We start from the raw sequence: 144,179 nt of genomic DNA on the forward strand, positions 1-144,179 counted from the left end.
CTCCCAAAATGGAAAAGCTTATAAATAAGTATTTATGGTTTTATCTAATTGTAGAACGTTTGCAGAAATAGGAAAACATAATGAAAGAACATGGCTATTTTTAGGGCTCTTGATTAACTTCACTGTTTTACAGAAAGTTTCTGTCAGTGTGAGATCCCACCAGCAATGTGCAAGAGTGCGTGTCCTACAGCAACTTGAAGGGCAAAATGAATGCTCATTGTTGCTTTGACTTACATATTTTATTAATAAATTTGAATATTTTATATGTTTGTTGAATATTTGTATTGATTGTTATTTACTTGTGCTTCTTGTCCATTTAAATATTGTTGTGTTTTGCATTAGCCTCTCACAGAAAAATGAGATTAATTCTTCGTGATCTTTATCACAAGCATCTTCCCAGTATTACTGATATCTAGAAGTTTTAATGTTTCTGTGGTCAGCCCCAATAATTTTTTATTTATTAACCTATTTCTAAGCATTTATATCTACAGAGTCCTTCTCTTGAGATCTGAAATTTACCTGTGTCCTCTATTTTTATGTTAGTTTTACATATAACTGTTAAATGCATGTGGAATTTATTTGGGTGGATGGGGAGAGCTAGGGATTATCTTTAATTTTTTCCACATGGTTGGTCCTAACATCATTTACCGACTAATCTCCCTTTCCTCACAGTTCTTTATCACGTACTAATTTTTCATCTGTATTATCTCTATTAGGGCCTGTGTTTGAGACATTCTGTTACATTGATACACCTGTTGATGGTTTCATTGGGCTATTGAAATTTTATAATATCCTTTTTTCCCCCTCAACAATATAATACTTTTAATATACTTCTTTCTCAAAATATTCTGGGCCAGATCAAGCTACCAGCATTTCCTTAGAAGGAGCATTTCAGGCACATCTTGTCTGAATGTAACTCGTGGACCTGAATAGCCTCTCTTGTCTACTCATGATAATAAATAGTCAGGTTTACAAGTTTCCCCCAGGAAAGAGGCCTTTGGGTTTTTCCGTGCTCATCCTGGCTGTTTGCTTTGGAATGGAGAAGAAAACAAGGGCAGAATGAAGCGAGAGCTTGGGCCTTGCTAGGCTGCCTTGAAGAAAATTCATTTATGTGCTTACCTTTTCTTATTAAGGGTGTCATTGGCTGTTGGCTACACAACAGTGACTTGCATTTAGCTCTGCCTTCATTGAACCCTAGTGAAGAGACGCCCTAGATAAGACTAGTAGCTGCTCATTAAAGAACAGTCAGCAAAGGGTATGGGCTCCGTTTGTAACTTTATCACTAAATTATCGTGGGTACGCTGCTGTCGCATTCTGGAATTCTGCCACACCGTCTGTAAAATGAGGCTTCCAGACTGGACGGTCTTCCAGCTCTAACACAGCGCAACTTGTGGCAGGCAGCCCCATCCAAATCTTGCAATGAAATCCTCAAACTGCCTTTGTTTCCCTGAAACCAGCGTTTGTCAGAACTTTTCAGTCACTCCAAGTTCAGACATCTTGGCACTGCCCTGAGCCTCCTTGCTTTGTGAACAGTCTTTTCAGGATCCCAGGGATAAAAGCGTCCCCAAAGTGTGAAGCAGATAAAAAGCTTCACAAGAGAAGAGAAGACGAAAGTTGTGGGTTGTGTTTTTTTTTCCCCTTCCTCTCATTAGTTTAACTCCTGACTGATTTAAACATTTGTTACATTTTTCCTGGAAACTTAAAAGTTTAATTTGGAATACAGTCACGGAGCAAAAAATCTGCTGAGTCTATAATGCAAAAATATGGTTGCTAATGAGTGGCACTGATTTAACAGGAAATAAGGAAGAAAAATACAAATTTTGGAAGAAAATAAGCAATTTCACAATGTTTCCATTTGCTCCAAACCCAACTTCATTGCTTCAAGAGGTAGCTTGGAAATTTTTCTCATGAAAGTGCAGTAAATATTCCTGTAGACTGTCTATCTTCTGGCGTGGGAGAAATGGGTAGAAATGACAAAGTTCCTAGAACAACTTCTGGGAAATTTGTGTTGATGGTATCTCTGATTTTAAACTCTTTATTCTTTCCTCCAGCAAAAACATACCAAATTGTGCAACAACTAAGAACAGAGTAGCAAATTCCTGCTTCTTTCTTTTAAAAAATACATATTTTAAGTCTTTGTGGTCACACTGTGTGAATGTGTGTGTTTTGGATATGTTTTGATACAACTTAAGAAGCTATCACAAAACTATTCCTCCCCATTAGAAATTCTGATTTAAAAAAAAAAGAAAGAAATTCTGATTTTACATCATTAATTGGCATTTTCAAAACACAAAGCGCCCAGTTTGAAGTCTACAAATAAAACACAAGCCCAGATGCTGCGTTTACACTTGCATGCATTTAACACTTCATAAGCAGTTCATTAAACTGATAACGCTTTAAACAGTAACACTGGCTCTTTCAGACGCTTTCAGACGCCCTCGGCCCTCAATTGTCCTGAGGCATCGAATGAACCCTTCCTAGGCCGGGAACCACAGGAATTTACATTCTTGAAGTATGTCTCTTAATTATGGACACCCTGGTCCCTGGCTGACTCAGGGCCAGCTCCAGCCTGCATGCCCCAGTGACTGCACACACAGGGACAGGCGGCGAGGGTTGCGCTCCGAGCACACCAAAAGGGGCCCCAGGGCCCACCCAGGGGTAAGGCTGAATCTCACCACTTCCCTGAGACACCTCGCTGGTGTCAGCACAGCCTCTAGGTTCTGCTAAGCGACTTCCTCTGCCCAGAAACCAGTTTTCCAAGAGTGAATCTCCTCGTTTATCAAGGACTCGGGAAGAATGTTCGCCACTTTCTCGAGTTTCCTTCTAAAAGTAGTAAGCAGTCCCCAGTGCCCACGTTCTCTGTAGAAAACCGGAGACCCCTGCGTGGGCCCCATCTTCCTGGCATAAACCTCCAGGTCCGGGGGGGGGGGGGGGGGAGCTATTACTAGGCAGCAGGACGTCTTGGTGTCGGCCTACCTGCGCACAGTTCTCCCTGGAGAACAGTGTAAGGGTTACCAGTCCTTGGCTATGCCTGTGCCAGGCACCAAACAGCTCTGGATGCGTTTCATTCAATTCCGCAACCCAGGGCCGATATTGTCCCTCCTTTGCGGACGCCGACGCCGAGGCTGACCTGACCTAACAGGGATAACGATGCCCGGTCCCGCGGTGTGAAGCGCCATGCGTGGTGCTGAGTAAGGCTTTTGCAGCAGCATCTCCTTCAACCCCACCAACTGGTCGGGACCATTATTCTCCCCAGTTTGCAAAAGAGAAAATAGAGGCAGAAAGACAGGGACGGAATTAGAATTCAAGTCGTCCATCTAGCTCTCAGGATAGGGCGCTTGGCCTCTACGCTGTGGCCACCTCTGAGGACACGGTGTGCACGAGTTAGAGGCTCTCAAAGCCCAGCTCCTGGAGTTTCATCCCGAGGCCGCGAGAACCGGAACCCTCTCGTCCCTCCTGCGGGGCCCCGACCCGGGCGCCCCGCGTTCCCACGCCTCTGGACCTGGGGATGATTTCCAGGCCCATGTAATTGATGGGTAACTGATTGATTGGCAACTGGTGGGTAACTGATGGGTAACCGACCCGCTGCTGATTAACCTCAGCGGGGCAGTGCCGAGACGCGCGGACTCCGCGGCCATGGACACAGCGCCATCGCGTGGCAAGAGAGGGCAGAGCAAGCGGAGCCGTGGGTTCGGACCTCCAAGGACCAGGGAGAGCCAGGCGATTGCGGTGGGTGCGGAAGGACCTCTCCGTCCTTTTGGGAACATACCTGGTTTCCTGCTCAGGGCGCGGGCGGCCATGTAGCTGTACCAGCAAAGGGAATGGCCTGGTGGGGTCCTGCGTGGCGGGGACTCCTTGGTCATCCCTGAACTCGCGGGGGTGGGGGCAGGCCCCAGCCTCCCCTGTTGCCGCAGCCGGTTTGTTGAGGAGAAAGGAGAGCATGTGGCAAAGGGTCCTAGGAACCTTCTGCTCTTTCAGGGATACATGGGCCCCTGAACTGGGGCGAGGTCATTTCCCCCCCCCACCCCACCCCCGGAATTAAGGTTTTTTTTCAATTACAGTCGACAGACAATAGCTATATTAGTTTCAGGTATATAGCATAGTGATCAGACATTTATATATGGGCAAGATCATAGTAAGGCTTATGCCGCTATTCATTTATTTGTTTTATGGTTCATTCATACATTCAGTAAAAATTTAATAAGCACCTACTATGCGCCAGGACCAAGATGGATGCTGATGATAGAGAAGAGGATATAAGAGATAGTTTAGAGTGCGGTGGTCCCTTTGACAGTCAGGAGAAGTCCCTGACCTCCTTCTCAGAACACTTGAAAACATAAAATAAGATACTCAGGACTACAAAGCAACCGATTATACTGAAAAACAGCCATCAAATGGGATAATCTGGGAGGGCCTGAATGATATGATATTTGATGTTAAGAAGCCTCATACAGAGGTAAGAAATGGTCACCAGAGGCCCCAATTCAGCCCATAAACCTGCAGAGTCTGAAAGTTTGACTCCTGTGCAGGACCTGTATTCAGCGTCAGGCCACTGTTTCCCCCCAATTCCTAAACCTGGTCAGATTCATTTGCATGTCTGCCTGGGCCCTGAAGGCACTTGATTTTGTAATGTTGCTGCTTGGGGCAACCCAGCCCCAACATTGGTCTGCCCTGCAGAATTGAAACCCTTGTAGTTGAACCTGCAGAAAAACCTCAGCATCTCTGAGTCCTATTTGGGAAACAGCCTCCTTACAGCTTGGAGATGAACCTCCCAGGTCTCTACCCACCTTTTATTCAAAGTGTCATCTCCCAGGATCCTCTCTAAGCTAGCAGGTATGGGGCACCTCTGTTCCCACCCACATGTTCCCAGTCCAGCAACAGCACCACAGGCAGTGTTTTGGGGGTGGCTGGTGAGCTTAGGGCTGGGTCAGAGGTGGCCTTTGTAGTTGGGTCTGAACCAGTGCGGCAAGCTTGCAGGGTGATGTCAGAGCTGGCACTGGCAAAGAACAACTTTGTTGACAAGAAGATTAATTAGACAAATGTAGTGCCCATCAGTTATTGCCGCCGACTCCTTGGGGGTCAGCTCTAGTCAAGCCTTTGCTAGAGATTTTTTTTTCATCTTTTTAAAAGAAAGTTTAATCTCCTAACAAGGCAGCCAAAACCCAGTTCACGGCATGCCAGAAGAGCGAGTACATACACGTAGGTTCTGAAGGGAGGGTTCCTGCAAGCCGCCGGGCCTCAGGCTGGCGCAGCCTGGGAGCCGGGCGGGCCTTCCTCCTACCTGTACAGACCCGGCCCCAGGAAGCGTGTTGAGCCCTGAATCCTTCCTCATGAGGGAGGACGCCCCATTTGTGAGCTCTCTGGGTATCTCTTCCTCTCTGCCTTTCATGGGTGAGTGTCCCCGGAGAGGGGCTGGCAGCCAGCCATGCTGGGGCTTCAGGGCTTAGGGGCTTCCGCCACCTACACCTTCCCTCAGTTCAAATGTCCTCTTCAACAGGCGCCTTCCCTATTGTCCCATTATGAGAAGTGGCCTCATACAACAAATATTCACTGAGCCTATTGTCTGGAAGCAACCCTGGGGATAATGGGGTGATCTCCATGCATCAGGCCCCAGCCTTGGATGGGGGGCTTATGTTCTAGAGGGGGAGACACAAAAATGAGTAAAATAAATACACAAATGAGCTAGTTTGTGCTTGTGCTAAAGGCCAAGACGCTAAATGAGGGGATGTGGTGGAGAAAGGCTGGAGGTGGCAGACATTTTGGAAAAGGTGCCCCTGAAGACGGGAGATCGCAGTGAGAGCAGAGGAGGGAGGAAATCTGCATGGGGAGAGACGGCTTTTTATTTTATTGTTTCAGCCATAGGAGCTAGGAGCCTAATGGTGTCAGGGGAAGCGACACTCTGTGAATATCTGTTGACTGGATAACTAGAAAAATGTGCTTCTTATACTTCCGTGTAAATTAGATTCTTTGAGGGGGACTTGTAAAACTGTAGATTCCTGGCTCCACTTATTTGAAGGGGTGGTGTGAGTCCAGAAAGCTGCATTTTAACAGCCCTTTCCTCCCACACACCCCTCTCCCCGCAAAGAAGGTGCTGCAGTTGGTCTGAGCCTGCCCCCGTCCCTGCCCCTGCCCAGTCAGCAGCCATCGTGGCAGCTCTTACCCTCAGACTGAGCTGCAGTCCCTCGCACAGCCCCATCTCAAGGCAGCCTGCTCAGTCCTGGATTGCTGCCTTCTCTGTCCTTTCAAACCTCCCTGAGGTTTGAGAACTCCCTCCCGGTCAGGCTATGGGCGCCCAGAGCCAGCGTAGCTTCAGCAGGCCCATTCTGGTAGCTTTCACCTCCCACCCTGCCCGCAGCACTCCTAGGCCTAGCTGTCTCCTTGGACGTGGCAGGCAGATCGGGCCTCCTTCTAAGGGGCCTCTGAAAGCCTTCTAGGGCTGGGGCAGGGGTGGACGGCCACTCAATTGCCTTGTCAACAGTTGCCCCTCCTAGAGACCCCCTAAAGCCCCATAGGTTCCCAAACAGCCTCATGGATCCCACATCTATTAATATTTTTCTCTTAAAAAGAACTGAGAATCCCACATGAATAAGCTGTAGTCCCTCATTCTGCTTCCACAGCCGATGGGAGCCTGGGTCTGATGAGGGCACGCTGGCACTGAGCAGGAGTCCCCGGGGCATGCAAGGGCGAGGCTGGCACTATGAGGAGCGGAGCGTGGCAGGCAGCACTGAGCACTGGGTCTTCCAAGGGCCGGAGGAATCAGCTTTGCTGCCCCTGAGGCAGTCCTGGCAGGAGACCCAGGCAGGAAGGGGTGGGACTTGCTCTGCCCCCTGGGGCCCAGCCCTGTCTATAGGGCCTATTGCACAAGGAGACCCTGGGGCTGGGATGTGTCTACCTGGGTCCTGCATCCTGTCCTTTCAGAGTTCTCTTGCATACGTGGAGCCCTGAGCCACACAGGTCTGTGTGGGCCTCTCTCCCTGGATCCATTCTCCTGTGGGGACCAGCACAGCTGGAGGTGTGGGTGGTAGGATGAGGGCGTGGACAGAACTTGGACACCTGAGGCTGTGTGGGTACACACACGTGCACTCACACAAGTGCACAAGGCTCTCATGGCTCAATAGGTATTTGGGGGTGGACCTCCAAAGGGGTGGGCCACAGCCCGACTCTGCACTGACATTTTCTGACAGGCAACTCCTGAGATTTCTAAATCCAAACCTGGCCTTCTAGAGGATGAAGAAGATGCATTTATAAGGTAGAAAAATAACCCATGTTTTATCTGACAGCTTGTTATTTTAATGAATAACTTTTTAGTAAAAGACATATGATATGGGTCCTCCACTTTCACTCTCATTCTGGGGCTCCAAAACATTAGGAAGTCAGGAGGCAGTGGAGGAAGTTAGCAGAACCAAGGAATCCTCCTCATAGGGGAGGGGGTGGTTCCCAGCACAGAGACTGGGACTTTCCAGTGTTGGCCGCACCCCTTTTCCTGTCTCCACCCCAACCTAACCTCCCCACGTGATTCTCCAGGTGTGGTCAGGAAGACCAGCCTGAGGCTGGAGGGGACACCCCCCAACACACAGGCCTGATGAATGGGGCCCTGGGGGTGGGGCTAGGGAAGCTGTCTTTTGCCCCCTCCCCCAATCAAGGACTCAAAGGCCCTGGGAAGTGTGAGAACTGCTGCTGTGGGGGAGTGTGGGTCCTTCATAGTAGCAGATCATGCTTGGAAAAGGGGTAGGGGCTTTTCTGTCTGGAGACGGCTGAAGCGGCACAGTCTGAGAATTACCTGCTGTCGCTGAACAGATGTTTGGGGGCCCTAGAGCCTAATATTTGTAGGGAACTCTTTTCCAGCTGCACATGGAGGGGGCTGTAAACTCTTGGGGCCCAACTAGGAAACCACTCATGTCCTATGGAAGAAAGCTGGCCATTAGGCCACCTGGCCTGATTCTCCTCTAGGACAAATGTAAAGCTTACGATGGACTGGAGTCAAAGGCCTGAGCCTGCCACCAACATGTTACCATGGTCTGTTTCTTCCCTCTCCAGGCCTCAGTTTCCCTGTGTGCAGAAATGGCCTTTATAAGCCATTTAGCAGTATGTGACTTTCATAAATAAACTGACATGTAAGGCATCGATTCACTTCTAGTCACAAAAGAGAGGGCAAATAGATTAGGAAATTTCTTCTTCCTTTGGCTAATGGCTTTTGGGGCGCTGTGTCGCCAGACAGATGTTGTTCAAACAGAAGACAATTCTGTGAAGAGTTGAGTGGCGTGGTTGAGCTGCCAGACTCAGCTGCATTTCCCAATCTCTGCTGCCCTCTGCTGCCTCTTGCAGGCTGGGACACGCTGATGCAAAGCCTGGCGATTGGCATCACAGAACCACGTTCTGCAGGGAACCTGAGGCTCAGAATGGGCAGTGATTTCCTCCAGGCCACACAGCAAATCAGCCGGGCAGAGTCCTCTGGCTCGTGGAGCCTCCGGGTGGTGCCCGGAGCAGCATGGCATCCCCCGGGAACTGGCTGGAAAGGCGGCTTCTCAGGCCCCGCTAGACCTGAGTCAGAAGCCATGGGCGGGGCTCAGCGCTCCGCCTCTGCATAAGCCCTCCAAGTGGTTCGCGTGCACTCCAGGTGAGACACTTTGCTATCTCTTTGGAAACAGAAGTCCAGGGGAGGAACGGACTCTCATATCATACTGTGCGTCTTTAAAATTAAAATAAGACATGAAAAAAATGCAGAAGTGGGGCTACTTTTTTTTGGTTTCATGTTTGGGAAGGTTCGCGCTGTGAGAGTGTGGATTCCACAGCGCACAGGTGGCCTCCTTCCCAGCCTTTGCCAAGAACTGATTCCTCAGGGACAGATGAAAAGTCTTCTCTGAGCCAGGTAATTGCGTGTGCAGTGGAAGTGACAAACAGCCTCCGCTGCGTTTCTGCATTTCAGGGAGACACATCTGATGGCAGACATCAACTGGGCAGGGAGCTGGACTTTCTAAGACTGTGCTGATTTGAGTTCATTCATTCTCTCATTCAGCAACTGCTTACTGAGCACCCACTCTGCATTCTACAGACTGTGTTGAGCATCTGGTTCCTACCCTGGTTGGTGCAGTCCAGTGGGGAAGACAGATAATAGAGTAGAAATTGCACATCAAGTGAATCAGCTGAAATTAGTCACAACTGATAAAGGTTTTGAAGAAGACATTCTGAGTGCGCTGACAGGCAGGAGGGCACAGCCTAGGCAGAGGGAGTTTTATAAAACAGTGTGACGCCACGTCCTATGAAGGAGGTGGTCCTGACTGCTATGGGAGAGAGGACACTGTCATGCAGGGTCTCAGGTCCTGCTCCCCGCACAAGAATGCAGGATATGGTGAGACCAAAAAGGAACACCCACGGAGCCATGGATGTGGGGTTCATACCACTATAGTCGCGCTGGCAGCTGGGTTGGAGACACAGGAACCCGGAGCCACACGATCCGCAGCCTGCCGTCCACTTCTCTGCCAACCAACTAATCCCCTAGCATAGCCACGGCAGTTATATTAGTGGCTAATGGCTAACTGGTTACAGCTGATGGCCAACTAGTCACAGCTGATGGCCATCTAATAACCGAGCCAGCACCTTTCCACAGGAGGCCGAGAGCCTGGAAACTGCTCCCTGGGACTCTGTCCTACAGACACCTTAAACCCCACCTTGTCAGGTGGGCTGCAGGGGATCCCAGAGAAAAGACATGACAGAGGTTGGGACTTGATGGGCTGAGTCTTTTTACAATAGAATTAAACACAACTTTTATTATTTTATTATGGAACAATTTTTATTGATAAAAATTTAAGAAATAGGGCTGGCCCGGGGCTCAGGCGGTTGGAGCTCCATGCTCCTAATTCCAAAGGCTGCCGGTTCGATTCCCACATGGGCCAGTGGGCTCTCAACCACAAGGTTGCCGGTTCAATTCCTCGACTCCCACAAGGGATGGCGGGCTGCACCCCCTGCAACTAGCAACGGCAACTGGACCTGGAGCTGAGCTGCGCCCTCCACAACCAAGATTGAAAGGACAACAACTTGACTTGGCAAAAGTCCTGGAAGTACACACTGCTCCCCAATAAAGTCCTGTTCCCCTTCCCCAATAAAATCTTTAAAAAAAAATTAGGAAATATAGGTAATACAAACAAGATGAACATTTTAAACTATCTAGAATCCTACCATGTTGACATAACAACTGGTAAGAGTTTGTTGTAGAGCCTTGAGATTTTTGGTCAATATATGTGATATTTATTATGTATTATATTATACTATAAATTATATATATCAGCCAGCACACCGTATTGGTAATTTGCTTTTTAAATGAGCACTGCAGCACGGGCATTCTTTTTTCTGACCCTCTGTTCAGCTGCGAGCACCAGTCTGCTGGAACCTGCTGTGCCTGGTGCATCCAACACTCATTTAATCCTAGTACCTGTCAGGTTGTCCCCCTGTTCCTGAGTGTACCCTGAACTGGAGGGGATTTTTCTTGTTAAAAATATGGTCACTTTAAGAAGACAGTGGCAGCTCTGGGGCTTAGTGTATGAAAAATCACCGCACACTTACGGAGACAATGATGCCCCAAGAGCCAGGAGAACATAAATCAGGATCTGGGAGCTCTGGGCAGGAGGAGGGCAGAGCCTGGGAGGGGGCGGGCAGGGACATGGAGGTGGGATGGCACACTGGGAAAGCCAGAGCATATATATATATATATATATATATATATATATATATACACTTATAACTTGCACATACAATTCAGGTGACCAGGAATGAGGCCTGGACATGAGAATACTACGTGAACAGCCCAGGTGGGCCCAGGAGAGGTCCTAGGTAGTGTAGTGAGACCAAGATCCTCCGAAGTGTTAAACATCCTTTAGCTTTCTTCGCATTAACATAGTGAAGTGAAAAAATGACGCCTGATGCTAATGCTTTCTTATTTTTTTGGTTATTGAAGTCACACACTGTCAACACAAGAGCTGATTTTGGCCCAGAGATGTATTTGTGTTTGGCTTGCACTGGATTTTTACAAAATCAAGCCACCATTTTAAAATCTGGACATTGCATGTAATTATTTGGACTTAAAGCTTCTTTTGAAACATCAAAAGATCTGACGCTCAGCATCCTAATTTTTGTGTCCCAACAGTCAGCTGGTGCTCACCAACTTTCCCTTCCGGAGCCTGTCACCCCAGGATCGCCCCTCGCACAGGGTGGGTTGAGCACTGCACCCGGACTGTCACACTCAAACTTAGGACCAGCCCATCCTTGCTGGCACTTAACTTTCTGATTTGTCCTCAAGCCTGTGGATACCCATCACCCCAAAAATACAAAGTTTGGGTCCATCTGAACCAAATCTGTACTAAAATCAAGCAAAACACAAATGGAGCTGTTCATGGGCTCTTTGTGCAACCCCGGAAGTGTGTGTCCATATCATTCTGTCCCCTGAACCAGCCAAACAACACTCAACTGGTCAAACTAGCCACACTGTCTATTTTCATCTGAACATATTATAACCACAAACACACTTAGAAAAAGAGCTGTGGGCCTCAATATTATTGGTCATCCCCAAGTTCCTGGTTATACACTGTATTTGTTCCTTTGCTCAGAGGTGGAAGGTAAGCATTATGAAAACCAATGGAAGCTTTGACTATGATTTGCTTTCTTTTGCTGAACTGGGAGGAAAGTGCCTCTTTTGGAGGATACAGTGAGCCAGAGTGAAGCCTGTAGATCCCAGGGCTGCTGGAGTCTTACCTCCTTCTTCAGGAAGTGGCTAAAATATGTTTTCATGGGTTTAAAAAGTGGTGGTTGAGAGGCTGAGAACTTAAGTAGAGCATACGGGGTGAGAGTAGGAGGCATGAGACTCTCGGTACACATGGAAAATAAGAGTAAACCGGAAATAGACCAGCCCTCAGAAAGTCAAAGTCCAGTTCTGAATCATCTCAATTCCCAACTGAGGTCACCTGGGATTGCTAGTGCACCTAGCTTGACTGCCTGCACAAAGCAACGGTAAATCCTGGAGGAACACAGCCTCATCCAGCCCTGCAAATTATACTTACGTCTTTTTATAGAGAGTGTCTGATAATCAAAAATTACCAGACATACTCAAAAGAGTATCAATGAAACTGACAACTGACTTTTCCTTAGAAATAGTGGGAGCTGGGGGACGATGGAATATTTTCAAGGTGTTCAAAGAACATAGCTGCCAACCTTGACTACCAACCTAAGTGAAAATATCCTTAAAACATGGAAATGACTGTTGAAGCTGGGCGGTGGGCACACAGGGGTTTATTACATTATTTTCCCTACTTTTGTATGCGTGAAATTTTCCATGAAAGAAATGAAAGCAAAATAAAGACAGGTAAGACCAACCAAAGCTGAGAGAATTCATTACCAGTAGACATGTACTAAAGACAGTGCTGAAAACTGTTCTTCAGGCAGCAGGAACAAGATATCAGATGGCAGCTTAGCGATGCAGGAAGGGTTGAGGAGCAATGGAAGTGGATATTCATGTGGGCAAGTCTAAACGGATATTGACCACATCAAATAATAATAATTATGCCACGAGTGGGGTTTGAAGTATACATAGAATCAAACCACATGATAACAGCAGCACATAAACCAGAAGAGGGATAAACAAAATTAGAATGTTCTAAGGTCCTTTTCACTGTCTGGACACTAGTTAAAGTACTAATTTATGTTAGACTTTAATAATAAGTCAAGGATGAATCCTGTAATCCCCTAGATAATTATAAAACAAATAGAAGAGGATATGTAAGTAACAAGATAATAGTGGGGAAATAGAATATTAAAAAATACTAATCCAAAATAAGACCGGGGAGGAGGGGAAAGGACGTACTACAGGTGGGAAAATTGGAAGCCAACAGTAAAGATAATAAGACTGAAAGTGGCCACATTAAGTAACACCACTACATGGAAATGGTCTACGACTACAACTGAGAGAATGAATAAAGAACAAAACCCAACTACAAGGCACTTAGATGAGACACCCCTTGTATATAAGGACACAAAAGGCCAAACATAAGGCAATACAAACACAGGGGAAAGAGAAACGATGAACTTGTGCTGCTATCAAACACCGTAAGCAGTGGAGAGCCCAAGAGCCAGTGGTGCGATGACCGGATGGCCCTGTCATCATACTCACCTCGCCCTCTAGGAAACACATGGCCTATGACTGTTCTGGACCCTGACTCACCATGAAGAGGCAGGCCCCTGGAAACCTGGAGGCACCTGGCACTGCTGAAATGCTGGAGATGCTGCAGTGGGTGAGACCCGTCCTGCCCAGTGGATGCGGCAAGCTCAAGAAGAGCTCACTACCATTCAGTGACAGGGTGTGCGGAGCTCAGAGCTGGGCCACCTGATCGGGGCTGGGGGTAGAGGGATGCGTGATGGCGCAGGGCGCTCAGTCTTAAGGACATGCAGACGTTCTCCAGGCAGGTAATACAGGAAAGGGATTCCAGACAACCGGAACAAAGCTGTCACAGTGCCACAGGGTCAGAAACCAGTGTTTCAGGCTGATGGCGTCATGGGTTGAAAATAACAGGCGCTGAGCAGGAGGTGGCCTGGGGCTGGATGGGGGAGCACCTTGAATGTCATTCCAAAGTGAGCTTGAGCCTGGGGTGTGGAGACAAGGAAGGGTTCTGGGCTGGCAGCGGTATAATTATACTACGTATGAGGAAGACTGGAGGGGCAGAATGTCTTGTTCTGAACTTGGAAGAGAAAGCCCTGGCAGGAGAGAATGGATGGGGAAGGAGGGACATCTCCACTGTTGAAGATTGATGCAGAACAACTGGCCAGGAGCACAGAGAGAACCTGTGAGCAAATCAGTTTGGGAACCCAGAATCCAGTTTGGGAATCTGACCCTTGCTTGAAGAAGCACAACTTGTATCTGGCATATTAAAGGCCCTGAGAAGGTCTGCAGTAAAGAAGTTTATATTTGTTTTGGCAGTTCCCAAACTGGTTTGACTATAATGCATTAAAAAATATTTATTGATGTTTTTCAGGACAGTACAGTTCCAAGGAACAGATTGGGATGTATTCGCCAAAGGGATTCTTGGCTCTGGAAGCTTGGAAAGCTAAAAACACAGAGAAGCCGAGACTCTGGAATCTTCCCCATACCACAGTGGAGGCTCTGACTTCCAAACCAGGGCTTTGCTGTGGGTTTAGGAACTGTTTGTGCCCATGGTTTTCTCCCATCTGAAGTGGGACGCAGAAAGAAACGCCAGCAAAGCATTGCAAGGGTGGCTAAAATCAGGGTGATAGAAACAAGGCAGAGAGCCTGCTTCTGTAAATCTGGGTAAAAAGGAAACGTTTATGTCCAGAGGTGCATAAAAAGCTCAAAGCTGTTCCTTTCTCTTTAGAGAAGTGGGTCCTTCCCGGAGAAAGCCGACTGTGAGTAAAACACATGGGAGCTAAGGGTGTCCTGCTAGCCGCCCTCAGCCAGGACAGAATGTGGCAGTATAGTCAGAATTCTTCTTGTTCTGGGTGAAAATGAAGGTCGTCAGCATTACAATTTGAAGGCCCTGAGGAATTCTGGGTCCTCGTTTTTGGTCACTGGGGTCTATTAGTTTCAGAGTTGCTGTGACAAATGACTACAAACTTGGTGGCTTAAAACAGTCAAAATTTATTCTCAGTTCTGGAGGCTGGATGGTGGCCATCAGTGTTGACAAGGCCATCCTTTTCCTGAAGGTGACAGGGACGATCCTTCCTTTCCTCTTCCTAGCTTCTGGCAGCTTCGGGAAATCCTTGGCTTGTAGCTGCCGCACTCAGATCTCTGCCTCTGTCTTTGAGTGGCTGTCCTCTCTTATAAACACACCAGTCATTGGATCCATGATTTCATCTCAAGGCCTTTCCTAATTACATCTGCAAAAAACATCTGTTTCCAAAATAAGGTCACATTCTGAGGGTCCTGATGGACATGAATTTTGGAGGGGACACCATTCAACACCCTACAGGAGAGTCAGCAATTCCACCAGCAGGTCCCGCAGATGCTGCAGTGACCACGCCATCCACACAGGCCGACGTGCGTGCCTGGCTCAGGTGGTGGGAGGGTGGCCCTGGCGCTTCTCTTTCCTGAGACTAGTTGGTTCAGTCATGGCCTGTCTGAGGTTCCAGGAGCTCAGGGTTAGGCGGCCCGTGCAGCCCTGAGACTCACCAGGCACTGCGATGACTGTGAAAAGCCCCAGCCTCTCACCTCCCAAACACAGCACGGCCATTCACGTTCCCACTATCACATGAAAGTCAAGATGCCTCCACGGCTTACAGTTTAAGGGCGACAGGCTCTAACTTACGGGCCAGTCTGATGATCAAAGGGAGGGAGCGGCATTTGCTCGGCCAGACCGAGACTCACAAAGGGAGGTTTTCCCTGGACTCCCACCCATGCCACTGGCTCCAGGGGTGGAAACGAGCAGCTCCCCGACTGTGTCCTCAGATCAGAGCCGGGTCTTCACGGACTTACAGATTAGCTTTTGCTCCTTCTTGAGACTGGGCAGCCAAGGCAGGCCACTGTGTGCCGGTTGGGACTTGCTTCTCCATTTAAGGTTTTAATGGTCTCGAGTGGCTTCCACAGGTCCATTTCACAGCTGGGAGGCCAGCTGCCAAGCTGCTGAGATTGAGGAGGAAATGGGGAGGGGGACAGGAGGAAGGGGAAGTAGGCCTGGGGACAAATGCAAGGCAAGGGAGCATCCTCTCTGGAGCCTTCTCTGGGGCCTGCCTGCCCCCGTCCCTCACAGCAGTGCAGGCAGCGTCCCCACCGCCAGTGAAATCACAGGCCATCTGGTTTTAGTCTTTGCTCATAATGCTTGGGCCCGCGAGGGTGTTAGAGGTTTATTCACTGAATTTAATCCTGCCGACTTCCGAGCAGACCGAACAGCAGAAGCTGGTTCGGAACAGGACACATGGCTGGGACGAGGATGCTGACGACTATGGCCACAGATGCCCTGTGCTCGTGAGGAACGGGTCCTCCCTGAAAACGGAGCCCCCTGGAGGCAGCAGGAAAAGAAGTGATGTTCCAAAGCCCTGGCTGAGGGACGAAGCAGTGCTGTACACCGATGTTCTGCCTTTCCGCCTACAGGTACTGTTTCGGTTTCCGCAGGGCATCTGCTATTCGTTTAAAAGGAAAATGAGGACAGAAAATAAAGCATTCTTCAAGTTTCTGTATGGAAGGAGAGCACCCCAAACCAAAGTGGTATATAACCTGTTCCAGTTTGGCAAATACATGTGCGTGAAGCATCCAAACTCCCCCAAAACGTTTCAGAATGCTTTGAAACCCGGGTTCTTTCCCACAACGCATGGCTAAGAAGACAATCCTTTAATTCTTGCCCCTGCTGATCTCCGCACTTCCTCTGTCTAGTTTGCTGACGATCTCAGCTCCCCCCACCTCCCCTGGTGAAGGGAGAGCATGGGATTCCGGCTCAGCTGCAGACCGAACTCCCCTAAATTCTCCCTCCTTTAGAGAGCTGGGGAGAGTCCAAGTAGCTCAGTCTGCATGGTCACACAGGCGTGTCTGGCATCCCAGCTTTGTCATTTATCCAGTAGGGTGACCAACTGTCCCCATTTGCCCGGGACTGTCCAGCTTTTGAAAGTCTGGTGTTGCAGAGAACTTTTCATTTGGGGGCAATCCAGGATGGTGGGTTACCCATTTTCCCATCATCTTATTCTTCTGTAAAATGGGGCAATGAGACCCACCGTGAAGCCGTGGATTAAATGCTGTGTGGTTTTGCGCACAGATGGACGCTTGATCCCTGAGAGGCTGAGGGGTGTGGGCTCCCAGTAGGACACTCACTCACCAGAGACAATCCACCAGGGCTGCCCCGATGTTTCCATCCCTGACCCACTTTTACATGGCCCCATATCCTTGCCATCCCTCTGTCCCTCTCCTAACTGCTTCTGATGGGGATACTTCCTGAGGTCACAGCCCCAGGAGATGGGCAGGCAGGGAGCTGCTGAGGCGTCTCTGGGACTGGAAGTGCTTCCAACTTCTTGGGAAGCCTGGCCTCCCAGCTCAGATGTAGCACGTGATTCGCCAGCTGCCAGCCACAGGCATAGCGTGAGCTGTATGCGTTCTTAGCTGTCTGTGTCCCTCAGGTCACTCTGAGGACAGCGTTATGTCTTACACACAGCTGAGGGGCTCAGTGTCCTCCAGAGCACCACGGCCCGCCCCACCGACGTCCTGCTCCTGCTGCGGTTCCAAGCTTCCTTAACTGGGCCCATGGCCTTGAGGGGAGGCAGCACCCGGTGATGAGCAATGAATGGACGGTCTGCTGTGCTCTCTTCCCCACTGTCCTGGGGACCAGTCTTGGAGCCCAAGAGCAGCACACAGAGCTCACCTGCCTTCCCAGCCTCACAGAACTCAGGCCAAATGTGCTTCCGTCTGTCAACTCTGCCACAGGGTCCATTCCAGTGGAAGGTCTTTTCCTGCCGCCCACTGCTGGCCGGCCGCCCTCCTAGCGGCTACTCCCTGTCCCTTCATTCGCCCCGGAAGTCCTTTTCCACCTCCCCAAGCCTCCCCGCTGCCTTTCTCACTCAGTCTCCATCTTAGAGGCCTCATCTCCAACACACCACACCAGCCTAGCTGTCTTGGTCGCCACTGTGTCCCCTAGGGCCTTCCCTAGGCGTGCAGAGTCCCTGGAAGAAGCTCGCAGCTCAATAAATACTTGAAGCTTGGTGGTCCCCCTGGGTAGGGATGGGCAAAGGGATGGGGGGCAGCAAAGGGGATTTCAAGTGTCAGGCAGGAGGAGACTTGCTGTGAGTGAGGGAGATTTCAGGGAGGAAGGGTTGGAAGCAGGCTGAGCATGTGTCTAACGATGCCTCAAGGAGAGAGAAGGTGGTCCACCTGGCTCCAGATCAAGTTCTTTCTGCTCAAAAGAAGTTTTCCACGATGACAGAGCAGGGGCCTTCAGAGATAGCAGGAGTCCACCTGCTCACTTTCCTCTCTCCCTTACTGCCTGTTCTAATCCCAGCTCCTGCTTGTCTGGGTCATGTAACCAAGACTCTGTCGTGAATGAAAGCTGATGATCTCATCCATCTTCCAATGAGCAGTGAAGGTGACAGATAGCACACGGGCCCAAACAGACAAAGGACTGGAGCGTCCTCCAGGTTGACAAGACCCTGCATCTGACATCTGTCATCTCTTTCTCTCAATCACCCCGGGAGGCAGACGATGTTATCACTATTTTACAAATGAGGCTCAGGTGACTTCCCCAAGGTCAGGCAGCTGAATCACAAGGACATGCTGTCACAAGCTCCACTCGTTACCCTTTGTCCCCCTTTGTCCCCCATCTCGGGCACTGATGTTCAGAGCCACTGCTGAGTGGGTTTGCAGAGGCAAAGAGCAATCCCAAGGCTTGGCAGACAGTTGTTCTGTCAGCTTGGATGTGGCTCCAGCAGGACCCTGAAACGTGCACATGGCATTTCCAGAAGCACGAGCTTAGATCAGATTCTTAACATCATTTGAATTAACTGGCACTGGAGACTTGCTGCAAAACAGTCCTCTAGGGCAGCTTTCTAGCTGCTTAAAGGGACAAGGCGATCAAAATGGCGGCGTGAGGTGAGCCTCTTCAAATCTCCCCTGGAATTTACAACTAATCGAATAACTATAACTCCACAAAGGACTCCCTGCACAGCAGACAGGCAAGATGAAGAGGCCCACTACTGAATTCACCTAAAGGTGGGCGAATAGCACGAGCGGGGGAGGAGGGAAGGGAGAAGTGCGGAGACGGATCCGCGCGGTCGCAAGACACAGACCTACCTCAGTGCACCGAGCTCGCTGCTTCCCGGAACTACCGCAGCTGCGGGAGAGGGAAGAACTCGGACTGTTAGGGCTCCGCCAGGGCTCCACAGGGCTGAGGGGACAGCATATAACATGGCTGAACCCAACGTTCACGGCAGAGACCTTGGAGAAAAGACTGAGGGAAAAAGGCTGAAAACGGTGGTTTAAGCCCGCACTGCCGAGCAGAGAACGGAGCCTTAGGCACTGAGACTAGCCGTCCCCTCCCTACCCACCCAGAGCTCGCCCCGCCCCCACCTGCCTGGTGCTAGAAGCGGAACAGTAGCAGTGTCAGAGCAAAAGAACAGAATATTTGCTGTTCTGAGAACTGTGGACCGCAGACACAGATTTGCGGCCCAACTAGTTCCGGCAAAGGGGAGGGAGCTGTGGAAGCAGGACCGGCTGTGGTGGTGGTCGCCGCCATTGCTCTGGGCCACCTCTCACAACTCACCCTGCCCCTGACCCCACCTATCTGGGCGGATCCCTGCAGGAGTAAACAGAACTGCTGAAACATACGGGCTCTGAATCTGGAGCTGGAAGAGCTTTGGAACATCAAAAGCTCTCCGCATACCCACTGGAACACTGCACCCTGTGACCTAGACGAACTATTAACAGAGGAGAAGCCCGTCTCCCAGGGAATCCCCCCATTGTGTGAGAAGCTGGAATAGTGCAGAGAAAACAGCACTACTGTGTGAGAGAGAGAAAAAAGGCTGAAGTCGGAGAAAAAATAAAACAATCTATCAACAAGTACTGGGAAACAAAAGAAAGACCTCTTCCTATCAGCCTGTTGCAGAAGCCACTCCTGTAGATGTCTAGGAAGAGAAATAATAAATCAGCAATTGCCATGAATAACCAAGGCAACAAGACAGCTCAGAAAGAAAAAGTCTCCAGAAAAGGAACTTACAGATATGGAAATATGTGACTTAAATGACAGAGAATTCAAGATTGCTGTTCTGAAAAAACTCAACAAGATGCAAGAAAACACAGAAAGGCAGTTTAATGAACTCAGAAACACAATCAAAGAACAGCATGAACATTTTATGAAAGAGATTGAAATTTTAAAAAAGAACCAAATAGAATTTCTGGAGATTAAAAACTCAATAGAAGAAATTAAGAATGAAATAACCAGCTTAGGTAGTAGAGCTCACAAGATGGAGGAAAGAATCAGTGACATCGAAGATAGAAACCTGGAAATTACACAGATGGAAGAAGAAAGAGACTTGAGACTTAAAAGAAATGAAAAGAACTCTACAAGAACTTTCTGACTCCATCAGAAAGAGCAATATAAGAATAATGGGCATACCAGAAGAAGAAAGAGAGAAGGGAACAGAGAATATATTCAAACAAATTGTTGATGAGAATTTCCCAAATTTGTGGACAGAACTGGATCCTCGAATCCAAGAAGCAAATAGAACACCTAATTACCTCAATCCCAACAGGCCTTCTCCAAGGCACATTGTATTGAAGCTGTCTAAAAGCAACGACAAAGAAAGAATCCTCAAGGCAGCCAGGGAAAAGAAGACGGTAACTTACAAAGGAAAGCCCATTAGATTATCATCAGATTTCTCAGCAGAAACTCTACAAGACAGGAGAGAGTGGAACCAAATATTCAAACTATTGAAAGAGAGAAATTATGAGCCAAGAACAATATATCCAGCAAAGATATCCTTTAGATATGAAGGAGGAATAAAGACCTTTCCAGACATACAGAAGCTGAGGGAATTTTCTGATACACGACCTGCACTACAAGAAATACTAAAGGAGGCTATTCGACCACCATCAACAGGGACAATTTGTGGCAACCAAAACATAAAAAGGGGGGAGAGTAAAGGCCTGAACCGGAATATGGGAATGGAGAAAGTAAGCATGCTGAAGAAAATGGAATACTCTAAATATGAAACTTCCTTTTACATACACTTACGGGTAACCACTAAAAAAAAAATCAAGAAATGAAATATATACTGTAATAAAAGAAAAAATAGAGGGAAACATCATAGAAGACCACCACACAGAAATAACAGACAACAACAAAAAGGCAAAGAAACAGTGGAGACACAGCCTTACCAGAAAACTAAAGACAGAATGACAGGATCCAATCTATGGTGATGGAAGGAGAAATGACTCTGCGTGGTGAACACACAATGGGATTGATAGATGATATAATACAGAATTGTACACCTGAAATCTATGTAATTTTACTAACAATTGTCACCCCAATAAATTTTTTTTAAAAAGATGAGAAAATTAAGACTCAGAGAAATTTAGTAAAAGTTACTCAAGGCCTCATCACTAAGTGGTAAAGGCAAGATAGAAACCTAGATCTTCGAATAGACCCACGTTTTTTATACTGAGGCATGGTCTTTCCACATGTTAGCTTTGTAGGATTGGATGCAGTATTTATGGGTCTCTGTTTGCTTACCTTTGGAATAGAGATAAAAATCATATTAACCTAATCCATAGGGTCGTTGTGAGGATAGGATGATTTGATCCATGTAATAAGTGCCTGAGACATAGTGTTCAATATACGATTGGTATTATTATTGCCGGTGTTGTTATTACTACTGAAAACATATTGGGAATGAAGTCCATTTGTTTTTCAGATATTTGTCAATGCTACAGAAGTGGAATAGTTTGTAACTATTTTGTTTAATAAATATTAACTGAGCGAAAAAAAAGGACAAGGCGTATTTTCCTTGGCCTACTCTTGGCAAAGACGAGCAACTTAAGACGTGCACAGGGCTGCTGTTCAAATAAATTCCAGATTGATATGCAGTCCAGAAAACCACTGGGAAGTAAAGTTAATTTGTACAACTAAACTTTGTCACTGGACAGGTGGTTCTTCAGAAAACAATCATTTCCTCCCAAATCAGCCTTAAGAAATCTTTTCTTACTTAGGCCTCCCCTCCTCCCTTCCCCAAAGTAACTGCAAACAAATGGTTTGCCAATTTCCTCCTTGAGCTTCGCCATTTGATTATATTGCAGACCTGTCTGTCCTTCACTTCTGTGTTCCACTGCCTGGTTCACCCATATGGGATTATATGAGGCCCTCGTCACCAGTCACAGCAATTCCCGATGCAGGATTCTCTGCCCAAGCGGGATGTCCATGAATTCACTTCAGCAACAGTACTGCCTATCAGTGGCCTCGGACGTAACTGTTTTTCACCTTCGACTCTGCTTGAAGAAGCATCATGGCTTACAAACGATGCTAAAATGCCACAAAGCTGGAATAAGGTGAGGGTCTCATTAGAGCAGAACATGTTAGGTAGGAGGTGTCTGGATGAAAACTGAGATCTGCTTAAAAATGTTCTAATAAAGAAACAGCTCTTGGATTTCAAGTTTTCTATCATCTACTGATGCCCTCTGTCTCAGAATTGTCAGCAACAAGACCGAGGGCAGCCGGGGGATACATATGGTATGTAGTTTCCTAGAGCCACTGCCCTGGGAACATGGGCCTGTGAAGGAGCCAAACGGATTGGAGCTCACAACGCCCTTCTGGGAAGCGGAGCATTCCAGGGCACCTGAGTTGTAGGAAAATCGCAGAGGGCCTCATGCTGATCTGTGCCCAACAGGGCAGGTGGACATCTGCAATCTCGCCACAAGGAAGCACTTTGGACCTAGAGTAGGAGAAAGTGAACGTTTTCTGTCAAGAGTCAGTCAGTATCTTGGACTTTTCAGGCCATATGGTCTCTGTCACAACTGCTCACCTGTGTTGTACAAAAGCAGCCACAGTGAACGGAGAGGCCTGGCTGTGTTCTACCCAAACTTGATTTACAGAACAGCAGTAAGCGGGGTTAGGTCTGCAGGCTGTCACTCCAGAGGCCCCTGCTTGTGTAGCTCTCCTTTCCCCTGCCTCCACATAGGCCCACCTTATTCAGTGTAAAAATACCTTAACTGCAAAGACTGACCCAAGCTATCCTTTGACGGCAGTGACTGAGGAATGTCTTCTTATTTGATCGCCAATTCTCAATTATGTGTTCAGAACTAGTCTTTCCGAAGCCGTACACTACAGGGTCTTGAACAGCCTTCTTCCTTAACCGCACTTGGCTTTGTTCCACATAAATATGGAAGAAGGCAAAGCTAAACCATCAATCCAAATCACCTATGGATCCAGAATCTCTTGCCTCCTTGGGTTACTTTGAGTTGTGTTTCTTAATCACTGGTGGTGTTTATTTGGCCTCTGGGGGCAGGAGAGCCAAACATTTAAGAAAAATGCCTGAAATTGTCTGAAGGGACTCAATCAAGCACCTGAACGAATGAAAATCTTCTGAGTGGGAGAGAAGTGAGGCTTCCGTGGGTTGTTTTGAGTGGATCCTGTGAGGCTGACCAACCAAACACATGGAAGGATCCTTTAAGGAAAGGAAAGCAGCTGGACAATCTGCTGCCCCATGTCCCCTGTGGGTCACCCATCTAAGATTCCAGTGGTTCTCTGGAGAACCACGTTTCTAAAGCCTAGCTCCTTCTTTCCTTCTTTTAAAACACCAGCACCACCAGTATGATCAATTAAAAATGATTTCACATTTTAACTTAGAGACATTCTTTCATCACAAATTGTTTTGAATCAAATCAACTACAAGCAGGCTCCCAAAGACATAGAGCCCTGCTGGCTCACAGTATAGTCTCACTCATCTGTCGTCTCTGCCTTGCAGAATTATTTTATGGCGGCACAATTACACGTGTGTGTCCTAACGGCTTTATTTCAATCGTGTACTGCTGCGAAGAGTGAAATATCATGGGTGATCCCCGAGCTCAGGATTCATTGGAACGCAATACCCTCTGTCCCCATGCAAGACCAAATGTCCAGGCAAGAAACAGCTGAGAGAGCACGTGTTTTCAGACCAGGGTCCATTCTGGTGGGAATTCCTGATTAGGTCCACGTGTGAGTGACAGGCGGCTCATATAGCTGCTGCTCTGACACCCATTTTAAAAGAACAAAAGGTCCTGCTACCTCCTTCAAATAAAGGAGTGAAAGCATGCCACATGCCACGGCTGGCAGAACAATTCATTAGCAAGAGAGCAGGAAAAAGGTAACGGTGAGTGACAGGAAACGGCTGTGCCGAGACCAGCCAGGAGGAAGGATGTAGCACTGGGCCTTCCTCCACAGAAGCCCCCGCCCAGGTCTTCTCCCCTCCACGCAAGGTGTGGCAAAGGGAAGGGCCAAGGCCCGACAAGCATGCTGTGGGGGCTGACACGTGGAGCGGACGGCGGCCCTGGGGTCACTGTCACGCTCCCTCCAAGTGCAGCTGTCTGTCACCCTGGGATGCCTCCTCGGTGATGCATCCATACCCCAGAGCTCATCATCCCTCCAGAAGGACAAGCTCAAGTTCAGAAAGGCCGATTGTGGAAGTGACTCACGCCTGTCGGCTCTTGACTTCCTGTGCTTCCTGAGGTGACGTGGCAGTTTCAGCCTTGAGCCCACGAGGTCACCAAGGAGGGAGATGCCGGCTGTTTGGAACAGGACTTCCATTTGTATCTTGACACAGACTCAGGCTCCATCTTGTCCCAAAGGGTAATGACTGCCACTCCAGCCGGTTGGACTGTGACAAAAGTCCAGGCTCTCTGCGTGTGCTCGGCGGGTCCCTACCAAGCGGCTGTGCCTGCTCCTCCCACTCGTTCCCACAGCCAAACAATGCTCACTACCTAGTCGTCAAATGCATCTTGAATTTTCAAAATGCCCTACTCTGGAATAAAACTTCTTTTTCCGCTCTGCTTCCTAAGGCAGGCACTCTTTTTTCCGTTAGCTAATTGGTGGTTGAATGAATAAAATATATCTGGACAATCATTTAAATAATAAACAGCGTAAGAAGAGCTGTGTTTGCCCATGGCCTTTACAAACTCTACCTTGGCAAAGAAAGGACAAGGAAACAGACCAGTTACAGGACCCATGAAAGGATCCTGCATTTCTTCTAGGACACTTAGCTAAAGCACCGGCCCGGGAACAAGCTTCCGGGGACAGTCCCTTCTTCATGGGTCTCAGTTCCTCGGCTGAGGAGCAGAGCCTATGAGTCTACCTGAAACGCCTACGTCCTGGTGGGCATGAGGATTACGTCCCCTTCTGAAGCCGCACACTGAGCCCTGATGCCTCAGGCACCAGAGACCCACCTGCCTGGGTGCAGGTGCCGCAGCCGTGTCCCCGCGGCCCAGTTTCTCTGGGTTCGGCAAGCAGCCTGGACTTTGGGGTTGGGCAGCAGGACTGACTCCTGAGAAGCCCGCACAGCTCCTGGCCTCACACACCGCAACGCAGAGAACACAGAGGCCTGGATGGAATGTCCTCTTTATTTGTGATTTCTGTAAGTCATAGACATTTAAATTCTCAGCAATAATTTATAATAGTCACATCTCATATTAAGAACACAAAGACAGATAATTGAAGCACAGATAATTCAAGATTTCAAAAAGGAGGTTACCATGATGCATCACAGGAGGAGTTAAATGCAAAACATCAATGACTCCACATCTAGAACGAAACATAAAGCTTAAAATTTCCCTAGGAGCCTACGAGCCCGAAATCACAAAGTTTAGCAACTGCTTACACTAAGGAATGAACAGTTCTGTGTTTTCAAGGTCAAAAAACAAGGAATGGCTTGGTAAGTCATTTTTACTGCTTAAATATTTCGGCTCTGTTTGTATCTTGAAGGATTGTATATAAACACAGGCACAGCCCATATTTGAGAATAGGTCTCACAAACTTCTTTCACTACAGATTTTTCAAACATCTTTAAATTTAATGAGAAAAACAATTCAGTTACTTGAATTTTAAGTTTAAAAAGATTTAAAAGTTTATTTCCAGGGACTCTTAAAGCTCTCTTTCCAAAGCGTAAAAAGTCATACACTTTCAAAACCTGAAGCGTTCACGTTTTTCTCCGAGACAAACACAGGACATGGAGTCTGCTTTCCGCAATGTAGGTGCTTGTACACTGCTGTGCACATGGAGTACGAGAAACGTGAAGCAGCTCCCAGGACCCGGGATGGCATCCCCGTCCGTCTGCTGTGACCTTGACCACAGCCAGACCAATGCCTCACCCGCCTGGCCACGGGGCCAGGTTTCCTGGCACTTATCAACCCGTCATTCTTCAGCCAGTTCCTGCTTGGGGGATTCCAGCTCATTCAATAAATCTCTGCCAGCCGCTCCAGCTTTTGAAGCAAAAAGAACTGCTCCCTGTTTAAAACCAAGGTTCTTCAGACTTCGGGCATAATCCGCATATATCGCGGAGATGAGTTTCTGTAAACCACAGTTAAGGAAAAGGGGCAGCAAGGAGGTGAGTACACCCCACCCAGGCTCCCACCGGCGGAAAGAAGCGCCAGCTCTGCCCCACGTCAGGAGGGACGGAGGGTGTCCACAGGAGGGCAGCGAGGGTGAGTGCAGGCACCTGTCCCAGGGGAGGGCCATTCCTGCTGAGGAGGCCATGGCCCAATCTGTAAGGTCACTACACTCAGCACTGGCTGAGCCCAAAGCTGCTCCTTCTCCCAGAAGACCGAACTAACATCCTCCCAGATTCTCCCACCACCTAAACACCACTAAAGACTGGCAAAGAGAAAGATGACAGAAGAGAAACTTCCAAGCAAACCTTTGGACTACTTTAGCATCTGAGAGGTTGGCAGTTTGGGGCAGATACAGTTTCGGTGAGAGTTTCTATTTACAAAGCCTGCCCCAAGGCAGGATTCCAGATACCTGGGTGTTGGGTTTTTAGATGGGCCTGTTTCACGGTGTCCTGACATTCAAAATGGCTCCTTCGAACTACAGGCAAGGTTACAGTGCCTAGCTACATGATCTTGAGTAAGTTTAAGTATAATTTTCTGTAGAAAACACACAGAAAACCAAGTATGTGACATGTAGAAATGATACCGCAATGTAGTAAGTCAAGAAAAGTGCAATGAAAACAAGTAGGGCTCTGCAAGCACAAGGAAATGGGAGTTATGTTCTCAAGTGCATTCTCTTCAAACAAAAAAATGTGACTCAACTGACGTCAAGAAGTGAGATGTCCCTGGTGATAGGGGGACCGCAGCGGCTTACCTACATGATGTGTCTCTTTGAACTGCTGTGTCTTGTTCCACATTGGACCATCACTGTCGATAATAGTGAGCTGATGCCAGCAATGCAACAACCTCTTTCTGTTCTTTCCCTCTCATTTCTCCCTCCTTGTTGGTTTTGGTGAATCAGAGTACGGACCCTTCTAGATGTAATACCGCTCCCGCCCAGGCCGCACGACTAGGAGGAATCCTAAAACCCACTCCGGTCATTTGCTTCCTCCTCAGCATGAACATCCAGGCAAAGGATATGTGTGTCCTCACTGACCTCAAAGGCACCATACTTGAGACAAGCTTCCACAAACAAGGCAGCTCGATCGAAGTATCTCATGCTGCTCAACAGAACGAAATGAGAGTTAGGCTTTGTGATTTCCAGCTTTGGGGGTAGAACTATCCAAGGACATGTTTCTATATAAGGATTGCACGCATGTCACACTATCATCACCTTTCTAACTCCTGGCTTACAGAGGAAAGGAGGGGAGCACACTTATGTCCCTAACCCCAGGCTCTTTTATTAATACTTAAAAAATGTGAAATAGTTGAAATACATAGACATCTACAGCTAAGGCAAGTATCCACGCACCCACCGTCCAGATTTAATGCGTAATCTTCTGCCATATTTGCCTCAACCTCCCTCCCTTAGTTTTAAATAAACAAAAGGTCCCATAATAAGCTAAGACCATCTTTGAGATGCTCAGGGCAGGCGTCTCCAACTTGCCACACTTTCTGTTACCCTTCCCACTGGTCTCTGGCCTCCATCTCAGTCGCTCTATTCAAAGCTGAATTGTCCCCAATTCTCTAAAGACTTCTTTTATATTCCTTTGAAATGGGTACCTGTTAAGTTTCACCAGTGTGTAGGCAGAAAAATATCATAGCTCCTAGAGCAAATGAAGAATTAATAAACAAGGACTATTCCATTCCCTATAGGTTTATACAAATAAAACTAGCAAGTATCCTTCTCGTTTCACTCTAGGCACCAAGTACTGCCATTCAGCTGGCAGAGCTTCAAGGGAGAAGGAAGTGATTAATCACGGGCCACTGTGACCAGCCATGGGACTCTGGGTGTACCTGTGAAGCATCTCAGCCACGCTGGAAAAGCAGCCCAGGGAGAGGAGAACCAAAAGGGCCTTCGACTTCTGGTTGACTTGTGGAGAGCAAAGATGGTCAACCCACCTCTTTAAAACATCAGCACACTCTTCAGAATTTAAGCGGACCTGAGAAAGATGCCATGTTAAAAACAAAGACATCCTGCACTACATAAACAAATACTTCCACTGAAACGGGATCTGCTCCCGGCTTTGCTCCATCAGCACACTGCCCAATGCGGCTGCTTACCATGTGTAGCCATGGTAACGACCCAAGCCCGAGGGCCTGGGGCCTGGCAACACCTCTACACTGCAGTCTGGGCTCACACCCTGGAGGGGAGAGGAGCCCGCTGCTTTCTCTTCATTGCTAACTTCATCTTCTAGTAAGAAGAAATGGAATTTATACTAAGAAAGAATAGGAGGATGAGAGTTCTAAGAAAATGTTTGCAAAGCAGCTTTGCAGCCAAAATATGCGTCTAAGTCATGAGTGGAAAGTTTGAGACCGAAATTTCTATCCTAAGTGTTCAAGGCACTACTGGAATCACCTACTTTTGCGAGCCATGCCGCCCGGGTCCACTCGCCGTACGTCTGCAGGTAGCGGCAGGCGTCTGCAGCCTTGTCTATCAGGCAGAGCAACTGCACGCCCTCTGGAAGACAGAACAGCGGCCCCTCGTGACCATGCAGCTCGCTCTCTGACACGTCACTAAGAAGAAAATCACCATTTGATCTCATCTAGCCTTGTGCGTACATCTGCTGGAGACACTCCTGACTTAAATGTTAATATTACGTATTACGACAGAATTCTACAATGTTACCACTCAAATAACCAGGTAGGAAGCACGATACAGACCAGAAAATAAACAGGTAAAGCATATCTCACTCACTGGTTTTCATCGTTTTCGTTTGCCCGGGTTTGTCCAGTTTATGCCTACTGTCTTGGCAATTAGAAACAGCGCCCCTTCACTCTTAAAAAGTGTTCTGGTTTAGATGATTAAATGATATGTTTACCTGCTAAAGAGCTAGTAATAATCTTTCTATCTTTCTCCAGCACATATAAAAATGAAGGGAATATTCCCTAATAACCAAACCCTTTGTGGAGAGTGGGCCTCATTTTCTGGAGTATTGGTGAACACACCCATAAAGCACGTCTTACCTGCCAACTTGCCATTGGCAATCATATTAGTTGCCACCAGCTTAATGGTGCTCTGGGAGGGGCCCGACGAGGTGACAGTTGTGACCAAACAGGCTTTCAGTGAATCACAATAATAATGCTGGTTATCTGCACTTGTTTCCAATAGCAACTGCACAGCTCTGTCTGTCTAATAAAGAAACAGTTCTTCTAATTATGAGATCGTCTTCCTCCAACATAACTTTTGCATTTCATAATTTGAAACACTGAAGTTTATAGCTGGAAGAGTACTTTCATTTTCCAACACTGCTCATGAACGTGTTGTTTACATATACAAAGTACTTTACTGCTTCTTCGGGACAAATGTAAAACCACAGTCTGGTTTAACTAGGTGTTCCAGGAACTGCTTATTCTGGCTTTGCACCAGTCAATTCAGAGATACAAACAAAACAAGACAAATAATCAGGTCTCGTTTGGCATTCTGGAAGCCAACACTACAAGCAGACAAGCTGATTAACCATATATTTTCACTTTCTTACAAGATTTGCTGGTTTTGTCTTGAGAGAAAGCCTAAATTTACACTTATACTTCCAGAGAAACACTCTGTGTGTGTGTGTGTGTGTGTGTGAGAGAGAGAGAGAGAGAGAGAGAGAGAGAGGATGTTCTGAAACACTAATCAACTAGCAACTCCATGAACTATGAAGTTACGAAAATTCACTTACTTGACCCAAGAGAAGTAGTTGGTCTGTACATTTCCGTGTATGATCATAAGTTGACCTTTTCACTTCCTGCAGATTAACCCTTTCCAGCTGAAATTTCTAGAGTAGGGGGGAAAAAAGGAAAATTGAGCCTGGATTATAAGACTTTTAAATTATTTAAATATAAATAAGGTTATTAACCAACTACAGAAATACAACAGTTTAATAAGAATTTGGAAAGAAATAAATGTTGAAATGTATTATCATTCGTGTGCAAGTCTGCCTCCTTATAGAAATCGGCATGTGAGTAGAGCTGGATGAAAAATCCCTACATGTACTGAAGTAATACACTATAGATTAAAACAATTATGAAGCTACATTTTTATATATAAAATAGCAAATTCAAACCAAGTGAAAGAAATATTTGTTATTTATAGAAATTAATACAATGAGAGAATTAAGATAATCCTTGTAAGTTAAAAATTTTTAGGCAAAGGAAAAAAATCAAAAGACTGTTAATAAAAAACTTTGTGTGTGCATAATAAAACTCAGTAACAAGTCCTGAGTCACGTCTTCTTTATGCAAATGTGCTGAGGCTCTCGGTTCTATTGTGTGGACCTCAACTTAGTTCCAAAGGTTCCCAAGCTTCAGATAGTTACAAAGACGGAAGTAATCAAGATGAGGAAAGTCTCCTACATGGAAGTAATACCTGAAAGTAGGCGTTCTCACAGAGTATGTCGTAACCTATGTCCAGGGGGTTGTTCACTTTGTCCCGAGCAGCAGGCTCTTTAACAGCCGGGGTGCTCACAGACTTCCCCTGGGACAAGCTGTGCAGGTAATGAGCAGCGACTGTCCAGAAGTGCAGCTCTGATTCATCGCCGTAGAGCCTGGGAACGTGAAACCAGAGTTGCTCCTGAACTCGCACAGCAGACCTGGGCCTGGACGGGGCTTCCCACAGTAGCCCAAAGGACTAGGAGCACAGTGCTGTCATATGAAAAAGCACTGGGGACACTGATGAGGGACCTGGCAGGGTCAAAGTGTCGAAGCAGCAAGTTCCCCAGCCTTTTACTGTGGCTCCCACAAAACAGGGGCCTGACTGCATATGGTCCCTTCAGCCCCAAACCTCTGTGTGTTGTGTGTTAGGAGCAAGGGCACGGTTTAGAAGCCTGGGCCACGGGGATTTATCTGGTTTGCCATTAGCAGCACTTCTGACCTGGACCACAGCATCACATGAAGGAAGAAGTTCCTCTGGGATAACTGGCTAGATGAGGAGGGGAAATAACTTGCAATTTATTCTCTGGGGAGGGGAGGGAAATGTCTTTTTCACAAGTGACAACTCTACTGTACGGTGAAGAAGTGCAGGGTACTGCTTCTAAATATAACTTATCAGTATATTTTAGGACATGCCCTTTGTCGCTAATATTTTAAAACACGTATTTTAAAAAGCTGTGTATAAAGGAGGCTTTTCATTAAAGAAGGCCTAGATTTCACGTTTAAAACAGTTTTACCTAATCATCTTACTACTTTCTAAATTAATTAAGTCATATGTTAAGGACGAACTAAAATATTTTTCTACAATTTAGATTTTAGAGTCTGATCTTAACCTAAAATGCGTGACAAGAGAAATGAGTGAACCCGAAATTTTCTGTACACAGCACACTTCAAACAGCGTTACCTTGAAACAAGCAGGCATCTCTGCAAGAGAGTGAATTCTGGATCGAGCAAGAGTTTCTTTATGTCACTGCAGACGGGAATCCAGATAAAGGCGAGACAAAAATGTTTAATTCAACAATAAAGCAAGGAGATAAATCAACATACTCTAGAAATGGAAAATTCCATTCAAAGGGTACGTTTAAAACTTATGAAAGACAGTTTGCCATGTCCCTAACATTAAAGAAGCTTATCGGGCACAGAGTGTGTATCTAGACGTGGAGAAGCGGTACCCAGAGGACACCACAAGGGCTGTGAGCCTCTGATTCTGGCTGACATGCTTGCAACAACAGCAACTCCCATTTTTGAAAATACGAACAGCTGCCTAGCGATGGAACAACAATGTCATTATCAAGAAATGACTTTGCTAATAATCAGGAACAGAATATACCTTAGAGAAGATGCGTTCGGAATTAACTTCTGAAACTATCCCCAAAATAAACTATTTAAGGAAGAAGGGCTAGTGTTTTTATAAGTTAGTATTTCTAAAATAGCCAAATATATAAGTATATTCATAAATTGGCGGGGGAGGGGGGAGAAGAAAGATCTTCTTTAAATCTATTCTTTTCCATTTAAGCACAAATGTCAACCTTTGAACAGAGGAAGAAAATAATTATTTTGAATTTGACATCAGTAAAACATTCTATTATGGCTTACTTATTAAATATAATTAGGTGTGACAGATTCTAGATTGCAAAAATGTGTTATGTTTTACCAAGAACTCCTTGTGGTCCTCTATTCTACTTCCTTTGCAATATTACTCCTAATATATACTTCTAAATGCTCTTGGCTTAGGGAACATTCTGATTTCTTAGCCAGAACTGTGCACACAGCACCTGACTCGGGGAACTCATTTGAGAAGCGGGAAGCTGACACCCAAGCATCGCCCTGCCCTGTTAGGTCCTGTCACATGAGGCTTCTCAGGGCATTTGTGGTGGAGGCCAGGGGGCTGCGAGGACACTCGCATCACAGCTTCTACTCTGGCCCAACAGGGGACCAGAGCTCCCTGCCACTTATGAAGTTGTTGAAGACAGATGCTCTGGCAGTGTAACTATGAAATAAGCATGTCTACAAAACAAAGATTTTAAAGTGATAGAAGTGGTCTCTCCTTGGGCCACTCACGTTTTCTAAAACGCAAATTAATTTTAAAAAGCCTAAATTATTATATTTTCTTTCCCATATTCTTATCTTTTAATAGAACATAGTCGGAATGCTTACTTAGACAATGAATTCAACTGCTCTTGCAGGAGATTCTTTATGTCTTCATTTTCTGGATAATCACTGTACAGAAAAGATTTTGAATGAGTTCATTATCTCCACTTAAAACCACTTATTTTTTCACCAGAAGAAAAGCTGTGTTAATACAGAAATAACCTCTTTGTAGCCCTTGGTTAAAAACCTGGTTAGACCAAAATACTCAGGACCCACCAGTTTACTCAGGACCCACCAATCATCTTTCACGTCTGCTTTTAGTCAAAACAAAGAGATGAGTAAAGAAAGTCTGACTTTCAAGAAACCAGAACATTAATCAGTGGGCTCTAAACACTATAGGTGTAGACTCATGCTAATAAGGCATTTGGCGAGGGCTGAAGGGAAGGGCTCGTTCTCCCTGCAGAAGGGACATTCGTGTTCCCTCGGCAGACCCTTCCTGGAGCACACACACACCCTCGCACTGCATTCTTTTTAGTCGCCTACCCCATGCCCACCTGTGCATTCCACATGGCGTAAGTTCCGAGCACTTGTGGGTTGAATGAATAACTACTAAACAGTTTCTGGGAATAGTTTTGCAATGAGGCAGGCATGGACATTTATAAAACATAAAATACCTCTGAAGTAGGCCTATTCTTGCTGTTTTTACAAAGAATTAAGCCTTGGCCTCAACTGGCCCTCTTCACACTCATCATGCCATGCCCCGTGTTCAGACTGCAACACGACCACAGGGCCACCTGAGAGCAGCTTGTGTACAGCCCTCCTCAGGCTCACGCCTCCAAAGGCCCCAGAGGGGTAGACACTAGAGGCCAACTGACGATTCTAATCCTCAGCGTGGTTTTAAGGTCCCAAGCCTTTAAGTCCTGGATTTACTGGCTGCTGCTGATTTTTATAAGTGTCCTTCAACCCCAAGGAAATTAAGAATGGAAAAAAACTTACACATGAGAAATATCCAGAGAATACTGTCCATTCCAAGGTTGGTGTAGTAAGAAAGCTTTCAAAGTGAGAGAGGCCCTTGGAATAAGGAGATACGGGCACCACACAGGCTCTAGATTAAAAAAAAAAGACAAAAGCTTTTTTTCTTCTCAAATAAAATTTGATACCACCATGAAGCTTCAGCTGTAGACAGTTTACAGAGAAGTCAGTAGAGAAAAATGTATAAATCTGGTGGCAAGCAAGAGAGTATGTTTAGTGTACTCACTAGTTAAGACCCACAGGCTAAGAGCAGAGAGATTCTCTTCATTAAAACTAACTTACATATTTTCCTTCCCCTTTTGAAGATTTAGCTCTCCTGATGGTATATAATAATCCCACCTGAATAAACGATTCAACGTGAAGACTTAACACATATCAATATAGCTCATTATTTTAAAATACTAACAATAATCATTTACCCGTACCAGCTTATCCCATTCAACGTCTTTGCTTTTCTAAGACTGTTAAACTAACATGGCCCATCAACGCTGAGCTTCTCATAAAGGGATCAGCTGTATCCTCAGGTCTCACCTATAAAGGTAACCCTTGAACAAAAGGACTATTTCCCCAGACTCTGGGCCCTAGCATCCCCCACACGCAGCATCTGGCTTACTTAAGACAACAAACAGGATTTGCCTGTTTTTCAAGTTCCAGTGCGAAGAAACAGAAGACCCAAAGGCTCCATCAGCCAGGCAGCTGGGCCCTGATTCCCTGAACAGCTGGACTCCGTCAGACTTTCAATCTTATACACAGTTTCTGGAACCTGCTGGCTTTTACAAAGTCAGCCTCACTGCCCTCCCGCGTCCTGCAGAGCCTGTCTTCCATGGAGTCTTTGGATAGATACAATTACATGAAATGACACAAATCTTCAGGGGGTGTTGCTTTCTGTAAGTGACCATAGACTTTACGGTCTGCTGTCCAATACGACAGCCACTGTTCCCACGTGGCCACTGAGCATTGGAAATATGGCGACTACAATGAAGAAAACGAACGCTTATCTTATTTAATTTTAATTAATTTGAATTTAAAAACTAATACTTGATTCAGTCATTAGATAACTAGACAACTTTTAAGGATATTTGGAAGAACTAGGATACATGACTACTTTCACAGTAAATTTTATAAAATCTAAATACAACTCTAGTATTTCTGCTGAAAGCTTGTCCTCTGAATTGAGACATGCTCTAAATGTAAAATACACACTGCATTATGAAGACTAAATACTTACTAAAAAATGTAAAATATTTCATTAGTAATTTTTAATATTGCTGTGTTGAAATGATAACATTTTGGATATACTGACTTAAATACAATTTTTATTAAAATCAATTTCATCTGTTTCTTTCTACGTTTTTAATGTGGGTACTAGAAAATTAAACTACGTATGTGGTTCAAATTATATTTCTATTGGACAGCACTGCTTTAGGAAACTTTATTCTATGTAGTTAAATACGAATTAAATCATAGATAAAGTATTTTACATGGACTTTTCAATTTCTACGTTGGAAAGTGGTCAAGAATAGTTCTAATACCACTTTTTCCCCCCACAAACAAGAGTTTTAATACCAATTCAATAAAGTCACTTTGAATGTAGTTCATATTCAAAAGTCCTCTGTTATCCACCAAGTATCTTGACAGCTGTATTGTCTTCAAAAATCTAAGGTCTAGTAAAGGTACCCGCCTGCACTGTCTTGTCATGTTTCTAGTTTTCTCTAACCTAAGACAGACCTCCCACTTTGTTTTTGATCTCACATGTTTTCATTATTGAAGAGTCAGTGGTCTTAGAAAACGGCTTACATTCTGATTTGTGTGTTTCCTGAACATCATTTTTGGCCAGAGCAGCACTCAGGGGATGTTGTGTGCACCCCACCGCCTCCCATCAGAAGGGGCGTGTGAGTGGGTTTCCTTCTGGTACATAACACTCAATGTGACCATGTAGTTAGGTGGGAACTCACCAAAGCGCTCTCTAGCCAGGGCACCTTTTCCCTTCAGAGTAAGTAAGTAACGTGTGGAGGAGACACAGAGACTGAACTTCCTGTTCCCAGACACTCGTTTACCCAGTAAAAGGACATTCTCTTAACACTCCTGGCTTGAATCAATTATTACCTTAGGAGTTACAAACTGGTGATTGCATGTTTCTAGCATTCTGTTTACATTAGCAAGTGGCATTCTTCTATAAACACAAGCTTTCCCTTCTTGCCCACTCCCCCTTCTTTGAATATTACTATGAAGTGATGGATTTTTTTTTTTATTCAACACTGATATCCATATTACCATCATTCTTTGCAATGCTCATACTCCCCTGAATTTGACAGAAGCCCCTCAAAGCTGGTCTCTATCCTTATGACAGGTTCTCACTGGTTTTCAATTCTTTCTTTAATTTTTGTCACTGCATGATGTCGCAGACTCATCTTGTGTCTTTTCTGCTTTTACCCTGGAAAAAACTGTTTGTCCAAGGAGCCCTGGTTCTTTTTGTTCAGGACATGGAATTTCCTACAGGGATCCCTCCGCATGCTGTGTATGAAGGTGCTTGTTTTCTCACTGCCTTGCAACAGATTGTTTTTAAGCTTTCGAATTTCTGTTAGTGTGATGGGTGAGAAATGGATTCTTAGTGTAGTTTGAATTTGTATCTTTCTTATTATGAATAAAGGTGATATGTTTTCATATGGCTAAAGGCCATTTGTATATCTTTTATTTCTCTCTGTGAACAATCTGTTAATGACGTGTAAATACTTTCACCAGGTTATCATTTGTATTTTGCTTTGCTTATAGTTTCTTCTGCTCTGACAGTTGTTTTGTTGTTTTTTTTCCTTCCATTTAGTCAAATTTCTCTTTTCTTTTACACTCAGGTTATAAATGAAGGCATGTACCTGGTAAGAACGAGGCTTACCTACCTGTCTATAGAACCATCACAATCAGCACTGGCCGGGATGATGGTGCTTAATTTACTGACTGCTCCCTCTTTCTACTCACCCCTAATTTTCAAGTCAGCCTCTTTTGCTATCAGACAGTAGTAGCTGCTGGCAGTAAGTCACAAAATGTTTGGAAATAGTAAATGTCACGGAACAAAAAATTAACAATACAAATTAAACTTGAATGGCTCAAGGACTGTTCCCATGCTACATGGAAACTACATGGCAGTTTCGTAATCAGTGGACAAATGAAAAGACACAAGATAATCTTCTTAGACAGAGCGCTGCAGTGTTTACGTAATGTGAGCAAGACATTTACAGCCTGAGTAAACTGAAGGAAATGTCTCAGTTTTAAAAACAAAAATGTGTTATTTCTCCAAACAAAGTATTGTCGATAGATAGCATCCCATGAGCACGAACAAACTGAAAGTGAACTCTATTACCTCCCACACGCAAATGAATTTAAATCTTTCTTCTCAAGGGCAAAGATCAGCCATGAAAAACAGGCGATCATCTATCTCACAGCTAGGGAAACTCACCTGCAAGAGCTCACTGACTTCTGCCAAAGGGACAACTAGAATGAAAAGGCAGTTGGCATCATTGCTACTTCTCTTAGATACATTCTGCTTAGTCTGGGCTGCCGCTATCTGAGGTGTTAATCAGACACACACGCAGGCTTTCAGGTGCCTGTATGACAGCAATGCAGGAAATCAGGAACTGAAGAGCCAAGAAGAGAAGCAGCAGAAAAATTACTCTGTCACCACTTGAAGGTGGCAAATGTCAAGGTGAGCAGGCAATCTAGGAAGAAAGGTGATTTTGTTCACGGGGACTCAATGAGGGGGAAGAAGGGAGACAAGGGACACTAATGACATTTTGGGCAGGACAATTCTTCATCATCTAGACTGTTCCATGCATTGCACGTTATTTAGCATCCTGGACCGCCCCACACTCACAAGTAGCGGCACATTTCCAAATGCCCCAAATGAAAACTACTAGAAAACAACTGTGGAAAGCTGGGCAGACAAGGAGGAAACGTTTGTGTATAAACCTGATTTTAGAAAGCGTCTTTCCATATGAGCACACTTGGAAAAAACGTGTTCACCAGTGGCCCACCAGTTGGGAGGAAGGTGGACTAAAGAGTCTCTGACACGGTGTGGATACTATTTACAGTGTGTGGAAACTGCATCATACTAGCATGTTACTAAGCATGTCTCACACTCTTGGATTCCTTTAAGAGGCTGCTAAAAAGAATATTAAGATTTTTTTTTTATGCCATTTTTTGCCCCTGATAATAAGGCAGCAGATAAGAAGGGTTCTCCAGGTCAAAACCAGGGATTCCCATCTTCTACATTTGTCTGACATCTCCCTTTACTGTGGTTCGGGGTGGGGGGTGGGGCGGAGAGACAAATGGAAATAAAGTGGGCAGAGAAAGAGAGGACTACCGAAACTCTTCTAGGAAAACAGACAGATTTAAGTCAGTAGTTCATGATATTCTCTACTTGTTACCAAACAGAACTGAAGAAAATATATTAACTGTGATATATCAATGCATCTGACCTAAAACGATTTTATTTTTATCTCACATCAGTAAGTCCAAAATACATTTATAATTCCCCAGAATAGAAATATATTATAGCAAACGTTTTTGCGAGACCAAGTCAGCACGTACCTGGAGGTAAACATACGGATGTCTTCCTCCTAACTCCATTTTACACTATCATCAGTTTTTATTCTTTAACATTTACCGAGTGTTGTTCTGAGTTTAAAGTTCAATTTGTGGAATGCAGGCACAATTTTATTGACCTTTCTCCATTACTATTTAAATTTTTTTTTTCCTTTTTACCTAAGGCCACACCAGTACAGGTTAAATAGAAATGATTTTTTTTAGTATTAGAAAAACCGTAAAAGAAAAATGCAATCTAAAATTGGGTGCAGGTCAGATGTTCAAGTGTGGTATTCAACGGGCTAACGATGCGCTCTAATTCTGTAGTCAGTTAATTTTAAGAAGAAGCTACCTTGGCTTTGGAGATTTTGAGAGTCACATTTTAAATTAAAGGTCAAAGAAAAGCTTCTCAAACATTCAGATTATATTTGCACACTCTTTACCTAGAACTAGTAACTGAATTAAAAGAAAAACCATCCTTGAAGTTGTCTCCATTGCCTTAATAACTTTAGGTTTAAAATCAGTATCAGAGCTTCTCCTTCTCCGGGAGGAGGATCTGCCATTTCTGCAGAGCTGGCAAGAGTCTGAAGGACGACACGGAAACGCAACGCTGCACTTCGGGCTTTGCCGACGGCCGTCACAGCTCTGCACTAAGAAGAGGTGCTGCCCCAGTACAGAGTCAGGGGTGGGGAAGACAGACAAAAGCACACCTGACCTAAGGTACAGGTAGCCCCACCAACATCAGCAGCAGCGGGGAAGTACCTCAGGCATGAACCTGGCAACAAGGAGCAGGTTTGCGAAACGTGACTGTCCCTGAATGGGCCGAAGGCTGATTCTACAAAGTACGGACAATTCCCAGAGCTGACAGTTCTACGCTGAGACTCGGTAAATGACTAAACAAGTCTCTCAGGAAACTTTCTGACAGATCAGATAGCCTGGCGTGTACACCAAAACTAGGCTGAGAGAATACTTAATGCAGAAAGTTTCCTGCTTTGCTCCAATTAGGATCAGAATATTCTTCTCTTAAAGTAACTTATGAGGTTATTTGCACTAAAATATTTTTCATTCTGGTAAAAAGCAATCTTAAAAGAACCATATAATAAGGGATAAGATAGTACAATCATCTAATTCTGTTTTGACTGGCCATTTAACAAGTCATAAGATAGCCATCAAAATGCGTAATACTCAGAACACTTTCCAAAGTGACTTTTAATGATACATATTTGCAAAAGATACAAGGCTCGTTATTAAAAAGCCAGCAGCACCTATCACTAGACCATGTCCTCTGATGCGTTCTCCTGAATTCTGAGTAGCCATTTTTATGAATGCAAACATCTTTGATCATTTGAAAAAGCTCTAAGGAAAGGGTTAAAGAAAGAGCAGTTACCATACTGGAGTTCCTAGCAGTAGAAACACTCAAGCTTTAAGTTAACATGTTTTCTTAAACTCAGATTCTTAGAAAGGAAGACTGAAATGAACAGAAGCAGCTCTCTCCCCAGCAGGGAGCAGCTTGGGCAAAACACAGAGACTTCAGAGCACCCTTTCATGAGCAGCCCATACCGGTTAACTCCTGCTCATCCATCCTGAAACACGTGAGCTTCATCGACATCTCGAGGACTCTGATACAGCCGTCATCCGATGCCAAGATCACTTTGTCTGATGTACACCAGTCCACATCCAGTATCCGGAAGTTCACATTTCTTCCGCTTCTTAGACTGCTCACCATCTGAACCTTCAAGAGTGAATTTGGTGTCACTTTCAGAGAGAAAAGGATGAGTTTATCACTCTAGATTCCATAGTCAAAGAAAGCTGGTGCCGGGGCAAAGGCCCAGTGGAAAACTAACACTGAATGGTCTTTGGCAGCTAGTTCCACATGCAGACTGCATCTTAAAGGTCCCAAAGACAGTGAGGACATTTTTAAAAAATCTGTTAAGTTGTTGCCTTTGGAACAGAAATACTGTAAAAGAAAAATTTTAAGAAGAAAATTGTTTTAAGTTTGACAAGGCCATTATATAGTTTTCATTTCCAAATCAGAAGGAAGAAAAAAACAGTTTCTGCAGGCAGCAGCTTCACTTGGGTCACTGCAACACACGGGGAGCTGGGCTTACCTCTTTGGTATCCCACACTTCAGCTCCGTCATTGTACATGGCTATTAATTTTTGGTTTCCTTTACCAGGGGCAAAACGAATCTTCCTCACCCAACTCCGATGTGTAGGTATCCCTCTGAGGACAAACAAACAAAACCCAAAACACCAATATGGAGTAACACCTCATCAGCAGAAACTATGTCTCTTTCTACTTCCATTTTTGACAAGTTCTTGTGATGGGAGAACCACTTCACTTTCTGGGAAAAGAGCCACATCTCCCAGAAAGGGTCTGCCCTTTAACAACAGCTGGAATAGTGTCCCGGCACTTCTGTATGGGCCACTTGCAGATATGAATGACCCAGAGCTTGGTTCAAGGCCCTTCCTCCCAAGTTCAGTGACAAGAGATCCCAGGTCCATGCTACAGGCCATGTTTGGTGACCCTGTTTACCAAGTCACAGCCGCCAATGGAACCATATCAAGAGGTTACTTTTTTTTTTTTTTTTTTAACCAAATAACAAGACTGCATTCTTAACTCCTACCTGGACACTCTGCCTTTCAAATCCCAAAAATTTAAATTTCCATCCACATCTCCAAGAACTAAAGTGTCACCTTTCCAAGCGATGCAGGTGATGCTGCCCATGCTCCCCTAGAAAAGAGCATCAACAGATACACATAAACTTCACTGCTCAGAAACTGTCACCACAGAGCCAATATTTTTACTTAATAACTGTGATGAAATAATATGTGTTAATAAAACTTAATTATAAATGGTTTTGCTTTACTATGAATGCCACCAAACAGTAACAGATAGACTTTGGACTCAGACAGCTACATATTACATCAATTTCAACTATGAAAAACAAGAGATTTCAATTTGATGGATATTAAGTTACCTGAACTAGATTTATAGAGAAACTGTCTTTTTGAGAAACAAATACCTTAAAGAGAAGAAAATTAAAAGAGGAAAAATGAGAAGGAAAGGAAACCATTTCCAGAGAGCTCTTGTCTCCAACTTCTCTCTTCCTGCAAAAGGATAAATAAATCTGTTCCAGGGGAAACTCAGAGCCATTTCATAACAACTGTGCAGCAATTTTTCTACTGAAAAACCAGGCTCAGAGCTCCATAGATACCTTCTGGAATAAAGAATGTGGCGAGGTACTGTACATTAAAGGCACCTGCACAATTTGAATCCACAGAAAGCTTTGCAAAAAAGTTACAAACAGAAACACAAATGTAAGACTGCAGCTCTACTGTAATGGCTCTACACTGGGGAAGAAAGGAGCCTGCAGCTGCAGCAAACGCACAGAGGTTGTTTGACAGAAGCTCAGGAGCCTGGGCTCTGGAGTCTGCTGCCTGGGTTTGAATTTGAGTTTTATCACTTAAGTTGTGACATGATTTGGGGCACGTTTACTTAATCTTTCTGTGTCTTGGATTTTTATCATCAATAAAGTAGGGTAAACTCATGAAACGTGAGGAGTTCCCATTAGTGTTAATACATGTATAGAGGTGAAGGCCTTAAAACAGTGCCTGCCACACAATAAACAGTCAATATACACTGGCTGTTAAATAGTATTATTGCTCAACTACTTCTTGTTTCTGCATTTACAGAACAATATAAAAATGCATATGTTTAGTTCTCCTGTTAGCCATCGTAAGGAGCAGGAAAGCTCCACGGGTTGCCCAAGTGACTATTAACGGATGGACGCACACACCAAATAACTGCGTAAATCCTAGTGGCAGGAAACAAAAGAAAAACTGTATTAAAAATGAGTACTTTAGTGGATTCAATAAAAGAAACATAGGAGGTTATGTTAAATAAATAGACTTATGTACATGAAACAATACTCCAAGATCTTATTTCTGTTCTGACCATATTAACAGGCTGTTTAATTAACAATTTGCCTTTACATTTATTGTTTAGTCTTGAAAATTTTAACATTTTATAATCTTACTTTCTAACTTCTAAAAATTAGAATATTAACATTTAAATTAGCCCAGAAATTAGTGTTATCAGCTTAGAATGACACGTGATATATTAATACAACTGTACAATTAAACATTCCAGACCTTTCTACCTAAGAGTTTGTTGATGGAACATAGGCCATATGGAGGCACCAACGAGCTTTCAGAGGATGTGCCACAACCTTGTTTTGTGGCTCCAGATAATCCTGAGAGAATGAATGTAAGATTTAAACGCAATAGACTGTTATTAGTTGACACTGATATGTTGCCTGCATGTAAAATATGATGTTCAAAAAACCACAAATAAGGCTGGCAGCAAAGCAGAGATTCACTCTTGCCCATTGTCCCAGCTTTCTGAATAAAGGCAGTCGACTACTATAGAATCTCCATGAGAACATAATTTAAAATATGCCAAACCTTCCTCTTGTTTTTGTCATTTTTATATACTTTATAGTTATGGGAACAAATCCAAAGGGAAAATTTCAACTCGAAACAAATGTTTAATACTTCATATTTGAGAGAAGGGTAACATAAATAATGGATTAAAATAAGCAAACAAAACCTCTGCCTAAACTCTACATTATAATCCCTAGAAAATATTTTAATTACAGAAAATACAAATAGTAAACCAAAACCAATTCCTCTTGTATTATCTAGTAGATGCTCCATTCCCTTTCCTTAAAAATAATCTGCTCTAAAATACAAGCATGTATGCACTAACCTCACTCGTGTGCACTAACGTCACTGGAGGCTAGATCCTTATTGCTCATTAGGCTGGTCGTTCTTTGAGGAAGCTGCTTCTAGCTGTGCAATAAAAGGATCTGGCAGGCAGAATACAGATTTCCCTATCCTGACCTCAGATCCCCACAAAAAGTTAGAACTTTAAAAGCTGTGTGGCGTGCAATTATCATACCGCAAGAAGCACTTATAAAAAGGAAAACTCGTGTCAATGTCCAAAAATTTCAAACTGTTTTGGGGGTGGGAGGGGGGAACTGGCGTCTCAAAAATTACTGGATTGTTTCTACATTCTCTTCTCAAATGTGAAGTGATTGATTACAAAAGAGACTGAAGTGTTCACGAGTGGCATAGAAGAGTTCAGATGGGGCCTTCTTTGGGCTTCTAAAGATGAGCTACGTACGTTACTAAGAAAGTATAGGAGATTTTCAAAGGACATTACACTGCGACTCATCTCCACACTTAGTTAGGTTATTTTTATTATAACTACCAAATATCAATCTTTCACATTTGCAGTATAATTTTCATCCTTTTAAATTAGTGAACATTTTTGGCAACACTAGAGATCGTTCAAAATAGACTATGTCTCAGATATGACTTATTCTATACAATAGTAAAAATTAAGTTACAGTGTGAAGAGCACTTCTGCAATGTTAGCTTCTATTCTTAGTGAAGGCTGTCTGGGTGCCCTCGATTCTTCCACAGCTGTTAATAACGAAGGTGTGGTAGCCAGCTTCTAAGAGGCCTCCACTGATTCTGCCTTTAGGTGTTCCTGTCCCTTCATAGTCACCTCCCACAAGGAACAGGGCTGACCTGTGAACCAATAGCATCGTGTGGAAATGGCGGAGTGTGACTGCTAAAACTAGGTCCTAAAAGACACTGCAGCTTTCTTTACACTTTCTTGAATCACTCACTCTGGAGGAAGACAGTTGCCACGTTGTGAGGACACTCAGAGAGTCCCATGGAGAGGTCCACGTGTGGAAAACCCGAGGCCTCTCTCTCATCAACAGCCAGCATTAATGTGTGATGGCCTCGTGTGGGAGCCATCTTGGAGGTGGACCCTCCCACCCCAGCCAATGTCCTGACTGCAACCTCATAAACATGGGTGCTGGCAATTGACTAAAGCATTCCATTTTTAGGTGACAATTTTAGGTGATATATATATATCATCTCATGCCTTCATTTAACCATTATAGTAGTATTAGTTAACCAAAACATTTTCTTAATCCATCCATTAAAAACAACATGTGAGATACATGCTGACACAAATTATTCACTACCAAACATTAGTTAGAGGATTCCACAAGACCATAAGAAGATATATAAATGAGTAAATATTAATGATACTATTACCCTTACAACCTGATTACTATTATCCAAAAATAATACTTGACTGTAAATGAAATCCTTCAAAGTAATGCCTGAAATGGAGAGAGAGGAAAGATACAGAAGTCAAACAGACATACCTGAGTTTAAAATGGCCACGTCACTAAGCTGGGTAATTTTGAGAAAGTTACTTACTCTCCCTCAGTTTTGTTATAGATAAAATGAAAATAATTCCTCATGGACTATTATGGGGATAAAAATGAGTAGCACACGGTAAGTACTTAAGCAAAGTAGTTATAATGCTATTCTCTAACAGTACAGAACAAGTTTCATCAATGATGCTATCTTCTTAAATAGGAAAGTTTATTTATATTACATTTTTCTGAAACAGTTTTCCAACTTACGGATGGCCTGACTGGATATGGAACCAATCAAATGTTTGATAAAAACTCTCATACAGATTTAACCCAGGGCTGACTCACATCCGGGGGGATCCGAGCACTGTCTTTCACTGAGTTTCCTTCCACAGTGAGATGATAAACTTGGCCGTCATGATCAGTGAACACAAAATGCTCCCGGGCAGAGATGTTCTGACTGAGTTCAGATTTACTTTCTGCTTCTTGCAACAAGCTTTGGGATAGAGAAAAATACGATAAAGATATTTCATTTCCCTAGAGTGACACTCATAATTAACTCACCCAAAATACAGATTTAACAGGAGGTCCAAAACCATTAAAAAAAGGCTGAAACTAATCTTTCCAGCTAATAACAGGAAAGCACAAATTACTCCCAAACAGACCCCAGAGAACATTTCCCCCAACAGAGGAACGCAGTGTTCTGGACTTCTCACAAGAAAAACAAACCTCTCTGCTGTTTCTGCTGCAGAACTCTCCTCAGCAGAAGACGGGCCTTACCTTGACCCAGCGTGCTTTCGGGGGGGATTTATTTGTAAAACTTGTGGCGATAGGGATGGAGACAATACCTAAATTTAGAATTCTCAATATATCGGGGGTGCCAAAAAAAATGTACACATTTTAAGAGATGTTATCAAGGTATTAGTTTTCGAGTTGAACTGAATTATGCAACAATGTAGTATGACGTTGCCTCAAAAGATGGTGTTAATCAAATGAATGCTAGCGTCATTCACTGTATTACAATTTTAATAGTTTTTTCCTTTCTTAAAATGTGTATACATTTTTTTGGCACCCTCTGCATTTTCTTTGGTGTACATAAACGACAACGTGGTCTCTGTGTATGTTCACGCTACGCTCACTTGAATTGCAGAAGTGGAAGTTTATAGAACACAAGGGCACTGAGAATGCTCATTTCACTACAGATGCTGCTGTGTGGAGTTTACAGTATGAGTTAGTGACTATACTAAACTACTCGATAGTTAAAGTAAGTCTTCAGTAATCTGGGGGTGTACTGAAGCAACAAAGAAAGTATGTTCAAAAGCAGAGTGTGAATTGCTTCCAGAGATGCCTTTGGGTGACACTCGTCAAGTTCCCAACCATGACACGGCTATTACAAATGACAGTGGCAGGAAACAGTGCACTGCACGCACCTGATCACAGATGACTCGGCAATGCTCAGCTCTGCATCGGAGACCACGGTCTGGCGGGCCATGGCCTCTCGCGTGGCCAGTTGTTTCTTTCTCAGGCTCTTCAGGTTGTGAGACGGTGACCACTCCTGTGAAGCAGAGACAGACACACCTAGAAGTGCTCAGCTTTCTTCTGTCAAAGGATCCTTCCAGAACAGCTGGCACATTTGCTGTTGCCTAGCATCACTTATTGTTAGTGCACACGGATTCACAATTTGTTCTTAGGCTTTATCTTGTTATAGAAAGGCTAACTGAATGCGTTTTCATTAGAGCTTGAGGTAGAAGCGTTTAATAATCTGCTTCCACCTCCTGTTACTTCTAATCTTTAATTAGAGCTTAAGGTAGAAGAGTTTCATGGCAAACTTCTAGAAGGGTTTTTCACAAAATGGAAAGGTCTTTACAAAACCTTTTTTTTTTTTTTTTTTTTTAACAAAATGGAAATAATAAATTCAGTTACAGTATCTCCTATCCCCTCCCTCCACGTCCTCCCCCCAGGTGTACAGCACGAGATAACCATGTTCCTCCAATGATGGCCCATTATCATCCACAGGACCACCTCAAACCTCTCATTTTATTTGTTTTTTCTCTTATATTCCCACCCACTCTAATGTATTTAATCTAATATCCTCTCACATGCATAAATTCTTAGCATGCAGTTATTTTACATGCATGTATTTGTAACTTACATAAACAGCACTGTATTATCTGTCTCGTCCTGTTTCTAACTCTTTTCACTCAGCACAGTGCAGCTAAGCTCTGCATGCTGTAGAATACTCCGCGGGTGCATCCACCCATTTTCAGTCTGTTCTCTCAGCAAAGGACACCCAGATTGCCTCCAAACTCTCATCACAACAAATAACACGGCAGTCAACATCCTCACGGAAGCTCCTGTGTGACCAGGAGCTGAACAGCGGGGGCACAGAGGACGTCTGTCCGGGCCTAAGTACTGTCAGAATGGCTTCGGCTGCCTACACTCCTACCAGCAGCGCAGAAGAATTGCTACAGCCCGTATTACACCCACATCTGATGCTATCTGGCTTTCCAACTCTTGTTAGTCTAAAAGATGTATCATGGTTATTTTATATTCCACATCTCTAAAAACTGATGCGCTTGAGTATTTCTTCATATGCTTGTTGGCCTTTTAGGCTTCTGTGGCATTCAATAACTGCTCACATACTTTGTCCATCTTTCCACTGGGGTTCCTGTCTTCTCATTGCTTACGTGCAGCAGTTCCCCCCATACTAATCCCCTGGAGGGATTACTTAGACCCTTGTCAGCCTTAGACGTTGGAAAATTTATTTTTCCAACTTGTCTTCCATATTTAACTTTGACACAGGTGTCCTTCATTGAACAGAAAGCACCGATCTTGATGTTATTAAATGCGTTAACATATTTTGCCTTTTGGTGTGAGCTTCTGACGTCCTCTCCTGCCCCGAGAACACATAAACATTCTTCTATATTTGATTATATAATTGTATAGCTTTACTTTCTTACATTTAGGTCTTTAATCTTGTAGAGCCCACATCTGAATATGGTATCAAGTAGAGATCCAGTATTTTTCTCCATAAAAGGAGAGTTTTCTCAAGACTTCTCATTAAATAGCCCATTCTTCCCCTTGGGACTTGGGTGCTCCTTTACTGTCCATTAAGTCCCCAAATATTCATAATGAGCTCCTTATGATGTTGGTCCATTTCTTGTTCTTGGTCCAATATGACATTGCTTTCATTTCTCTGGTTTTGTAACATAAACTGTATCCCATCTGCTATAGTTTATATTATTATAGCTATATACCTATATAGGTATATATAGGTATATAACTATATAGATACATATAGGTATATATAGTTATACACCTATAATAATACAAACTATATCCGGTAGGATATAGTTTATATAGTTTATATCACCGTCATCCATCACATTACTCCTCCTTTTTCAAGCTTTATTTAGCTATTATGACCTTTATTCTTTCACAAACATTTTAGAATGTTTATCATGTTCTTGAAAATATCTAAGTATCATTTTAACTGGAACTGCACTAATATATTAGCTTAACCCATCCAAGAAAATAAAGAGTTATCAAAATTTTTAGATCTTCTCTGAACATACCTTTTAACAAGAAAATACATGGCAATAAAGATTTCAATTCAAGCTAAAGAAAAATATTCACCACAAAAATGCACACCTACATAAACTATTTAGTTCTTCAACTGTAACTTACCAAAGCAGTTATTGCAGGGAAGTTTTTGGACATTTCTCTAAGAATGGTACAAGTCCTAACATCCCATAACTCCAGGGGTTTATCTTTGAATACAACTGCCAAATACTGCCTAAAATAAACAAAATTAGTAAATAAGCCCCTTTTTGCAAAAGTTTCACCATATGTAGTACAAATAACAGTTCAGTAAATCAGAAAACTCCAATGACACATTCTAAACATAGATAATTTAAACTATATATTCAGCCCTCGTGATTAATAGTCATAAGAAGGTAAAGCTCTAAGATGACCTTTGAGCACCACAGAGCCATAACTAGGCAAGGAGCACAGCTCAAAAGAAAGAATGAAAAAAGGCAAGCATTTACGTCCTGCTGCCACAACTCAGAGTAACCCTCCTGAGGCTCAATTTTCTCCTACATGACATGAGAAGACCACTACTTACCTCAATGGATTGGTATGCAGGTTATAGTGAAAATTATAGGAAAGAGTTTATAAAAAACCACTTATAACAACATCAAAGAAAAACCAAAAAATAATTAATAAAGGATTTGTGAGACATACACACCAAGAACTACAAAAGATTACTGAAAGAAATTAAAGAAGACCTAAAGAGGTGGAAAGATATATACACCATGTTCATGAATCACAAAACTTCAGATGTGAGTTCTTCCCCACAATGACCTATGGAGTCAATGTAATCCCAATCAAAATGCCAAGAAACCTTTTTGGTAAAACTGGTAAGCTGATTCTAGAATTTATATGGAAATGCAAAGATCTAGAAATGCTAAAGGAAATTTGAAATCTATTTTAGAGAGCTTACTTCTTTCTTTGATCTTTTGTTTTTCATTCAGTCTCTATTTTTAATAATCCAGCTTTACATGTATTTTTCCCTTGGAATAAAAAAGCTACAAAACTTACTGGAACTGAAATGGGTCTAAATTATAAAAGAAGACAATGAACTCCTTCAGTCAATAAACCCACACTGCGGTGGAAGGGCATCAGAATTGCATCAGGTAACATCTTCTCAGTGGGTGACAGACATTTACATCAGTACAGCTACAGCAGATCAAAACAGGGTTACTGATTTCACCCAGCTACCATGTTTCCCCGAAAATAAGACCTCACCGGAAAATATGCCCTACAATAATTTTTCAGGATAACATCCCCTGAAAGTAAGCCTTCATGCGTCCTTTGGAAAAACCTTAATATAAGACCTGGTCTTATTTTCGGGGAAACACGGTAGTGCAATGTTAAGAAATTCTATATGCATTCTAGCATATTTTCAATTTCTTAAAGATGAAAAAAAAATCCTTAAGATTCCATTGTGGTAATACCATGGATTTTTTTTAAATCGACACTTACTTCAAATGAGATACTTTAATCATTTCAATGGGCGATTCATCATTGCCTCGTTCACCTCGAAAAGCAATGCTCCTACCTTTAATTGCAAATAGTAAATAAGATGTGAAAACAGCACATAAAACATGCAAGAAACGAGCAAGTATACAATGCAATTTGATCAGTTATACCCTCTATTCTGCCATTCATGCTTCCATTTGCTTCTAAGCTGTTTCTAATAATCTAAATTCAAAGTATTCTCAAAAGTATTACAAGTTAAAGACGAATAATATATATCCATTTTATAAAAAAATATTTTCACTTGTTACAGTTTCTTGAATTCCTTCTGTGGTTTCTTTCAAATAATTTAATTTTAGAAATTTAGAAATAACAATTTCTAAAGTTTGAATCCATTTACGGGAGGGAAACTGTCTATTGTAAAAACTACTGGTATATTTAAAGTAATGTAAACATTTCCCAAACTTACGAATACTAACTAGTGGGGAAAACACTCTTCAACCAATATTTAAGATTTCCTGTACCATGTGCAAAATACCCAATTAAAATATTTGACATGTTCTAATCAAAAGGTCTCTATAAACTAAAATTGGGGACTTAAGAATTAGTTAGCTATCAAAGAAACTAACTGATTTTTCTGTAATTAAAAAAATGCAAATTCTACCTTATGTCTGAACAAATATTTTAAGATCTTTTCCTAGATTTTTATTTACATTAAACCAAAGAGAGAACACACTCCATTTAAAGATAACTGAAAGCCTACAAGCCTCCCTGCTCTTCAGTGCCATTGAATGGAATCTCACTATTATTATTTGATTATTATAATTATTATATTATTACTCCACAACCTTTCCTGACTCCGCTACTCTGCTGCCCTCATAAGACAAGGCTATAAAAGTATATAATCTATGAACTCAAATGTCCCACTTAAAAAAGGCAGTAACTATTACTTAGAAATTTGTTCCTTAAAAAGAAATTTGTAAAAGACAGATTTTAAGTTATCTAAAAATCCTGAACTTGACCTGACTGAAAAAACTAAACAGGGATTTTTTTTTTCTTTTTTTTTTTTTAGTGACTGACACTAGAGAATACCATTTCATCCCTGGGGTACCAGGCAACTAGAGAGACCAGTGTGTTTGTTGGCAAATCAGGGATCTGAGGATAGAGGTTGCTGGGTAGGTCACTTCCAATGAAACTAGAGCCAACAGTGGTCTAAAGGCAGGGCTAATTCCAAGAGGTTCAGTAACATACTCTGAAAAGTATGTTAGCTGTTCTCACCTGTATCTTAGAAATATATATTGAGACTATAAGGAAGCAATCATACTCTTGACTTATTACACATTACATACAAGATATTACAATCTTATTGGTTAAATTGCTTTTTACAAATAAGATTGTAATATCTTGTATGTAATGTGTAATAAGTGTGTGTAATTAGAACATATATTCATACTGGTACACCATTTTAAAGAAATCACAATTTTGTTAAAAAAATTTATTTGAAATCACAGCATGTGCTATAAAATAATTTCAAATCCTCACCTTATTCTATTTTCACGTTTTTCATTTTAAAACTCATTGGGTTGTAGGTTTTTAACAATTCTGAACAAGTTACTTTCCTGAAATGTTTCCTATTGCAAAGTCCTTAAACTCCCAAATTAAGTTTCCCTATTCACTCAGCCAGAGACTTTAAAAAGTTTTAAATTTGAGCATTTAAAAACAATCCTTACCTGTAAGTTTTAAAAGGGCTTCCTATAAAATCCAACGTCTTGAAATACATTCTAATAAATCTAACTACAAAGATTTATTTTAAAACTGTACTTTTGGTTATATATAGCAATGTACTTAAAAGAAGAACTGATACCGTATTTACTTATGACTCTGTCGGCCCAGGCTAATGGCACTCCATTTTACCGTAACACAATCTGCATACAAACAATGATGAGTCTTTTCTAGGGCAATTATTCCAGAGCAACAAAAAATAAATATACAAACAGAATACAAGAAAAAACTCCAAGGTGAAAGAAAGTTCTCTAAACATGTTCATATATGACAACGTTTTTGATCAATATGACAAACCATTTTGAATCTTGTAATGGTCTGAATATACCAACCTGTTGGAAGATCAACCAGCTGAAGTTCATTTCTCACTAATCCCATATTGTTTGGTGTGGAGGTAGCAAAAGAAAGAAAACCAGTCAAACTCGTCCATTCAATACCCCTGTAATAAGAAGTTAAATAAATATTAATCTAATACCTGCTTTGCTTTAAAAAATGTATTCGAAAAATAAGGTTTTCCTTTTTAAAAAAAATTATTTTACCTAAGGACTAAATTTTATTATACAAGAAATATTAATATGACTTTATTTGAGATTACATTACCATGTATAATATTTCCAACATATATGGAATTATTTATCATTATAAGTTTATTTCCAAATGTAATGACAAGATTGTTTAGTTATGGGTATTAAATGGGTAGTTATAGAATTAAAATAACTATTAAAATGTGGCAAACGAGAATCACATCACAGTAGTTTCTGAGAATTCCATTGCTTAAAAACAAGTGATATATTAATAGAAATATTCTAAGCAAACTGCTTCAAGTTGAGCATACTTAGGAATTTTATCACGATTCTTGGTTAGGAGCAGAAATTCCCTGAAATAAACAATATAAACTGAGCTGTGAGATTTGGAAGTGGTTGCAAGTTCCAAATCGTGTATCAATTAGAGAAAAGCACAAAAGAAAAATCTCAAAGAAAAACACATGCTGACAAGACAGCCGCCTATCCTAACGCCCTGGGAGTTCCTTTGTGTGGGACCGATTGGAAGTGAGTCCATGTTTTTGCCCACTAACCTAACTGGAGACTGTTCACCATCATGGCTTGTAGAGAATGGAAAAGAGGGGAAACACAGGACAAGTGAACCATCAGAGTCGTAAGAAGTCAGAAACACTACTACTATACTACCCTGTTACTTACAAGGCGATAGAGGCTGTCTGGGAGGGATAGCTAAACCTCTGTTCTATACGTGATTGCTCATCAGCACTTATGGGACAAACACAGCTAACATATTGTCTATGGCTGCTTTCATGACACAATGGCAGAGTTGAGCAGTTGTGACAGAAATTTTATAGCCTGCAAAGCCTAAAATTTTACTATCTGGTCTTTTAGAGAAAATGTTTGCCGACCCCTGTCTAGTTTATCCACGTCTACTGAAATTTGAATGCTATTATTAGATTTAGCGCCAAATATTGAATATCTCTCTCGTTTGCCCAAGAAGGTAACGGCTTCGTGCATTGCATCCAAACTTCTCTATGTGACTTCCAGGCCATCCAGCCATGTGTCTCATCCTATCTGACCAAACGTACCTCTCAATCATATGAATTTTGTCTGCTATTTTCACTACAGCAACTGTCCTCACTGACCCTTGTGTATCCATCCACTTACTTGTCTTTTCTCAGAGGGACAAAGATAATCCCAAGTGAATTGAAAATATCTGCAACAGCATGAATTGCTGTAGTAATCAAGGATTATAACTCTTTAAATATAAAACTGTGTTGAAACACTCAAATCAGGCTGCTTAAAACGGAGTACTCTTGAGAATTTCCAAGCCTAGAATGACCTCTCTTTCCTTCTTCAAACACTATTTAAGTGCCAGTCCGGGCTCCAGCTGGTTCCTTACATCTGTTTCCTCATCCATTCAGTAAGGATCGTAACAGCGAGTGCATAAAGGCCTGACACAGAACAAGCACTGTATGCATTAGCACTCGTCATATGTCAAAATCTAACGTGAGGCCTCCCCATTTACTAAGCTAAAACCACACCTATAGTGAATACAATATAATTAGGTTCATTATTCACTGGAAAAGTCTCTTTGTCTCTTGTTTCTCTTTTTTCCCCTGATACGTAAGAGTATTCATTAAGTTTTCTACTCAGTGTGAATAAAAGGAGAGAAGAATCATTTGGACTTATTCTGCTGTCTCTATAACTGATGGCTTCAATCAGACCTTAAGAAACCTTAAGACACACTCTCCAAGCCTCGCTGCTGGCGATGTGAACCATTTATGCTCCAGTGCAGCAATGCCACCATCTCTGGACACTAAGAAATCCAGTCCTCCCATTCTTCAGTCTTTATTTTTAAAAATACATTTGCTAGTGACTATACTAGGCCCTGGGGATACAGCTGTGAATGAGACAGGTATCCCGCTGTCCTTCTGGGGCTTACAATCTAGCAGAAAAGAAACATTACACAAATGCACTCTGCATAACCGATTACGAGAGTGGTGCAAAGTCCGACAGGAGCTGGAAGAGTCACACGAAATCTGGCCTCAGGGGCCAGGCAGGGCTTCCTGGAAGACCATTAAAGCTGAAGCCAAAGGGCAGTGGGCTTTGCCTGAAAGCCTGACCAGCGGAGGGGACAGTGGCACTGGCTGAGACACTGTACAGTGTGACTATGTTGTACTCGCTCTGAAGGGAGGTACACGCCCTGCCTCACCAGGCACATGACAGGCACTCAGCAAACTATCGGATTAAATAAGTGATGTTCTCTTCCTTGTGCTTATTAGTGCCATGCACACTCAGGAAGTGCTTTTCCCACCGTTTATAACACGTCCCCATGTTCAGGATGTCACAGAACATGGGGCGACTGTTTATTTGTCATCCACCACCAGGAGCAACACTGTTCTGTTGCCTCTGAGCAGATTGCAGCAGCGGCTTATACACCGATGCCTACTGATCAACTGAAGAAAAGCAAAACCAAGTTGGACTTACAAGTAGATTAGATAAGGAGAGGATTATTTCTCAGAAGCAAAGAATGAAAACAAACTCTCTTGTCAAACACAGCAAAACACCACAGTGCTCTCAGGATTAGAAACTGTTCTTTAGGTTTAAACAACACGCTGAGCTCTATAAAAAATCTGTAAGAAGAGCAGCTCATTTTCTGACTTATCCAGGTTTGTTTTCTAGGACTCCTACTAGTGAACAACTGCACCCTTATCAGCGGGTGTTGGGGTCTGACTCCTACAGCTTCCCACGATGGGCCTGGTGATCTCCCCTGGGGATGCTCAGAGGCTACTTATCAACGCTGGTGGCTGGGGGAGCACACACTTCCTGAAAGACCTTGAAGTTCTACGATTATGTAAAACTAACTTCTGCAAACTTACAGACAAAACAGAGATCATTTTACTTTCCACAAATCACTCAATTTACTCAAAGCAATACTGAGTCAATGTTCTGATATCCATATAAACGACTGTTCTAATACTTTTTGATATTGAAAATAGTACTGGGCAATATTATCATAAATTTAGCCTACCGGACAAAGACACAGACTAATAATCTAAGAAATCTAATAATCTAAGAAAACCTACATGTACCACTCCACTTCATTTACATCTAGGTATCTTCCAACAGATGATAAGCCTCAAAGATGTCTGTTTGCAGGCATACAGGAGATGCTCAATACTTACTTGTATAGCATAACTAGTTAAAACATTATGGTTTTAAAAACACCACACAGATGCAACTATCTGCAGTTAGGCAGTCCCTGACCATATGTGTGCATAAGATTCAAGTAGTTAAGATTAAGTGGTTTTAAAAAACACACTTAGTACAAGGTAGAAAAACAACTTTCTAAAAGTTGGCCTGTAATTTGCATGTGAATACCTAGAATGCATTGGGGTTTGTTGCTAAATAGTTCAGCAGTTTTTAAAACACCTCTGTGAAATTTCTATAATGGCTTTAATTATAATACTGTAAGTGCACTAATTGAAATACAAAGACAGCAGGATTTTAGCATCTTCTGGGGTACCAGCTCTGGATATAAAAGGTGAATTATCTTCAAAATGGCAATTAAGAGGGAAAATTCGTATGAAGCACTGGTGCATACTTGTGTGATCATTCACGACACCTGCCTGAGTAGCACATCCTTCAGAGTTATTTAGTCTCCCAAGTAACGCTTCATACTTTCAGGGTTACTCAATAACAAATATTATTTTAGCACATGTAAGTCAAGTACGTAGTGACATCTATGACCTAACTGAGCCAGGATAACAAATCTTACTTAAAAAATTGAATAGCTCGCTGATAAACTAGTTATTGTGTCTTTATTAAAGATTTCACGGTTCAGAAAAAAAAAAAAAATGAAAATGTACTTGATTTTCCAGAAGCATGATTCTTAACATGAATCCTGTTTTAGTCAAAATTTTCTCTTATTGTCAATATGCTTCCTACTAACCTTTGTGTATTGATCTAGCACATATACCGTAAGAGCTCCGTTCCTAAGCCTAGAAGGCCTAGACTGAATTCCACCTAACTTTTCACAGATTGTAATACTTGGTTTCTTCTTCTATAAACTGGGATAATAATAGTGCCTACTGCATAGAACTGTAGTGGAGATTCAAGGAAATGATGCATGCAAAGTATTAATATTTAATGTAAACCTTAGAACAAGTACTGATTAAACGGAGAGTTCTGATTGCTCGGTGTTAGCTACAAAAGGAAATCCTACACAAAAGGCAAGAGTGAAAGGACATGGCAAGAGAAGAAATGTAGACAGGAAAGAATGGAAGAGAGAAGATCTCAGCAGTGGCGTCAGGGACTGCTGGAAGAAGAGAAAGACGATGAGCAGCCTGAAAGGGTTCAGACAGAGACCCATGTCCCTGTACCCCGAAAACCTAACCCTTTGAAACCAAGACTACTCCATTTAAATGTATTTAGGGAGATACTGAAGGGGCGCAGCATAAGGTGGCCTAAACAGTCACCCAGGCTGCACCGCAAAACAATGCACCTGACAGAATAAGGCAATGCAAGCTTCTCAGAAACTTCCAACACAATGAGCACTTCTGGCATTTAAAAAGCTAACCCTCCCCCGTTCAGAAAACGCATTTCCTCAGAATAATGTGTTCTTTAAGGTTCACTAAGAATTTTAATGTATACCTGAGACCTATACTTATACAATGCACAGAGTACAGAAAATGGCCCTACTTATACTTTTTTGTTAAAAGATCATCAAAAATTACTGGCAATTAAATAATTTTATATTATACAGGTGTAACTTCACAATCCATCCTTGCTAGGGCAAAAAACGGCAAACAGCCATATGATGAGCAAAACAACGCCATGGAGCAGACAGGCATGTACTTTTAAAATAGAAACCAAGAGGCATTTTTAATGTCATTTTAATTAGCCCTCCCTCACAAATCTCGGCAAACACAGTACTCATAAAACAGATCACCTCTGAAAATGAAAAAATAATGCCATATAGTTTTGGTTCTTTCCCGATGGTGCTTAAACAAAGAAATAAATGAAATTAATAACTAAAATGACTTTGTTCACATTTTTCTTGAGCAGTCCTACGGATGGATCTTGATAGAAATGAAAAACAAACTAAATAAACCCGAACAAGGAAACCCAGTGATTTCCAGTAAGAAAATAGCCTGGACCTTAGGAGAAAGAAATAAGATGTAGCAACGAAAGTGAGAAAAAAATTCCCCACTGCATAATATCCTTTACAAAAAGCAAACAATTAGTGCTCATCCTTGATTAGCATAGCCATTAGTTGGACATGAATATTTATTATCCAAAATTTTCAGTCAAATAATCACCACTGAAGAGTATTCAATGCAGAAAAGCCTGTAAGAACTTTCTCCTGGTATTCTGTATGTTCGTGATGTCACTCACCTGACTTCACAGGAGTGGACGCTTAACTCCTTGTGCAGCAGCCCGCTGGTGAGGTGGTATACCAGGACAGAACCGTTTCCTGTACCTACAGTATCAAAATGACGTAACAGGCGAGTAGTTACCTAGGAGAGTTCCAGATCTTCCCAGCAAGTCTTTTCTTGAGATTTTAATCATTCTACAACATTGATCTTTTATAAAAGGGACCAAAGCTATGTGTAAAAAAAAGACTGAATTTCTCTGCCTTTCCACTTATCAAAGATGGGCCTACTACTCTCTTGTGCCCTGAAATCTTACCTAAATCAAGTGATAGATTCCCACAGAAAGTCTTCAAAATCTAATTCAATACACAAAGAATTTGAAGAAGCACCTTCCTAAGCTTTATTACACATGGTAGTTTACACTTTTTTGAATTTTGGAACGTTTATTCTAGTCGGCTCTCAAAAAGGCAATCCGACTCTTAACCAGACTTTTCTATTTTTCTTCACAAAGATTCGTTTCTATTTTTGTCTCATATTAAGTAAATCGCAAAGAGACGGTAAAATACAATGGTTAACTGGATTTTTGCAGTCAAAGGAGTCTGAGTGAAAGACCAGGCTCTGCCCTGGACTCTTACAACTTCCTGGCCCACACTAAAGCTGTGTTTTTATCCGTTTCACAAAAAAATCCATTTGCTGGAGATTAAATGAGAAGACATATGTGAAACAGTACAGTACCCGCCACAAAGGAAGTATGTGATTATTACTATTTCTGTTATTACTGTAATTATGGTTTGTAGTTATTATTTTGCCTAAAGCTTTTTATGATCTTGGTACTGTGTCTAAAATTTAATTAGAAGGGACAGGGCCATTACTTGAGAAAGTAATGTTTCAGTCCTTAAAATGTTTTTCTAAGTTAAGCAAGAAATGTCAACAGTGTAATTAGGTGGACAGTCACTTTCTCATTGCACATAACTTAAAAGGATTAATGAATTCATACAAAGCAACCGAATGTAGAAATAATAAATGTAATGATAATAATAATAATAATAATATTAGAAGTAAAAACGGTTGGCAAATTCCAATTTTTAGATTATTTGCTGAACAGAGCTTCAGAAATTTTTGTGAAACTATTGTAGAAAACACAGTATTACACTTGTTTACATTTATCATCTATTTCACAATATCTTCTAGTACTGAGAAGATATTTAAAGAATTACCAAAACTTTTCAGTTAACAGAGCTTCATAATAATCAAATGATTTCTACATTCTGCAAGTTCTGATGATGTTGAACCTATGATCTAATACTATGGGGAAGCACAAGAAGTAACTCGACAGCTGAACAAACTCTGCTTTCTTCCCTAGTAACTCTGCAAAAGCTCAGGCACCTATTTTATATTTTTTGCTTTTACTTTATTATTATCCTAAATTCAACAAATGACTTGATATTTACTATACACCAGTACAATACAGCTTATTCCACAATAGAAATCTCAGATCCTGAATTAGCTATTATCTAGCTATCCCAAGAAGTAATTTTCTCCAAGAAATTGACAAAATCCTAACTAACAAAATAGGCATATTAACATTGTACATACATTGTATATTGACAAATCCTAATTAAAATTTCTATAAGAAGTTTAACATGAATCAGCAGCTTATAAAGCAAAAATTAAACATTTATCTACATTTATATAAAACTGAACACAGACTATTGAACTTTAAAATTCGAATGACTTTCAGAAAATAGCAATGGAAAAAATGGGAAAAAAAGAATATGCCAAATAGTAATATTCAAATGAGCCTTTAGTACTCACAAGTCAGCCATTATGCTGAGACATACTAGCAACAAAATAAATGTGATCAGGTTTTCATTTTAGAAAAAAAAAACACGACACAAATCATATGTTTATAGACCTGGGGAGAAAGCCAGAAGCCAACGAATAACATCTTTAAAAAATTGTTGATAATTTCAAACAAATATACTATTTTTTTGAAATTTTAGAGAAATGCATTTTAACCTTATATACTTAATAGCAAATTAAAATTTGTTTTTTTTCTATGAAGGAAATTAGGTTACTCACATTACTATGAAATTAATGTGACAGCAAGTTGAAACCCAGACCAATTTTTCTATCTACAACATAAAAATATGCAATTTCAACCCAAGAGGCAAATCTTAGTTTATAGAGACCTTAAACAATTTTAAATATACAATTCTTAGCAAATGAAAAACACTGCTATTATTAAACTACCAACTACGACCATTTATCAGTTACCAAAAACCCAATACAAAATGACATGCACCAGAAAGCGCGTGAGGTGGTCCAAGAAAAGACAGGAGTCCGCCTGACATTTCAGAAAGGTACCCATAGTGTCTGCGTCTCCCTCGCTCCGTGCCAGGTGAACGAATTGTCATTGTGATTAAAAATAAATAAATAAAAAGATGGGTGGATTTAAACGACAGAAAGGAAAAACAAGAAAAATATTTTAAGATGAGTATTTATATGAGTTCACTTAGCCTCTTGCTCTTTATTCTTTAAGAGAAAGAAGGATTTTCTAGTAACTAGCAAACTTGTATGTCTTATACAATGTAGAACATGCATGAAGAATTAAAAAAAAGAACAGGTCCCATACTCACCTACAGCAAGCAGTGGCTGATACATCTTGATGTTTTTTGTGGTCAGCGGCGGACACATGCGGAGAGTAAACTGCGGCAAGGGCAGTCCCGACAGCAGCCCTGTTAGCAGGAATTTGAGGTGCACTTCCTGCAGAAGGGGGCCCTTGGGATGTTCTTCCCCAGCAATTGCACTCTGCCCTGATTTGTAATCAGAAATACCAATATATTAATTATAATGTATGCTGATCTTAAAAATCTAAAACACCTTTTCAGTGAAAACAGTCTTAGGCCCTGAAGGATACAGAGGGTGCCAAAAAAATGTATACACATTTTAAGAAAGGAAAAAACTGTATTAAAATTGTAATACTCAATATATACTGATAACAAAAGATGAATACAAGTTATGTTTGACTCCTGCAGTTACAAGAGGTGCTCAAAGTGGTTACCATCAGAGTAATTTTAATATAGTTTTTTCCTTTCTTAAAATGTGTATACATTTTTTTGGCACCTTCTGTATATTCAGGTCTAGAAGGTATAAGGAAGCACTCAATGTAGGATTTAAACTGCATTGTCTGACAGCTCAAAAGACAGATTACTCCAGAGTACTGCTATCCAGAATTCAGGGACCTTTGTCTTCTAAGAAACACTATTTCAGCCAAAGTTCCTGGTATTAGAACCCGAGAGGGCAGTTTCTGGGGAAAGGGATGCAGCAACACTCCTGTCTTACCACCTTTCTAAAGGGTAACTTTCAATGGATACACTTTGCAAAGTGCACATAAGATTGGGAATCACAAACAAAAGGTTCAAAGAACTCATTTAGATTTCTAATGAGAAATTTTAATGTGTCCATGAAATTACAAAATTTATGCTTTAGAATTAAATACTTCATACGTCACTATGCAAAATAAATATAAAATATATATTAAAAAATATTACATATTAGATATAAACTGTAACTTCCTATAAACCACTATTGACTACTGAGATTAAGCTGTCAAAAATACATACTAATGAATATGTGAGTGTATATATATATATATATATATATATATATATATAAATACATACACATATATACTGTGAAAGGGAAAAATGTAAATAATTACGAGGAGAGGGTGTGGGAACCAAGTATAACTTTTTCAGGCTATAAAATTGTTTTAATGATGTTATTTTAAAACCCATAAGACATACACAAAAAAATGGCCATCAATTTAATCCAAATAAAATGATACCTTTGGACCAGCCATACAACTGATATCAAACTTTAGTAAAAAAAAAAAAAGATGGGGTGTAAAGGAATTAGGAAGTTCAACAGGTAGGTACCATGTTTATCGACCCTCAGTACCTTGGAGTTCACGCCTGAGAATGGCTCTATTTTTCTTCAAGCACCTTCCATAGAGGCAGTTCACAAGGTAGGGCAGATTAGGTCTTAATAAGCAGCCGCTTTTACCCAATGAATATAAATCAGGTGTCTGTATTTAACTGAATTGCTTTCAATTATCATTAACTACATAGTGAATTTCAAATTAAAAGTTTAATTAAAAGTTTTAATTAAAATGTTTTCAAGTAACAAAGCTTTATTTTACTCAATACTTTTAAATACACTACATTGTCAAGAACTATTACACAATATATATCCCTTTATCTCTTAAAAAATGGTATCACTTAGATACCTAAACAGCATAACATTTCATCCTGATTAGTTCTGTGCAGGTGTGCTTACAATTCTTTTCAATTTAATATTTTACATTAAATGCAGACAAAGTCAATTAACTTTATGTTACCGATAAAATGCATTTTGCAAAACAAATATGTGTCTAAACTTCCTTATATGGATTTAAGTCTGGAAGGTAAAGAGAAATAGTTTTAAATATAAAAGTATCATTGAGCAAAAGGATTTTACAACTTACAGGAAGCGTGAGAAAAATCAAGGCCTGGAAAGGGCAGGTCTTGCCTAAGATCACGCGGGAGCAGCCAGGACTGGACGCTCCAGACCAAAGGGAACGGGTTTACAGTTTGGCTCTTCCACTTACTGGTTGTGTGGTTTTGAGCAAATTTTTAAAATCTCTCTGGGTCTCAGATCGCAGGTACATAAAATGGAAATAATAATATTACCTACCTTGCAGGATTGTTTGAGGTAATACGCAGAACACTGAGTACAGCACTTAACATAGTATTAAGCACCCAGTAAATGTCATCTCCGATTAAGATTAATAAGGTAACGCTCTTCCTAGTATATCATCTATCTACATTTAAACAAAACAACCTACTAAATACCAATTTTCAATAACATTATGGAAAAACAATGACACAGAAAATCCTTTATAAACCACAGCCATAATTTTAAAAGAATTAGACATCAAAACTACTTGGCATATTTATAATTTCTAGTTGTGTAATATTTGAAATTACAAATCCCCATACTTCCTTTAATATATATTGGCCCTATAATTTGGAAGCTATCTTTTATCTGCAAATAAACATTTGTTGAAATTAAGCACCCCCAATATGTAAACAAGAAAACATATGTCAAAAAGTTAAAATAATTTTTTTCTAATACTGCTCAGTTACTTTATTACTCCTTCAATAAATGTTTATTGCACATCAAGTACAAGGCTCTGTGCTCTCTACATTTTAATTTTCTCAAGTATTAACTTTGACTTTGTCATTGTAAGTCAGTGACTATTAATTTTGCCCTTCAAAAAGAATACCAGACATGAAAGCTAGAGAACGAAACAAAAGCTTACCAATCATGTTATCTAAGGAGAGATCTGGGAGTTTATTCTGTAGCACTCCTACAGGAATTCCACAGAAAGACACTGGTGAATATAAAGGTGACACACCAGAACTACTGCAAAGACATAATCATCAGATGGTTTTACATATTTATAACCTGCATCACATGTTACTAATTTTAGATCATGCATTCTATTTTTCTTACCCATAGGTAAAATATCTCTAGGTTTACATAATTCCCTAAAAATCCAAAGTCTTAATTATCACTCTAAAAATATTTTTAATAGAAAAAATCCCTGCTATTGTTATACGATTCTGGTAAGTTTTAAAAAAGAGGAAACAGAAAACAAACATGATCCTATTGATTTACCTGTTTCGTGAATTTCGATTACAAACTGCAGACTTCAGTTCCCATATCATGACCCTTCCATCACTCACTATGAGGGCAGCGGCATTCTCATTGACAGGACAACACACCATACTGAAGGGACGGACAGTTTTTGTCACCCTGATTGCATCACACTGGCTTCGTAAGTCATAGGTGAGCTCCTGGACAGGGTCTGGATCTTAACATAGTATTGTTTTCTTATAAATATCAGAAAGCAACTGTAATGATATTACTAATATTTGTTTTAATTTAAATAAAACCTCAACTAAAAAGGATATCATTCCTTTACTAATGCAACGTTTGTCAAGAATGGCTTCCTTCTTTATAATTACTACTAATTTCTTCAGAATATAAAGATAATTACCTTAATGACTATCTACACCAAGTTTAAAACCCAAAACAATAATAATCAAGATAGCTTGTTTTTCAATATTTTTAAAATAAAGAAAATGCTTTGAAAAATAATCAACAGTGATATGATTAAATAATGAACAGTGCATTATAGACCATAGTTTACAGTAGTCTATATATATAAGCCTGAAAATAATTGAACTTTACAAAATGTAAAAAATCACTTTCACCTTTACACAGTACTTCATTTCACAAAACATTATTTTTATTCTCCAAGATAAGACTGAATGAAACCGACAACTGAGTAACCTGGAGACTTATTAGTCTATGTCACTTTACAGTGGAAATTCCTAAAGCAGAGGAAAGTCAAGGGGGTATAATAATAAATGTACATACAAATTAGACTTGTGCTAAAGAAAAATTCACAAAAGATAACATCAACTTGGCTGGTGGAAATAATCAAGGAATTACAAAATACTACTTTCTTGGTTGTACATAGGAGGTGTACTAGTATAACACCATGAGATTTTTCTTTGGCTTTTGCTTTTTAAGCCCCCACTATAACCATATTCTACTTTCTCAAGGCCAAGATTATCATTAACTCTATCATTTGGCTGGTATTTACCACATGAAGCTTTATAAAACAATTATGAAGAAAACATTATTAACATTATTGTGAGATATAAACTCACCCAGTTCCTCATTTGAAGTGCTGAAAATACTGTTATAAGATCTTCTAACACGCAAAGTTATACAGCCATTTTCATGTAGGCAAAATAAACCATCACGTTGAAAGCAGGGTATTACCTTTAGATAAATAATTTATTTACTTTTTAAAACACAAGAAATTAAAGAGTATATACTGTGAAACTCAAACTTGTATTTAGAGAATATGGGCAAAAAAACAATAGAAAAACAAAAACATACCACATAATCCAAAGCTTTAAACAGTAAATAAAAAATACATTTATAATCATAAAAAAAAAAATGTGTCTTTATCCATGTAATTTAAATAGTTCAGTAAATATCTTCAGATCAGTCTGAATTTCTAGGGTAATCAAACCAATCAAAAGTGTAGAAAAATAAGGAATGTAAAATAACAATGTTAATCTTTAAATCACTAAAAAAGAGAAAGTCAAATGAAGGACTTTTGCAAGATTATAGTTTTTCTCTATATGACATTCATAATCAACTTTTGGGGATGTAATTTATAAATTGTAGATACCTGAAGAAATGGAACTCCTGTTCGTTCTATTGCAACCACACCCACTGTTTGATTCACCTCAAGGTCAAGGATTAATATCTCTCGAGGATAGAGTAACAACATGTGATTCCTTTTGGAAGGCAGATACGCCAACTGAAGGCAATCATTGAGAGTTATGAATTCAGCACTGAAAGAAGTAAACATTTACTTTAGGCATCAAGAAATGAGTCAAAGACTTCATTCATATTAGAAAAAGCTAACAAGGAATTGAATGTTGTACTTTCACATAATAATTGTCAATGAGAATGTACATTTTTTTTTGAAATGACCAACAGGAGCTGGTATCTAAAACTTAGACTTCTACTACGTTCCAAAATCCAAATTATGACAATAATGTATAGACTGGACAGAAATGTTTGTAAATTTTTTGAAAAATTGAAAGTAAAGTGTAAGATTGAGTCTGTGATATAACATGGTGAGAATGCTATACTGACATTCATAACATAGTAGCTTTATTTTCCTTTTGCAATGAAAATACTAAACAGATTACTGTAAACAAAACTCAGGATTAAAACAAAACCTTTTAGGGTAATTAGGGCCACTGATCAGAAGGGAATGGCCTTGGGCAAGTCACTTCCTCTATTCTGCCTTCATTTACTTTTAAGCTGTCTCAAATCTTTTTGGAAACAAAGTAGGGTATTTTATTCACTCATCACAGCATTTTCTTCTTTGTAAATAAAATATGTAAAACTATATGAGGACTGTAAAAGACTGTTCAAGAGTTTCAAAAATCATTTCAGTAATTTGTGATTATTGCATATAATTAATTACCTTTTTATATTAACTATATTCCAATAGAAACAGAGATACAATTATGTACTTTTTTAACATAATGATTTTATTAAAAGGTTTTGAAATTTAAAATAAAGTTAGAGGACTAGAAAGAAGGATTTGGACTGCATTAAAATCCTGGCTGTCATTTCCTGGTTGGATAAATTGAGTAACATATTTAAAACACTGTGGGACTCAATTTCCTCATTTATAAAATGAGAACAGTACTGCTACCCAGGATTGCAGTAATATTATATGTAATAATGGATGTGAAAGTACCCAGAGCAGTTCTATTTGAAGGAATTAATAATTCATTTCCCCCAAACTCAAGATGAGAGTATGATTCATTTGAGAAAAATGTAACATATAAATCATAACTTATAAAACTATTCAGACTACAAAATAATTATTTATTTATGAGACAGAATCAATGAAAAATGAATAGAAAGTTCTCTTAAGATATTTAAGAAGCAATCTTAAAATTATTTCAGCATAGAGTGCAGGATAAATTAGTGAACTTAACCGGCTTATGGTTTAATATGTAAAAATAATATTTACATATAAATAAATTCAGAATGCACAGCCATTTGTATATTTTACCACATATTTGCAGGTAATTACCCACAAAGTTTAGATAGAATAATCTTAGCATATTAAAAATAAAGGCTCTTTTAAAATGAATGTCAAAAAACTGCCAAAGCAATAAACTATAAGAACAACCATCGCTCTAGGAAAAAGACAAATCTATTTCTAAGGCATAAAATTAGTTACTTAAAATAAAATTTTATTCAGTTGCTTTCTACTATGAACAATAGCTAGCAGCATTCACCTAATGAATGCTTACCAAGTATCAGCCACTATGTTAAGCACTTCAGTTATTGTATCTATTAATTCTTACAGCAACCATACGGAATTCTTTAAAACACTATTTTAGAGATTGGGAGAGTGAAATTTGAGCAAGATTAAATAATTTTTTGAGTCACATAGCTACAGTTTCCCCTAGAATCCTGGCCCTTAACCAGGATGAGAAACATCTTTACATACGTAAGAAAAACACCCATATTTTATGACTAAAGAGACTGCACAGCATTTAAGTCAGGAAAATGTACTGAAAATGAAAATCCAGATTTTTGTCCCTCAATTTTTAATGTATTCAATAGCCACAACATTAGAATGTTCATCTCACATTTTCAAAAGTAAAAATTGGAAGCAAAAAATTTCAATCTGTGAAAAATCAGTGGGGGGAGTTTAGCCCAATTAGTGGAAACAAAGGAGCCACATTAAATGCTGAATCTCCTTTTAGGGGACGAGACAAAAAGAATATTTTTCCTCTTATGAAATTGAAAAGTGGAAATGAGAAAGTGTGAGATGAAGAAGAAAATCAATCTTAGCACATCTTCTAAAATGATTTTTTTTCAATAGATGATACATAGATGAATGCTGTTGTTAGCTTTACACTTGTAACTTACCTAGGTTTCTCCTGAGTGATTAAGATTTTCACTTTATTAAGAGCCTTCTTAGCCCCTGTGGCTGCAGCCAGCTTGTTATGAGCTGGGCTGGAGTGTGGGCTGGATATGTAAACTTTTTTCCCAGGGCCTGAGGGAGGCTTGGACGGAGAGAAGTCTGAGATGAACACAATACCCTCACTGGTGAGTACTACACGGAGAGAAGCAAAAGCCTGATTAAAGTTTAATCAAGTTTAGCATAGTTTTTTTCTAACACAATTTTGAGAGCAAGGTAATGATAATTTTAATAATACAGAACTGGCAGTGTTATGCAGTCATAACATAATAGGAATGTTCTCCAAGTTGAAGTGAAACAGGTGGTCCATTACAATTCTTCAGAGGCCTCCAAGCTCAGCATTTTAAATTAATGTTTTATATTAAAAGGATACCAGAAGGTTACTGGCAGAAAGAACAAATGTTTGTTCTTCCAAATAATTCAGTGCATGGACTTTCATTAGAAACCTTTCCTCATTATATCCTATAACTTCAAAATCCAAATACTTTTCCAAATATAAAATTCACAGGAGAAAAAAAGAAAACCCATACAGAAGAGGCTCTTCCTATCGCACTTAGCTAAATTCAAACATCTGATTGGATGATACAAATTTTTGCTGATCACCATGAGCCACCCAGTCTAAATATATTTCCTTTTTTTTCTTGAGCATCAGATTAACCCCTAGGATGTACAGAGTGTTCTTCTTCTCTTTATAACTAGAGTAAAAGTGGAGTGGCTGACTGCCCACCACAACCTGCCCACTCCCATTCCCCCAGCCTCCTCCATTCCCTTTATCTGATTTTACTTCTTTATACCACTTATAACTATGTTCAGATTTTAGGATCTGACTCCCTCTCACTAGAATACACACTCAATGAAGGCAAGAATCCTTGTCTCGGTTCACTGATATATTCTAGGTTCCAGAACATGCCTGACATACAGTAACTACTCAAGAAACATTGGTTGGATAATTGAATACAAAATATTTTCTTAATAATGTAGTCACAAAAACATGTCTAAAAACAAATTAGTTTTTAGCTCAGTAGTTCAGGAAAACATCAAAAGCACATTGGCAAAAAAACAACCTCTGCAAAAAAAAAAAAAATTCCCTTGGGCTTCATCTGTTCCTTACATACATCTGCTTATGACACTCAAAATGCATGTCATGAATTAGAGAACAATTCTTTAAAAAGGAAAAGTGAATTTGGCCATAGACTAAATGCAACCATTAACTTTGGTTCTTTAAATGTTACAGAAAAACAAATTTAATTAAGTATGAATTAGAATAGCACACCATTTTCTCCCCGACTAATCTGATGCTGTTCACAAATTCCACATAGTGATGGTCTAGCTTGCTGATTTAAATTTCTAACTATCAAAATACTTGCAAATGCTATGAGTTACGATTTAGTATCTGTACTAGGATTGTATTAGGGGCTTAGAGATGTGTTTCTCCACTTTGCTCAGTTGTTTTAACATTATAGATGTAGGATGTGTGTATGTATCTTATGTATATAGCATTAACTATATCTAATTACCTCAAACTCATTTTCCACAAGAAACTATTACTCACAAGTTAAATGTGAGGGATCAAAAGGGTCAAAGGAAAAAGAAAGGATGTTATCTGCATAGCTCTTCTTCCACAGTTTGGTGCCGGTGTCTGCATTCCAGAGCACAATGTAATTTGGTGGGTGGATGGCCAGCAGTAAATCTCGGGAAGCATCTTGACTCCATAACCACTGAACATCTGTAAAGACCAGATAGAGGCAAAATTTGGAAATCATCCACTTCAAAACACTTGGCTGATGTGTCCTTGGTATTTAGTTTTTTGTTTTGTTTTGTTTTTTTACATAATCCTTAAAATCTTAACTTCACCTTCGCCCCCCCTCAAGGTTGCATATATGGGTACACGTGTCAAGATTGCAGAGAAGAAGCTAATTTTATATAAAAATGTCTGTACTTTAGAATCTCAAGGTCAAAATTTTCAAGTAATCTGAAATATGACTGCAAAGAAAATACACGGCAATTAGCAGCAATCATTACTTTAAACTTTATGTCAAAGACTGTCCTAGCCATGATCACTAACGTGAGACTCTCCTAATGCTTTTGTGGAATTACTTAATGGGACTTGGCAGAGTTTCATGTCTTTTCACAACAATAAACAGGATAAAGATTTAGTTTAGTACCTAGTACATAGCAAGTACTCAATAAATATTTTTTAAACAGTTATTTTAAAAATTCTCTCAGTCAAAACAGCCACTCTGTCAAAGCCTTGAGCCTAAAGAATACTGTTTTGGTTTTAAGTCAATAACATAAACAAACATAAACAATAACATAAACAAGCAAACAAATCACCTATATAAAAGAACAAAATCATTAATAGAAAGTAAGCACTGAGGGCTAATATAAAACAGCAGCTCGGCTAAGTTTAGTTATACTATAGCTTAAGATTACAAAACTGTTTATAGCAGCTTACTTTCTCTCATCATGCTTGACTGAGGCTGATGTTGAAATTAATGCATTTTACCAAAGCTCAAATCAGCTGGGATTGGAGGAAATATGCCCAGAAATGTACTGATAAGGATAAAAAACAAAACAAAACAAAACCTAGATTCAGATCAGTAGAACAGACTAAGCACAATCAAGAGTTAACTAGGAAGTGATGAAAATAAATGGGTAACAATCCACTCTAAGACGAAGTGTATTAATATAAACACTTAGCAGCGCACACTTTCCTCACCCTGAATAGGTTTGGTGTGTTCTTGGATCTCACACTGAGCTACTCCTGCTGCTACGTCCCAAACGATGATCTTTCCATTGACATCGGCAGAAGCTAGGCGCAAGGCATATGGTGAGCCAATGTTATGGTGATAATTTTCTCTGGCCCATTTAACCTGGTATCAAGAAGAGATCAAATCGAGTAAATACCTGCACTGGATGACTAAACATAACTTGCATAAAACATCAACCCGAACCCACACTACATTCCACACTTACAGTACAAAAATATTTAAAAAGAATAAACAGGAAACCAGTTTCCATCTTGAAAGTCAGACATTTTTTTATTATTTATGGTATTTTTTAAAAGTTGCAGTTAAAATATTTTTGAAAAAAAAAAATATTTTTGAAAATACCACTACGTTCCTGCCTTTAAAATATCGAAAATGATGGATAGCCTTAATACTCTGGGAAATTCAGTAAAAACTCCAAAACACCATTATCATGAAATGGTAATGATCATTGGTACACCATTTCATCATACTAATGATCGAATGTTACAATCATAAAATCTAATTATAACAGAACATTTAAAATCCTAAATTGCCAAAGCGAATGTTTTCCTGTATTCTGTTCTCCTAATTAAAATGAGACAACTTAGACCTACAAAAATCTTGCAGATAGGAAAACAGGAAAAAAATAAAAGCAAACAAAAAACTCTGGCTGTCCCTCTTTCATAAAATTGGAAAAAATGGTAAGCCTTTTTCTCTTAAAAAAAAAAAAAAAAAAAGAGGATGCTTCATACCTCTAACAACATCACAAGAAGAGAATTTTAAAAATAAAAACTATGAATTCCAGTGCAAATCACACTAATCCTGAGCATCAAATACTGATAAAGGTCAGAAATAAAACACAGAGCGCTCACCCTGCCCCAAGGTCTTCCCCAGCCACTTCCCTGGCCACAATGTCCCCTCTCCTCTAGCTCAGTGTCCTGCTTGTTTTCTTTAAAGCATTTACCACACAACAATTGTAATTATTTTGTTTACTTTGTTTTGATCTATCACCAACCCACAGCCGGTAAGCTCCACAGGGCAGGATCATGCAGGCCATACTGTAATCCCCAAGCTTAACGCAGTGCCCAAAGCTAGTGCTCAACAAATATGTGCTTAATAAATGAACTGAAACACCACAGAATCTTCAAATATATACACATGTAAACATATGTATGCAGGAGAATGTGTGTGTGTGTCTGTGTGTGTGTGTATATATATGTATATATATATACGTAAACACACTATACATAATGCTGAGGTAGGGAAGTAAGCTAACCAATTCCTATAGTATTCATAAAAAAGATGGAAACAAAAAGTTTTGTAAGGTTCAATGTCCATATGCCTTAAGGTTCTACTATAATACATCTTTTCCTCAGGCAATAGTTTTAAAAATGAAATGTGTGTATATGTGTATGTGTATATGCTTGAATATGTATTTATTTTATGTAATGTGTGTACATATGCAAGTAGATCCTCATTATTTCATTATTTGCAGATTCTATATTTGTGAATTTGCCTCCCTAAAATCTATTTGTGATTTTTATTGCAAAATCAGTATTTGCAGTGCTTTTGCAGTCATTCATGGACATGTGCAGAATGGCCAAAAATTTGAGTCACCCAACACACGTGTGCATTCCCAGCTAAGGCCCAACAAGGTGTTCATGTCTCAGCTCTAATAATGCAAACAAGTATCTTTTCTATGGTCTGTTTAGCACATTCTTTGTATTTTTGTGCTTTTTGTTGATTTCACTATTTAAATGGTCCCTGGGCACAGTGTGGAAGTGCTGTCTGGTGTTCCTAAGTGTAAGAAGTTGTGATTGACGCGCCTTATAGAAAAAACATGTGAGATAAGCTTTCTTCAGGCATGAGTTGTAGTGCAATTGGCTATGAATTCAACTTTAATGACTCACCAATACATGTTAAATAAAATGTTTTTTAATGTAAACACATACAAGACAAGTTATATACTGATCAGTAGACAAAAATATTGTGACTAAAGCCTCACAGGAACCTAACCCTGAATTTCCCCTAGGAGCAATCAATGTTTCAGTATTTGCTAATCAGTGTTTGCAGCAACTTTACAGGATAAAACTACCATGAATAAGAATTTGCTGTGTGTATACATACATATATACAAACAAATATACACGTGTATGTATGTACATGTTGTGCTTGAATTCCATTTATGTAAACCCCAAGCAGTATGTGTGTGTGTATATATATATATATATATATATATATATATATATATATATATGTATGTATATATATATATATATATATATATTTAAAAATCACGTAAAAACATCATAATCAAACTGCTGACAACCAAAGATATAGAGAAAATCTTGAAGGCAGCCAAATGACTAGATACACCGCACACAGAGAAACAAAGATGAAAATCTCTCATCAGAAATTATGCAAACCGGAAGACAGTAGAGTAGTCATCTTTAAAGTACTACAAGGAAAAAAACTGGTGAAACACACTCTCAGGCAAATAAAAGCTGAGAGAATCAACCAATATTAGATATATACCTCAAGAACTCAAGGGAACTTTTTCAGGCAAAGGGAATATATAACAATATCAGACTTGGATCTACACAAATGAAAACTCTAGAAATTCCAAAAAGACAGAAGGGAGCAGGGGAAAGAGAAAAAGAGAGAGAGATTCTTCTCAAAAAAACCTTATACCTACACCTAACATCAGACTTAATTAATAGTACAAGACAGTGCTTCGCTCCTCGGCTCAGGAACAAGACAAAAATATCCTGTCATCACTCTTATTCACTGTAGTAGAGTTCCTAGACAACGCAATATTACAAAAAAAAAAGAGACAGAAGACATACAGGTGACCGATGAAAAAACTAAACTGTCATCTGCAGGTCACATGGTTGTATATGTAAAAAAAATCCCCCAAAACTACAAGATCTAATGAGTTCAGCAAGATCACAGGATACAGGTCGATACACAAAAATCAATTTTACTTCTTCCCAGTTCACATTATATATAAAAACTACCTCAAAATGGATCAAGAACCTAAATGTAATAGCTAAAACCGTAAAATTCTTAGAAAAAAACAAAGGTGTAAATCTTCTTGACTTTGGGAAAAGCAACAATGCTGTATTTCTTAAATACAGCAACAAAAGAAAACACAGATAAACTGGACTACATCAAAATTAAAACCTTGTGTTTCATAGGACACTATCAAAAAAGTGAAAGACAACTCACAAAATGAGAGAAGATATGTGCCAACCATATTATCTGATGAGGAATTTGTATCTAGAATATATAAAGAACTCTCACAACTCAGTAATAAAAACACAATGCAATTTTAAAATGGGCAAAGGACTGAAAAGACATTTCTCAGAGAAGATATATGAATGGCCAATAAGCACATGAAAAGATGCTCAACATCATTAGCCATCAGAAAAATGCAAACCAAAACCACAATGAGAACCACTCCATAGCCACCAGGATAGTGACAATCAAAAAGATAATAATAAATGTTGGTGAGGATTGGAAAATTGGAATCTTCATACACAGCCGATACGCGCAGCCTCTTTGAAAACAGTCTGGCAGTTCCTCAAAAAGTTAAACATAGACCTACTACATGAGTCAGTAATTCTATTACTAGGCAGATTCCCAAGAGAAATGAAAACACAGACTCACACAAAAAAAATTGTACATAAATGTTCGTAATAGCATTATTCACAATACCTAAAAAGTGGGAAATTCCCGAATGCCCATCAATAAATAAATGTGGTTTATCCACACAAGTGGATTATTATTCAGGAATAAAAATTAACAAAGTACTGACACACGGTACAACATGGATGAACCTTGAAAATATTATGCTAGGTGAGAGTCAGACACAAAAGACCACATATTGTATGATTTCATTCATGTGAAATATCCAGAAAAGACAAATCTACAGGACAGAGATTAGTGGTTGCTAGGGATAACAGGAATGGGGGAAGTGGGGGGCAGTGACTGCTAATGAGTACAGGGTTTCTTTTTGGAGTTATGAGATTGTGGTGAAGGCTGCACAACTCTGTGACTATACTAAAAACCATGGAATTCTAAGCTTAAAATGGGTGAATTTTATGGTATGAATATCTCAAAGCTGTTATCAAAAAGAAAAAGAAAAAAGACTCCAAGTCTCTATTTCCACTTGTTCCTAAAACTTCAGATCACTGTAATTCAATTGCTCCAGGAGGGCGGGACGTTGCATGTTGAAAACATAAAATCACTGACTGCCCACAAACTCAGCTCATCGCAGTAATACTGTCATTCAGTTACTCAAACAGAAACTTTGGGGTCATTCTATTCTGACTTTCACTTAAAATTGATTACTACAAAGGCTATCAAGTTTACCTCGTAGGCAGCTCCTAAATAACACCCCTTCATGCCTCAGCTTTATTTTAGGCCCTTACAGTTTCCTGCCAGAATTACTGCAAGTCTCCTAAATGATCTCACTGCCTTGCTTTGCCTATCTCCAACAGATCCTCCACTGCTGTCAGACTGAATTTTTCTAAAATGCAAATATGATACTATCAATCTCCTACTTAAAAATCCAAAATTTTTCCATAACCTGTAAAACTTTCAGGGCAGTGAATTTCCCAGGCTGCCTCCTCTGTCATCACCCCTAAATGCATATCCCGTCTTTTAGCCACCCTTATGCACACTACTTCTTTTGTGTATATTCTTCCTCTTTCCTGGAAGGCTCCTCCCCACTTTTTCACTGGGCCAACTACAGTTTACCAGCCCCTAAAATGAAAAGACTTCTGTGATGCTCCCCAGATCCCTACAACTAGGTAATATGCAGCTCCTTTGTCTTCCCACAGCGTATTCTGCAAGTCGCCCTTATTACACTGTAGTTGCGCGTTTTCTTTCCATTCTTCCTCACTAGACAATGAATTGCTTGAGGGCTTTCACCTCCCTTTCCTTGGCACGTGCTAAGTGCTAAAACTAATGAATGAATAAGTGGTGTTTTCCATCAGCTTTGACCTGAGGACTACCATTTAATAGCTCATCCTGGACTGAGATAAGTCATATGCATGGAAATACTAGGCCACCCCAGTTAGGTTATCATATTTAAAAGCTATTCAACATTTATGCATACGACTTAAGGAAATTTTAGTCACACCACTTTAGAACAGACAATATATTATAGGGTCAAAGTGGAATTTGACTTACCTTGACCACATCAGCTTTATGTTTTTCTAAAACTTGAAGAGTCTGGGCTGTACTGGAATCAATCACTACCACCAGCGAATGACATCCATAAGCAATTAAACCTTGCCAGCCCCTAACAAAACAGTAATATGAAAACGTCAATCAATTTAACTCCTATGTATTACCATTAGTGAAACCATTATGTAAGTCTAAAGGCCAGTATGTTACATTATCCCGTTTACATGACAGGTTTAGCTAAACTTAAAAATGCTTGTTGAAATTCGTTCTCCATTTGCATAAAAAAGTTCTAAGGGGTACGCGTCTAGAGCCTTGAGGAAACATAACGTAACTCCTGTCATCTAGTTGAGGGCACCCTCCTTGTCTTATTCAACTTTGAAGCCTGAGCTTCCACAGTGCGTGGATTCCCTGAGGATTCACGCTGCATAACACCTGTGATCAGTCCTGGTCCTGCCAACTAGGTCAAGTAAACACTGGGCAGGTCTCAGTCCCCTGGCCAGCATTCCCAGGACCACAGCGACAGGCGTTTGCTTTGTATTAGCCGAATTATTAATATTCAGAGCTGCAGTCTTATTTCACACCGAAAAGATAAAAGTGAAAGGAAGGACAGCACAGGGTGGCAGCACACTGTGAATGAATACAGGTAAGGGGCAGGGATAAGAGAGAGAAGAGACGACAGAACGGGGACGAGAGGGTGGTCGGGGGCATTTCACGGTGAGAAGACTGGAGATCGGAGGTGGAGAGGGAAACGGGATGTGGAGGAAGGTGCGGGAAAAGGCGCCAACAGAAGCAAAGGTGGGAGAAAGCGGGCCAATATATTGGCACAGGGCAAGTTCTCACACCGGGTATTTACCACTTTTATAGCAACAACAAGTAAATCCAGCATTTAAAAGAGAATCTCTCTAGTGTGAGGGCGGCACCCCGTCTCGGCGAGGCCAAACTAACCAGGGGTGAGACCTCTCGTTTTTGCCCCTTCCCCTCACAAACTCCTGGCCCAGCCTGACGGCCTCGAAGCACGGCGCCCTCACCAGTCCACCGCCGCCTTGTTGTGGGCGCTGAGTGCCCCGGTGAGGGTGCGAGCCGACACCTTGAAATTCACCGTGTAAGGTAACATCACAGCGGAAACGCCCGGCCCTCCGAGCCGATTGGCAATCAGGAAGCGGCGGCCACTGCACTTCCTTTCTAAATACACTCCGGGTGGCTCCGTGGGCGCCGCCATTTGGTTCCGCCGGATCCAAGGTGCCACCGTTCCTGGATTCCGCGGACCAGATTCCGCCACTCCCGGTTCCGCCTCCATCAGGGTCCCGCCGCCCTTGCGGCTCTACCGCTCTGTTGTTGGCCTGGGCTGTGCCTTAGAAGTGGTGCTACTACCTACATCATCTCTGTTGTCTTCAGACTGAGATTGCGTTGGCCTCTGTGCCCTGCTGGAAATCGTGAAAAGCAAGAGCTAAAAGTCCCAATTAGCCTTTCTGCCTTTGATTAATTAATTTAGGACAACTACCAATGCCAGGCACTGTTGCAGGCGCGGGGGGGGGGGGGCGGGTAGCGATAAAGACACTAAGTCTCTGACCTCATTAAGTTTATAAAATAAATGAATGAACAGGGTTAATTGGATGAAATGGAGAAAGTGAATGAGATGAATGGCCCAAAGATAAAAATGTCCAAATATGGAGAACACTCCATATCTGGTTTTGGAAATAATTGGAAAAACATTACTCCGGAGGCCACATACCGGTTTGCCAGTTACAGTAGCTTTCATTCTGCAGTTTCTCCTCTGAGGCTCTCCCTCCAGTGAGACTCAATCATTCCCTCCTCTCTACTCCGTCCTTCCTTTATACCCTTCATAGCACTTCCAACAACGATCTTTGCAGATGTTTGTTTCTCCCCCAGTACATTTATTTCCTTGATCAACAAAAGGGACAAAATATTGGCTATTTTATCATCACAGGTCTTTGTGTCCGCACCTTATAAACCAGCTTTCTCGAAGACCACCTGCATTATCCTCTTAGTTGTTAAAGCCAACGTTTGGCTCTTAGTTGTTCCCTGGCAACTACACACTATTGCTGCTTCCGTTCCATTCCCTTCCTTTCTCTTCCCTTCCCTTCCCTCCCTTTCCCTTCCCGGTATCACATCCTCCCCTACTGATGCTTTTGGGGCCACTGGACATGCCCATAACCACAGATCTAAATATATCACTCCCTTATTAAAATCTTTGATGCCTCTTGTGACAAAGATTGCTAATTGGTCCCCCAAATTCATTCTCCCCTTCTTTCATTGGAACATAATCACAATTTGTTTCTGGGCACATTGTTACTCTTTTAAATGAATACATACCCCAGCTCCCTTACAACTAGATCAGACCATGAGACTAGGTTCTGGCCAATGAGATATAAATGGAATTGTTGTGTAATGACTTCTGAGAAATCACTCTTCTGTGCCGTTCAGTCCTATTTCAATATTTATACCCTACACTATTGTTATCTGAAGATATGTCTGTCTAGCAGGGGAGACTAACACATTTTTAGGCAGCTGTAATACAGGAGAATGAATAAACTCCAGTAGACTTAGAACTCTTCTCAGAGGACAAAGAAAATCCCAACCTTCCTTTCTTCCCAATGCCTAACATTTTTCCTGGTCCTCAATAAATGGTGGATGGAGTAAGTGTTTTAAATGGTCATAAGTATAAGGTCAACCAGACACCAGGTGACAATGAGGAGTCAGCACATGAGCTCACAGATGAAGAAAGGCAAAAGGTAACCCTCCTGGAGGAAGAGGGATTAATTAGTTTAAATCTATAAGCTATCTTGAGGACATGAATGTTCAATACTCAAGGCAAGGATGGATGACTAGGTGGGACTGGGACAGCAGTCTCCAATGGTACAAATGTGAATTAAGTATGTCAGTGGATTTTACAGCCTTCTCTGAAGCACCTGTCTTGGCTAGTATGGAAGACAGAATATTGAACACACTGCACAATTGGTCTCTTTGATAGTGAAGAAAGTATGCTCCTCTTTTGTGTCTGAAAAAGTACCATTTCACCCCATGCCCAATGGCATCAACGCCAAAGCCTGGTAACGTAGGCTCAGAGCATTCTTCCACGGCTATATCATTTGCATCCCTAAAAAAGGACAACTTTTTCCCCTCTTTCTTTTAAAATTAGTGGAGATAAAGAGTATAATGGTGATATTTCTGATTCCTACTCTGCTTGGGTGGGGGAAAGCAGAAGAAAGGGACGAAGACAGAAATGACATATTTCTGAATAGATTTCTTACTTTGTAAATAAACTTTCCAGGGTCACATCAGAAAGGACACTGGGAAACAGGTTTGAGCATGGATGGAGATGGAGAGGATGACGATGAAGTCAGTAACTTACTGCTGAGCACTCAGAAAGTGCCAGGTACTATGATACAACCTTCACTTGCATCATCTCATCTCATCTACTCAAAGTCACAAGGCTGTATTATAACAAGTATCCTATAGATGATAAAATAAAGGCTCATAGAGGTGCCCGAAGTTATACAGCCAGTATCAGGCAGAGCCAGCGTGAGTCTGATTACAAAACTCATACTTTTAACTACTGACAACACCACACTGCCCTCCATGTCAGAATCTACTCCACAGTCCAGTTACAATGAAGCCCAACTGCCTGGAAAACATGGGATTTAAGAAAACCCACAGCTTTCTTGAGATATAATTTATATACCATACAATCTATCCATTTAATATGCACAATTTGGTTGGTTTTAGTATATTCACCGAGCTTTGCAACCATCACCACAATCAATTTTAGAATATTTCATCACTTCAAAAAGAAACCCTGTACCCATTAACAGTCACTCACATTTCCCCCCGACTTCCTGCCCCCCTCCTCATCCCTAGGCAACTTGCTAATCTACTGTTTGTCTCCATATATTTGCCTATTCTGGAAACTTCATATAAATGGAATCATACATGTGGCCCTTGGTACCTGTCTTCTTCCACTTAGCATAATGTTCTCGAGATTTGTCCATGTTGTAGTATATATCAGTTCTTTATTCCTTTTTATTCCTGGGTAATATTTCATTGTGTGGATATGCCACCTTTTACTTGTCCATTCACAGTTGATAATATTTGCATTGTTTCTACTTTCCAGCTATTATAAATAATGCTGCTATGGACATCCTTGTGCACATTTTTGCATGAACTTGTGTTTTCATTTTCCTTGGGTGCGCACCCATGGGTGGAATTGCTGGCTCATATAGTAGCTCTATGTTTAACTTTCTGAGGAACTACCAGCCTGTTTTTCCAACAGGCTGCACCATTGTACATTCCGATCAGCAGTGTATGAGGCTTCCAATTTCTCCACATCGTCAACACTTGTTATTCTCTGTCATTGTGATTATAGCCATTCTAGGGGGTGTGAAGTGGGTCTCATTGTGGTTTTGGTTTGCCTTTCTCTGATGGCTAATGATGTTGAGAGTCTTTTCATGTGCTTATTGGTCATGTATGTATCTTCTTTGGAGAACTATTCAGACCTTTTGCTCATTTTTAGATTGGGTTGTCATTTTACTACTGAGTTATAAAAGTTCTTTAAATACTTTAGACACAAATCTCTTATTAGATTTGCAAAAAATCTCTCCCATTCTATAGGTGACAGCATGGACTTTGAGCCACAGGCTGAACAAATATTGCAAATCAGGTCAAGGATTGCAGTCAAGGTCTTATTTCCCAAACTGAGAAAGAGCAGTAGCCTGTTGGCAGCCTGACTGTGGGAGGGGAAGGGGACACAATTCTGATGCTGAAACACTGTATTACGACAGGGTACACTCCCTGGAATAACGAAATTAGTCAAAGGGGAAACTTAGGGATTGTTTTTGTTTGTTTTATTTTTGCATTTTACTATTTGTGTTTTTGTTTTAATTTATTTCACTTGACATGGCAGGATGATGAACAACTTCAGGCACACTGTTGGTAGTTCTGCTTCATTCCTGCCCTTCACACTTGTCCAAATGTCCTCTAGCACCAAGTGCTTCTATGCTATGTGCACAAATTCATGGAACCCATGCGCTGCGTGTGACCCTTTAAAGTTTTTTTTGTTTTGTTTTGTTTTGTTTTTAATGCTCCTCTACTATTAATGTCAGATAGCATCTGTTGAGGATTTAACCATGCGGTAGGCAGTGAGCTAAGGACTTTCCATGTGCCTTAAACCTTTTCCATTCTTTAATCCTCAAATTGGGTTTTCTTCTTCTGGCTTGAGGGCGTCATGGAAGGTTAGCATCAGTAACAGAAGAGCATTTGTTGTGACCTTGGGCAGATCACTTGACCTCACTCATTAAGCCTCCTTTTCTTCTGTTATTTAGAGGGAAGGGAGTAACTTCCTTGGACGATTAAATGCATTCATTACATTAGACAATATATGAAAAGAGCCTAACACAGCACTTAGATCTCTAAGCATCTTATTATTTACTGACAGAGTTGAGGTATAAATTTAGACATCCTGTTTTCATTGACAGCACTGGCCTCTCTAAGCTATACCACCCCGAATTTGAAGAAAGATCTTCCCTCTTTGAGGTGTGGCCTGCAAGAGAAGAAGTAGTAAGGATTTGAGTAAAAGTGGAGTTGAGTTTGCTGTCAGTCACCAGGGTACCAAAACTGCAGTGGCCAGCTTTAAAACAGAGGCTTACGGGACCACAACCATGAACATATAAGGCAGGGTTTGAAAATTGCAGTTTCCAGATGGACCATGTTGATCTTGCTCTGGAGAGGACAACTCAACTCTAAAAGATCAGGCTGACATTTTTTAATAGCTGGAGGTTTGTAATGTACAGCATAGGGAAAATAGTCAATATTATCGTAATAACATTGCATGATGACAGATGGTTACTAGAATTATTGTGGTGGCCACATCATAAGGAATATAAATGTAGAATCACTATGTTGTACACCTGAAGCTAATATAATATTGTATGTCAACTATACTTTAATTTTAAAAAGAATAACCATGAAAGTTATTTGTCCAAATATACAAGGCTTGGCTTAGAGAGATTACCAGCATTTTTACTGACATCTTAGAGCTAATAGTAACAGTAGTTCAGAACCAGCAAATCCTACTCAAGCCAAGAAGTGGCTGTAGTGTTCTCCATCTCTACTGTGGAACAAAGTTTCTCCAGTGAGAAAGACAGACAGTGCTGTTGATCCACCTTTGTTGTGATTCTGACAGAAAGTATGAAACATAAGTGGACTTTTGTGGCCCGTGTGGATATGCTGTTACTAGACAGCAAGTCTGAATGAAAGATTAACTAAATGTGTTGAGACTGAAATTGCTTGGTTTGATGTGATAGTAAAAACTTATCATCTGAATAGAAGTGATTTTATTATTTTATTCCCAAGATTTGCTATTTTGTTAGTGCAAAATAACTATATAACAATCTGTATACTTGAATATGTGTTTTGATTATGCAATGAACATGACCACTCACACAAACGCACACACACACACACACACATACACATACACACACACACATACACACACACACACGAAAAGGTTGGACAATTAAGTTCACAAGCTTTCCACCATGCATTTACACGGTGGAAAGTTTGCAAACTTAATTGTCCAACACCTTTTCTGTGTGTGTGTGTGTGTGTGTGTGTGTGTGTGTGTGTGTGTGTGTGTGTAAAGGTCAGGTTGTCCTCATACACAGCCAAAGACACAGGCTTGCACTGCCAGCCAGGTAAGCCCCAACCTGTACTCTGCTAGGAGCCATGGGAAGGCATGGCCACCCCGCAAATCACATCCTGCTTATTTCAGCACATGTAAGCATGGGCTTACCTCCAGTGGCTGCAGGAGTCAGCTTTTAAAGGAGAGGGGCTGCTGCTTCTGTACCTTTCAGTATGATGTTGCCTCATGTCTTCCAGACTTGGGCCCCATGAGTCTTCCTTCTCAGGCTGTGTCGTCATTCAAAACCTTCTCCTGACGTTGGTTGCTCAGCCTCCCACCGACGCCAGCATCAATATATGCCAAAACATTTACTGCATTTGTTAGATTATTTTCCTTATAAAACTCGTATTTTAAATTGGTCCATCCTTTATTATTTAAACAAAAGCATTTGAATTACAAACCAACCCTGTTTAGTCAGTGGTGGGTATTGCCAAGCCCATGTTCTACATGAAGGAATTCGACCTCAGAAATGTTAAGTGACTTATCCAAGATCACACTTCCAGCCAGTGACAGAGGTGAGCGTCCACCAGGTTTTCTCACTCTAAAGCCAGGGCTCTGTCCAGGATACAGGGCTCCTCTCACTTAAGACTGAAAAGTTATGAAAAGGTTATGAAATTATCATAGAGAGTGAAATGGGGACCAAGTGTGCACACTTTGTGCAGTCAAAACATTTTAAAGGAAAGGGTCCCAATATATGGAAGGTAAAGCCAACAGCAGAAGGGGTGACTGGCACAATGGGAGGAAGTACTGGATTGCCAGCCTATACTTGGCATCTACTTAGGTTTCCTCGGGTGTTTCCTTAAACACCTCCCGCCCACTCCTCACTTCCTTGTGGATAATCATCAGTTGGGTTTATTATTTGGCTACTCTTGTTATTGATCTCTTGTTATGTCTCTCCATATTACACGTAATTATTACATTACAATGGATTAGTTGCTGCACTTTAGGACATGGTAATTGAGGTTTACTAAACTAAAGGATATTTCTGAGAACAGATTCAAAAGCTGTCTCCCAGAGTCTATGCTCACTACCTACATGGACCCTGGAGGGAATCCCAGCCTCCCCTCCCCTTTCCTGGCCCATTGCAAGTCACTGAGCCCCACACCTGTGAGGCTGGACCTGCTGGCCGGAGACTGCCCCCAGACCCAGGCAACCACCATTTGCTCTTTTGAAGGCGAAGTTAATGCCGGGGGCTTTACAGCCAAATTAATTAGGAAAGTCATACCTGACTTTGTTATGTGCCAAGTTCCTCACATCTGTCTCATTTGCATGAAGGATTTCAATAGAAAGTAGAGAAGGAAAACAGCCATTAATCTTCCTCATGGCAGAATGCAGTGGTTATAAAAGTTAATTCTCTGTAGGAATCAGGCTTACATTTCACTTAAAATATTTTAAAGGTAAAAACTGCTAGGATCCTTGTATAATTGTAGAAAGGGGTTTTCTATAAAACTTGGTGATCTGAATAACAATGCTATTTATTGAGAACCAGGAGAATGAAGGGAAATCCATATTTCTAATTATATACACCAAGGGTGCCAAAAAATGTACACAAGCGGACACTTTGGTCAACGTTGCTCAAGCAGTAGTTCACCGTCATCAGAAGGGTCTGGCCGCTGATGGCAACCACTTTGAGCACCTCTTGTAATTGCAGAAGTCAAATGTGACTTGTATTCATCTTTTGTTATTGGTATATATTAGGTATTACAGTTTTAATATACTTTTCCTTTCTTAAAATAAATGTGTGTGTATATATATATATATATATATATATATATATATATATATATTTGGCACCCTCTGTATATCACATATATCATTTATATATGCTACATACATATAAAATAACAAATACCATAGATAGATAGATAGATAGATAGATAGATAGATAGATAGATAGATAGAATTTAGTTAGTTTCTACCATAGTTTGATATCCTACTCAATGGCATTGATATTAAAATGTTCTTATTTTGAGCCTTGCCTTTCCTAGCTGAACACTCTCTGGGGCTCTGGAAGTAGATGTGTTACAGTTCAAAGCCAGAACAGAGAGGGCCAATAGAGCAGCCATTACCAAAGACATTTATGGTGTCTATGATTGAGGAATCCTTTGTTTCTCGGCTTTATTTAGCCCATAAGAACAGTCTTTACATGGTCATATGTGCACGTCGGGGTTTTATTGGTATTGGAGAATTTGCATTAGGGCTCATTAATCTACAACAGGAGATAGTAGGTACCTTAATATGAACTTTCGTGATTTAAGGAAGTGATAATAGCACATCATCAATATTTAAACTGTGGGGAAATTGTCTGTCCCTGAACAGTACCTATTCTTCTCAAACAGAACATGTCAGGTGCAGTAAAAATTTCCTTTATGCTTTCCAAACCACAGGACTCCCAGGGGCACAGGACTCCTGGATCAAATCTGTCTTCCTAGGCAATGGTGCTGTCGCCTAACAACTGCCCTACCTCATCCATCCTCATTCAATGTCACATGTGTTCACAGAGCACCTGTTAGGCTAGAGCTGCAGGCTCAGCAGGAGTCCATCTGCCCATCCCTCATTTTGGAGCTACAGCCACGAAGCAGGCTGACACTGAAGCAGGCATCCTAGAGCTCAGTGGGCCGGGATAACACCTCTTTCCTCCCACAGCTGGGCCTTTGTTTATGCTGCTTCCTCTGTGTGGAATATCCTTCCGTCTTTCTTTGACTGGCCCTTTCTCGCCCTTAAAACTCAGATCTGGTGTCTTCTCTGGGAGATATTTCTAGAAACTCCAGATTTAAGGCTAAATACCACTACTTTTGTGTTGTCATATTTTTTCTTCTTAAAAAAGTATGTTTTCTACGTTCTGATTATATAAACAGTATGTCTTCAAGAATGAAATATGGGTAAATTTTAAAACATGTCATTGAAATATTGGTGAATATAAAAATGTATAAAAGAGAAAAAATCAGTATTAGTTTCAACTAACAATAACTATCCTATTCATACTGTTTTACAGTATCTTGAAATATTCCCATTTCCTTCTCCAGACCGCTTGGGGACACCAGTCATGTCCTATTCATCTTGTGCCCTCTTCAACCTAGCTCTATGCCTGTCACGTAGTAGTCCCTCAATACATATTTGTTAAACTGAACCAGATTAAATCACTTAAGTGCTTTTATTGATACAAAAAAAGAAAAGAGAAAAATAACCAAATTAAGCATGTTGTTTAGGATGTTAGAAAAGAAACACATATTCCTCCCACTGAATAAAGGAGCATAGCGAAGGCAAAAGTGAAATAAAGTAGAAAACAAGGGTGCAATTAATAAATCAAAGCACTCTTCATTTGAAAACAACAACAAATGGATGACTCTCTGGCAAAAAAAAAAGTTTTTAAAGTGAAAGAAAGAAAATAACATTAGAAACATAGAGTTACAGCAATAGAAATACAAAAAAATAAATAAATAATAATTAAAGTACCATGCATACTTACACAAGTCTGAAAGTCTAAAGGAAATGGATGGTTTTTCTGAAAACTACAAATTTCTACCACAATTGAGTTTTTTAAAACTATCTAAAACGACAAATAACTAAGGAGGAACAAATCAAAGACATACTCCTGGCCTCCTCCACCTTACTGCTCACTGCTGACCTGGGCTATTTTATAGACGAATCCTTGGACTGTCAAGAACTGATAAATACTGTTATCTAGAAACCACTGTAAAACCTCTGACCAAAAACAGTGTACTTACTAACATTTTGAACTGCCAACAACAAAACCTACTCTAGTTAACTAACCCAGAAAAGGGATTTGTTCTGAGTGTTTGGAAACTTACACCGACTGGGAAGAATGGAAACCTAGGTTTGAACAGGAACAAAAGGGAGGTGAAGCTTACCCCACCATGCCAAAAATCTGCTCAGAACTGCGCTGCTCCCCAGCTGGACGCTCCCTGCTGCTGGCCCTGCCACCTCTGGACATCTCTCTTCCTCTGATAAAACTCACTTCCACCCCAGTGGACTCTAGTCCACAACAACCACCATGAAAAAATTTCTCTGAATGTCCAACTCTTTCCCGGTTCAAAGTCCCAGACCAAAGCATGTGCTTGGCTATGCTTGGCCATGAGCTTGGCCTTCCCAACATAAAAAGTATGTTTGGATGCTAGACAATAAAAAGGCTGACTATCTAGCATGATCTGCTCCTTTTGGTGCCCAGGCAGGCGTCTTCCTCTGCTTACACTTATAAATAATAGCTCCTGCCTAACAGCTCTATTTCCTCCCATAACTCAAAACGCAGTAGTGTACCCTCATGGGGACGGCTCACCAGTTATTGGCTTGAATCATATGAAATTGCCATTTTTGTAGGTCAGGAAATGGTTGAATATCATAACTTTCATGTCATTCAAACCAATACTATGTATACCCAGCTCCAATTTCTCCAAACCAGCAGAAGCCTGGGTTATAGATGGCTGAGAGCAGAGCGATGGCACACTCTCTCGTGTCTCCTCTTATAAGGGCACTAATCCCACATGAGGGCCCCACCCTCATGACCTATTATCTCCCAAAGGCCCCATCTTCTCATACCATCTCATTGGCTGTTAGGATTTCAACACATGAGCTTTGCGGGGCACACACACATTCCATCCATAGCAGATATAGAGGTGGGAGTTGAAGGATTGAACTAGGAAGAGTCTTCGTGTTGAAACTGCAACCTAGAAATGGAAGCAGGTGATTCAAACTTTTAGCTACTTATGTGCTACTTAGCTAACTCTGTGCCTGCCTAGCCATGTATTTCCCTTTGTCTTGTTTAATAGAGCTCAGACTTGGTTCAGCTTTCTACCTCTTCCCAAGTAATCCTTATACCTTAGGAGAAGCTGGCTTTACCACCCTTGGCTATAGGCGTGGGCCTATTGGTCCAGGTGAGGTCCTTTCCTCTTTATCGGGTTGGTTGAGGAACTGGCATGAAATATGCTTCTGGCTAATGAAATGTAAGAAGTATTTTGCTGAAAATTTCTGGGAACCTTCTTCCTTGCCCCTCTGCCAGGCTTCCAAACGTAACTCTCCCTTTCTCCTATTGCATGGGAACAAGGAAATACATAGTCTTCGTTGCTGCTAGAAGCCAACCTATGACCAGGAGGAAAAGCAGCTTGAGAATGCAACTGAACCCTGGACAGCAGAGCAGAGTCACGGTAAAAGCCTGGGTTTCAATTATATCACAAACCTGATAACATCAACCAACCCAAAGCCCACGCTGTCTTTGGACTTCCTCTTATGGAAGCAATGGATTTCCAGTTTAATCCACTTTGAGTTGGTTTTCTGTTAGCCTAAAGCACACAAATTGACATGTTTTGACAATGAAAATAATGCACACTTCAAAAGCATAAAATACTGTTGCAAGCAGTGTTTGGAGGCATTCTTCAATAAGAGAATCCAGTCAACATTCCACACTCACTGTCAGGATGACATCAAACGCAGAAGGCACACATTGCCTCTTACGAGGAAGCAGCAGCTCCTGTGAAGACGGTGTGTGTCCCCGTAGTGTTGGTTTGGCACAATCCATTTTGACCAGCATTACAGCCACTCTGCTCTAGTTTGGGCTCTTAGTATTGAGTTGTGCCATCGATTTTCCTAAGACTTCATTCTATTCTTGATTTCTCCACTGCTATCCCTACAGGCAGAGCAGGACAGCAGTCGCTTACCTTGAGAAACACTTTCGTTTACATTCATGATTAATTTGTGGGTAGCCAGCTGGACAACAGCAATAGAAAAGCTGTTGCCTGGGAAACAACATTCTTCTTGGGTTTTTTTTTTGTGTTTTTTTTTTGAGAAATGTTGAGTCTGATAATTCACAACATACTGATCTTGATGTAAGGGCTGAGCTACCTATGCAGCCCTGCCCGGCCATGCAAGAATGCCCAACTCCAGAGCCTAAAGTCATTGTTGACTTTTTACTCTGCCCTCTCATCTCAGAAAGTTATACCTAATCTGTAATAAACTCCACACTTGTAGCCAATAACTGAAAGCAGCCAATTCTGAGGGGCTCCAGACAGTCTGTCTTTCCACTGTGCTGGGCTGGGGGTGACTTGCTTTCTGATATTTTCTTCTTTTTCAGACCCTCATGGAAAGGCTGTCTGTTGGGGCTGAAAATTTCAGGTTATATAGTACTGAGAAACTCCTGTTTTCCCCCTGAGGTAACAGCATGTTGCAACAGAAGCTGAATTGAAGGGTAGCGTAATGTAGGTCTAATAAAATATTAAAAACCATGCCACCCTACCAACAGTGTACAAGTGTTCCAATTTCACCACATCCTCAGTAACATTGGCTGACTTTTTTAAAAATAATAGCCATCCAACAGGTGTGAGAAGTATCTCATTGTGGTTTTGACTTGCAATGATTAGCAATGCTGAATGTCTTTTCATATACATGTTGGTCATTTGTATGGCTTCTTTGGAGAAATGTCTAGTCAAGTCTTTAGCCTATTTTTGAAATCTCGTTGTTAGTTTTTTGTTATTGAGTTATAGGAGTTTCTTATATATTTTGGAAATTAACCCTTTATTAGATATATGATTTTAAATACTTTTGCCCATTCCATAGGTGGATTTTTCACTCTGTTGACTGTTTCTCTTACTGTATAGGAGCTTTTTAGTTTGATGTACTTGGCTATTTTGACTTTGTTACCTGTGCTTTTGGTGACATATCTATGAAATCATTGCCAAGACCAATGTCATTGAAGCTTCAGGCCTTCCATTTAAGTCTTTCATCTATTTTGAATTAACATTTATGTATGGTGTAAGATAAGGTTCCAATTTTATTCTTTTGCATGTGAATATCCAATTTTCTCAACACCATTTATTGAAGAGACTACCCATTGTGTATTTTTGGCACCCCTGTCAAAGATCAGTGACCAGATATGCATGGATTTACTTCTGGGCTCTCTATTCTGTTCCACTGGTCTACATATCTGTCTTTAGGCCAGTGCTGCACTGTTTTAATTACTGTAGCTTTGCAATATTATTCTGAAATCAGGAAGTGAGATGCCTCCATGTTTGTTCTTTTTGGCTATTCTGGGTCCCTTGCAGTTCCATAAGAATTTTAGATTTTTTTCTATTTCTGTGAAAAATGCCATTAATATTTTGATAGGAATTGCATTGAGTCTGTAGATTGCTTTGGGTGGTATGAACATTTTAACAGTATTAATTTTTCCAATCCATGAACATAGGGTGTCTTTCTATTTGTGTGTGTCTTCTTTCATTTCTTTCAGCAATGTTTTATAATTTGCAGTGTACCAAACCTTTCACATCCTTAGTTAAATTCATTCTTCAGGATTTCATTCTTTTGGGTACTATCACAAATGGGATCATTTTTCTAATTTCCCTTTTAGATAGTTTGTTGTTAGTGTATAGAAGTACAACTAATTTTTGTAAGTTGATTTTGCATCCTGCAACTACTGGATTCACAGAAGGACAAATACTACATTATTCCATATATATGAGGTATCAAAAATAGTCAAACTCATAGAATCAAAGAGTGGAATGGTGACTGCCAGAGATTGGGAGTTGAGGACAATGGGTGTTGCATAAAGTTTCCATTATGTAAGATAAATAAGTCCTAGAGATCTGCCTATAGTCAACAGTACTCTAGTGTATACTTACTGTGGTGCAATCATACTCCTTTCTGCCAACCCTGTGATACATTCCTAGTGAATCTCTGGGTATCTGTACAGATTAGGAGTTACTTGCCCCCTATTTTCCTTACGCCACCAGCAGAGACAGCAGGTCTGGGCAGAGAATAGAGACGTGGGCTTCCTCTTTCGTTGCCCAGGGAACAAGAAGCTACCTTCTGCCCCAGGCCCCAGAATCTGCCTGATAAGGCTCTAACCAAGCACACCACACTGCCTGTGCCTTGAGGTCAGCAGCACCTGTACACACCATAGTTTGCAAAGTTGTTGGGTATATTTTTTCTGTTAATAATGAGTAGGACTTTTGTTTTGCCCAGACATTTGACTTTCAACCATAAGCACATCATAATGAAAGAAGTGAATTATTCATGCTGGGCCTTATTGCAATACCTTCCAAATTATGATATATTAAAATATTTATTTATTCCCTTAATAGTCCACAGGGTTGCTAATTCTTTTCATAACCTCACCTGTGCCAAAGCTGCCAAAGCTAATGAAATAATCTTCCTTATTACCCCCTCCGCCAAAGCAATCGTATCTTATAATCATAGCTCAGAAACTATTCACACAAAATCATGTGAAGTACTTCTGGGGACTGTATTATGAAGATGAATTTGTGCTATGAGTGAGAAATTCAATGTATATGTTTTCAGTGGGTTGTCCAGGTATCAGAAGGCTTTCCCGGTGTTTAATGGAGCCGTTCGTCTCTAGAAATGAGCACTCATGCAATGTGATATGTACAGACCTGGAGTTCTGCCTTTTTTATTCTGGCATGAGCACCCAGTGGGGAAAAAGGGATGTGATATCAAAGAGAATCACAAATGAGCACTTTTCTCACAGAGACAGTTACATCTCGGGGAGATTTCAGGCCCAGCCAGACAGGGCATTCTCTTATCAAAGCACTTCGATTCCTGATAGATAACATTCCCTTCTGTGTGTGCTGGATTCTGATTGTGGGAACCTTTCAAAATTAAGAATGTTTGGAATTTAGACTTGGGAGAAAGGCTGGCCAGGAGTATAGCTCTATCCTAGTAATCCTATAGCAATGACAAGGGCTGTTATTATTATTATGACTTCAGTCCTATGTAGAAATTTGCAACTTGCTGTATGGTCATTTTAGGCAGAAAAACAAGAGCTGACTGACTGTTGCTAAAGAGCATTCAAAAATTGCTGACAATTAAAGAAACACTCACTCTGGTGAGGAAGTAAACAACCGAAGAAGCTAATTATAGAAACTACTAAGAACAGCTGATATTGCAAATAAAAATGATGATAGCTAATACTACATTGTGTTTGCTGTGGTCTATCTAACTGCCTTATATCATTTAACTCACTTAATCCTTACAACCACTAGGGAAGGCAGGAGCAGTGCCCCCTTATCTGCGAGGGACACGTTCCAAGACCCCCAGTGGACACCTGAAACTGTAGTTAGTACCGAACCCTATATATACTATGTTTTTCCTATACACACACACACCTTTTCACTTAATAGAAGCTTCTCTTTAGCACACCCGAATTGCTAGCATCGCTACTCTTGTGCTTTGGGGCCGTTATTAAGTAAAATAAGGGTGACTTGAACGCAAGCACAATACCACCATAATTCACCTGATAACCAAGATGGCTACTAAGTGATCAACACATGGGAGTGTATACAGTGTGGATACACTGGACAAAGGGATGATTCACGTCCTGGGCGGGACAAAGTGGGATGGCACAAGATTTCATCACACCACTCAGACTGGTGTGCGATTCTTCATTTATATTCAGGAGCATCGGCGAGGATGTCAGACAGAAATATGTGCAGGGCCCTTACTGTGTCCAGACACTATGCTAAACACTCTATTTAGCTTATTTCATATTCATAGTCACCTGACAGGTACGTATGATTTGTCCCTACTCTACAGGTAAAGATGTTGATATTCAGAGACGGTTAAGTAGAGACTTATACACATAGCCAGGGACAGAGGCAAAGCCCAGGGTGAGTTTCAGGGAATATCCCAGGACCATGAATGGTTCATGTCCTCTTGGCATATCACCATCTGGAGGAGACTTTGACACAAAAGGACCAACACCTGGAGCATGGGTCATCGTGCCTGACAATGGGTTGACACATTTTAGTCCTGGGCTCACGGGCCGTACAGTGACCATCTCTCTGGTTGGGGCTCAGGTTAGATTTTGGGAGAGGTGGGGTCAGGCCACAGAGGACAGGCTATAGGGCAGCTTGAAAACCCCATACACCATGGGTATCAAGAATTTGTAATACAATAAACATGTGCCCACTTGTTTCTGAAATCCGATACCAGGAAATTGGGCTTCCAGAACTACAGAATAGCTCCAAATAGTTATAGGCATGTATCCTTATTCTCCATTAGACCTATTCCAAAGAAACTTGACCTGCCCACAGTACCTTTCAAAACATACCAGACCATTCAATCACCACGTGGCTCCGCCCACAGTCTAATAGAAACATCACATATCATCATTGTTACACTGTTATTGGGTGTTTAGTGTGTGCTTCAAACATACCAAATGCTTTCATATGTCTTGTCTCTTTGAGTCCTCACAACTGCCTTGGGAGATAGGGATTTTTTAAATCCATGTTACAGATGAGAAAACTGAGACTCAGAAAGATTCAGTAACTTGAACAAGGCTACGCAGTAAGTGACAGAGCCACATTCAAATCTAAATCTGTCTGACTCTAAATTTTGAGCTCATGACCACAGCATAGTCTTCCAAACCCTAAAGGTGACTGTTTCTCACCCTCTGATTTCAGGTGCTATTTCAGGTACCATGACTGCCAGAGGCTGAATCTACCCATATTTGTACACTCAGTCCTCCTGTAAGAAGTACTACGTCAGTGCTTCTCAAACAAGGGTGATTGTACCTCTCAAAAGACATTTGACAATGTCTGGAGGTATTTTTGGCAGTCACAAATGGGGGAAGAGGGAAGGCGAGTGCTCCTGGTATTCAAGCGGATAGAGGCCAAGGATACTACCATGTTTCCCTGAAAATAAGACCTACCCTGAAAATAAGGCCCAGTTAAGATCGTCAGCCAGATGGATACATTTAGTATGTTATGACGATGTTCCAGAAGAAGATGACATGACTGTATGTGAATAAATGTAGATTGTTGTACATGAAAAACTAAGGCATCCCTTGAAAATACACCCTGATGCATCTTCTGGAGCAAAAATTAATATAAGACCCGGTCTTATTTTCAGGGAAATACGGTACTAAGTGTCTTCCATGACAAGGAATTATCAAGCCCCAAATGTCAATAGCACTGAGGCTGAGATCCACTGTACTACATAAACCACCACTCAGACTTCAAGTCAAAATAAAATAATCATACTGTTTTGCTTCCTCTTGACACAGTGGGGCATTAGAATGCAGGGTACAGTGTTGACACCAGGCTTCGGATGCTGACTCTGAAATGATTGACTCCTCAAGGGTCCCACTGGGTAGGGTAACAGATACTTTATCCTACCAACTAGGACACTGACTGTGAAAGCAGACAATTATCCCATGACAACAAGCATGCACCTGGTTGAACAGCCCCCCTACTATTAGTTCACTGGCAAAAATGTGCTCATGGAAGAGGCCAGTGCAGCAGGAAAGATGATACGCTGCCATATATGTCTTGGCAATGACTTCCAACCCTCCCAGTTTAAAGGTGAATTTTCCTCAAGAGCTTCCCAACGGTTTAGGTTCCCAAAGGCTGTCCCTCTGTCCTCCACACAGGTGACACCTAGCACCATCTGTTGGTGTCAGGCAGAGCTGGAAACCTTTTGCTTTGCAGCCAGCTTTCTTGCTAGTTTTGAAAGTCCATTATATGAATTTTGGCAAGTTGAGTATCTTCTGTAAGTCACTTTATCTTGGCAATCACCTTGTGAGGGAGGTCATGTGTTATGGTCATTTTTAAGAGTGTAGTAAACAGAGACACAGAGAGGCTGGTGTCTCTGGGGACAAAGCAAGTGGACAGATTTGGAATCTGAGTTTCTAGGTAGTTGGAGCCCAATGACACTTTCTGTCCTGAGGCAGGAGACAGATGGTGTCACATTCTAAGTGCAACTCAATGGGTGTAACCAGACTTCAAGAAAAAGCTAAAAAACATTTTTACTATAACCATATCTAACTGTCCAAATTATTAAAGGGGCATCAGGACAAGTGTGTCCTAAGCTGAAGAAGAGTCTCGAGGTGGCTGCAGGGTTCTGGGTGTGCTGTTTACACTTCACCTCCTTTTTCTTCCTCTGAGGAGAGCAGATCAGAATCTAAGTAAGTTGAGTAGAAGTAATTTCATTATAAGGATAACCTTGGATACACTCTCTCTGAATAGAAAAGAGATTTATTCACAGACTTTAATTAGTAGTAGTAATTGCCTGTAACCCATCTCACAACCTACTGTGGCTCCCAGCAGACTGGACACCGTGCTTCAGAACGGGCTCCCCTGTACAGGGCTTCGTCTCTGGGGAAATAAACACAAACAGCAATAAAATAAGACTGTCGTTAGCTTTGTTCCTACCTTCGGATTGTTTTGTTGGGTTTCTCTTTAGAACTCAAAATCAAATCCTCTGCTTAAAGCGCTTGGGTTTTAGGAAGATAACAGCAGACAATTTGAGCATCACAGAGGTCTAAAGTGTCTGGCTGTGTTTAGACTAATCATGGAAAGATAGACGGGCAGATAGAACATGCTCATGAAAGATGAAGAGGCTACAAGGGGTGAGATCTTGGGGAAAAGCGTGCAGGGGGACGTGATGCTGATAAAGTGAAAAATCGAGTTGTGAGCTAGATGTAGAGGGTTATTGCCCATCTCTGTAATTCTGCAATTAAAAGGGGGAAATAAGTGCTCGGTGTTTCTCTTTCCTTTAGAGAGGGTAAAAGCTGTTGGCAGCGAGTTGCTTATAGACAAGCAAAAGAGGAAGATGGATGACCCCGGCTCCTCAGAGAGTTTGTAATGGAGTTTTCTCCTCCACTGCATTCCATTTTTCCTTGCCACAGATCCTGAGTTCTCCATCTCCATGGCTGAAATATACTCCCTTCTGTTTGTAGATGGCAAATGTGACAGCACAGTGAACTGTGGGCTGTAATCCAGTCTGACAGGCACCCTGGTCAGTGAGTGGACGCCAGAAATACCTGGGGCAGGAATGCAAACCATGGAGCTGAGCTGGCCACCTGGAGTGCTAGAGAGGCCCTGGAGGACTCTGGAGGGCTGGTTTGCAACTCAGCTTTCTTCTTCTTGTTTCCCATTCTCCCAGGTAACTCTATCTCCTTTTCATCCCCCCCACCCCCCCACCCACCCCACCCCCCGCACCCTCCACCCCATCGCCCCAGGCTACCCTCTCCCTCTGATTCAGAGCACAGAGTAACACTGCAGGAATATCTGTATCTATATCTATATCTCTATATCTCTATCTATATCCACATCCATATCTATATCTGTATGTATTCCTCAACAACCTCAAAGGAAAGGCTGGCTAGTGGCAGATAAATTTGGGTGTTCTTAGGTTCCTTAGATGACTGTCACTTCTTTAACTCTTGACACATAGCAGATATTCACTCAATATGATGGAAATGTAAAGGACAGGTGTGGAGAGGGTGGGCTTCCCAAATGTGGGAGGAGGAAATAGGAGATGGAAGCTGGAGTATGTGGGAGGGTTACTCTCGGAAAGGAAGAGTCTGAGGGAAGGGTACGGTGAGATGTCTATCTGAGATGCTGGGGTACAGGAGGGCCTGTGGGGGTACTTGCACCTGAGTCACCCACGCTCCATGGACGGTAAATTCTCACCTGTTGGGAGTGAATTCTCACCTGTTGGGAGAGAAAGCACAGCGCCCAGCAGTTCAAATTCCTGCCATGTTTTCTAGCAGCTATCACTTCAGCAAAGTGGTAACAACTCTTCGTTCTCCTATAAATTGAAGATGATGAGTGTAGTGTATTTGGAAAATTATATTTAAATGATGCAGAGAACACATCTGTTTCGTAGTGTGGCTGGGTGCAAATCTCCTTCAGGACTGATCATCGTGAAGACAGAACAAAAGGAACTTTGAGTAGAAAACCCATTTTAGAAGAGCAGTAGCAGCTTGGGAAAAAAAGGGCCCCCTGTGCCCCCCGCTGTGATCAGCTGTTGCTGCTGTTTACAAGTTCGGTTAAAGGAAGCTTATACCGATGCCTCCAAAAGGGTCCCCAAGTTCTTTGATATGACCTTGAAACAAGCCCCTCAAAGCAAGAGTTTTGATTACTGATACAGCTGTTAGAGAAATCAAAATAAACTCTCTTTCACAAAAGCCACTATCATGGGTATGTATCCATGTCATGAGCAGAGAGATAATTTCAGAGAAAGGTATGATTTTGACAAATTACAGCAACTGCTCTTGTCAAATAGTCTCCTTTCAGAAGGCCAGAGATGAATCACAGCTCAAGTGAGGCACAGCTGATTAAAGAAGCATTTTCTTGTTTATAGTCTGTTGATAACAGTATTTTCAAGATATAGTGCACGAGTTTCAGGGATTCCAGACGCTTTGCCCAGAATAGAATTTCCCTCCATTACCAGAAATTTATGCCACTGTCCACACACTAATAGCTCAGTCCTAAATGGCAGTCTCTCTGGTTTTAATTAAAACATCAGCATAATTGGTCTGTGGCAACCAAGAAGCCTATTTTGCAGATGGAAAAACAGGTATTTAGTGCCTTGAGGGAGTGTGATTAGAGACCCAGATGGAAGCAAAGCCGTCTCTGAACTCAGCCTCGGAGCTCTAGAGACTCCAGCCCCATCTTCCCATTGATGTTTAAAGAGGCATCCCATTGGACGTTTTCTGTGGGTCCTGCGTGGGCACCCCAGGGCGTGGGCCTTCCGAGCTGTTCACCCTGTACCAGCCGCTTCTACTTGAGGAGTGATTATCAACAAACATTTGGCTTTGCATTCTTTCCTGTTGAAACCACTGCAGCGCGTTTTGCTTTCTAATTAGCAACCACCACCTGCTGTTGGAAGTCAGCCCACAGGATCTGGCTCAAGTTCGGTGGAAATCGGTCACTGTGCTTAGCAGAAACACCTCCATCATGCTAAGAGTTCTCCAGGAGACACACCTCACCCTGCCCATCATTTTCACTTGTGTCTCCTCCATGCCGAAGAGAGTGACAGAGGGAACTCTGAGAAGGGCCAGGAGCAGAGCTGCCCAAGAACCGCTGTGTGAGAATGACCGCATTGAACTTGGAGGTGTCATGAGGTCACTCTGCTTCTGCGGCATCAAATGAAGACCACTCGGGCATTGGGCTTTCACCTATCTATCCATCATCTATCATCTATCTATTTATTTTTATTGAGAAATAATTCTCATGCCAGAAAACTCACCTTTTTGTACACTTTATGTGTATAATTCAGTGGGTTTTAGTATATTCACAGAGTTGTGCAACCATCACCACTAATTCCAGAACACTTTCATCACCCCAAAAGTAACTCTATACCTGTCAGTGGTCACTCTGCACTATTGCCTCCCCCCAGTCCCTGATAACCATTAATCTACTTTCCGTCCCTATGGATTTGGGTGATTTACTGTTACAGCTCTGCTGATAGGGTTCTTTGCCACTGTCCATGAGGAGCCAAGAAAAAGGGAGAAATTAAAGTCCACGGCGAGGGAGGGAAAACCAATTTCTTGGCATTTCTCCTTGGCTGCTGAAAACTCACAACACCCCAATCTCTCCTCTCTAGCTGTGCTCACATCTTTCTTCTGTCTCCACTGCCCACACGCTGTGATGCTCTCCAGCCACTGTGGGCCCTATTGGTTATTGGTGCATGGCTCGTGGTGTCACTCCTCCCCTGCCCGCTCCGCCCACCCCTGTGGCTTCAACCGTTCCTTGTGGCAGTGGCTGCACCATGGTCCAGCTGAGCCCAGGCCCTTTTTGGGAGTTCTGATTTTACTAGATACGCTGCTGGGTCCTTGAATTCGTTTCCTATTGATACTGTAACGAATGATCACAAACTCGGTGGTCTAAAACAATACAAATTTATCCTCTTCAAGTTCTGGATGTCAGAAGCTCAAAATGGTGTCATTGGTCCGAAACCAAGGTATAAACAAGGCTGTGCAGCCTCCAGAGGCTCTAGGAGAGAGTCTGTTTCCCGGCCTTTTCCTGTTGATTCTAAGCGGCATTCCTCATTTTCTTTGCCTCTTGGAGCATTTCTCTCCGTCAGAGCCTGCCGGGTAGCACCTTCACATTCCTCTCTTCTTTGTTGTCACGTTACCTTCTTTTCTGATTCTGACTCTTCCCAAGGTCTTTGGCACATTACTTGCCCCCCAGCCCCCTCACTTTTCTTAATTACTTGTCCTTCCACCTCTACTCTAATGATTCAATACAGGCTTTTTCTAATTTTTGATTTTACTTATTTATTTACTTTTATTTCTCAATTACAGTTGACATTCAATATTATTTTATATTAGTTTCGGGTGCACAGCATAGTAGTCAGTCATTTATGTAATTTATGAAGTAATCCGCGCGCCCCCCGCCCCAATAAATCTTGTACCCACCTGGCACCATACATAGTTATTACAATATTATTGACTATATTCCCGATGCTGTACTTTACATCCCCGTGACTTTTTTGTAACTACCAATGTGTATATATTAATCCCTCCACCTTTTTTAGTCAGTCTTCCAACTCTCCTCCCATCTGGCAACCTTCAGTTTGTTCTCTGATACAGGCTTCTTTTTAGTCAAGTTGCCTTGCTGTCCTTTTGAAACATAGAAAAGTTGTCTGATGTCAGAAAACCATAAGGGAAGAGTACTCTCTACCCCAGATTTTGACCTAAATGTCTCTTTTCTTCTATTCGGTTTTACTTAATTGAAAGATTGTTTCATACATTTTTCTCCCCCTCCCCCCCACCGCCCCATATCTATTTTAGTTCTTTCTAGTCTCACTTCAGAATTCACTCAACTATTCTGCTTCTCAAATAGTTGCTATTCTGTTGGTAATAGAGAAAGCTCCAGGTGCAATGCCCTAATCTAATTTCGGGATGTTATTAAGAGCATTTAATTCACAAAATTGTGTTTGATTAGAAAAGAATGACTAAATTGTGGATTGAATTGACTGGGGCACAATTTTAAGGCTTGTTATTAAGGATTTAAATCTTATTGGGCAATTTCTTATGCCTGCTTGAGGCATCTACTTTCACTTATAATAATAGATCTCCTTGTAAAACCTTCCAGAGGGTAGCATTTTATATTTAACAGGGGGACGGCATGTTTTATCTGATATAATCATCTCAATATTTCAGATGTTTTTCCATTATTTTCATTTTAAGATTGGGGAAACCAAAGCATGAGGCTTAAAGGACCTGCTCAAAGCTTGTTAGTGCTGGCTGGCTCCTTCATTTGTCTTCAGGTTGAAAGGTCAGGTCTCTTTCTGTTGTTGTCATGGGAATGTCAAGGCTATATGTTCCACATTATCCCTGAATTTGCTTTTCTACTTTTCGTCAGGAAGTCTGAGAATTAAGCTACCTGCCTCCCAGAAACATGGTATGATTGGCTGTTATTCAACAATTTCTAAAGAAAAAAGGGGGGCTAGGAATGTTTCCACTGGATATTGATAACACTTGTTGAAGGTTTCGTCTTTAACTCAATTATGACCCATTCATTTCAATTGATTCCTGATATTATGGTGGACACCAATGTCAAGTTATTATACATTATTTTCTGTATTGTGAAATCCTTATATTTTCCTCCTACTGCTTATATTCTTTTGGTATTGTTGTAGATTGGGGCTTCTAAACCTCAGCACTACTGATGTGTTGAGGCAGATGTTTCTCTGAAGGGGGGCCGTTCTGAGCACTATAGGATGTTTAATGATATCCCTGGCCTCTACCCACTAGATGTCAATAGCACTCCACTTCCCCAATTGTGACAACCAAAAATGTCTCCAAGCATTGCCAAACATCACCTGGGCAGTCATCCGTAGTTGAGAACAACTGCTGTCGGTGATATTCGCAATGAAAACATTTTTATTCTCTAAAATTATCGAATACTCTAAAGAAGCATTATTAATTACTTAAAAGCACACTTATCAATTGATTCTCACGTCATCCGTAGAAATCAGTTGAGAACATGTCCCAGAAGAGAGAGAAACCAAAATCTAGTTAATTCAAACAGAATCCCTGGGACTAGGTAATTAAAGATGTTCTTAACTGGTTGTCTCACCAAAATCAATACAAACTACAGTTTCATCCATCTTAGCTATAGAACATGTTTTCTTCTAAGTCTTAGAGCTGGGAATTGAAAAAACAAGCCAAGGTTGACGTCTTTGGTTACATAATAAGTTTGATACACATCAAGCCAATTACTCTGAAATTTCAATCATTCTACCACTTCTCCTTTATATAATTTGAAATGAAATAATCATGTATGACAGGAAAAAAAGGAGGTAAGGCTCTGTGTAAAGAGGCATAAATAGGAAAGGGAGGACAAAACAGTTCATTTCCACACAAAGTGCTTCTTAGTTGTTAGTCCCCTCCAGCACACAGCTGTGTTACAGGGAGATAGTGAGTTCCTGTCACTGGAGGTGTGTAAACAGAGTTGTAGTGTGGGAAGCAGGAAAAGAACAGGTTGGGCAGACCTGGATTTGAAAGGTTGGAGGCTTGGAAATTAACTTCACTGAGCCTCAGTTCCTCTCTGTAAAATGAGACTACTTGACATGAAAGGTTCTTTAGCAAATTAGAGATGCCATTTACAGAAGTTTGACGTATGCTAAGTATTCAATCATATTTGCATCTAATTTCTTAGAAATTAGAAGCATGTATAGGCCCATGCTTCTTCTGGAGGGCTGGGCAGCTTCAGCTCTAGGTTCTATGAATCATGCTGACAGACACCCAGAAATTGTGGCTACATAGGGTTTGCTCCAAAGTGGCTTTATCCGTCATCACAAAGCCAACATTTTGCAATACCCATTACATACATATTCTTATTAACTTTTCCCTGAAACCATCCTTTACTGTTTCATAAATTGAGAAAAAGAAGAGCAAAAAGAATAATGGTTAAGGGCTCCATCCACTGAATCCTGGTTTATGGAGGCAATAAAAACAGTGTGTTACCCAACCATAGGAGTGTCTATTTTGAAATAAACTAAACTCAGCTTATGTTATGCAGACCTGCATAGAAATGTGGACTTGAGTGTCTGAAAGTATCTCCAGGCTGTTACGCTGGCTGGGCTTCCCCGGCACGTGAGGCTGGGTAGGAGAGGGTGAGAAACCACAGGCAAAGAGAGAGGCCCTTCTCCTATTGCTGGGGCACTTCCCCAGGGCTGAAAAGGGGTGCCGAATGCCAGAACAAAAGAAACCAACATAATAGTTTTGACCATAACCCAGGTCTTCGTCATCCATCAGAATGTTAACTATTTCAAACTGTTTTACTTCCGAAGAGAATAGTACTTCATCAGCAGGGCTCCCTCGTATGCTGGAGTCAGTGTGGCTAGTGGTTTTCAATTACTTTTAAAGTTATGGAGACCTTTCCATATATAGAATTCCCCACGGGACACTGACCCATAAGAGGAACCAGAGGGAAGCCCTGCCTAGTTGAAGTCAGGGTGGGGAACCGGAGCTTTGGGGTCTGTCAGCTCCCTGGACCACCCTGCACAGACCCTCCTAGTGGCCTGGAGGCATCCCCTTAGATGAGCTCCTGAAATCCAAATTGAGGACCAGTGGACACAGCCAGCCTAACTCCCTTTTGTAAGCGCACGGCTTTGCCCCCAGCGGGCTTGAAAGTCCTTCTAGCACCAGTAGAAGGCAAAACATCGGAGGCACTTCCTTGTCAACTTGGTCTTCAGAGCCACCTGAGTATAACACAGTCCCTAATGACATTTCGTAAAAGAACCTTTTTGCTTTATATTGCTTCTGATGTTCTTTTCTCATTACCATTATTTTCAAAATAGGGTGCGGAGGACATGGTAATACAGTAGCTACCAGCATTTGCTGAAAGAACTTTAGGAAAAAATTATTCACTTGATGTGGTCATGATTTAATTGTCTGGGGAAAAGCCACCAGAAGCACGAGTTTTGAGCGTGAGTGAAGGTTCGGCCATCTTTGGGAAGCTGGGGCTGCTCTCATGGATACTAGGCTGATCTTGCTTAGACTCTGAAGGATCTAGAACAAGGTGGTGCATAGTGGATGCTCAATGTGCACTGGTTGCTGAAGAACAAACCTAGGGACTCAGAAGCACCGTGTCATGATAATGCTCTCCAGCACACTGTGAAAATTTAATTCCAGGATGGGCAGGGCTGGATTTTGCTGACTAATTACTTCTCCCTCTCTTCTGGCACCCATCTCCTCAGAAAATGAAGAGACAGTATGAGATAAGATACATTTACATTTTTAAATTCTTTTAGCATAATAGCTTTTTTTTAACAGTATAGTGGTAGCAACTGGCACAAGTCGATGCTGAAACCAATTAGTGGAATGACATGAAGTACAACAACAACAAAAAATGTAGATTTAATTGAATAAAGTTTCAATATAAAATCAAGCTGCCAGGCTTGAAAATTGCAGTTAATTCTAAGAGGAAGAAAGGGCTCATCGAATCACACTCACCACATTCTCGGTAGACTGTTTGCACAACTGCGTGTCTCCTTTAACTCTTCCTTCCTTCCTTCCAAGTACTCGGTCAAACGTCCTCTGATCCATGAGAATTCCTGTTCTCTGAATGATGACTCAGTGACTGCAGAAGCTCCTTCCTCTGGAGGCGTTTTCAACACTCTCTGTGTGAACAATGCCACCTCATAAATCCCGCCAGAAGACATAACATGTGACAGCGGACACAATCAGGCTGGAAACTCTGGGGTCAGAAACAACGGCTTTGTTGGACATTATGAAAAACCAACTGTCAACTGGGGGACCTAATGATATCTAGCTTCCAGGCATTAACCCACCTGCCCATGAGACAGTTGTCACGCAATAGACTCACTAGACAGTGAAGGAAGTCTGGAGGGAGAAAGTAAGGCTTCAAAGCGAGTCTGGAAATTCTCCCCACAGTACCCAAATTTCTCCCAGCCCAGCCTCCCTGGTGCCTGAAATCTCTCCATTAGAATTGGTACTTTTTAAAAAGATGGGAATCTGAGAAGGCCCCTCCTTGTTCCAGTTGAATTAATTGATCAGATACATTTCCTCACTGGCAGTCAGGGCAGGATGGGGGTGGGGGCGGGGAGGCAAATGGTGGTAGGATCCTGACCCAGCCTTTCTTTGCCCTTCTCATTATGGCCTTCCAACACGGGCTAAGTTGTATGACAAATAATGTTACAATGGGGCTCTACTCTACTTCTGGGAAAGCTGCTCTCTGCAGGCTCTGTTCTCTCTGCAAGGGCAGAAAAAGCAGAAACCCAAACCCAATCCATGATCACCATTCGCGAAAAATTCTGCATAATAAAGAATGTCATGTCATACATTTCTGACCACGAAAAGCAAGAACCCTTATTATAGGAAAACAAAGGAGCTGAGCTTGTAACTAAGACAACCACTTAGGGCAATAAATGCGTCTTTAAGGGTGTGTGCGATCCTCCTTGTAAGTATTATGGGCACATCAATTTTTTTTTTTTTCAGGAAATTTCTCCTCATTTCTCAGCGATCTTTAATGTGAAGTGGCTAATGATTTTCACTCTCATTGTTCTTGCCCTTGAGCTTCTCGGTGAAATAATGATCTTCCATGAAACATGTCCGTGTTCTGCGGCCTGAAGAATTCTTTTGCAAAGTAAACCCTGCTGCTCTAACTGATCTATTGTATAAGCTTTTGCTTTAATACGTCGAAATACTTCAGTCAGCAAGGCAATGAGAAGGATGGATAACGTGGTGTCTTTTTCTCCGGAGAGCAGGCACAGCTAGGAAATGTTGAGGGTAAGCAACAAAGAAGGCTGAGCTTAATTTTTCAAATGTCTATAAAATCTATAGTGATAGTCCGTCTTTCAATCCTGATATGGGTAATTTGTATCTTCTCTCTTTGTTGTCTCAGTCAGCTAGGCTATGCACTGTGTCTGCCTCCCCAAATTAAATCTCATTTCCCAGAATTTCCTTCTCTGTTTGTTTCTTGGTCAGGATTGCGCACACGAGAAATTAACATCAGCTATGGAAGGCAGAAGGAAGGCAGTGACCAGCTTAGGCGTCCACAGGGGCTGGCAGGGGCTGGCACATTGTTGTGTCTCTGAGGGCTCACCTTATGGGTGGGGGCAGCAGCCAGGCTTGCAGGTCCTCCAGCTCCTGCTGGGATACCTCCTTCAGCCTCTCCGAATCCAGGTCCGGGGTCTATGCAGCGCCACAGCAAGAACATCAGCCCATAACTTGAGACATTGAAGTTGGTTCTTCAATGGAAAACCACGTCAGGTTCCCGTTCATGCTCCTGCATTTCAGCTGGTCCTCTTTGTTTGTCCCGATTTCTCCCACTTCATGTCCCCTTCTCATTCCTGGCTGAAGGCCCTGTAGCCTTCAGTTCCTGATGAAATTGCTTCACATAGACTGTTTACCAGCCCCCCCAACTGAGTAAGGTCCATTTCCTATGTCCCATATTCTATATCATATTGGCTCAACCCTCAGTGGATACAATCAGTCTTGCTAAGGAATTATCAGTGTTACCAATTTCTTCAAAGAATCGGCTATTGCCCTTATTAATTTTCTCTATTATTTATCTACTTTCTATTTCTTTGATTTTGGTTTTTATCTTCATTTCTTTCCTCCTTTCTATGTATTTTGGGTTCAATTCACCCACGTTTTTCTAGGTTTATAACATGGAAACTTATGTTCAAGAAGAATAAAGGTTTCAAACAAACTGTCTGAGATTGAAAGCTACCACTTTCTCATTGGTCACTGCTTTAGTGGAATCTCTGAATTTTTGATATGCTGTGTTTTTATTATCATTTTTCAGTGCAAATATTTTCTTATTGTATATGATTTCTTCTTTGATCTATACATCACTTAGAAGTGTGTTGTTTAATTTCCAAGCATTTGGAGACTTTCTAGGTATCTTATTGTTATAAATTCCAAATTAATTTTGTTGTTATTCAAAAACATACTTTAAAAGATTTCAGTATTTTGAAATATATTGAGACATACTTTATGACCTAGCATATGGTCTCTCTTAGAGAATGTTCCATGCCTTCTTGAAAAGTGAATGTATAGTCTACCATTGTTCAGTAAATACCAATTAGGTCAAGTTCGCTGAGCGTGTCAGTCAAATCTTCCACATACTCATGACCTTTTTGGCCTACTTTTTCTGTCAATTACTGAGAGAGGTGTTAAAATCTCCAACTATATCTATTTCTTTCTTTAACACTGTTATTCTTTTCTTCATAGATTTTGAAATTCTATATATATTTTATATTGATTTTGAAGACCATATGTATTTTATGCTGTCATGTATCCTGATGAATTGAGACTTTTATCACTATAAAATGTTCCTTTTTAGTCTCTGCTCATAGGCCTTCCCTTGAAATTTATTTTGACTGGTGTTAATATAGCCATGCCAGCTTTCTTATGCTCTTTCTTTGCCTGATAGATCTTTTTCCATTCTTTTTCTTTAAGCCTACCTGAGACTTTATATTTAAAGTGCATATTTTTCAGACATTTTTTTTTTTTTTTGCCATACAAAGAAAAGCCATAAAAATTACTAGATGCCTTGTGATGAAAGAAGAGTTTCTAAATGGTATTATGTCTGGATAACTATAAACTAAACATTAGATTTCACAACTGCAGGCAAGTGATTGATTAAAAATAAAATTTCCTGTAATTTGTCAGTTGCTCAGCTCACCCAGATCCTGTTGACAGCTGTTTCTTAAACAAGAGAAATATGAGTGTCAGAGACAGTTTGGGTTGCTGGTGCTACATCTTGCAATAATAACATCATTTCAATGAAATGAGATTATAACTAATCGCTGCTAAGTCTGAATAAACACCGTTATCTTGCAGCATCTCAGAGGATCTTCCCACAGCAGTTTGATGATGCTCCCTGGAACACTTATAAGAACTGAGATGATAAGAGTACAGCATTAGGAATAGAGACAGTGGAAATGTAATGGCTCTGTGCGATGCCAGAGGGATAGTGGATGGGGGAAGGGGAGTTCACACAGTGTGAAGGATATAAATGGTAAATATCTAAGTATTACTTTGTTTTGTGCACCTGAAACTAATTTAAAAAAAGACAAAGAAGAAATAATGAAGCAATAATTCCACTCTTAACAATAGGTGCCTTGAAAGTAAATAATCTTGAGTGGTTAAATGACCTTATGTTCCCATACTCTTTTCCTATCCATCACCAATGTGTACATTCTCATCTTGCAGATTGCTAGACTGAATTAAAATTCTTCTCTACAGAGAGTCAGAAAAATAAAAATAGAAATAGTCATGATAATGACGATTATTATAGTCTATATTTATTATTATCTGTACTTCTACTCCTTCACACCTAAGGTTTACACTCGTTTTTCACAGTGAGTACTGCGGTCAATTTGAAGTCCAGAAATGATTTTGAAAGCCTTATTTCTTATGTAATCTTTGACTATTTTGCTGAAGTGCTGTAGGTGGTGTTTATGAGCAGCTAGCAGGTACGTGCTGCTAGACAGTGAGTACATTTGTGGTATTTCTGCTGCAATGTGTTACCTGAGTCTAACACGAGGGAATACCACACAAGCTATCCTGAGGAACAGACATACTACAAAACTAGTGGCCTGTATTCTTTCAAAATGTCAATGTATATTTATATAACTTATGAAGTGATCACCCCAATAAGTCTAGTATCCATCTGGCACCACACATAGTTATTGCAATATTATTGACTATATTCCCTATTCTATACTTTACATTCCCATGACTGTTTTCATATCTGTCAATTTGTACATTTTAATCCCTTCCCCTTTTTTAATCTATACCCCCAAACGCTCTCACATCTGACAACCACCAATTTGTCCTCTGTATCTATGAGTTTGTTTCTGTTTTGTTTGTTCATTTATTTTGTTTTTTAGATTCCACATGTAAGTGAAGTCAAATGGTGTTTCAGCCCATAAAGCTGAAGGATGGTTGTAGATTAAAAGTGATTAAAGGAGACATGACAACTAGATATAACACATGACCTTGGACTGGATTCTGAGCCAAAGGGAAAAGCAGCTAAAAAGGACACTGTGGAGACAATGGATGAAATCTAAATATGGACTGTAATTAGATAATGATATTGCATCACTGTTAAATTTCCTGAGGTTGATGATTGGATGGTGGTAAGTAAGAGGGTGTCTTGGTTCTTAGGAAATGCACACAAAAATATTTAGGGGTAAATAAGAATAAGCAAAATCAGCAGAAAGGACTCAGGGAAGGAGCAAGCAACCACTCCAGGGGCAGTCACTTAGGGGAATATTTTTCTGGAGTATCCCTAATTGCCAACACCCCGACTCCCACCCCAACACTAGGGTACCGAGGAGTGTGGTAAACAAGTAAGAAATCCATGATTCCCTCCTCCTCCCAGACCTTCCTGGATGTGTGGCTACAGAAACTTAAGGAGTTTTCACTAAAGTAAGAGACTGACTTTCAAAAAAGAGTGGGGCTAAGTCTTTTGACCCAGATGAGGCAGGGAGAGGCAGTTTTAATGATAATGGATGACAGGTCACTATAAAGCAGGGAAGGAGAGTTCCATGAGGCACAGGGAGATGGTAATTGGGAATAACTCTTCCCTGTTCTCCCTCACAATTAGGCTCGTCAGTTATTCCAGGCAAGAGCTGTCACTGAAGGTTTGGGGAAAATGAAAGGGAATTATAGCACAGAAAATAACTAATCACTAGTCTGTTTCACCAGGGTATTCCATGGCCCCCGACCACCTGGAAACTCCCAGATGTCCCTATGTGAGCCCTGGATTGATGGAGATGAAAAGTTGGTGTCTTCTTTCTTCTTTTAGCTGCATCCAAGGCTCCTCTTCTGAATCTCCACTTCTTGGACTGCCCTCTTCTTAAAATGGCTGACGGTGGTAACCTCAGCCCCACCTGAGGGGTGTGGAGCGATCCTCTGGCCTCCACGAGAGACTCTTACAGTATTCCCATACCACGCATGCTCTACTTCTGAGTTATCCCATATCAAATCACACCACAGAGGAGACACTTAACCCAGGAGATGCGAGACTGAGCCAAGTTCAATCCAATTTTTTTTTCTTTCTTTTTTTTTTAAGGAGGGCACAGCTCACAATGGCCCATGCGGGTATCGAACTGGCAACCTTGGTGTTATTAGCACCATGCTTTAACCAACCGAGGTAACCAGCCATCCCCAGTCCAATTTCTTTTCAGGATTTCCTCATTAAGGTTTAAAAGATCTTGGTGTTCATTCTCTCCTAAGGTCTCCTTGTTTCCCTAAAAATTGCCATGCCCATTCTACAGATAAGAAAACTGAGACTCTGAGAAGTTAAGGCCACAACTCAGAAAGTGCCAGAAATTTCTGCCATTCCTTCAAATTCAGAATGCCTAAAATAAAAATCATCCCTGCCCACCCCGCCAACCAGACAGGAGCAGCTGGCCTTGCCCTGTCTCAGCAGCCCCATTCATCCTTTAGTCTCATCAAAATGAGCATTTACTCTTCTATCCAAATTGCAGAGGGAAGGCTCAAATAAATTCCCAATCATTCTCTCAGTACCCAGTAGTATATATAAAATATATTTAATAGCATTAACCTATTGTATAATGATTTTTCTGTAGCAGGGAACATATCCATAGAGACTAATTCCATTCTAATAGATTTTTAGAAAATACCACTACATAAAAGAACATACTTCAAAAACAGTTTAGACAATATAGGAAAAAGAAAAAAGAAACTGTCCTGCTGATAAAGGGGGATGAAGATGGGAAAATGGACAAGAAATAAAGTCTGGAAATGTTTGCTGTGCATTAACACTTGGGAACATACAAGTGTAAAGAAAGCTATTGCTTTTGGGAGCATGACGGATACAACCATGTCATAAAACACGTCCCAAAGCAAAACAGCCATGTTGACAAAGCTGTGTTGCAATGTCCTACTTTGGATCAGAGGCTGATCAGAATGTGGAGGGTGAGATGGGTCAGGGGGATTCATTCAAGGCAGAAAGGGTGAATGAGGAGAGCACTGGGGTCTTGCTCTGATTGAGCACTAGCTTATCCCTCGGTCTGGGGCTGCTGGTCAGGCACTTGGCTAGTGGGACAAGAGCTCACGCCTGTCTCTGATCTGTGTCCTGCTGGAGCAAGGAACATAGCAGGTGCACCATGGCTGCTTATCACTTGATTGCATTTCAAGCTAAGTAAAAGGGTACTTATTCCCTTATCACCAGCAACTAATATTTCTACCCTCTTCTTTTTGGTATAAGCTATAACCAATAAGAGTATTAATAGCAAGCAATGAGCACAGAGAGTAAATAAACACAAACATAATGGCTTGAGGCTATATTAGATTTAATTTTCTTTCTTTTATTATATGTGCCTGTGGGATATATAATTCATTCGTTAGTGGGAGAGAAGGAGGAAAACCCAGAGACAGAGAATATGAATGAGAAGTAAAGCCAATTGCCAGGAATGACCTGTCTGGCAATTCCCCAGAGCATTTTTCAGCAAGGAGAAGCTGGACGGGAACACTGCAGAATTTCAGGAGAGGGGGTGTAAGCGGGGTGACAGTCTCTACTCTTAGGAAAGTCTCAATTGCCTCACCAGCTCCACGAGGATAAAACTACCACCCACCTCCCTGTGGGTGGGATGATGTTAGGCCCCACGTCCACTCACCCAGGGTTGAAAGCAGGTGCAGGACATGGAGATGGTAAGCACCCAAGGTCAAGCATGATGACGGATCCAATCATCACCCCCTCCCGAGTGCAGAACCCCAGTCTTGCTCATCCATCTATCCTTGTGCATCACATAGAGTCTGTCACAATGTAGAAAGAAGCCCCTGAACATTTATTGAATAAATAGATGAATGAATGAATGATTGAATGAATGAAAACTGTTCTTATGTCTGTGCTTAGAAGAAACTCCCCTCTTTAGGAATCATTCTCTTTTTGTTTCTTTGAATCGTTTCTTCTGTGTTTTGTGACATTGCAATGCACAACCACCCTCACACCCTACATTCAAACCCTGCCTAAAATCCTTGGGCTGTGCGCAAATACAAAAAATATTTGTAAAATAAATAAACAAACAAATAAATAAATAAATAAAAATAAAAAACCACACCAACCTAGGCCAACTGAAGTCCATCCGTCATGGTCTGTCTTGAATGTATATGGGAGAAGACTGTGGGGACAGAGCCCCAAAGAGCAGTTTCCAGGCTCTCGGCCTCACACAGAAAGGTGCTGGCTCAGGTAGTAAATGGCCATCAACTGTGATTGGATGGCCATCAGCTGTGGCTAGTTGGCCGTCAGCTGTAACCAGTGAGCCATTGGCCACTAATATAACTGCTTGTGGCTACGCTAGCAGAAAATGGGGGCTAGCAAGAAGATGGTGGCTGAGCTAACAAGAGCGGATTGCAGAGAGGCGGATGCCGCCAGCGGGAATATAGTGATATGACTCCCCTACTTATGGCTCCGTGGGTGTTCCTTTTTGGCCTCACCATATCCTGCGTTCTCTCTTGGGGAGCGGGAGCAGAGACCCCGCCGGACGCCCCACACGACAGGGACTGATGTTTATTTTTGTGCCTACAACATCATATTTCAATCCTGGTTTCTCCTCAGTTTGGGCTGCATTCTAGCTTTCAAGACATTCTCAGCCATAGAAGTTCTCTCTTCACATGGGATGAAGTCAGCTCTGTGCATCCCATAATATTAATCCCAAAAAGCAGGTGCTGTGAACTCCTGCCCTGACGAGCTTCACGGATTTGAGAACCTTAGAGCTGGTGCATAGACAGTGTGGCTAAGGTGCTACCAGAGGGACAGAGCAGGGCTCGGCCTCCCTGCTGTGCCGAGGGCAGCCTTTGATGATGTCAACCAGGGGTGCTGGGCTGAGAGACGGCTCTGGGGCCAGAAGCCCATCTCCAGCCCTCCCTTGACCATGACATCTTGTGAGCAACGAGAGGTGCCCCCGGCTGAGTTTATTCACAAGTGAAGCAGCGTCCAGGGTCAGCTGGCCAGGTTGAGCTCGTTAAACAAGCCAACCTAGGTCACAAAACATTGGCCACATGCCAGTGTTTTTCTAAACGCTTTGCCCCTATGAACGCATTCGCTCATTTCATGCTCAGGCTCTGATGGGCTTGCTCCCACCATCACCCTCACACCACAGGGAAGACACTGGGTCCCACCCAGGAGCACTTGAGTCCTCCTCCCTGTTCTACGGTTTGCGGGCAGTGGGGCCAGGAGGGGGACCGAGTTAGGTCATGCCAAGGTGGCAGTGATTCTCATCCAAGGCTGTGTTGCCTTCCAGCTGTGACCTCTGGGCACGACACTTCACCTCCGTATCTATTACTTCTGTAAAATGGGGGATAATTCGATGATAAGACCCACCTCATTAGGCTGTGCGGAAGGTGAAAATTGATTACATCTAGTGATGCTTCACCTATAGTATGTATTTCATAAATAGGCTCAATTTTATTTTGCTAATGACTAGAAATGGGAGAAACATGAATCCCAATTTATATTAAGTTTACTCTCCTTTACATGTAAATACAGGTGGGACTAACTAAAAAATGAAAACTTGCTAATATAGATTTTCCTTTAAAAATCTTTTTTTTCTAAGGTAAATGTCGCGGGGCTATTTCCTATGACACATAGTTCTCAGGACACCTATGGGTTAGTCAGGTCTCTCTGGGGGGCTCTTCACTTGGAGTTTTCGTACATTGAACAAAATTAAATTTCCTTCCTCTTTCTCCACAAGAGGCTATTCCATTTATAGGTGATTTGACATATCCATGCAGCTCCCTTTTGTAGCCTTTCCCTGTCACAGCTTTTTAAGGAAGGCGTTAATAACTCCACTTCACAGAGAGGAAGCCTGAATCTCTAGGAACTTCTGTGACCTGCTCAAGGTCTCACAGCTAGTGAATGATGGCAGTGGGGTCCTAGCTCCCTGCCAGCTCCCAAACTTGCCCCCTAAAGTGTGCTGGCATAGACCAGGCTTTATATGCCTTTGGGCTTCGAAAAAGTGTAAAAACTTTAACATTTAAACCACTTTTTGGATGAAAGATTTGGAAAACTAAAAGCCATATGCTTCCCTGTCCCCTGACAGTAGATTGGCCAGTAGATGCCATTTCTTCATGATCCAAGGTGATCATTACAAAATTTCATCATCATATTTCATCATATACAGGTTGGGGACCCTCTTCTTCTACTCACAATGCCCCAATTGCTATAGCTTTGAATATTTTTGCCTTTATATTTGCTTTATCTTTTTTTTTTGCTGAATTACTAAGTAAATTATAGACAATGTGATTTATCATCTCTAAATATTTCAGTATATACCTTTAAAAAGGGCATTTTCCTATCTAAGCACACTACCACGATCACACCTAATAAAATGAACGTCATCTAATCGTCCATCTATATTCAAATTTCCCCAATTGTCCCAGAAAGGTCTTTCATAGCTGGTCAAATTCTCTTTTGAAATCCTTGTCCACAGGAGAAAAATAGCTGGTCACATCTGCTAGCTAGCATTTGGGTGCACATCCCCATGCGGGGGGTCAGAAGAGGTTTGGGTGACTCCAGTGAAAGCTCATAGCCAAAACATAGGAAAACCAAACCTCATCACCATATATGAGACGCGTATACAAGCAGGCACTGGTCTTGCCTGTCACAGGTACAAGTTAAATTTAATACTTAAGACTCAGTGGTAGGTTTTCCCCTGGGCTTCTTACCTATTGCATGTACCTGGTGCTGACGTGTGTAACTCCTCCCACTGCTGGCGGCATGGCCGGCTCATCTGCTCCTTGGGTGCTCAAGGTCACAGTGAGGTGTCAACCAGGAAAGTGGACTGCCTCTCCGCCCCAAGCTCTGAGTGCCCACAGGGAGGAGTTACGGGGCTGCCAATTTTGAATCCCAGCACTCTAGGTAGGAGCCGCAGATGCTGCTGAAACCTCACCTGCTCCCCCAGTAGAGTGACCAATCATCCTGGTTTCCCCAGGATTGAGGAAACATGGGACTTTCAGTTTTAAAACCAGGACAAGTGGATCACTCTACTCCCCAGGGCTCCTCTGTTGGCCCCTCCCGGTGAAGCTCTTCCTTCTTATTCTGGCTGACACATTCATCAACCAGCAGTATTTACCGAGCCCCTCTGATGCTCCTAGCAGAGAACTAGGAGACTGTACAAAGAAAGGCAGTGGGGACTGACGTTATTGACAACCCACAGTGTGCCCAGTGCTTCACAGATTCACCCCCAGGTGTTACCTCTGTTGGGGAGGCAGGGATGGTTCTGTCCTATTCTCTAGTCAGCCTGCCATCTGTATGTGAGAGTCACTTGGGCAGCTTTTAAACAGAATAATTCCAGCATCTCAGTCCCTAAGAGTTTCTGATTCAGTTGGTCTGGGGTGACGGTCAGGCACTCCTATTTTTAAAAAGCGCTTCCAGATGACCCTGGACACTCTTTTCCATGATTTCAGACTAGGCCTGTATGTTTTTCAATGCACAAGTCTAGGCAGCCAATCCAGGTGGCATGTGAGAGGAAACTGATCTGCCCATCCGACACCCAAGGTGGAGGCCCCTTCATACACAACAAGGGTGACAGCCCAGTGGTTAGGGCTCAGGCAGCCTGGGTTTAGATGCTCTTTGCAAGCTGCCCAACCTCCTTCTGGGGAAAAAGGCAGGGGGGTGGTCTCTGGTCCAGCTGGCTCCTTATCTAGGCAACCCCAGGGTAAGCTCCTACGGTCATTTTCAGGCAAACTAGCTTGTCGCCCACACTGTTCTATGAAGGAGTGAAAGCCACAGAGGGTGCCTACCACAGAACACAGATACCCACGTCTTGAATAAAAGTTGGTAAAATATAACAAATGCTCATGAGAACATAATCAATAAGGTCAGACTGTTTATGCCAAGTGCCAAGTGCAGAGCTTCATTAGTAAACAATGTAGGATTGATGATGCACAACTGAGCCCTTAGGGATGAGGTAGGCTTGGAAGGCTTCCTGGAGGAGGTGAAGTAAAGAGGAGAGGGCAGGTCCTGCTCAGAAGAGAATGGACCCCCACCCCATCAACATAGTCATTTGGAGAAAAATAATATGGGTGTCACTTCATTTTCAGACTCTTGCATTTTAAGGTCAGCAACGTTACCAGTGACTCTAGCTTAGAGGTTAAGAGCACCAGCTCCTGAGATGAACTACTTGGGTCCAAGTCTGGCTTCCTGATTACATAACCACGGGGAAGATAGAATCATTGTCTGTAAAACTGGAGAAACACTAAGATCTGCTTAATACGACTGCAGTGGTGATGATCAGACGACGCACATACAGTGTGCAGTACAGAGCCCCCAACCAATGCTGGTAATGGTTATTGCTATCATCATTAACCAAAGGCTTGACCAGTTACTATAATTACCTGGGTCATACATCATCTCTCACACGATTAAGGAAAGCTCTTGGTGAAGTCATTACTCACAGAAGATGACTCTCCAGTACTGGGATAGGGGCATGGCTGACATTGACCTTCAAGGGTCACCATGTTTGGAGAATCATCAGCTTCACTCTAGAGCCAATCTGGCTGCAGCTTAACGCTATACCCAGTGGACAATAGGCTGACGCCTTCGTTTACTAGGACTGCTATCACAAAATACCACAGATTGGGTGATTTAAACAACAGAAATTAATTTTTCATACTAGTTCTGCAGCTAGAAGTCCATGATCAAGGTGTCTGCAGGTTTGGTTTCTCCTGAGGCCTCTCTCCTTTGCTTATAGCTGCCCCCCTCCTCCCTGTGTCCTCACACGGTCTTTCCTCTGAGTGTGTACAGGTCTGTGTCCTAATCTCTTCTGATAAAGACACCAACCAGATTGATTAGGATCTGAGGGCCACAGTTTAATTTAATCACCCCTTTAAGGACCCTTCTCTCCAAATACAGTTCCACGCTGAGGTGCTGGGAGTCAGGACCTCAGCCTGTGAATTTGGGGGGGACATAATCATCCCACAATAGCTGAGTTCTGTTTTTCCACTCTGTCCTGTTAATACATAGCAGAGCGAGGTTCTGGGAGCTTGTCTTGTCTGCACAGGGAGAAAACCTGGGGTCCCTCAGGGCACATGGCACATGGTTCCACACGGTAGCCCAGCCAGCTGTGTCTGTCTGAAGCATTCACAGGAGGCACAAACACCAACAGTGTTCAGCATAAACAAAGCCATCACTTCCAAAGTGCTTTGGAGAAGGGAAAATGAGTTTTTAAATATGAATCATTTGTTGAACACAGCCGCTAATAGGCACAGCCAATATTTCTCACTAATGGATGGGCTGAGAAATGAATTGACAGACAGTCTCACATAATGAAATGTGTGTACTCTTTACAATTACTAACGAGTTAGAGCCGATCATTCCATCACTTAGTAAATGGAATTTCTACATTTTTTATCTTAGATTAAATAAAATGAAATCTTGTTGGTGATATTCAGCCAAACAGAAAGGAAAAATAAAATGGTGGGTTTTTTTGGTTTTTTAAGGTTTTGGGTGCACTGGTGTGTTTTAACATGCTTTTTCAACTTTTAACATTCATTTAAGTGCTGACAATCTAGGAACTTTTATAATAAATTAATGGCTTGTGGTGCTCAAATGCAGAAGGAATCGAAATTCCTACTCAAATTATTGAGTTACCAAGGTTTGGTCTTACAGGTCTTTTAGAGCTTTTTGTTTGTTTGTTTTAAGTAAGTACTTGGATCTTTAAAATGTTTAATTTCCATGACTCTTTTCTTTGAGGCAGCACCCAAAACCAAATTAAATTCATTTAAAATTTTTTTCTGCTCTAATAGCCTGGAGTGTCCACTTTAGCTTTATTAACACACACACACAAACACACACACACACACACACACAAACACACACACACACCTCCACTTAAAAGGAGTTCAAAACCTAGAAAGCCTAGAAAGTTAGATTAGATTCCAGGGTTATTTTGGACATTCTCTCATGTTCTTTTGTTGGCTTGAAAAGCCAGCCCCGACGAAGGCTTTTGGGTCTAAAACAAGTCATGGTATGGTACGGTGGTCTCACACCCAGGCCCTACAGTCTGACAGATTGCATGAGTCCTGACTCTGTCCCTTGCCACCTGGGAGGGATGGACTCATCCAAAGCCACACAGATAGTAAGTACCTACTCCATAGGGTAGTGAGAATTAAATGACGTCCGTTATTAGTGTCCGGCACATGCAAGGATGTTGGCGGCTGTCACCGTCGGTACTGCGATGCTTACATGGCACAGCTGTCGAAACTCAGCCATGTTTCATATTAGCCACAACTTAGCAAAATCAACGGGCTTGTGATGAACGTGAACCTCTCTTGTCAAATTTCCACTTTATGTTGTGCTGTGTAGCACAAAGTAGCACTGAAGCACAAAGAACTGGAGAAACTGGAATTTATCAAATGTCTGCAAGCCATTCTGAGCCCCTCTGAAAACTCATGGTTGCCGACGTTCACAAAGGAAGCACCTGCTCTGATGCCCACAGTTTGAAGAGTTTCTCTTCTTGGCAAAAGCAGCCAATCAGCGAATTACCTGACCAGTGGTCGCCTGCCAGTCAGTGCAGGGGTAACTTCTCCTCCAGGGAGCGTGTACTGCTCGCCTTCTGAAGCCTGGACCAGAATCTTGGTCCTTTACAAGCTCTAGATTTTGGTGCCTCACTCTCTTCCAGTCTCTCAGTGAGAGAAAGTTATTTTCTTTCCACAGGGAGGGGTGAACAAAACAGAGAAACAAATTCTTTCTCCACTGCACAGGTGTCAGGGCGAATCATAAGAGAGGAGTGTTCAAGATCTAGGGATATATGAGCTGTGGGGTCCCCCAGACAGCAACTCAGCCATTCCTATGGCTCGGTCCTCTGTGGAACTGCACCAGTGTCTCAGGGGCGCCCCTGCAGACCATCATTCACCAAGGCAAAGACTGCAGACAGACCTGCTTTTCCCGTTGCAGAGCCGGCTCCCTGCAGCCGCTTCCACCATCTCATGACAGCCACCGTTAGCAGCAGTTGTTGATGATATTTCTCTCTGCTATCAAGTCTCAGGGTTGACAACCAGACGGCTCAGCCTTCCTCTGCAGCTGCCCCTCTGAGTTTGGAGGCACTGCAGCTCATAGGTCATGGCACTGCTCCTGCTGAGGGTCAAGGGGCTGCTCTGGGGCTCCCCAGCTCCTTCAAGGAACTGGGCACAGCTTCCGGGACAGCTGTACACACATCAACCCGGCTGTGCCTGCCATTCCTTCCTGCTCTGCCCTGAAGCCTCGCTGACTTGGTCGTGACACCCCGCCTCCGCCTCTCCCCACTGGAGGCTCTGAGGGGGGGGGGTTGATTTCGGGTCCTCATGTACCTTGGCAGGTCATGTGGAAACAGTGTATTTGGGGGAACTGAGAAAAGGTCAAGTTTGCGTCATTTTTCTTGGCAGTATATTTGTGTGTGCCAGAGATTACACCAGGACAAAGGGTGAGAAGCAGGAAGCCTTAGCGCAAGAGTGGAAGGGTGGGAGGGGCACCTAAAAGGATGCTTTTTAAAAAATTGAAGGACAATTGGCATACAATATCCTATTAGTTTCAGGTGTATGCCCTAGTGATTCGATATTTACACATATTACCGAACGATCCCCATAATAGTCTAGTTGCTATCTATCTCCATACAAAGTTACTACAGTACTATTGACCATATTCCCTATGTTGGAGGTTGCTTTAGACTGTGGGAAAGAGAGTACCTGAAAGCAGACTAAATGTAGTTTCAGCAGCAGTAAGGGCTATTTTTTCCCCACATAATAAAAATTCCAGAAAGAGTTGATCTGGGGGGTTGGCTCAGTTACTCAGCAGTGTCTAAACACTGAGAAGGTGCTGCCGCTATTTTCTGAGTTGGAAAGTCCAAAAGGGAGCATGAGGCGTCATTCTGCTCTCTCAGGGGGGAAGAGCTTTCCAAGAAGACCCTCTATCTAGTTCCCCTAATGTCTCTGGACCCAGCTAGGTCCCATGGCTGCCAGTGGATCAAGAGCGGCTGGAAAGTGAGCTTCTGGCATTTTCAGTTTCTATTTATCATTGATCCCGGCTCCACCAGCAGGGGAAATGTAGGTGGGGGGTGGCTACTGGAGAGGAAACAAACACCACTGGTGCAGATTCTATCATCTGTGAGGATTTGAGAGCTAGCACCACATTTTTGCTGCATCCCCCCAATATATTCTAAAAAAGTCTTTTGCAAATGTGTATATTTTCTTCTCCTTACCCCCTCACTAGGGACAATATGCATTAAATCATGCAGCACAGTCCTGCTTGGGCATGCACGAAAATTTGGTGACAAATGTGGGTTACATATGCATACCAGAACAAGAATTAGCTTCATCGTCAAAGCAGCAAGATAGCAGCATAAATAACTAGAATATAAATGCCTTTATCCCTTTATTGAATCAGAGGATTAGGAACCTGGGATTTGCTATTAATTCAAATGCTTTAGCAAATTAGTAATCACAGTGGTGAGAAACCCTAGTATCTCTTCCTGATTCCTTTTATCATCAGGCAAGGAGCACAGCTTCACATGGAAATCTAATGCTACCATGTGTACCAGAAAATATGCAAAAACAGATATAGAAATAAATAAAATATAGAAAATATTTCCAAGATTTTATAAACCATGCCACCGAATTAAAGATACCTAAGGTTATCCATGCAAGGAGAAATAAACCTACTGCATGCCCATTTCACAGATGAACTAACTGAAATTCAGAGGGATAATACTTAAGACTCAGAGCTAGCAAGTAGATCTCTCTGGCTCCAAATACTGTATTTTTATCGCATCACCCAACAAAAATCCACCAGTCTAAATATGATGATAGATTTTTCTTTCAATTCCTCAAGTAGTGAACATTCTATTTTATGTAAATTATATTTTTAAATGAATTTCCTTTTTTAATGCTTTGCATGTGAGATGGAGTTTGATATTTATGATGTATGCAAGTTACAAAGGCACCTCGGGGCATGGAAAAACTATCTCAGTCTCCATAATGGCTCACTGGATTGTTTGGTCAGGCTCAAGAGGCTGCAGCTACCTTGGAACAAATAAACACTCAGACTGTGTGTCCCATGAATGGCAGTGAGCACTATGCCCTCCAGGAGGGGATGGACTCAAAGGATGGACTCACCTGAAAAGTGCCAATTTTCACTCAGTAAACCAGGTATAAATGTGCCACGTAATAACACCCATCCCCTCATTGCCAAGGCACAATTTGATAGCTCTTCTATTAGTCAAAGATTTCCAAGACACAAAACATCTATCTGTCACTCTTTTATTATTTCTGAAGCAAGGCGCATGCAGTTGTTAACAAAATGTGTGATTTTTCTATGGAAAATCATCTGGCTGTGAAGGTGAAAGCTTTTTTGAATGGGTAACAATCGATTGCTCATGAGTGAAATGTTCACTGACTAGAATAATAGGGTTGATCTAAGAAAGGCCCTTAAAATCTATAGCACCTATTCGAATGGCCTAGCTTTAAAAATAAAGAACCTGAGGCAGTAAAAGTTGAAATATTTGACATAAGAGCACACACAAAGCTAGTAGTTAAATTGTCCTATTGTTGTAACACAATTGTTTGTTATTATCAATATATTATAACTTTATTGTAGAAAATTTTGATATGCAGAAAGAAGAAACATAAGCTCACTCTAATTGTTCCACTCTTAAATATTTTTGATTTTTTTTTTTGCAATCTTCCTTTTTCTTCTATTTTAACTGTCAGATGTTTTAAGATTCCCAATTCCTATAATATATTCTTCCTCAGATACCACACTCATTAGACATAAGGATATCTAAAGTAGCTCCTAAAAAGTACTATGAATGGATTGACTTTGATTGGAAACGCATTGGATTTCCAAGGTTCTCTCTCCACCTGGGGCAGATGGGCTTCTGAGAATTGTTTCCCCAAATCAATTAAACATAGTTGTGTATTAGCATGTCATCAGAACTTATTTTAGAAGCCAAACTCCATCAGGTCACTTATTTTATCTATGTTTCCACACTGGGCCTCTTTTCCCCCCACTGAACTGACTGGGTGTTTGGTCAACATGTAAATTCAATCCAAGGGCACTGGGTCACGAGGCTATACTCATAATTAGAATCTACATGGTTCTTTCTGGAGCACATTGTATTGAGTGTGGCAGTTAGTCCCCTCACAGACACTCAGAGAGGGACTGTTGTGACTCTTTTCTAGGTCAGGGACCTGTGACGCAGGGAACAGGAGTTCAACAAGCGTGAATGTCTGAAAGCCGCACGTCCGGCTCGGAAGCCTGAGTGTTACGATAATTAGACTGGCTCTCAGCGGGACCTGAGTTTCTGTTATTGAAACTCTCCCAGCAAAGGCTAGGCTATGGGGCGGTAGGAGGTTTCTTGAATTAAATGAGAGGTTAGGCTAGATTACCTCTAATGCGCCTCATCTCCTGAAAGCCTATAATTCCATGTTCTTACCTCTTCTAATTAGTGCTGGTGTCGGGTTGGCAGGTGGGCACAGAGTGGCCCACGAACAAGCTGTTTTGCTGATGAAGCTAAGAGCCATGTGGCCCAGTTTCAGAGGACTATCACATTTGCATCCCAAGTTGGAACAGCCCATGCAGGGGATTTCATTTTATTCAGGTCTCTCTCAATGGTTGTGCGTGGGGCTCCAATGGCAAAGTTCATAATGATTTTTTGTAACTTTTCAGTTTTCTTCTCCTCTCTGCCCCCCCCCCCCCCAATGCTCAGGCTTTCTCACTTTCCTCCGTCATAAGTGTCCCCTCCCTCATCCATACCATCCTGGCCCTGCCACCCTACTCGCTTGTCCTCCTATCATGACCCATCTGACCAGTTACCTCTTTCCCTTCCCCATGAAACTACCTGGGGAATATGTCCTGCCTGATCTCTTTTCTTAAGAGGATTTGCATAGATTTCTGCTCTCGGAAACCAGGGAGAGGGGGCGGGGACAGAAAAGGCCCAGTTGGCAATTCTGAAACCGCTATATGTAAGGAAAGATAAAGCCTGAAAATGCCCACATATTAAAAACTGTGGGTCCTCTCACACAAAGGGACATACTGGCCCATGTCCTGTGTCATGCACGAACTGTCTGGCATCCCGGAGTGCCCCTGGTGCCCAGGAGCTGTCAATCTGCCATCGTCAGCACAGTGGGTACTGTCTGAATGGGTGGCCTCTGCAGTAATATTACAAATGAAATGTAATGAGGGAGAGGAGGCCCATGGATGAAATGAAAGTTGCTTTGCCCCCATAGGCTGGCATATACAGCTGAATCCATGGCTAGCACTGACGGGACCATGATACAAGGTAGACAAATCACGTCTGCAGTGAAGCTGCGTCTATAGCCACAGGGCGGACGACACAATCTAACTGCTCCGCTCCTGTCGCTGTGTGAGTGGGCTCTGAAAATCTGCATTAACTGAGGCATTGAGATAATGGAAAAATAATGACACACACAGGACAATTACTTTCATTATAGTGTAGGAATTAAATCACAACATCTTTTATTCTACCCCCCTCTGAGTTCAGAGAAGACTCTTAGGGGTTTTAAGCTCTCTCTCTCTCAGATGAAGGAATGTTTAAATAAATTCTATAACTTTAGTTCATTATCTACCAATCCTTAGGATTTTATACATGCGGGACATGGGTTGGCCTCTCTCTCTGCCGTTTTCCCACTTACCTCCTGGAATCTTTGGCAAAATAATAAAAAGTGGGAAACCTTTTTTGGGGGGTGGGACTGGGACAGGCAGCATAAAAGCACATCAGAGTTAAACAGGGAAATGCATTTGTCCTCTAAAAGCTCCAGTCTGAAAACCGAAAGAAGCCAAGTCTTCCTTCAGCTAAGAACCTGCCACCTGCTCTCTAGAAGGGAATCTAGAACGATGCACAGAATGCGGAGACCAAACATATGCCTCTGGGATGCAGCCTGGAGCCCTCGGCTGTGCGAAGGCCTCAGGTAGTCATGGTGACACAGGAGAAGGAGGCTGCAAAGCAAAGGAGTGCCCAGGTGTGCAGCAGGGCTGGAGCCTTTAAGGAAAGATGAGAAAACAAGGTGTTTGCAGGATCCTTTGGAATCTGAGTGGGCACTCAGCCAAATGTAAGGCCGTGTTTCAGGTAATGCACTGTAGCTAGTGCTCTAAATGGCATCAGAACTAATATAAATATGGGACAAGTGCTCAGTTCCCTGAAGTTCTATTTCATCAAAATGCTAAACTAAGATGGGTAACAGTTTCCCTTTAAAGGGGCAGTGAGAATTGGCTTAATATTTAAAAATTCACATTGTTGGTGGTGGTACATTTTTGCTGTTGATCGAATCATGAGTTTTTGATGACAGCCCTGGCTCTGCATTAGATGCCTATGTGCCCTGTAGTGGGATGAATTGTTGAATCACCTCAAGATATGTTTTTATGTCTTAACCCCTGGAACCTTAACAGATGTAATCAAGTTTAGGTGAGGGTGGGCTCCAAATCCACTGACTGGGGTCCTTATAAGAAGAGGAAGGTTTAGAGACAGGGACACATGCAGAGAAGAAGCTGAGTGGTGATGGAGGCAGACACAAGCCCACGACTTCTGGCAACCAGGAGAAGCTATGAAAAGACTAGGAAGCTTCTTCCCCAGAGCCTTCAGAGGGAACGTGGCCCTGCTGAAACCTTGATTTCAGACTTCTGGCCTCCTCAACTGGGAGAGAATAAATCTGTTTTACGCAGAGTGTGGTAATTTGTTACGGCAGCCCTAGGGAACTAATACATGACCTCACGCAAACTGGTTGACTTTTCTGGGTCTCGCTTCTCCAGGATTCAATTAGGATGGTTCTCTCTGCTCCACATCCTCACTGCTGCCTGTAGGAACTTCTCCCAAGCCACATTCAGCAGCCTTTCTGCTCTTAAGTGTCCAGTTTTCTTTCCAGGACCAGTCAACAGTTCTGTGAAAGCTGGGCTACTGTACTCATCTCATTCACTCCTCCACCCCTGTGGCTAATGCCAGGAACATAGCAGGTGGTTGGGAAATATTTTTGGGGGGCGAGGAAGGGGGGGTGCATAAATGTTAGTAGTAACGAATAAGAAGATGCAGCAATAGTAGCAGAACATGCCTGGCCAGTAATTGCTTTATAGGTAAAGCTAACTTAGGATAGTGGGCTAACAGTTAACCCTGGGTAAAGGCGGAAACAAAGAGAGAAAAAGGAGGGCAGCAAAGAGTGACTTGGTGGGCTGTGTATAGAGGTTAAAGATTGGGGCTAAAGACTCCGTAGGCTGACACAGAAGGTCCACTGGGATTGTAAAGGAGCTGCCGAGTGTTGGCCAGCTGGCTCAAGCAACTCAACAAAGGCACACGACCCTCAGGAGTCATGACGAAACGATCCACCGTTCCCGACTGTTAGCACCTCAACCCACTCCTGGATCTTAGAAAGTGTCCTGTGGACATTAGACGACCTTCACTACAAGAGGAAATCTTTTCCAACTCTGCCACATATCAGTTTTACTAAACACAGATTGATGAAAAGCTTTACTTGAAATAGAAATCTGTGGGACCAGAAGAGGGGTCTGGTTAAGACTCCTGAAGAGTATAAAACAGTCTAAGAACTTTTCGGTCTATCTTGAATAGGTTATGCTATCTGGTAAGTGTGTGTGTGTGTGTGTGTGTGTGTGAGAGAGAGAGAGAGAGAGAGAGAGAGAGAGAGAGAGACAGAAAGAGAGAGACAGAGAGAGAGAGACAGAGACAGAGAGAGACAGAGAGATAGAGAGATAGAGAGACAGGACAGAGACTGAGATATGAAGAGAGAGGGTGGGAATTCAGGATGAGGTTTCAAGAACAAAGTATCTACTGAAAATCACTGCACACCCACTATTCCCCTGTCGGAAGCCTTTCTCCTTCAACTCTTGCAATGATAGAAATAAAGTCCCACAGTTTATTTTGTAATAGTAGGGAGAGAATTCACATACAGAATCTATTCTCATAGGTACCACATTAGTTCAATCTGGTTTCTGACAACAAAGTGTGTTTTGGTTTCTGTGATCATAAGAATATATTGGGTCTTTGTTCCTGGTTCCTGACACAGAGCTTCTGAGACCCTTGGAATTTCCTGAGTGTTAAGAGTGACACAAGCATCTTTTCTTATTCATAATAAGGCCCCTTCAACCTTGCCTGACTTGATGTTAATGAGTGACACATGGTGGGCTCCTGGATGTTTCAGGCTGGGGCTGGTTGCCCAAGAAACCAACCATGTGATTAGAGGTTGGAACTTGCAGCCCCACACCCCACATGCTGGGGAGCAGAAAGGAGCTGGAAATTGATGGAGTTCAATCACCAGTGATTCAATTAACCATGCCTACATAGTGGAACCTCCAAAAGCTCCTAAATGATGGGGTTCAGAGAGCTTCCTGGTTGGTGAATACATTGAAGGGCTGGGAGGGTGACACACCTGGAAACCCCATGCCCCTCCATACTTACCTGTGCATCTCTTTCACTTGGCAGTTCCTGAATTATATCCCTTATAATAAACCAATAGTAGCAAATTGTTTTCTGAGTTCTGCGGGCCATTCAAACAGATTAGCACATCTAAAGGGGGCTGTGGGAACCTCTGATTTATAGCTAGTGGGTCAGAGGTACAGAAGGCCTGGAATTTACAATTGGAGTTTGAAGGGAGGGCAGTCTCATGGGACTGAACCCTTAACCTGTGGGGTCTGTGCTAACTCTGGGTAGTTAGTGTCAGGATGGAATTCAATTGTAAAACATATTTGTCCTACATATTTGAAGTCAGAGGGTTGTGAGGAAAGACAGTTCACAGTTTCTGACAACAAAGTGTTACCATCATTCTTAGGGATCATTATTAATAACTGTGATTTGTAAAGCTTTTTATAGTTTACAAAGTTTACCTAAACAAATAATTTCATTTGATGCTTATAACACTCTGAGATTATATTATTAATACCTGTTAATCTGTTATTGTTTTCATCTTCATTTTATAGGCTCAGGGTTGTAAAGCTAATTAAGTTATTTTGTCCAGGATTTGTGACTCTAAATCTATTATTCTCCTAGCGTCTCTTGAAATATTACCCCAACATCTAATGGCTAATTCTCTATTTCTACTAAACGTACATATTAATTCAATTCCTCCAAAAGCGGACACCAAGAAGGGATTAGCTGTGCAAGACATACCTGTGGAGAGGAAGTCGCTGGGAGAGCCATAAAGTCGCTATGTAGGTGTGACACCTGTGAATGAGCCTGGGAGGAAGAAAAGTGGGGTGGCAGAGTCTTAGACTACAATGCAGCCCCCCAAGAAAGTTTCAGCAAGAACTATGAGGAGTTCTCAAGCTGACGTCACGTGTAAGAGGAGTCCTGCCTCTTGCAGGAATGGGCCTGTCTCAGTGTCCCTGGGAGCAGCCTAACGCTAGTGAAGTGTGGCTGCAACAAACTCGGGCCAGACTCAGGAACGGCTATTGGGGCGATCAGTCAATTCTGCTCCCCATAGGAGGCAATCTGAGAGGCCTTCTCTGGATTAGTATGTTTTATCCTATGATAGCAAACAAAAAGTGTTACAATATTTATCCAGGAGAGGCACTTGAGAAAAGCAACACCATGCAGGCAAAAGGATCTTTCTCCGCAGTTCTCAGCAAAGAACGCAGTCGTGGGGTTGGAGGGGAACGGTACTTGCAGTTTGCCCATCCCTGTGCAAATCTGGAAAGGGCATCCTGCTGAAGGACTGAAGTTTCATCTCTCCCTCACCTCTCCCTCACCCACCAGAGATTCAGGCGGAGTTCATTTTTGTGGCTGGACCCTATGCTACAGCACTTGGGATAAACTCAGTGGTTTTGCTGATTTTTCTCTCCTTGATGAAAATTTAAAGGAAGATTCCAGCTGTGCTGCTTCCTTTATTTCTTCCTGGTAATAGCCTTGAACAGTAGGGAGAAAGAGGCTGTAGACGTCTGAGTGTGGAACTAATTGAAAGTATCCACTGAAACTAATGACACTTAATGGGGATGGAATTTGCATCTCGGAAATCTAAGAAGTCTGGCCCCGCTGATGAGAGTAGTTTATACCTGCTGCATCTGTTTTCCTGTGACCCACTCACTTCTCAACTCCTTTTATTCTGCCTTTGATTTCTGTTTCTCTACTGACTACTTTCTGGGAGTCATGGATGCCTCCTTGTGCACCAAATGTGACAGCCTGTGTCCCCACCTGTCTGCGGAGGTGCCACTGCTGACCTCCATCTCCCTCCCTCCTCTGGCAACTTCATTGATGGATGCATTTTCCTGTTTGCTCTCTGCTTCTTGATAACTCCTTTCTCTCTCCTTCACACATGTCTCATCTTCCTCTTCCCCCCAAATTCAGAGATTCTGAAACCTCTGCCCTCAGCGTTGAGTGCTTAATAGGTGTTAGCTATTATGATTATGCTTTAAAATCTAAGAGATTTTTAGATTTTCTTGAAACATAAGTCCTGGTACGTGAGGTAATGGCCACACTTAGCTGCAACCTGGTGTGGGCCGTATGTAGGGACAACCCCCTTAGAGCATGACGTCTCCATTTTAACACGAACCCCACCAACTGGTTTACTCTCGAGCATGTCGCTGCCCAGTCTCATGAGGCATTTCATTTCCAATAGTGGCGTTGGCAGTAATTTTTGCTTTCTCTTTCTCCCTCATGCCCGGCCCACCTTTAACAGGACTCAGTGCCTCCTTCGTCATGACCTTACCCATTCTCCCACATTCACACTCTTATCGCCTCAAATCAAGGATTTTTTTCCTGATTACAACAGCCTTCTCAAAACTCCCATTCCTCCCTCACTGTAATCCTGTTTAAATTCTTCTCCCCAAAACCGTCTCTTAAAGAACAACTCTGCAGGTGTCTCTCCTGGTTAAGCCGCATAGGTTGCCGCATCGTCTGGCAAATGTATCAACCACCTCCTCTGACTGCCCTTCAGAGCCGCCCCCCCCACACCGCCACATCTCTTCCCATTTCATCTTTTCCTATTCACACCCCTCCTTCCTGCCCCTGCCCAGTCTCTATGACACGGAACGTTAGGGAACACAGGGACTCCAGGTCTCTCAGGCAAAGATGAAAAGAGCCAGCAAGGAAGAAGAGGGGAATAAAAGATTCTGGAGCTAACCTAGGAAACAAAATTCAAATGAAAGCATAGGATTCTGGGCACAAATTCGAGATCAAAGAACCCAGGCTTCTGCTAAAGCCACAGTTCTTCCCAAACTCCAGGAAAGCCAAGCTCTGTGAGGCACAAAGAGCATTATTCATTGAGGAATTGCAGAACTTTTGTGTATTACATGTATTTTGTGATTTGGGGAGGGGGATGGTCAGTTTGTGTTTAAATGTATTCAACTCCCAACTCTGGGGTGATTGAAAAAGCTTCAGCAGGGAGTTGAGCTGAGTCAGACTCAGACTGAGATCCCATTCCAGCCCAACCACTTTTGGCCTGATTGTGTCATCTTAGAACATTCTTCACCTCTTCTAAGTCAATATTCCTTTAGTTGGAAAGTGAGGCTAATCCCCACCTCGCAGGGGTCTTATAAGGGTTTGACACGAGCATAGTAACATTGTGTGATGATATCTAGCACAGTACTGCAAACATAGGAGGCACCCAACAGCCGGAACCATGATGTACAGCGGCACAGGTTGCGCACTGTGCAATGCCAGGGATGCCATTCACATCACCTCTGCACAGTCATTTGCAACAGCTTCACTTCCCCGCCCCTCCCAAATATCAGTTCCCTTTATCCTCTTTCCTCTAAATGAGACTAGACAAAACATAAAGTGAAAAGATGATAGAGAATAGCCAGGGCCACTTTATGACTGTACGACCAGCAGAGATGCAATAAAACAATGTGATACTTTTCTGCTTCCTGTTGACGAAAAACATTCAGCCTAAGAAAAAGCTTATAAAAAAAGAAAAGAGAAAAAAAAGAAAAAGCTTATGAGTTTATCTGAGCCAAACTGATGACAATTACCAGGAAGCAAAATCTCAACGGGTTGAGAAAATGCTCTGCAAAATGGCGGTTTGCAGCTTATTTTATACATAAAATCAAAGGAGGAAGATTACATGAAATCCATTGGTGACAGATTAAGCGGGTAGGAGAAAGCAAAGTGGGGAAGTCTCTGGGATGGGATAAAAGTACATTGGAGAGACACGTACGTCTTTCACACAGGTGGTACAGGACGGTTAATAGTTCTCATAGAGATGTTTATCAAGGGACAAGAATAATAAAGAGGGATTCTGTACTTTCCTGCTCTGGTCCAGAAAAGGGGATTACTGACATTCCAAGGATGTCATTTTAGGAGCAAAAAGACAACAGACAGGCCCACTGAAAGGCACAGATTAACTTTATGAAGAAAGCTAAAGATGTGACTTCCCTCCATGGCCCACTTAGTTATGAAATTTTTTATGCTCACGCCATCTTATGTGGTTATTTTCAGTCTCCTGAGCTTGTCAGGTTTAATATGTGGCCTCTTTTCTGTCCACACCTTTACTTGACAAACGGGGGGACATTCATTCATCAACTCAGAATTCAATGAACACTTACTATGTGCTAGGCATGCTAGACCCACAACAGATATTCCTGTCTCATTTCTGTAGAGCATAGCTCTTTGCACCTTTTTTCCCTGTGTCCTCACCCCAGAATGAAAATAAAAAGCTATTGACATCCAAGAGCATGTTCGTGTCTTCAAGGGGTCTCTTCTCAAACTCTTAGTCTCTGCCTCTTCTCCAGACCTCCCACCAAGCCCTCCCACTGTGTGCCTACTCTATCAGTCCGTAGGGGACCGAACTTTGGTATTTGGTGATAAGAGATTCTGGAATCACTGAGGTATTCAGTGCTACAGACTCTTAGCATCAGGATAGGCTGCAGAATTCAACAACTGCTTTAACTTTTCACCCGTCTCTTAGGAGCCAAGCCATCTGCACGTCACTCATGTTTCCTCCTGAAGCTGTCAGGAGATGCTTACAGCCAAGACCTTCCTCTGGACATCAGTCAAACATGCAAAAGCTGAAAATAAATCATATGTTTTGGAAGAGGGCTTCCATTCTCTGTGAGATAAAAAATAAACTATGAAATTTTCACTTAGACTTGCCTTTTAGGCATAGAAAAACATTGGCAATATTTTTCCTCTATTTCATCCATGCTTTTCAGAATCAAACATATATTGCTTTCTATCTTGGTCTCAAGTGTAATACACTCATAAGACCAATAATTTCTACCATTAATACCAGACCTTTAGTTTTTTGATGTTTACTAATTTTTATATAACAATTTTAAAATGTAATGAATTGCACAAGTACACACTGATATAGAAAGACAGCACCCAAACTCAACTGATGGTTGGCAGGCAATGCCACCATGCTTAGTACCTGGTAATTTATCAAGCACTCATATGATGGAATATTACATAGCCATTAAAAATAATAAAGTGATATGCATGTACTCATACAGAAAAGGCTTTAAAATATACTATTAAATAAAAAGATGCTTATCAAACAGAGTTGACTATAAAATCCCATTTTCATTGTATACTGTCTATATAAGATACATAAGATACTGAACAATTCCTGGGTACCAGGCACTGCTATAAGACATTAGGCATATTATCTTGTTTGTTTCTCCTAAAATACTGTAAGGAAGGTGCTATTTTTTACCTCCCTTATACAGATGATAAAACTTAATCAAAGTTGAAGAGAATTCTCCAGATCACAGAATCAGTAAGTGATGGCATTGGCTGTTCAGTCCAGTTACTCTGACTCTAGCCGTCTGTGCCCTTAGCCACCAGGCTGCCCTATACAAACTTTGCAAACTTTAAAGTAACATTGACATTGATTGTTTGCTGAAATAAGTCATCTTCTTCTTTTAGTTTATCTGTAATTACATGTAGTAAAAATTATGTAAATATATAGTATTTTACAATGAATGCCTACATTGGGAAAATGATCAATTAATGGTAACTGGAAAAACAATACAGTCTGAGAAAAGACTTCTGAAAATCTATATTACTGCCTATTGTGTTCTTAGATGAATTTCAGGGCCACTTTGCAGCACTATTCATCTGCCTGTAATCTTCTTAAATACTCCAAGGTCTAATTGTTTAGTTGCTTAATGAAACCGATTCCCTTTGAGATTCTTTAACAAGCTTAATAATGCCTTTCTAAAAAGAGCTGAGTAACCAGTTAAATGGAATTACATAAACATGACTATTTGCTGTTATAAGTCAATTTTGATATTCTCAGACTTCATAACTGGTTGTGCTTTTTCTGACTCTGGGGCAAAGGAACATCTCCTACTTTTCAGTTTGTCAGTACAAAAAAAAATAATAATTGTAAAGCTTTGCTTCCTGGCATGTATTTCATTGTGAGGTGTTGGAAAACATACACTTTCAAATGATGAACAGACACTTTTACAAAAGGTCATGGTGACCATTGGAAAATTAAGTGGTATGTATAACTCCATTCATCTTAGCAGTTCAATTAATCTTACAGTTTCAGGGTATTAGAGTGGGGGTGGAGGGGAGCAAAATCAATATGAGCCTAGAGCACAGTCTCTGAGTTTGAAGCAGCACAGTCTTCCTTAAGATCAGAGGGAAATGACCAGAGAATGTACGAGCGCTGTGACTTTACAGAACGTTACCCTTGTGGGTTTCTCCAGGGTCATTAACTACTCAGTCATCTCTGTTTAGGCTTAGGGCTTAGATTGAGGGCATCATCCTTGGGCAGGTTGCAGTCAAAAACAGAGACTTCTCATTCCTTGGCCCATAGCTTTAGCTCATTTATCTTTGAAGTTTATTGCCAGAGATAAAGAACTTGCATATCCTTAAACATGACACTGGGCCACAAAAACACAAAGTTCTCAGTATTACTGCTTTCCATCACAACAACGCCTTTTTAATGCTGGAGGAGTTGTGGGTACAGCTGAGCTTCTCATGGGAGAAGCCTGCTCAAAAAATAATAGTGGCAATCATACCTCCACTGTAGCAGTCATCAAGCCTGCCTGGCATTTGCTGGGTATATGTGTGGACAGCCTGAATAACAGTAATAAGAGCAGCTGTAATGATTTCCTGCTATGTGCCACATGCTAATAAGCTCTTTACATATGTTTTTTCATTAAATCCGTCCTATCACCCTATGAGGCAGATCCCCGTTTATTATCCCCATTTGTTCATGAGGACATAGAGGGTCTGAAGCCAAGATTACGTCATAAAAGCTGCTGCAGAGAAGCAGAGCTGAGGCTCGTAACCACACCTGCCCAACTCCAAAGCCCCTGTGGGTTAAAGCTCGATGCCGCATTGTCCCTGCACGGCGCAATTTTTGATGTGAAAGACACCCAGATGTGACATACTACGGCATGGCTGGTCAGGGGAAGGGGAGGAGAAGGAAGGGTCATCATAGCAGCAAATCTAGGAAGATTACTTCCAATTTATTGTCCCTCCCCCACTCCTATCCACCTAGTATAGTACTGGAAAGAAGACACAGGCAGACTGTCACCCTCCATATTCAGAGAGAGATCCTGCTGCTATCTGCAGGAGAGGAACTCGAAGCAAAATGAGAGCTATTGTTTCAAATTCTACCACAGGTGCCATTTCATTCTTGCAAAAGACTATGCTTGTTTTCAAAGATACCTTTGAGTCTTTAGCTAGACACTGGCCCTCGTTCAGTCAACCCATGTCTGCCTCCTGGTCTCCTCACAGTGAATTCAGAAAAGTGAAAGGACCGGGGGTCTGGTTAGAGACGTATGAAACCAGTGAAAGGTCTCAGGCAGGCTGAAAGGATGGCACGAGGAGGACTAGAAGCGCTAGACTCAGGACATGCCTGGGAGGGGTCCTCCAGACAGAAGGAAGAGGCTGGGTCATCAGGATGATCCCCCAACCTATTGATGCTTCTTCGATGACCAAATCCTCCCTCCTCAGACATGAGCATTATGTTTACAAGTCCGTACCCAGCATCACCACCTGGGCTCTGCCATTCAAGACCCAAACAGGCTGAGTGATCACTGACTCTGGACTGTGCACCTTTCCTTGTTTCCTCTGACAACCAGTCACTCTGGCATCTACCCGTCCTCCCTCTGTGAGCCTCACCTCTAGGACCAGTAAGAAATGAATACTCAATACAAGTTAATTGTTCAATGCTCGGAAAAGGTCAAGTGTGTCTGTGTCTGCATGTCCTCAAAAGTAAAAGTTTATGGAATTTGCACCCAAAATATAGTTATTTATAAGGATGGATATAGAAATGTATTGTATACAAGTATTATATTCAAGAGCAAGACAGTAGAACCAGCTTAAGAATCCAACAATAAGAAAATGGATAAAGACATTCATTACATGCAACTATCAAAAGTGATCATCTTGAGCAATGGTTTGGCAACATGACTGCCAGGATCCACGAGAGTGTGAGATTTTAGCCCCCTTGTAAGTTAACAAGACAGCCATGGTTTCATGGATGTTGGCAGAAGACACAAGACTCCTGGGTCCAAGACAAAGGACTTTATTACTCACAGTAACAGCAGCAGCCAGAATAAAAGGATTGTTTTTCCTGCCAGTTTTTCAAGCCCTAATTTCCAAAGGGTAACATGAAGAGGTCCGGCAGACACCTGCATTGACATCATAAAGTGGCTTGCATTTTAGGAGGGGAGTCTGAGCTTAGGGAACCCACATCTTTTCTAACAGACAGTAAGCACTCCTGCTGTTTGCTCCAGCAGGAGATTCTATCTCTGTCCTCCAAGGCTGTTTACTGTGTAAATATCCTTGAGCAGACAATCTGGGACTAAGGTAGAAAGTGCCCCTGCTGGAAAGATGGGCAGAAATGGGAGAGACTCATTGTTTCCCAGCAAAGATAAAATACCAACAACATATTGTTAAGTGAAATGAAGCAAGGGACAGAACAGTTTAACTTCATTTCTATAAAATTAAATTTGTGTATATAGATACACAGAAATGTATGAAAAAACATTTATCCAGATAGCGAGAGTTTTTTTCCTTCGTTATAAGTTCAAACTTTTCTAGCAAACATAGATTACTTGTGAAATTAAAATTTGAAACTGAAAAAATGAAAATTTAAAAAGTGGCTCTTAAATGTCTATTTAATAACTGAAGGAGCCCCTAGAATTTTTCTGCTGACTCTGCATGGACATGTAAAATGCAGTGTCTGATCACATGTTAAAGGAAATAAATACACGTTTGATATTTTTATGTGTATTCAAAGGCCCGCCTGTTGACATGGCAGCTGTGGAGTTGCTGACAGTTGTTGACATTGTTTAAACCTCCTTAAACAATGCAAATCACATTCACAGCAAAGCCGTCTGCGAATTTTTATTTTCCATGACTCCATGCTACTTCCTGCCTGCCTGAGTAGCAAGCATAATGCAAGTGTATTAAAGACCTGTCTCTCTCTTACTCATTTTTGCCAAATACGGTAGAAATGTTTAGAATCTTTTTCATACTTATAGGGACTGCAGAGCATAAATGTGAATAGATTCTCCAAAGTAAGCTTTCTTTTTCTGAATGCATTTGCTCCATATGATTGTAAGTGTTATGAATTGCTTTGTAGTAACCATTATGCTTTCCCATATATTTTATGCTTAGTCCACACTACAAACTTTTGTTTGGATACACACACACACACACACACACACACACACACACACACACAGATTCTCACCTTTAAATAGGAACAATTACTGTCTTATAAATTGTAATTAAGATAGTAGAAAATACAGGTAAAGCTCTCTAGCTTAATGTCTGGTACATAATTGTTACACAACTCCAAATGTTATGCAACAAATAGTATGTTACAAATGACAAAAACAGAAATCAAACTTTAAATTTAAAATTTATTCTTATTCCAAATTGACAATTCAACTAATTTTCCAGATATTAGTAGATTGTGTGCCTGTGTGTGTGCCCAAACGATACACAAACACACATACACTTATTAGGTAAAAGCATAAAGCGTATATTTTTTAATAGTTGCTGTGTAAGAGCTATCAAAGTTACCAAGTAAATAGATCATCTTTTTATCAACATTACTTGCCTAAACTTATCATATATTATTTAACTGATTTCCTGGGATGAACCTGCACTTAATTAACTAAATCGTTTATCGATATGAAGAAACATAGGAGAACATGCTCATTATTTGCCAGGGACTCTCTCATTCTTTGGTTGAAATCCTTTTGCTACAAATCTCAGAAACCCACTTCGAATAAGCCCAGAGTGAAATTGATTGGAGGCATACAGCAGCAGTACCTTCTAAAGTCAAAGAAAAGGCCAAGGGACCCAGAACTCAAGAAGGAGAGGAACAAAGTAGGAACCTCTAGGGCTCGAGTTTGGGGGCTTTTCTTCTGGAGTCTTGTCAGTTGTATCACTCAGCTCTCTTTACCTATTTGCATTGTCTCAATTTCAATTCCGGAGAAAGAGGCACTGAGTGGTTCAGTTTGGGTCACCTGCTCCCATCACCTATGGCTGGGAGAGCAGAGTATCAGTATAGAACCATGGTTCCTGGGGTCCATGGCTACGTCTATGTGCATGTGTGCTTTGTGTAGACGTGTTTCTATGTGTGTGAAAAGGGGTGTAGTGGTGGAGATGGGTATTCTCAGGGATCTGTGGCTGGACTGACATCCCTAAATGTCTTCTCCACACGCACTTTTGTTCCAGAGGGATAGAAACTTTCGTTTTCCTTATCCTTTAAGGCTATTGTTCCTAGACCACTTCCCTTCTCTGGATTGGTACCCTAACCAGAAGTTGCATAAATGATGGCTAAGCATACTTGCAGCCTTAGCAATCATCCCAATAATACTTCACGGAGACTTGGGGAGTTTGTCTCAGCAGGGAATTCAGCTCGCCAGGGTGGATGGCAGGTTCCACTTGAAAATACCTAATGCCGTTCGTAATGAGACTGTCAATAATGAATCATGTTCCAAACATGTCCTTTGAAAAGAATAATGTTGCCTTCTGACACCAACTTAATAGGTTTTTACCTCTGTGGGAAGCACATTTTCTTCTTTCACGCAGTTTCATTAACGTTGGTGAGCTGAACGCCCTGATCACCTACGTGCTTGTGCCACATCATTGGTGCACAGTTCACTCCCCACAACTAACTAACCGCGCAGTGGCTGGAGGAAGATGCCATTTAGCCTTTGTTGGGGGTTAGGGATGTAGGCGTTGATCTAGGTCTGCCTTTACTGCTAACGGAGATTTGGTCAAATGCTATCAACTGTTGGGACTTCTATCTCCTAATCTGTAAACTGGGGTCAGAATCTCCATCTTACCCAACGAGCTGGGAGAAGGCAGACAGAACAATGTGCGTGAACACCATCTGGGCACTGTGAATGTTGACTATAGTCTCCATTTGAAAATCTGCCAGCCCACATCTCTTGGGTGTGTTAAACCATGGGCATCCACGCTTCCCAAACAGACACCTTACCTTCTCTGAGCCCTGTGGCAGAGGAACCAAATCTGCATTTTGTTGGAACTACTCTCTCATTTTACAAGCTGCACAATCTTCAGAAAAAATAAACAGGCTGTGATATTCACAGCTGTACCCATATGAAGGTAATTAGGAGACTCTCATAGGCAAAGTATATATAAAATATTCCCAGGAGATTCATTTTTTCACTGAACCAGTAAATAAAAACGAGAACCACTCCTCTCACTCCTACCCGCCCCCTCACCACATTCCCTGAGGACACACAATTCTTGTAGTATTACCAGGATTGCTTACATTTTGTTGCGAATATAAATATTACTTAGTTATCTAGGTACTTAGTATTTAATATTTACACTTTTGGGGTCATCACCAACATTCAGAAGAAGTAAATAATTTGATTTGCTGCAAAAATAGCTATACATCTATAAGATGCTTCCCACTCTGAAGATAATTCATACCTTTGGACCCTCAAAGGAAATTAAAATTTCTGGCCATGGGCTTGGAGTGTGCCCATTAGTGGCAAGCCCATCTGTCCAGAACCACACCCCCCGCCCATAACACATCTCAATGACCGTGCAAATCTGCTTCATAAGCCACATTGGCTGGCAGCTGAAATTTCGAAGTCAAGATCAGCAGCAGCATCAACAGCCTACAGAGGGGTCAAGAGAAGGATTAGAAAGGCTATTTGTTACAGAGAAGGAGGCCATTGGCGATTTTTGAGAAATCATTCCAATGTTAGCAGAATGGCGGAGCACAGAAGTCAGAATGCAAGAACTTAGGAAAGTTGGATTTGGATGCTGAGGAAATGGAAGCATAGGTACCTATGTGCTTGACAGATACATCAACAATGAAAGAAAGGACGGAAATAGAACAACGTCTCAAATGAGGAGATGCATTTATTTTCTTACTTACCTATAGCCCAAACATGCCCATGTTTTAAGGCCAAGTGGAAGGAGCTAATCCTGTACCAGCTGTATGCTGTGCAACCTTAACAAGTTACCTCACTTCTCTGAGCCTCAAAAGTTTCTTTTGTAAAACAGAGGCAATGATACTATATATAGATACGATATATTCCATTGGGAATGAGGTAATTCATGAAACGCTTACTTCACACAGCGTTTGGCACCCATTAAGTGACATGATCTAATACATAAGATTAACAAAGAGAAGGAGGAAGAGGAAGAATAAGAGGCAGCCAATGAGCAACAGAAGAGGGAAGAGGAGGAGGAGAAGGAGATAATATTGGAGAGGCTGGGACAGGACCCTCTGCAAACAGATGGGAAAAGCACGGATGGATGTGGGGAGAGAGACGCTCTCTGGTAAACAGAGTAGGAGGGGAAGCTCCTGATAGACATTTCCAATTTCCTCTGCAAATAATGCATCGTTTTCTTCAAAAAAAAAAAAAAAAAAATAGCAGGAAGGGGACAATTAGGAGAGAGAGAAAAGGGTCCAGGATTGTCATTGTGAAACAGGTATTAAGACTCCACAAGAGATGAGCAAAGAGATTACAGAGAAGCCACAGGAGCCCATCTGAAGTAAAGAGGAAAGTTCAAGGCCAGAAGTTCAGGTTAGGACAGAGCAGAAGTTCGAGGGAGAGAGGATAATGGAGTCGAAGTGAGGACAGTCTGTCTGTCTGTTGTCTATCTTTCCTTCCCTTCCTTTGCCTTTTTTTCCTTCTTCTTTCCCTTCTGTCCTCCCCCCCCATCCTTTCATTCTTTTTTCCTTCTCCTTTAAGGGGTAATAAGCAGTAAAAAGAGTTCTTAATTGTTCCTTCTTCAGTGTTTTCTACCTTCTTGTGAGACTTACAGACCATATTATATTATATGTCCATAGTACAGGCTCTTGTGCACTCTTCTAAAGGAGCTGTGTAAAGGGCAATCATAGCACTAATAAATGTTGGCAGTCTTACAGTATTAACATAATGATATGCAGCCTGGAAATGGATCCCAGAGCCAGAGGAGCTTAGGTATCAGAAAGAAAAATGTACATTTAATCGGAACTCTCTCCCAGCCTTGTGTCTGCATGCACTAGTTACTCTGTTTGCGGGCTCTCCTTGTGATTAGGTATTTAAATGCAATCACGCTCTCTTTTAAGCTACCTGAAGCAGTATCATTTTTCTCAATTAAGGCATAAAGATAAATGTTAAAAAAAACACACCCATGACTTTACATATCATCTAAAACATCTTTGAATGAATTTATCATTGTATCAAGTGTTTCGTGAGAACCCACTATGTGCTAGGCATTGTGCTTTCACTATGGATTAAGCTTCACGGACCATCGTGCTTTTTAGAAGGAATGTCAATTATGGACAACTAGCAAATTAACATAAGCTGTTGCCGCTCTTCCTCAAACCCAACTATAGAGATTTCCGGAACAAAAGCAGAAGACAGTACTTAACATCAACACCATGAAAACAACATGGGAAGACAAGGTGGCTGAGTCCCTGTGTAGAAGGAAAATGACAACCCAGGAGAAAGACGCCCAAGGCCCCAGGTGGGAGACGTGTTTGGGAGGCCTGGTTGAGTGTACCTTTTCTTTCTCCCACCTTGACCTCAGTGGAGTATTGACCCTTGTTGCTTCAGTGGCAAAGCCCCTCCCCAGCCCAGCACTCAACAGAGGCAGTTAGGAGACACAGGGGCCGAGCTGGAGCCCTTCTGGGGTGATAACAAATATAGGGAGGCTGGTCAGGCCCTGATATTCCCTCTTCACATCCCCAATCCCAAAGCAGACAGGGATAGCTCTTGGAAAAGAGCAGTTCTCAAGGTTCTCCAAGGTGACCATCCCTGGGTGACGCAGGGGTGAGGGGTGGCAGTAGGAGGAAAGCAAACTGGGAGTGGTTGATTCCTAATTGCAATACCAGAGGCTGCCAGCCTGAAGTCCACTCCCTACCTCACAGCCTCAGCCATTGCCTCTCCCTTAGGTACACATCACTCCCTGCACAAACTGAAATTCCCAAGGGAACATGCACAGACAGGGGGGAAATAACGACCTCTGCAGAGCACACACACCCTGAAAGGCAATACACTGAGAAACCACTACTGGAGAAATTGAAAATAAGCCTAATCAATATCTCTAAAAAGGGAAGGAGGGATATTTGAAACACGAAGTAAGAGTGAGCAGTTATGAATAGGAAACAATGGGAGATCCTGGGCATGAAACATATGAAGTGTAGAAATGAAAAACTCAATAGATGAATTGAGGAGCTGAATGGATACTCCCAAAGGAGGCAGATTAATTCAGGAGAGAGAAATGAGGTATAGGAAGTATGAGTGAGTAATGAAATTAATAATTTTTTTGTTTAGATATGCAATGACCCCTTATTACTCGCTCTTACAAAAACCAAAGCAAAGCCATGACAAACAAAACGACGCTAGATGAGGCCAACATGGCAGGGTGGGGCACTATGAGATGGATAAAAGTGTTTGAATATTCTTCTAAAGGGAAAAATACCAATAATAATAAAATAAATCAAATCTAATTAATAAATTATAGAATAAGAATGATGCATTTTGGTAGGGGGAGGGGAGATGGGATGAAGAGTGAAGTAGGATGAGGTTGATGACTTACTAATCTTTGAGGTAAAAAATACATTCTCAAGTCCATATAGAACATGTAGTCATTTATATTGTGTCCTTGTGGATCAAACGAACCCCCTTTGGGACCTAATTTCTGAAACCCATGTTTGATTTAAGGTCTTATTTCCAATGGCGTCTTCCCCACCCCCCTCTTCCAAAGTATGATGGATCATTCCATACTCAAGTCACACTTTAGGGGTAGCTGAATGCAAAATAGAAAGACACTCTTGGGATACTGTTTCCACTCATTTTTTCCCAAACCCTCTCCTGGACCATTAGATTTTGGCTTACAAACCATCCTGGGGAAGTTGCCATGCTTTTGGTGTTTCTGAGCCTGGCTCACTGAGTAAGCAGATGACTCATTAACTAGAACAATCTAACTGCCATTCCTTACCTGCCCATTTCTTTGCAATGGCTTTTCAACATAGCTTTTCATTTGGATTCACGGCATTGGTCCTCCGCTAATTAGCCCAAAGTATCTCATTATCAGCGCATGCCTGGTCAATTGTCTGATTCCCTGCACTATCAATCAATAAGAAATTTCTGTTTTAATTTGTAGCTCACAGCCCTGAGATGTCAGGTGGTCCTTTTCTTTCAGACATTTATGAAGGAGAGAGGATTTATTGCCCGTCCTGGCTATTTCCTTCATTGCTATCGGCTTCTCGTTACAGTTGGTTAAAGCTCACTGTGATCCTTCCTGCAGTCTGGACTTCCACTTAGGAAGGCATTTTGTATTCCAGGGGGACCCAGGGATGTCACCAGCCTCCAAACAACAACTTCAGGAATGACATAGAAGACTGCTTCCCATAACAGACCTAGCAGGCTTGGAATCTCCTTCATGCTTTTGGTTGGCTGACTTAAAAGACTGATGTTTAGAAAGATCATAATTAGGCTTTGAATTAATGTTTCTTTACAAATGCGACTTAGCCAAATGTCTTGAGACCCACAACATTTCCAGTAATTGGAAAGGGCAGACTCTTAAAGGACGGGGTTTTTAACCAATTGGGTTTCTTCATTTTGGTAAATTTTTCCTCAACTCAAGGTTATAGAAACTTCTTTATTGAGCACCTAGTACCATGTTTCCCTGAAAATAAGACCTAGCTGGAAAATCAGCTCTCATGCATCTTTTGGAGCAAAAATTAACATAAGACCCAGTATTATATTATATTATATTATATTACCCGGAATTATATTAGATTATATTATATTTTATTATATCGTATCATATCATATTATATTATATGAGACCCGGTTTTATATTATAGTAAAATAAGAAGACCAGGTCTTATATTAATTTTTGCTCTAAAAAACGCATTAGAGCTGATGGTCCAGCTAGGTCTTATTTTTGGGGAAACACGGTATAGGCAAAGGCTTATGTGAGGTATTGGGGATACCTGGTGAAGTAGAGATGATTAGTAGGTAAGTACTGCTTGGTTTGTTTACCTGACAAAAGGATGGTAATAGAATTCTCTGAGGCTCTTTCAACATATAAGATCTTTGATTCTGACCATGTTCTGTAGAAAAGGTCAAAACAAACCTGGACCTTCTCTTGGAAAAACTCCCTGAACAGACAGAATGCTGAATGTCTCAGGCATACCTTTTGCTTATCTTACCCTATTACAACTATAGAGTACCAACAGATGTTTAATTCAGACTCTGAATGGAATATATTATTTGAATCCTCTTTTTCTCAGCAGAGGTGCAGGGAGCAAATCAGTCAAGCTCAAGAAAGAAACTATAGTACTATTTTAGGCATTCAGTTTTCTAGTTATGGACATACTTCTGTTTTTACAACTTTAGAGGGAAACATATCTGTAAAAGAGCTATTAAATCGCTCTCCCGCCTTTCCAAATTAGAGTGATATTTTGATTAACCAATAATGTGTGATGCTCTTCCATCCTCTGGGGGCGAGGGAAAGTTAAATTCTAATAGGAAGAGACCAAAAGCCACATTTCTAGGAGTGAGGCAAGCTCTAAGGGACAGCCAAAGCTCCCTGTTTGCAGGCCATGTGGGTTATCTTGGGGTCCTGCAGTTAGAATGTGGGGTGCCATTAAATGTTCCCATCCACCAATGATGGGTCTGTGAATGGGTGCAACCACTTTGGAAAAGAGTTTGGCATTCCTATGAAATTTAAAGATACACATATGTGTAGTTAGTGACCCACAAACGTTATCACAAGACAAATACCCTCCTAGAGAAACTTCTGCACAAGGATACCAGTCTACAGGATCAAGAATGAGGCTGGCAATGAAATGTAAACAACCTGAATGGCCACCAACCCATGGATGGTAGAATGGATAAATTCTGTCATTGTCACACAGAATACTACAGTAATCAGAAGGATAGATTACAACTATACACATTTACATGATTTCAACTATACACATTTACATTTACATGAATGAATTTCACAAACATAATGTTGAGTGAAAGACACATGTCACAAGAGAACACACATGGTAGGACTCCATTCACATAAAGTTCTGAAATGAGAAAACGAAGCCATATTGTTTAGAGATGTTACAGAAAGCCGTTAAAACTATGAAGAAGCCCAAGGAAATGATTATCACAAAAATCAACATATTGGTTTTGATTAGGAGAGGGCACACAGGTTTGGGGGTAGATAGGTAATATTCTGTTTCATGGCCTGGGTAGTACTTGCGAACATATCTCATGTATGACTATTAAACTTGCATTCATTTTTATGCACTTTTCTGTTTGTGTGTTATATTTCAAATAAAAAAGAAATGATCTCCTTTGCTTGGAAATATTTTCCATTGCTTTAGACTCAAGCCTGTCAGGACCGCACTGTCCGTACATCTATCTACCCCAGAAGTTTGGTTATCTTCACAGTGTCATTCAGGCTCCACTGCTGCGTTTATTCATGCCCCAGAAAGTAGAAACAATTAGCTGATGGTTCCCTCCCTGTCATCAGCAGAGCATGTGTTCTTTTCTGGTGTCAGCGTCTGTCAGCTGCACCTAAATGATCTGTGTCTCTTAGGGGACCACTACCAGCACAAACTGCAGCCCATGGGCAGCTTCCAGGAAGCCTCTGACAAGGGCTAAAGCAAGGCACTGGGCTGTACTTCTGTCAGCATGAGTTGGAGACAGTGGCCATATTCTCCCGTCATCAATATTGTACACAACTTTCAAATATGCAGTATCTCATTTAATCTGCTTAATCCCTGGTTGGTCTTACTGTTATCCCCATTTACACATTTTTAAAAATCTCAGGCTCAGAGAATAATGACTTTGCTTAAAGTCTCCATGCTGGTAAAGAACTAAAATGAAACTAGAACAGCAACAAACAAAGCAACAATTATTTACTGAATGCCTCCTATGGGCCAAGTATTGTTCTAGGCATCTGGGATACATTGGTACACAAAACAGATAATGTACAATGTTGGCAAGTAAAGAATTTATTGTATTAAAACATTGGAATTTATAGGTTAAGAATTAAGTATATATAATACATTTGGTAAGACGTCTTCTAAATCTCATTCTAGAGGGAGAGACAAATAAACATAAAGACACTGTAGAGAGATTTAGAAGGCAATGAGCAAAGTAGGATAAAGGGGGTCGGAAGTAATTGGGGTGGAGACAGATTGTAAGTTTAATTAGGGTGGTCAGGGTGGGCCTCACTGAGAAGGTGATACTGAGCAAAATCTTGGATATCTAAAAGAATAGTGTTCCTGGTAAAAGAGACACTGGTGCCCAGGGCCCCATGTTCAATGGACGGAGGGAGCCAGTGGGCTGCAGCAGAGCGAGCACGCAGAGGGTTACAGGAGGTGAAGTTGGAGAGGTTGCAATGGATGATGATCACATAAGGGTGTATTCTAGGCCTCCGACTCCAAGTTCAGATATATTTTTACTGCATTCTCCCAAAGAAATCAGAAAGAAATCAGAAATCTATGCATCAAGAAATGGTTATTACAGTTACATATAAAGGCAGAGTCCAAAGTTTATCCTGAGCTATCTGTCCATCCACATGAGAAATTCTGGATGCTATTTCAATTCTAATTATTTCCACATCCCATCATGTGAAAGTGAGCTATGCACTAGTCACTCCTGGGTAACTTTTAATGAGCATGACCTAATGTCTGCATGTATTTTCCCTGATAGGGAAGAAGCAGTTTAAATCTTAAGGGAAAAGTAGGAAATATTTTGAAGTTTCCCCATCAGTCTTTATTTAGAATAGCATTATTGAGACCTTCAGTTTTCTTCCCTGTGCATTACCGGTCTGAACTAACTCCTTTCTCCATTGCCTAAGACAGAGGAAAGCATGGTTTAACGGGAGCTAGAAATTGCGATATATATGACCTTCGTTTGAATTTCATTTCCCCCAGGGAAAGAGTTTGGGGGCACAAAATTTGCTTTATGATGGTGATAACAAATTGGCAGAAGATTCTAGCTCATAATGACAGTTGGAACAGAATGACCAAATGATGAGCATGTGTTTATTGGACAGAAAGGCCTTTTGCACAGGCCCTGGTGAGATGGATGCAAATTCACTCGGAGCGGATATCTGGGGGGAGCGTGGCTGCCTCCTGGCTGTGATATGTTTTATTCTGTTGCTGGGCAGTTCCAGTCCAGCCCCTGTGCAGGGAAATTTTAAATAAGCATTTCTACACTAGGCACAGGTGCTGTCGCCCTCTGAACTGACTTGGAAACTCATGGCAGTTCTAAATGTCAGTCACAGCACACAAACTCCAAGTTCCTCTGTAGGAAAGGGAAGTTTACAGGACAAGACACAGGCAGGAGGGACATGTTTTTTAAAGTTTACTCTTCAGTATAGGTAATTTACAAACCTCATCCTCTATAAAAGTCTAATCTTTTCTTTTGGGAGCATGGGCTTTGAATGCCAGCTCTATGGTTATTAGCTTGTGACCTTGGGCACATTTCTAACTTCTTTGTTGTTCTGTTTCCTCATCTTTTCTTTGCCAAGCTGTTGTGAAAATTAAATGGAATAAAGTATATAATGTGCCTAGTCAAGTGTTTGATACAGAGTTGGTGATTAGTGGCTATGATGATTACAAGAGGCCATTTAAAATCAGCTATATTAAAATAGCAGTTGAATAATTTCTCGGTCCAGGAAGGCTAACTATAAAACTGGTAATGTTTCCTCCTTAAGCTTTCTTTTTCCTATCCATCCAAAGCAAGATGATAGCATCACAAAGAGGTGGTGATTACGAGGTACAGTGAGTGTCTTATCTTATGTCAAAATCCTAATATAAATCATGAGCCCTTCTTTCCCTACAAAAGGGCAAACCTCTCATTTATAATCCAAGTGAATTTAGTATTTGTCAGCAGAGGCCACATTCAACTTCTGTGCATGACAGTTTGTATTTGCAAACATTTTCTGATTTCCAAAGGGAAAAAGAGCAAGAAATTTCAGCAGTGATTCTTGCAATTCTAAACAATATTTGTAAGCCAGTGGGAAATTTTCTGGAATATATAAAGAATTATTAGTAATCAATAAGAAGAAGACAAACAACCTAGTTCAAAAATGGGCAAAAGACTTCCACAGGTACCTCGCAAAAGAGGAAATCAGATGGTTAATAAGCAAACAAAAGAGTGCTCAATACCATTACTTCTTAGGATAAACGTATTAAAACCTTCAACAAGGGTTGGACCGGTGGCTCAGTTGGTTAGAGCGTGAGCTCTGGGCAATGGGGCTGCCAGTTCGATTCCCGAATGGGCCATTGAGCTGCGCCCTCCACAACTAGAATAAAGTCAATGAGCTGTCACTCAGCGCCCAGGTGGCCAGATGGCTCAGTTGTTTAGAGCGCGGGCTCTCAACCACAAGGTTGCCAGTTCGATTCCAGCAAGGGCTGAGCCCCCTGCAACTAACAACTGCAACTGGACCTAGAGCTGAGCTGTGCCCTCCACAACTAAGATTGAAAGGACAACAACTTGACTTGGAAAAGTCCCAGAAGTACACACTGTTCCCCAATAAAGTCCCATTCCCCTTCCCCAATAAAATCTTAAAAAAAAAATAAGTAAATAAAATAAATAAATAAAATCCTCAACAAGATAGGGCCACACAGCCACCAGAATGGTTAA

At 41.6% G+C, this 144,179-nt stretch overlaps 1 protein-coding gene across 1 annotated transcript; it reads right to left on the reverse strand.

The window, feature by feature from the left end:
- Window positions 1-25,033: 25,033 nt before the first annotated feature.
- On the reverse strand, window positions 25,034-75,905 carry WDR11 (WD repeat domain 11). Its single transcript, XM_074338967.2, has 29 exons — window positions 75,749-75,905; window positions 74,724-74,835; window positions 69,497-69,650; window positions 68,330-68,503; window positions 66,726-66,912; window positions 64,447-64,612; window positions 63,914-64,028; window positions 62,853-63,048; window positions 62,494-62,597; window positions 59,768-59,944; window positions 57,151-57,235; window positions 51,583-51,689; window positions 49,475-49,550; window positions 48,116-48,224; window positions 45,859-45,983; window positions 44,777-44,924; window positions 40,811-40,917; window positions 40,293-40,407; window positions 39,745-39,916; window positions 33,574-33,682; window positions 32,644-32,706; window positions 31,391-31,456; window positions 30,425-30,602; window positions 29,740-29,835; window positions 29,042-29,207; window positions 28,438-28,535; window positions 27,872-28,017; window positions 27,055-27,135; window positions 25,034-25,998 (listed from the first exon to the last, which is right to left on the reverse strand). Exons 1-29 carry the CDS (start codon window positions 75,832-75,834, stop codon window positions 25,842-25,844), a joined length of 3,675 nt encoding a protein of 1,224 aa, XP_074195068.1. The 5' UTR covers window positions 75,835-75,905; the 3' UTR covers window positions 25,034-25,841.
- Between the last annotated feature and the right edge of the window lie 68,274 nt (window positions 75,906-144,179).

The sequence above is a fragment of the Rhinolophus sinicus genome, chromosome 15, assembly GCF_057876585.1.
Source record: "Rhinolophus sinicus isolate RSI-liver-muscle chromosome 15, RSI-T2T, whole genome shotgun sequence".
Classification (NCBI taxonomy): Eukaryota; Metazoa; Chordata; class Mammalia; order Chiroptera; family Rhinolophidae; genus Rhinolophus; species Rhinolophus sinicus.

Excerpts from the sequence above, each read along its gene's own strand:
- WDR11 (XM_074338967.2), bottom strand. The coding sequence starts at position 75,834 with ATGTTACCTTACACGGTGAATTTCAAGGTGTCGGCTCGCACCCTCACC. Across the intron at positions 57,236-59,767 it reads TCAGCCACTGCTTGCTGTAG|GTACAGGAAACGGTTCTGTC; the intron begins GTGAGTATGGGA and ends TTGATACTGTAG. Across the intron at positions 48,225-49,474 it reads ATTAAAGTATCTCATTTGAA|GCAGTATTTGGCAGTTGTAT; the intron begins GTAAGTGTCGAT and ends TGTTTATTTTAG.